The sequence below is a fragment of the Erythrolamprus reginae genome, chromosome 1 (assembly GCF_031021105.1).
Source record: "Erythrolamprus reginae isolate rEryReg1 chromosome 1, rEryReg1.hap1, whole genome shotgun sequence".
NCBI classification, from domain to species: Eukaryota; Metazoa; Chordata; class Lepidosauria; order Squamata; family Dipsadidae; genus Erythrolamprus; species Erythrolamprus reginae.
The window spans coordinates 390,017,632-390,135,408 of NC_091950.1; the positions used below are offsets into that span (position 1 = coordinate 390,017,632).

The window sequence follows — 117,777 nt, forward strand, 5'->3', positions numbered from 1 at the left end:
ATGTTTAGCTCACACACACACCCCATTGCCGCCTCCACGTGCATCTTTAAAACATGCTACAAAGGCCTTGAAAGACTTTCCAAAGCCCAGGACAGCACATTCAGGAGAAGCCAGCCTTCTCCACAAACGCCCCACACCCCCATTATGCAGCCGTGGAGCAAGTTTATTGCTCCTCTCCCAGCGAAATTATTTTGCTTATGTCAGCAGTGCACAGCTTCCTTTCTACTGAGGGTTATATTTGGCCTTTGACTGATGTGTGCTAAAAAGTAATTACATTGGGGAGAAAGAAGTGGGCAGGATCAAAAGGGAAAGGAAATAAAATTTAATTTAAATGTCCTCCATGTGGCAGTGCCCATCCGAGTGTGCTTGCCCTTGCAAGCTAAACACCACTGAGTTGGATACTACAGATAAAACGTATGTCTATGAGAGGCCACCAGGATACCCTATGGCAGTGATGGCAAACCTTTTTTTCCTCGGGTGCCAAAAGAGCGTGGGTGCATGCTATTGCACATGTGTGAGTGCCCATACCCATAATTCAATGCCTGGGAAGGGGGAAAGCAGCTCTCCCCCCCCCTGGAGGCTTTCTGGAGGCTGGAAACAAACTGTTTCCCAATTTCTGGTGGACTTAGTAGGCTTGTGTTTTGCCCTCCCTAGGCTCCAAAGGCTTCCCTGGAGCCAAGGGAGGGTAAAAACGCCCTCCCCCATCTGCACAGAGGCTCTCTGGAAGCCAAAAATGCCCTCCCAAAGCCTCTGTGTGAGCCAAAAATCAGCTGGCACACACATGCATGTTGGAGCTGAGCTAGTTCAACAGCCTGCGTGCCAGCAGATATGGTACCGCGTGCCACCTGTGGCACCCGTGCCATAGGTTCGCCATCACTGCCCTATGGTTAGAGATTGGGACGTGGAAGAAAAATGGACAACAGCATTGAAAACACCTCGTCCACTTGCCCCCAAATCCTGCACTGATATATGCCCATATTGTCAGTGTATCCCCACACCGTAGTATCAAAGAGAAAGGAAGCTTTTCTGTAGAATTTATTTGAAATTAATCACTATTGAGGCAAGTGTCATTGGTAGCTGTTTTTAGAGCCATACCCACAATGGTGGGCAGCAGTTGGTGCGGTCAGGTGCTCCGTCCCGGTAGGAAATTCTGGGATGTGTGCACATTTGCATGCCCCCGATGTGCCCCCATGCAAGATTTGGTTTCTGAGCATGTGTAGCAAGCAAAATCTTGTGTGAGGATGCTCGTTTGAGCAAGATTTTGGCGATTTCCGTCAATTTTTTGCTTCTGCGCATGCGCGGAACCAAAAAATGCCAGCAAAAATCGCTGAAATTTCGCTCTTGCGCGCATCCTCGCAAGATGGCCTCGGAGGGCGCCCCGGTAGGAGGTAAGACAAGTGGCCCTTCACTGCATATCCATATCCTAGGTCAGTGATGATGAACCTATAGCAGACGTGCCACAGGTGGCATACTCAGCCATATTTGAGGACACGTGAGGTATTGCCCTACCAGCAGTGGGCTACAAGTGGCAACGCTAAATTGAGCTTGCTGCTGTGGATCGTAAGTTCTTGCGGGACCAGTGCGATTTTGCTGCTGCACCTGTGGAGGTAGCAAAATCGCGCATGGAGACGCAGGTAAAACCTCGCTGAAACATGGGCGCAATTTTGCTACCTCCATAGGTGCAGCAGCAAAATTGTGCTGGTCCCGCAAGAACTTAGGAGCCGCGGCGGTGAGCGCAATTTAGCGTTCTGGCTCGTAGCCCACCGCTCTGCCCTACACACGCTGGCCAGCTGATTTTCAGTCTTCTTTTTAGCTGTTTTGTGCTCTCCCCAGGCTTCAGGAGGCTTTCCTAAAGACTGGGGATGGCGAAAAACAGGCCAATGGGCCTACTGGAAATCTGGAGGCTTCAGTGAGGCCTGTGTGCATGCAAGGGGGGTGGGTGGGGAGGGCATTGCATTATGGGTGTTGGCATGCGTGTGCATGCTATCGCATGCGTGCACACCCTTTTGGCACCCAAGCCCAAAAATGTTTGCCATCACTGTCCTAGGTTTTTGAAACTGCACACATCCTGCCTCGGATCTAATAGTTGATGGGGTTTTTCCTTCTAGTGTTTATTTTTCATATGGGAATTACAAGAAGAAACAAAAGCCAGGTTCCTCATGAATTATGCTGGACAAAAAAAAAATGAAAACAATGCATTTCTCGAGAGAAGACAGATTGACACTGGTGTACTTGGCATTTCAGTTATTCTTAAAATATTCAGAGGGGGAGATCAAAGGACTATACTTAATTGGAGGTTTGGGATAGAAATGGAAAGGCTGTGCGATTGTACAGTGGTACCTCTACTTACGAACTTAATTCGTTCCATGACCAGGTTCTTAAGTAGAAAAGTTTGTAAGAAGAAGCAATTTTTCCTATAGGAATCAATGTAAAAGCAAATAATACGTGTGATTGGGGAAACCACAGGGAGGGTGGAGGCCCAGTTTCCTCCCAGGATATTCCTAGAGAGGCCCCATGGAGGCTTCTCCTCACCTTTTCCGGCCCTGTTTCTTCTCAGGAGATTCCTAGAGAGGCCCCACGGAGACTTCTCCCAGCTTTTTCCGGCCCTGTTTCCTCCCAGGAGATTCCAGAGAGGCCCCACAGAGGCTTCTCCCTGATTTTTCCGGCCCTGTTTCCTCCCAGGAGATTCCTAGAGTAGGCCCCACAGAGGCTTCTCCCCGCTTTTTCCGGCCCTGTTTCCTCCCAGGAGATTCCAGAGAGGCCCCACAGAGCCTTTTCCAGTTACAGTTTCAGAGGCTTGGGTTAGTAAGTGGGAAATGGTTCTTGAGAAGAGGCAACAAAGTCTTGAACACCCGGTTCTTATCTTGAAAGTTTTGTAGGGCCAGACAATTGTACTTGTGGGACCAGTACGATTTTGCTGCTGCATCTGTGAAGGTAGCAAAATTGCGCACGGAGCTGCAGGTAAAACCTCGCTGAAACGTGGGTGAAATTTTGCTACCTCCACAGGTGCAGCAGCAAAATTGCGCTGGTCCTGCAAGAACTTACGAGTTGTGGTGGTGAGCGCAATTTAGCGTTCCGGCTCATAGCCCACCGCTGGATTTCAGCTATTGTTTGCATGCGCGGCACCAAAAAAATCGGCAAAATCTCACACACATGAGCATCCCCTCACGAGATTTTGCTTCTGTGCAGGAAGCAAAACCGAAAATTTCAGGAAAAAAAAGATAGCACCCGCCCAACAGGCCGGCAATGGTACGGTCGTGCGCAAATTGCGCAATCTGGCGGCCGCTACCGGTATAGAGTTGCTTACTGCACCAGTACGAACCACCACTACACTAGGGTATATATGGATATTATTACACCTTTTAGTAATTTAGTCAGCAGATATCTGTTAGCCAACAGTCCTTAATAAATGCAAATTATTATTATTATTATTATTATTATTATTATTATTATTATTATTATTATTTAGGTTTGTATGCCGCCCCTCTCCGTAGACTCGGGGCGGTACAGTACTGCTAAAAAAAAATGAAGGGAACACCCAAATAACACATCCTAGAGCTGAACAAACGAAATACTGTATTCTCATTGAATACTTCGTTCTGTACGAAGTTGAAGGTGCACAACAGCATGTGAAATTGATTGTCAGTCAGTGTTGCTTCCTAAGTGGACAGTTTGATTTCACAGAAGTTTGATTTACTAGGCATTATATTGTGTTGTTTAAGTGTTCCCTTTATTTTTTTTTGAGCAGTATATATTGTTAGTACCCCTTCCAGGGATTGTCTCATTTTATGTATACTTGTTGTTCTGTGGGTTTAACTCACTTCCTGCGAATAAAAGGACTTATTGCTAATTGAGATGGAACCAAGATTTAAGATGGACCTCTGAACAATCAAATGTTATGTGTCTTAGGAAATCTTAGGAAAATAAGCATGTTTTATACTAATTTTCCAATAGGCAAGTTTAATCACCGCAGCCAAAACTTGGCAGTTAATCGAACTAACAATATGAGAAACTCAGAATATATACTGCACATTGGGAAAGATAACATCAAGTTAATATGCAGAGTCAGATTATTAGAAGAAAGAAACTTCCTTCTAAACATGGAAGTCTTAAAAGCAGATGAGTACAATGAACACAAATTCAGCCAAACAAAATGTATGCTGGCTACAACCAATGTTTTAAAAAAATGTAGATTTGAGTAAATAAAGCAATAGAAACACCATTCGGACAACACTGACACCCATTATACAAAACAATCTGGGAGGCAATTGAAATAGTGTGTGTATTTTGTGTGTGTGAGAGAGAGAAAATTAAAGGCTTTATGCAAGAGGACATAAAGTTTAAGGAGATGTGTTAGAATTCCAAATTCATAGCAGAAAAAGTATTTTAATTTTGCATAGATTTAAAGTTAAAATACAAAGCAACCAACTTAACAACCCAGTTCATAACCGAAATTAAACATAACTTCATTTTTTTTCAGAGTGAAATCCTACTAAAACCACTGTTTTATAGCCAGTTTTCTGGAAGCTTCGGATGCTGTTAATTTATTGGGAACTGCACAATTGGGGCCAACCCAAGAGCTTTATGATTAGAGAGAAGATTCACTGCAACTACCAAGAACACGTATTTTTGCCTTGTCCCATATTGTATAATATATCAGTTGTGGATTGCAACAAGAAATGGTGGGAAGATACCTAGGATTTTCAGAGACACCGTTTTGATATGCTTAATTGTATCTGGTTTGTTTTTAACTTGCAAACTTCCTTTGAGCCATAAAGGCAAGCCCGAAGGCATGTAGATTATTTTTATCTTCATGAAAGTGTGGCACAATCAGGTATATTGTGCCCTGACATCAAGTATATGCCCTGAGTTCATGCAAAGAAATGACGTTCTCTGCAATTCGGGAAGCATTTCAGAGAATGCCATACAGGGACAGCTGGCGGGTGCTTCTGCCTTTCCCACCATTCTGTTCTGTGTCCACTCCTCCTCCTCCTCCTCCCGCGCAGCCAGAGGCGACGGGAGAATCGCGGTACTTTTTCTTCCTGCACATTTAAAACTGCATGGCATTTGTTGAGCAGGCAGGCTGAACCAAAGCGGAAGGTGTTTTGTGTGTGTGTTTGCTCTGGCACAGTGCACGGAAGACTTGGACATGGTCCAGGCTGACAGAGAAGCCATTGGGTGGGGAAAATAGCAGGAATCTCTCTCTCTCACTCTGTGTGTGTGTGTGTGTGTGTGTGTGTGTGTGTGTGCAGGCATGCCAATGTGTAACTCGAGCTAATCTGGAGCTGCTTCAGCCAATCTTGGAGATCATATTCCAAAATCTAGAGTCTAGACTGTTGCCTTTGCCACATGAGAAATTGAAGAAAGGATCCATCCATTGTTTGTTTGTTTGTTTGTTTGTTTATTTATTTATTTATTTATTTATTTATTTATTTATTTATTTATTTATTTATTTATTTATTTATTTATTTATTTATTTATTTATTTATTTATTTATTATGCCGCCCCTCTCCGTAGACTCGGATCGGCTCACAACAGTAATAGAAACAATATATAATACAAATCTAATAATTAAAACTAAAAACCCATAACCCATCATTTAAAAAAGCATACACACAACATACCATACATAAACAGTATAGGCCTGGGGAAGTTATCTCAGTTCCCCCAGGCCTGACAGCAGAGGTGGGTTTTAAGGAGTTTACGAAGGGCAAGGAGGGTGGGGGCAGTTCTAATCTCAGGGGGGAGCTGGTTCCAGAGGGTCGGCGCCGCCACAGAGAAGGCTCTTCCCCTGGGACCCGCCAAACGACATTGTTTAGTCGACGGGACCCGGAGATATATATAGTCCTAGCTTCTTCTTGGCCTGATGATTGCATTCAGCACTAATGAACTAACTAGAGTTTGAATTCGGCAGAATAGGGATTGCCTGACAGTGCTATATCACACATCCAATTAAGCATGTACAGTATTCCTGATTTTAATAAATAGCATTCTCTGGAGAGGAGCACCCTCCTGGGTGTGGGTGGGTAAATTAACTCTTTCCTTCCATGCTCCACTGCAGAGAACATTCCCTTCATTGAAGCCAGTTACTGACCGGGGAAGGTTTGCCTGTTAGCACCACCAGGTAATCTGTTTCTTCCCTGTTAAGTTTCTTCCTCCCCATATTTAGCCTCCAAGATTTGAAATCAGCCTAAGGAGAAATGGCACAGAGGTAAAAGTACTAGGTCCATTGCTACTGACATGATAAATAATTAGTAGTATTGATTGAATCTCCCCAGAAAATATTTGCACCACTCGTTTCTATTATTTAGATTTAGATTTATTATTAGAGTTGGAAGGGACCTTGTAGGTCAGGGGTAGGTGTTCTGTCGGGCTCTTTGGTAGAATCCTCCCCAAAATTCACAGGTACAAATGTCAGACACACACAAGTTTGAAAATTCAAAACAATGTTCTTTATAATGAAAATTTACTTAAACTAAGCCCTCTTTTGGTATAGCAAAGAGCACTCGTCTCCAAACAAACTGGTAATTTATACAAGTCCCTTATCAGTTCTGTGATACTTAGCTTGCAGCTGTGAGGCAATTCACAGTCCTTCTTTCACAAAGTGAAACACACTTTGCTCTGGTTTAGTTTCAAAGTGGGGAAAAATCAGCACACAAAAGGTCAAAGTCAGTAAAGCAGGCACGAAACACAATGATCAGATAATCCTCCACAATGGTCAAACCCACAGGCTGCTATTTATAGCAGCCTCACTAATTACCACAGCCCCACCCAACCACAGGTGGCCTCATTTTCTTTGATAATAATCTCTCAGTTGTTGTTGCCTATGCATCCCTCTCCGCATGCGTGGCTGTATCATTAACTCTTGTTCTGAATCCAAGGAGGAGCTAGATAATTGATCTCCTTCTGAGCTGTCTGCCACACTCTCCTCCTCCCTGTCACTCATGTCTTCTTCGTCAGAGGAGCCTTCATCAGCAGATTCCACCGGGGGCAAAACAGGCCTGCAGCGTGTGGATGTCTCCCCCACATGCACAGTCCTTGGGGCAGGAGCTGGGCCAGAACTAACCACAACAGGTAGGCAAAGTTGGCTCTTCTATGACATGACATTTGTAGGCTGCCCCGAGTCCTTGGAGAGGGGCGGCATACAAATCTAATAAATTATTATTATTATTATTATTATTATTATTATTATTAGTATTAGTATTAGTATTAGTATTAGTATTAGTATTAGTATTATGTGGACTTCAACTACCAGAATTCTTGAGCTACCATGATTGGCTCAGGAATTCTGGGAGTTGAAGTCCACAAGTCATAGAAGAGCCAACGTTGCCTACCCCTGATTCTAGTCCAGTGATGGTGAATCTTTTTTCCCTCGGGTGCCAAAAGAGCATGGGCACGTGCTTTTGCACATATGCGAGTGCCCACACCCATAATTCAATGCCAGGGGAGGGCAAAAACAGCTTCTCCTGCCCCTGGGAGGCCCTCTGGAATCCGGAAACAGTCTGTTTCTCAACTTCTGGTGGGCACACTAGGCTTGTGTTTTGCCCTCACAGGCTCCAAAGGATTCTCTGGAGCTGGTGGAGGCTAAAAATGCCCTCCCTGATCCTCCCATAGAGTCTCTGTGCAAGCCAAAAATCAGCTGGCCGGCACACACATGGACATTGGAAGGGAGCTAGGGCAACAGCTCGTGTGCCAGCAGATATGGCTCTGCGTGACACCTGTGGCACCCGTGCCATAGGTTCACCATCACTGTTCTAGTCCATTGTTCATTGTTTATATGACTGTTTTGGAAATCTGTCTTTGAAAAATATAGAGTAAATTCACATCACTCTTTACATACCAGCACCATGTCTCATTGCTACCCTTAATATGTAACATGGGCACTGATTACAGCACTTGGCACTGATATGATCATTAAAATGAAAGAATCCACTGTACACATGCTTTATTATACCTGAAAAGCATATGCCACAACCCCGAGACAGAACCAAAAGTTACAGCCAGCGTTTTAGCATGCTTACAACAACACCAGATTCTGGTTGAGCTCATGTCAGTTTCCTGTATTAATATCAGAAATACACTTAGGTTTATGTTTTACATGAGGATTAGTAGTTAACTTTATGTACTAAGCTCTAGCTGGTGAAGCCTGAGGCTACAACAGTACTTAGCATTATTTAATTATTATATAACTTTGTAGATCATCCATTGTGCCTAAGGATGATGTCGGTGGGCTATTCCACAGCCATAATGTGCTGCTGCTGCTATAGGTACAGCTTATCTGTCTGAAACTCACACCGTATTTCGGACATAAATACATTAGAAAATGTCCAGAGATATTTTATGAGAAGAGCCCTCCAGTCCTCCACTCTCAGCAGAATAACCTATGCAACCAGACTTGAAATCCTAGGCCTAGAAAGTTATCAGCTACAACATCCTTCCTGTCAACGACTACTTCAGCTTCAACCACAACAATACACGAGCACACAACAGATACAAACTCAAAGTAAACAGCTCCAAACTAGATTGTAGGATATCCGACTTTAGCAATTGAATAGTTAATGCAGGGAGCTCACTACCTGACTCTGTAGTATCATCACCTAACCCCCAAAACTTTACCCTTAGACTCTCTACTGTTGACTTCACAGGGATTCCTAAGAGGTCAGTAAGGGGCGTGCATAAGTGCACCAGCGTGCCTACCATCTTTATCCTAATGGTTTCTCTATTACTAGTACCAATATAAACATTGTTATATCTTTGTATACTACCAATACGTACTTGACAAAAATAAAATAAAATAAAAAAGTAAGTTTTGTGAAAGGTTATTTCACAACAGTGTTTCCTCCAATGAAGACTTTCTGGGTTTACACATGAAGGTGAGACGAATAATGTTTTATTTATTTTTATTTATTTATTTGTCAAACAAGTATAGGATAGTAGTTTATATAAACATAGAAAAGGAGAGAGGTCAACTGTAGACAATCTAAGGTTTAAGATTTTGGGGTTTGGGGAAGAAACAACAGAATCAGGTAGTGATCACTCTATTGCAGAAGTCGTTATTTTCTGCAGTCTAGTTTGGAGCAGTTTAAATTTAATTTGAATCTATTATGAGCTTGTGTGTTGTTGCAGTTGAAGGTGAAGTAGTCATTAACAGGAAGGACATTTTGGTATATGGTTTTGTGAACTATGGTTGAATCAGTTTGGAGGTGACGTAGTTGTAAATTGTCTAATTTCAGTACTGTATTTCAAGTCTGGTGGAGTAAGATATTTTGTTGCAGGAGGAGGAGGGAAGGACTCTTCTTGTGAAATATTTCTGGACACTCAATTGTATTAATGTCTGATATGCAATGCGGGTTTCCATAAAGGTGAGCTGTATTCTAGAATAGGCCTGACAAATGTTTTGTAAGCTCTGGTTAGCAGTTCAATGTTACCAGAGGAGAAGAAGCTACGTAAGATTAGATTGACAACTCTCAATGCTTCTTTTGGCAATGTTGTTAAACGCTGAACGTTAAAACCATCTGGTATTACTAAGAATCCCCCCTTGGTAAGGCCACACTTGGAATACTGCATTCAGTTTTGGTTGCCACAATGCAAAAAGGATATTGAGACTCTAGAAAAAGTGTAGAGAAGAGCAACAAAGATGATTAGGGGACTGGAGGATAAAACATGTGAAGAACGCTTGCAGGAACTGGGCATGGCTAGTTTAATGAAAAGAAGGACGAGGGGAGATATCATAGCAGTATTCCAATATCTCAGGGGTTGCCACAAAGAAGAAGGATTCAACCTATTCTCCAAAGCACTCTAGGGTAGAACAAGAAGCAATGGGTGGAAACTAAACAAGGAGAGAAGTAACTTAGAACTAAGGAGAAACTTCCTGACAGTCAGAACAGTTGATCAATGGAACAGCTTGCCTCCAGAAGATGTGAATGCCCCAACACTGGAAGTTTTTAAGCATATGTTGAATAACCATCTGTCTGAAGTAGTGTAGGGTTTCTTGCCTAAGCAGGGGGTTAGAGTAGAAGACCTCCAAGGTCCCTTCCAATCTCCTCCTACTCCTATTGTTATTACTGTTGTTGTTATTATTATTATTATTATTGTTATTATTATCAACAATACAAGATCTTCCTATTTCACTAATTTCTCTAGCTGCTGGATTTCGTATTTCATCACCAGTCGGGTGCTTCCCAAGCACCTAGGACTGCGTGATGTAGCGGCGAATTATGTGCGCTGATGCCAGTAAAGCGGCCTTTTGCAATTGACAGATGGAGATTTTGTCAATTCCGATGGCTTTCAAATGTCCACTGAGGAGAATAATAATAATAATAATAATAATAATAATAATAATAATATCAATATAACACAGCAAATTTCTAGGACTGCCTGATGTAGCGGCGAATTATGTGTTCCAATCCTAGTAAAGCAGACTTTTGCAATTGACAGATGGAGATTTTGTCAACCCCGATGGTTTTCAAATGTCCGCTGAGATCCTTTGGCACTGCGCCAAAGGATCTCAGCGGACATTTGAAAACTAATAATAATAATAATAATAATAATAATAATAATAATAATAATAATAATTGGCTGAAAAAGGGGAGACTTAGGGACGTTTGCAAAAACCCCGCTCTCTTCTCCCGAGCTCGGCAATGGCAGCAAAGGAGTTTTTTAAAAAAGAGCTTAGAAAGCCGAGCCGGACGCCCAGGAGTGGGTGAAAAGCGGGGGAGGACGGCGAGGCTCTAAGCAGGCGAGCTCGAAGCGGCTCGGCTTCGGTGTTTATTTTTTGCAGAGCTCCGGCTTTGGGGGCGTGTATTTAAATAGAGCAGCGCAGCCAATGGGCGCCGAGGGGCTGGGCCGCGAGGGCAGCTTGTTTACAACAGAGCTTTCCCGAGCTGCTCTAACCCGGCCGGCAAAGGAGGAGGAAGAGGGCGAGAAGCAAAGCCCGGCGTCGGGAAGCACGTGGAGCGGCGAGCGCGGGAGAGGCGGCCAGGCCTCCCTTGCACGCTCCCCCCACCCCGCCTGCCGCTGCCCGCACCCGGGAGGAGCCGCCTGCAAAAGGTGAGAGGACGGGGCCGGCTGGACAGGCCCTGCCAAAGTCCACCGTTGTACCGGCGGGACTGGTAAATAAATGAAAAGGCGAGATCGCTGCAAAAAAAAAAGGCGGCGGATCTTGCGAAAGGTACAGCCGAACTGGGGTGGGGGGTGGGGAGGGGGGAGCAAAGGTCCAATCGAGTCCCGAACCAGGCGTGCAAAAAAGGCGGCTTGCTTTTTTTAACGGCTGGGGAAGGCGGCGATTTAAAACTGTTGCTGGTTTTGTGTTTAAACGGCCGAAGCGGCTCGTTGGGCAGATCTATTGCTTCTGCATGTGCAGGATCCATTATTAAATTTTACAGTAGTTACTTCATCTGCCTGGAAAGGATCCAGTCCTTTTGGGATCCTCTTGAAGAAGCCAGCGACCAGTCCCCAAACTGCTTAGGCGTTAGGTTTAAAAAAAAAAATAAGGGCAATTTTTTTTGGTGGTGGTGATGGGATTTGGACCATCTCTACCGATCTGCCTCAATACACGTTTCTCGGCTTCTGACGTCTTAAGCTTCCCGGGTTGACTTTCTTCATGTTTTGCACATTTTTGTAGCTGGGTGACATGTTCCACCGTTTTTCCTCCTCCACCGCCACCCCTTTCCCAATTCCCTCTTTGCCTAAATTAAAAATTTAGATCTGCCTAAATTAAAAATCTTTTAGGAGAAAAGCAGAATCTCTGCTTTTGCTAAGGGCGCAGCTGCAGGTGCATTTGACCACCAACCTCTGCAGGCATCGTGTGTATTGGCCATGCTGGTGGAGGAAAGTGATTGTGTATCCCAGTGTTTCCCAACCTTGGCAACTTGAAGAGATCTGGACTTCAACTCCCAGAGTTCCCCAGCTAGCGAATGCTGGCTGGGGAATTCTGGGAGTTGAAGTCCAGATCTCTTCAAGTTGCCAAGGTTGGGAAACACTGGTGTAGCTTAACATTCAGAAGGCGCAGGATTGGCAAGAGGCAGTTTTAGCTGTTTCTTGGAGGAAGCAAACCACAGCTCTCTAATAACTTGTGTATTAATTTTCTGGATGTTTGTACATTAATAACATAATTTTGCTTCTGCTATAGTCTTTAGCAGCTGTGGTTGGTAAATCCACAGTGACTGAATTGAAACATGCCTGGGATAAACATATATCCATCCTAAGATAAAATACAGGAAATAGTATAAGGGCAGACTAGATGGACCGTGAGGTCTTTTTCTGCCATCAATCTTCAATGTTTCTACCGTATGTCTTAAGTAGAACATGAATGAACGGCAGCCTTGTTTCAAAAAGATTGGCTAATGAAAATGTCTTGATCTCCTTTATTTTGCAAGCAGGTATCTTTGGCCCTTAAACTCATTTAAAAACACTTTGTAGCTCATCTCCTGGATGGAATCATAGTGTGTGATTACAGAAATTATTCCATAAGGGGTGGTGGTGCTTTGCATGCATTTGTATTGATTTATATTAATTGACATCCTCGACCTCCATAGCAGCCTTTCTGAATCCTCCACATAGGTTGGACTGGAATTTCTGGAGCTTTCAGCTTCAAAAACTTTAGGAATTGCAATTCCAATACATCTGGGCGGTGCCAAGTTGGGAAAGACTGCTTCAGATAGCAAATGGATGGTGGAAAGGGGTTACTTCGAGTCAAACAGAAGGCAAACAGTGGCCCACACGAACACATTCAATCCCGAAACCACATTTATTTTGCAGGTGTCAAAGCTGTGTCTGTCTGCAGATTTCAACAGCATAATGGCCCTCAAACCTAGCACCATTTGCGGTGGGGGGAAAAACAACACAGGACTGTTAATCTAAATCCTAAAATAGGCCTGGCATACCTTGGAAGGCAAACCATTCTTTCCTCCTTAACTGAGAAAAATGGAGAATTTCTGTTCCACCAAAATTGCAGATTAGCCTTTACTCTGCCCACTGCGGCTTTCCAATAATTTCTTCCCACTCCCGAATTTAATGGAATAGATACACCCAGATCTCATTCTTATACAGTATTTGTGAAATATCTTGCTTCTTGGTGATCATGCTGGATAATATATCTTGTAACATTAAGGTAGGATATAACTTGAAGATATCTGGACTTGAACTCCCAGAATTCCCCAGCCAGCTGGCTGGGAAATTCTGGGAGTTCAAGTCCAAATATCTTCAAGTTGCCAAGGTTGGGAAACACTGTCTTAGAAGACCAAGGAAGGAGCTCTCCAACATTAAACTGATAAATATAAGGTGTCAAAAGTGTCACATTTTAGCCCCCGCTTTTTTTCTTCTTCAAAGATTTCTATGCTCTTTCATTGCTTCCTTGAGTCTTGAGCTACACTCCTTCTTCTATTTGCAGTATAGGTGTGTCACTTCAAACAAATGATTGCAAACCCCTGGGGCAAACAACTTGTTAATATGTGTGTTAAGAAGGATAACTGCAGTAGTGGCAAATCCAGTAGTAAAAAATGGCAAACTTTGTTTTTTTTTTAAAAAAAAAGAATAAAACTGATTTCCTCTGCAGTGAACATGGCTCCAAATCAATGCTAAGAAGTGGATTTTTTTAAAAAAAAAACCCCACAACAGTCTTGATTTGCTTAATGAAGCAATTCTATATATGCTGGTAATTTTGAGTCAATTCCTTGGACAAGTGACAAGTCAATTCAAGTGACAAGTCAGTTCATTGGATAAGAGCTTTCTATATGTCCCATTTGTGTTGTAGTCTCTCCAATATATTTTGCTACCTGCCCCCCTTGCAAACTTTGTCTTTGTTTCCATGTTTGTTTTTTGATCCAATTTCTGGCTTGTATGCCCTTCTTCAAAACTTGGGTACCTTAATTTTAGGTGTTGAAATGTTATTTTTTCATCCTGTCTCAATAACAGCTCATGAAATGGCCTTTGCTTTTGTTTTTCCCTTTTGTCTTGCTTTTTTAATGAACATTGTTTATACTTATGAATCGCACCTATTATTTTATATTTTGTCAGCCGCTTTGCAAGGCAGTTTGCATAAGAAGCAGCAATAATTCATGTCAAATATCCATCAGGCATTTCTGAAACTGTGTATTTTTTGCTAAACCCTTCCCAGCTGGGAATGATGGGGGCTTGAAATCTGATATATGTAGGGTAAACTTCTGCCCTTCCTAGCTCCCCAAGTGTGTGTGTGTGTGTGTGTGTGTGTATGTACGTACGTATGTATGTATGTATTTATTTATTAATGGATTTGTATGCTGCCCCTCTCCAAGGAATTGGGGCGGTTCACAACATAACAAAACAATATACAATATGAATTTTAATTTAATTTAATTTATTAGATTTGTATGCCGCTTTTCTCCGAAGACTCGGGCGGCTCACAACAACAATAAATACAGTAAACAATGATACTAATCCAATTAATAAAAGTAGAATTAAAACCCCTTAATATTAAAAACAATCAATACAACACAGTCATACCATTCTCAAGTGCTATAGTCAGAAGAGAGGGGGGAATTAGTCCCCCCATGCCTTGCGGCATAGGTGAGTCTTTAATATCTTGCAGAAGACGGGGAGGGTGGGGGCAATTCGAATCTCCAGGGGTCAGTTGATTCCAGAGGGCCAAGGCCGCCAGAGAAGGCTCTTCCCCTGGGTCCCGCCAGACGATATTGTTTAGTCGACTGGACCCGGAGAAGGCTGACTCTGTGGGACCTAATCGGCCGCTGTTATTCATGCGGCAGATGGCGGTCCCGTAAGTATTCTGGTCCAATATAGGCCATTACCAACACTTTGAATTGTGACCGGAAACTGATAGGCAGCCAGTGCAAGTTGCAGAGTGTTGACAATGTATGTATGTATGTATGTATGTATGTATGTATGTATGTATGTATGTATGTATGTATTTATTTATTTATTTATCAAACATGTATAGCAGAGGCCCCCCAAACTTGGCAACTGTAAGACTTGTGGACTTCAACTCCCAGAATTCTTCAGCCAGCATAGCTGGCTGGAGAATTCTGGGAGTTGAAGTCCACAAGTCTTACAGTTGCCAAGTTTGGGGACCTCTGAGGTATAGGATAGCAGTTTGTATAAATATAACATAAGTAAAAAGTGAAGGGATAAAAAGAAGGACAATAGGACAGGGGCGGTAGGCCCAATGATGCGCTTGTGCGCCACGATGCCAGTGCGTGGCCCAGTACGCAGCATCGTCCCAAATAAAACCTATCCCTTGAGATGTGCGAGGAACCAGAAATTCGCCTGAGCTGGCGTTTTTGCCTAACAAGCGGCGCTTCGCCACACGCCTCGAGGTTTCCATGCTGGACTGGTGGCACTTGCCCGGTGGAGGCCGCCTGCCCAGTCAGCTGGCGCCTGCTCTTTTGTGGCCACGGCGGATCTGTACAGAATTGACAGGGCGCTTCTCTCTGTGTGGTGTTTGTGTGTGTGTGTCACGCACACACAGAGCCGGCTCTTCGGTGCGGCTCGCGTTGTTTGCGTTCTGGGGGTTTTCTGCGCGTTTCCTCGACGTGCCGCTGAGGCGAGTTGCCTCCCTTCCGAGCCGGGACTCCAGGCCGGGGGCTGCCTGCAGCCGCGTACGTGAGGCAGCTTGTGCCGGGGACAGAGGAGGGGAGGGGACTGGAAGGGGGGGAGGAGAGAAAAAAGAGGGGAGGAGGGAGCTGGAGGAAAAAAAGGGGAAGGTGAATTTCAAAACAAGCTTCGGAAAAGGAAGGGAAGGAGGGAAGCGGGAGCTGGCCAAGCGGCGTTCTGGAGGTAAGCGCCGCGGGGAAGGCGCGCACGCCCACCCGCACCCCTTGGCGCGCGTGAGGGGAATTCGAGGGGCGGGGGGCGCTTTTGGAAAGAGGCCCGGAATTTTTTTTTTTTAAAAAGCCCAGGCGGCGGCAACGACTCGCCAGTTTGCAAGCGGAGTGGGTGTGTGCGTGCGCGCGCAACCTGCCACGGGCCCGTGCAGTTCTTTTGGGGGGCCGCGCGCGTCGTTGGCGGGGCGGTTCAATCCTCTACTCCCCCTTCCCGTCCTCGCTTCCTCTGCAAACCCCAAACTTCGCAGTGGATCTCCGCTTTTGATCTCTTCCAGACCCGGTTTTTAGGAATGGCTTCCTAGCTGGGAGAAGGAAAAAGAAAAAGGGTGAGCTCTTTGCGCGCAAGCTTCCTTAATGCCAAGGGGTCTTTTTTTAACGATTGATCTGCCGCCCCCTTCTTTTAAAAAGATTTTACTCTTTGCCTTTTTGCAAAACCGGACTGGTTCAGGGTCTGTGCTTGCACAGGTTTAGTGTCTGGTTGCAAAGGTTTAGTGTCTGTGCTTGCACCGCGCGTGGGGTGCCCCCCCCCCCGACGTGGTTACTTGAAGCCCCCCCTTGGAACAAGCCCTCTAGAGGCGAGGCGGCGGGATGATCGACTTTGCTTCCCCCACCCCTTCTCTTAACCGCCTAACCGATGCCGCCTTTATTAAACCCCCCGCTGTCGATTTACTCCTTCCTAATTCTCCTGCGATCCCTTCGTCCCGGTAAACCAGCTTCTTCCCTTGCTGTTGTGTTTTGATCAACGCGTGTTTGCCACGCCTCCCTTTAAGTGGGTGCTTTGCCTTCGGTCTTGTGTGTACGCGTGTGCGTGTATTTGCACCGGGAACGGTGCAGAGCAAAGACGACGACCCGCTTTTTCCTTCGCCTGCAGGGCCCTCGCCGTCCCGCCCACCTCTCCGGCTCCCGGCTCCCGCTTCGGCTCCTTTCCCCGCAGCCAGCCCGAGCGGTCCCCCGCCCCCTTGTCTTCTAGCCGCTGCCGCCGGCACCGCCCCTGGGTTGCCCGGGACACGCCCACTCAGGCGCGGGGGGGGGGGAAGGGCACCTCTGCCCCGGAGGAAAAGTGCCACGCCCCCTCTTCTTGCGGCCATGTCACGTTTAGACCGCGCCTCACGAGTCCACATCACACACCCCCATTCTACATTTTGAAGTTCGTTTAAATATTAATAATAATTCGGAATATTGGACACGGCTGACCGTCTCGCCAAAAAACAAAAAAAGTGACCGGCTGTTGTGTGGAATCTTCTCAGCCGGTTAAACTTTTTCAGGGCGCTTCCCGGGGACGTCCTGGAACCGTGAGGGGGTTGGGACGTTGTTTATAAAGTCTTTGCCATTGTGGTTTGAGAGTGGCTTGGCTCTTTCTGTGGAGAATCTTTAGAACAGGGGTCTTCAACCTTGGAAACTTTAAGCCTGGAAGACTTCAATTCCCAGAATTCCCAGGATTCTGGTTGTTGAAGTTCTCCAAAATTTGCTGACTGGGAATTCTGGGAATTGAAGTCCTCCCAGCTTTGCTGGCTGGGGAATTCTGGGAATTGAAGTCCTCCAAAATTTGCTGGCTGAGGAATTCTGGGAGTTGAAGTCCTCCCCACTTAAAGTTTTCAAGGTTGGAGACTTCTGCTGTAGAAAAACACTAAGGGGAGAAGATATTACAACCGTTGAAGAGACCCCAGCAGTCCAGTACAAAGCAACTGGGGTTTTTTTTTCGTTCTGTGGGTCTCTGCAGCTGTCTCCTTTCACTGTTGGTTTTCTTTCTCACAGACTCCTAACATAAATATACTTGTGCAGCTGTTAGCTTTTTGCATAGCTACACAAGGCTTCGGCTTCTGGGCAGTGCCTTCCACGGTTTGGGTCCCTTTTGTCATGCACCCTCTCTTCCCTAATGCTGTGCAAGGTTTGAAATGTGTTCGCTCAAAAGTTAACCTCATTGAGATTGCAGCTCAGGGCTCGCTGTTCTAATGGCGTGGAGTTTTAATGTGCAGTTAAAATGCTCTGGTAAGCAATTAAATAAATAGCTCTTTGCGTGCCAGCTTTCTGGTTCCCCGGACCTCTGAATTCTTGTGTCTTTGTTTTAGGAAAGATTTACTGGTAGATATTTCAATGAGGACATTTTAGGAGGACTTTTTAGGAGATTGAACCAAGAGATCATATTCTGAAGATTTCCTGCCTAACAGTTAATCTCCTTGGAGCTCCGGTAGCTGCGAAAACTTCAGTAACTCACATTGGTCAATTGGGAAGCCCAGTCTCGGCCTTTGCACAATGTATAGGGCGAACTTGTTGGGTTTCCATGTTGTGTGAATTCAGCCAGTTTGATTAATTTATAGCTCAGGTCACCATGCAAATCCTGCAGAAATGTTTAATACAGCAACCTAGTTAAGGATGTTTTGTGAACATTGCCAAAGTGCTGCATTTCAGCACATTGTTCTGCTTTCTTTGAATCTCTCTCTCTTATTTTTTGTGGCGAGAAAGCGGCATCTCTTAATGGGGAATCTTTGGCATGAATGAACTTGTCTGGGCCCTGCTCTGGCCTTGAAATAGAACAGGGTGGGATGAGATGGGAAGGGGAGATAGCTTCAAATGTAGGGAGCAGCGTGCCATTGGCCCTTCTTGTTTCTCAGTTTGTTACCATGCAGGTTTTCACTCCTCTTGTAGACTTAACTGGTGCTCAGTTGTGTTTTCCCAACCCCCAATTTGTGCCACACCCCTTCTTTATGCTTGCAACTTGGAGCATATCTCAGATCTTCTGCTTAGGAGCTTTGGACCTTCACCAAAGTCAATACTTCACAATATGCCAGTATCATAGGCTGTGCAATCTGGGAAATGTAGTCCTGAACCTCTTTGACATTGTTAGAAGGTTTGTCCTGTGAGTGAACTAACACCTGTTGGATGGTTGGTAGCTCCCACTTGATTATCTTTCACTATGCAGTGGTGTGGTTGACTTTTGGCCTTCTGCCATTTTCTCCTGTATTTCTTGGTATATGTGTTGCTGACTACGTTTGTGATTAGCCAGTGATCAGAGATCTTACTGCCTCTTGGAGGGCTAAGCAGAAGTCCCCCCCCCAAAAAAAAATGGCTTACTCTCCCCCCCAGTTACTAAGATTATCCTAAGCAAGCTATATAACGCAGTTAGCAAATTGTGTATGGACCAGAAACTTTTGCAAAAGTCTTTTTGTATATTTTCAATGGCAAAAATGGCAGGGGTCCCAGATTTTCAGAAGAAGCGGTGGGGGAACCAACTTTGAATATTTTGTGTGTCTGCAGCTTCAAGTCAATCTTGACTCTTTGCAACTGCCTGGACAAGTTCCTGCATTTTTTTTTGGCAAGATTTCAGAAAGGGATTGCCCTTTCCTTCTTCCCAGGGTTGACAAAGAGTGACTGGTCGAAGTTACTCCAGTGGCTTAGGGCCTAAGACAGGACTGGGACTCACAACAATCTCCCCGTTTTCTAGATTGATGCTTTAACAACTGCCTTCAACTAGCTTGAACATTGGGTGATGTAAAGTGCTGATGGAAGAACATTTTTGAAGGCCAAAACCCTCACTTGCAAAGCAATACCAAAAGAGGAGCCTCTTGAGCTGAATAGGTTGAAGCAAATTGGGCTGCCACAAAGAAGGGGGAGTCAAGCTATTCAGCAATGGGTGGAAACTAATCAAGGAGAGAAGCAACCTTAGACCTAAGGAGAAATTTCTTGACAGTTAGAACAATTAATCAATGGAACAACTTTCTCCAGAAGTTGTGAATGCTCCAACACTAGAAGTTTTTAAGAAGATGTTGGATAATCATTTGTCTGAAGTGGTGTAGGATTTCTTGCCTTAGCAGGGGGTTGGACTAGAAGACCTCCAAGGTCCCTTCCAACTCTGTTATTCTATTCTATTCTACAAATGTAAAGCCATCTTTGAGTTGACTTTAACTTCTGGGGACTTCTTGTCATTTTGTTGGCAATCTTATGGTAGTGCTTTGCTCCTTCCTATTTTTATAATGTTGTTTTTTCTCTACCCAGTCTAGCCTTGGGATTTCTTGGTGGCTTCCTATCCCTGTACCGAGAAGGTGTGATTCTATTTAGGGGTTTTTTTTTTTTGGTGGGTAGCCAATGTTACGTTGCAAGCTTGATACCATCAGGTATGTTGAAGCAGAAAACTCTTTCAAATTCAAGCAGGGATACCTTCCCAGTTGGAGAATCTTCTAATCTTTTCAGTCTATCTATCCACTTCCAACCTCATGACAATATTTTCAAGAAAAATCCCCCAAGCCCATTTTCTAGCATTTATTAAAGAGTGGTGGGGGAAAAAAGAGTGGTGTACGATAGTTGGTGTACGATAGTTTGCTTCCAGGAATAACTCCTGCTGGTGTGATGTTCAGTCTGTCAGAAAAAAGGGTAGCTTTCTCTTTGATCTGTTAGTTGTCAGTATACAAGGAGTCATTTCTGTGGCAGGGAATTAAAATACGATGCAGCTCAGAGAAAGTTGCAAGAACAGTTTCTGTTGTGTATACGGTTCTTGCGTATGTAGCTACTGTGCCTCTCCTAAAGGTGTTTTGATTTTGGCATCTGGCATTAAATCGAGAGACAAGGGTGTAGGTTTGGCAGCCATTATTGTTACTGTTGTTATTGTTAAGAGAGTATTCATTTGGCAGTGATCTGCAAGAAATTATGCAGCAATGTGGATTGGGGCTTAAGCAAGCAATGGGCAGGGCCAGACCCAGAAGTAAGTTTACAACACCCCCATTTTCCCCTCTCTCTTTGGCATCAGAGTCTCTCCTCCTTTCCTTTCTCTTTTGCGTTTTCATTTCTCAAGCAACAACATTGGATGGGTTGCTCATGCCAGAGGTCTGATCTACATGCTTGCAATGAGCTTTGAAATTTCCATGTGGTCCTAGTGCAGTGATGGTGAACCTATGCCACAGGTGGCACAGGTGACATGCGGAGCCATGTCTGCTGGCACACAAGCTGTTGCTCTAGCTCAGTGTGCATGTGTGTGTCGGCCAGCTGATTTTTGGCTTGCACAGAGGCTCCGGATGGCATTTTTGGCTTCCAGAGAGACTCCAGGAGGATGGGGGAGGGCGTTTTTACCCTTCCCCAGTTCTAAGGAAACCTTTGGAGCCTGGGGAGGGCGAAACATGAGCCTACTGGGCCCCCAGAAGTTGGGAAACAGGCGGTTTCCGGTCTCCAGAGGGCCTCTGGGAGGTGAGGGAAGCTGTTTTCACCCTCCTCAGGCATTGAATTATGAGTGTGGGCATTCGGGCATGCACAATAGTGTGCGCCCACACTCTTTTGGCACCCAAGGAAAAAAAGGTTCGCCATCACTGTCCTAGTGCAACATGCTGCCCATCCTCAGACTAGCCAGACACTTTCCATAACATTTGTGAGTCTGATTGGAAACAGCGCCCCCTTTCTGCCAATTAGCACTCACCGAGCTGTCCTGGAAGATTGGGTAATTCCTTTTTAGAATAGAATAGAATAGAATTTTATTGTCCAAGTGTGATTGGACACACAAGGAATTTTTCTTGGTGCATATGCTCTCGGTGTACATAAAAGAAAAGATACATTTGCCAAGAATCATGTGGTACAACATTTAATGATTGTCATAGGAGTCAAATAAGCAATATTAAACAATATTAATAAGAATCTTAAGGATATAAGCAACAAGTTACTTCCCAGTTGGAGAATCTTTAATTGTGGGAGGAAATTGGGGATAGGAATGATGAGAAAAAACTACTGCTAAGTGCAGACTTAGTAAATAGTTTGACAGTGTTGAGGGAGTTATTTGTTAGGCAGAGTGATGGTGTTTGGGAAAAAAACTGTTCTTGTGTCCAGTTGTCTTGGTGTGCAGTGCTCTGTAGTGATGTTTTGAGGGTAGGAGTTGAAATAGTTTATGTCCAGTATGCAAGGGGTCAGTAAATATTTTCACAGCCCTCTTTGTGACTCGTGAAATATACAGGTCCTCAATGGAAGGCAGGTTGGCAGCAATTGTTTTTTCTGCAGTTCTGATTATCCTCTGAAGTCTGTGGTCATGTTGGGTTTCAGAACCAAACCAATTTTTTTTAAAGAAGGCTACCAGACTGCAGAGAACATTACTAACTCTTTCCTGCCCCCCCCCACAAGACTACCTGTATTGATTTTTGTGATGATAGTTGCCATTTGCATTAATGAAGTACCAGGTGTATGTGCATGTTGGTATGTATGTGTGTGTTGGAGTGTTTTTTTTTTGGTATGTGTGTGTGATCCGCATTCATTTGGGATTGAGAGGGAGGCAGAATTTGACCAGTAGACTTGCTGGTGGAACTTGCTAATTGGTTTTCACATGATATGATGCTGAAGGTTGTGGAGCACTATATTGCAAAAAGTCTTATTTTAAGCCTATTGTAATGTGCTATGTAATTAGCATAGATAATAATTTAAAAAAATATTTATTTATTTATTTATTGGATTTGTATGCCGCCCCTCTCCGTGGACTCAGAGCGGCTCACAACATGTCAACAATAAAACAGTGTACAAAATACAATTGAATCCAACTAATTAAATAGTTAATCTAAAACTTTATAAAGGTTAAATATCAAAAATCATTCACTCAAAGACAATATATATAGTAGTCTATTTTTCCCCTTAATTTGCATACACCATATTGTGTGAACTCCATAGCTCTCAGATCTGGAGTTCAAAAACCTGAGCAACTACAAGATGACAGCAAAACGACAAAGAAAAACACCACTCTTTGCTGCCCTCTACTGGCTTTCTGGGTTTCTGCAGCCCAGTTGCTGTTAACTCTCTTGTGTTTTGTTCAATGTTATCTTTGCACCTGGATGTGATGGGAAAAGCGAAAGGCTGGTAAATCTGTTTGAGCTTTGTCCACATTGTATCAAATGAGGCTTTATGGTTTGTGATCGTTCTTTTCTGGCCTGAACTGGAGATGCTGAGCTGGGAAGTTGTTGCTTCTGTGTGAAAAGGAAAACAGCTCTAGCACCCAGTTCCTGCAGGTTTTTATACCCGTTTGCAGTTGAAGCAGGTTGTGTTGGGTTCAGTGTGACATTGTAAAACTTTTCTTCTCTCTCGGAATAGTTTTGGAATCTGGTTCGCTCTGCAAGGGGAGGTGGGAATTAAGCCCTCCTACCACAGCCTCAATTCTGTCACTTGAATGCAGGAAATAAAAGGGGTCTCCCTCGGGAGCTCTGCCAAACTGTTGTATAAATGTGTCTAAACAATGACAGATAAATTGTTGCTGGGGAGATAATGTAAGTGTGAGGAATAATGCCACCAGTGTCTTCACAAGGAGAGTTATGTGCACTTTCCTCTTTCTCCTCCAATTGTGACTTTTTCAGCTCTCCATTATAGACTCATACCCAGTGATGGGCTGCCAATTTTTTTTACTGCCACACTGTGGGCGTGGCTTATTTTGTAGGTGTGGTTTGATGGTCATGTGGCCAGGTGGGAGTGGCTTGACAATCATGTGACCGGGGTAGGTTTAAAGGTCATGTGACTGGGTGGGAGTGGCTTACTGACCAAGGTGAGCCTTGGTGCTTGGACTCTCTTTCAGTTAAGTCACATTATTTGAATAGCCACAAAAAGGACAAATGATAGATAGCCTTAATTGCTATAAAAGTTCAGTTCTAGATAATGTTTAGAATGATTAAAGCATTTCTAGTTAAAACATATTATTTATTTCTTATTTTAAAAGTAATTAAGGATCATACTAGAGAAGGAAGGACAATAAAAAAACCTATTAAGTATTCAATAAATAGGGCATAAACTTACTACCCCCATTGCATCCTCCCATTACTGCTCACACCTGCCTTCAGGCAAGACTGCCACTCCTCCTCCTTAACAGACTTCTCTTTTGCGGGAATATGCTGAGAGTATTTGATTTAAATTTGCAGGTTTTAGACTTTCCTTGTAAAAAAAGCTCCTAATCCCTGCCCCCCCCCTTTTTTGGAGAATCTCACTTTTAATCCTTTGTGCTGCCTGATTCTCCCCACCACCCAAAGGCTGAGGCAGTGGGAGTTGCTGCTCTTTGAAAGCCAGAAGGGGAATGACTTTGAAGTTGGGAGGGTTAAGCTTCTATCAACCCTTATCCTAATTGTCTGTTGAACTGGGCTTGTAATCTCTACAAATATAACTAAGAGGCTGAGGTGCTGGAAAGTCCTAAAGAATATATACCAGGGTTTATTTTCCAGATAAATCTACATAGGATTTGGTCTTGCAACTTTGCTGCCCAAGTTTGCTTTAGAGCAGAGGTCTTCAAACCTGGCAATTTTAAGACTTGTGGACATAAAGTGAGTCTTGTTGTGAGCCGCTCCGAGTCTTCGGAGAGGAGCGGCATACAAATCTAATTAATAATAATAATAATAATAATAATAATAATAATAATAATAATGTTTGGTGAACTGTTTAAGCCATGGTTCCCCAAACTTGGCAACATTAAGATTTTCTTTTAGGTATAATTTTTTCTCTCCACCTTAAAACATATGTGAATAAAAACACAATACCAATGCCTAACCATATATACTGCTCAAAAAAGTAAAGGGAACACTCAAATAACACATCCTAGATGTGAATGAATGAAATATTCTCATTGAATACTTTGTTCAAGCACAAAGTTGAATGTGCACAACAGCATGTGAAATTGATTGTCAACCAGGGTTGCTTCCTAAGTGGACAGTTTGATTTCACAGAAGTTTGATTTCTTGGAGTTATATGGTGTTGTTTAAGTGTTCCCTTTATTTTTTGAGCAGTGTACATATACAAAATTTATATCCTTATAAATTTTATATTTAGATCCTTTATATCCTTAATGGAGCTTCTTTATTTTCTATTTTCATTTCAACTACCATAACTTCATCCCTCCAATGTTTAATCTAATTGACAAGTAAAAATATTTAAACAACCAAAAAAAGAACTATTGCAACTTCAATATCTAACGTTCCATATGTCCAATATTCTCAATTATTAAAAACAAAAAGGGTTTCCATCACTCCGGCAACATTACGATTTGTGGACTTCAACTCTCAGAATTCTCCAGCCAGCATAGCCAGCTGGAGAATTCTGGGAATTGAAGTCTACAAGTCTTAAAGTTGCCAAGGTTTGGGGACCCCTGCTTTAGAGGCTGCCCCATTGTTGTTCAGCTGTAAAAATAACCCCTCCTGCATCAAAAGCCCCCTATTTTCAATCAATCTCAGCTAAGGATTTATTGGATGGTTGCTGTCAGTCTCATTCCCCCTCCCCTCCTATTTCTACCCTCTGGGTTTCATGATTAGGACCTGCCTTACAGAGCCCCTTTCAGGGAAAGATGGGCAGCTAAGAGATAGGAAATATAAATAAAAAATCTAAAAAAGAGATTAATCTACCTTTAACATTCAGTTATTCCTTTTATTGATGTGCAGTATCAGATGTCATAGCTTTATACTAAAGTGAAAGCCATTCTCTTAAAAGATCAATAGGGAAACAGGTGTACAACAGTTTATTTAATGAACATTCAAAGTTACAACACTGAGAAAAGTGACTTTGACCATTTTGGACTGTTATGGCTTTTGCAGCATCTCCATGATCATGTGATCAAAATTCTGATGCTTGACAGTTGGTTCATTTTTATGACCATTGCTGTATTCCAAGGTCATGTCATATCTTTTTGTGACCTTAAGAGTGAAGTCAAGGGGGAAGCCAAATTCACTTAACAACTGGGTTATTAGCTTTACAACTGCAGTGATTTGCTTAAAGCTTGAGGCAAGAAAGGTTATAAAATGGGACAAAATTCACATAACAAATGTCTCACAACATCAGGGTGTCAATTGTGGTCATAAGTCTTTGGAGAGGGGCGGCATATAAATTTAATAAATAATAATAATTTGCGGGCAACCTGTCCTTGGACCTGAAATTTCAGATAACTCTGAGAACTTTGAGTAATGTAACCAAAAGGAAAATTGTGAAATAGAAGGGTGATAATCACTTTAAATGTGGTTCATTTGAAATGCAAATCAAATTAAATCAAAGGTAACTGTTGTAATCCTAAAATAGATCAGGTTTTGGTTGGTTGAGGGGTTTTGGTGCTGGGTAGGTATGCAACATGGATGGAGAAGTGCCATGCAAGGGTGGGGTAGTACTTTTTATGTATGTATGTATTTATATTTATATTTATATTTATATTTATATTTATATTTATATTTATATTTTATATTTATATTTATATTTATATTTATATTTTATATTTATATTTATATTTATATTTATATTTATATTTATATTTATATTTATATTTATATTTATATTTATATTTATATGCCGCCAAATCCCATGGGACTCAGGGCAGTTCACAGCAAAAGTAAAAACAATATAAATAATTAAAATGCAATTAAAAGTACTTTAAAATTCTTAATAACCCATTACAATCATTACCCAATCATTTTTTTTCCTTTTTTCACTGTTTTTTGAAATAGAAAATCCCCCCCCCCCCCCCGCCTGCCATAGCTCACTTTACGAGTCTACGGAGAGGGGGTGGCATACAAATCTAATAAATACAAATACGTTTATGATAACAACTTGTTTCCTCATATTTAGCAGATTTGAGAAAAAAATTTTGAGCTTCAAGAAAAAGATTCTGATGTTGACACCCATGGCCAAGAAACACGAAATGGGGGTAAAATAATATACATTGATATAAGCCCTTTAAATACTTAAATACAGATATTTTGGTTTTCAAAAACTGCCCCTATTTCTTTAGGTAGGTCTTCCAGGAATGGCATCCATTGGATAAGATGATTTAAAAACGAAAGAAAGCATTTATTTACAACTTCTGGAAAGCTCTTTAATGTCAGTTTTTGGATTTTACATTGCTAGATCAATTATGTAGAAATTTGCAGTTTGGGATTTTAATTTGGAAGAAACTATTAGATTAAAAAATTATGGGTGGCCTCGATGTTTGAGCTCTCACCTCATAATCAGGAGGCTGTGAGTTTGATCCTAGGTAGCGGCAGGTAGCTCTCTCTCTCTCTGGGTACAATGAGTAATTGTCTGCTGCTGCGAACTCCGTGTAGAGGTCAGGAAGGGCACCTGGCCCAGTAAGCTTTCAGCTCCATTCAGTCATCCAAACTGAATGGTCTACCTCAGTCTACCCCGATGTGCAGGATTACAGTGTTAAAGGGAAAAAATATTAAAAAATGTGACCCAATTTTGAAAATTGACTTAAAAATAAGATTGATAGTTTTAACTAATCTGTAATGTTAAGGGATGCTCTTCATATGTTTTAGATTTCAACCCCCATTGCTCTGTAATAAAATTTTATAGAGGAATGTAAATTTGGTGTCATTAATTTGGGATTGTTGAGGTTTGCTTAACTTGGTTTCAGAAGAATTAGATGGCAATCATCCTATCTTGTGGGATCAGCGTTGCTATAACTTTGTGGGGGAGCAGAGTGGGTTGAGGTCTTTCTGGTATCCAGTAGCTAATCTTATCCATTTACCCATCCAGTGATCCATATCATGCAGGTAGGTTTGCCAGAATAAACATGTTGTCTGCTGAAGGTGTTGAGTCTGAAAGTGAAGAAACCAAGAAGAAAACTTGGCCAAGCCCCACTTTTCCTTAACCTGCTCCCCATTTCCTGTTCAGAAAAAACTATTCAAGCATCAAAACGAGGTGAACATGACTGCAGCCCCATAAATGTCAAGAGCAGGAGTGTCAATCTCAAGGCTCTGGGGCTGGATGTGAACCGTAGGGTGCTTAGATCTGGCTCGCAGGTGGCCCCTCTGAGCTCCATTTTTCACGGGCAGAGGGCAGCAGGAGGCTGTGACTGCTAAAAAGCTCTGGAGCCTATTTTGTCTGGCTGAGCACTCATGCCACCACAGATGCCCCCGACACGAGTATAGTCAAGCTGGCCACGTCTACCTCAGCCCGAGGTAAACACAACCTTAATGCAGCCTTCAATGAAATCAAAGTCGCCACCCCTGGTCGGGAAGATTGTTTTTAGAAAACTTTTACCCCCTTCCCCATGTGTAAATAGGTAGCATATCCAAGAGAAGAAATGCTGACTTGTTTTCCTAGTTCTGTTTTTGAAGAGGGTAAGAGACTGCCTCCTGCCTCATACCTCGCTACGACCAGGGTCGGCCTTCTTTGGGTCCCCTCCGCCAAACAATGTCGGTTGGCGGGGCTTTGGGGAAGAGCCTTCTCTGTGGCAGCTCTGACCCTTTGGAATCAACTGCCTCCAGAGGTCCGTACTATCTCCACCCTACAGGTCTTCCGGAAAGCTGTTAAGACCTGGCCTTTTCGGCAGGCCTGGAATTAGGAGAATGGCCGTGTGAATGTATGGCTTTTTACATTTTTATGTATTTTACAGTATTGTTGTTTTATTAGTGTTGTATTTTTTATTGCTTTTAGTATTTGTGATTATTGTTAACTGCCCTGAGTCCTATTGGAATGGACGGCATATAAATATAAATATTTATTTATTTTATTTATTTATTCAATTTTTTATGCCGCCCTTCTCTTTAGACTTAGAGCGGCTTACAACATGTTAGCAATAGCACTTTTAAAAAAACAGAGCCAGCATATTGCCCTCACAATTCAGGTCCTCATTTTACCCACTTCGAAAGGATGGAAGGCTGAGTCAACCTTGAGCCGGTGATGAGATTTGAACCGCTGACCTGCAGATCCAATAGTCAGCTTTAGTGGCTGCAGTACTGCACTCTACCCACTGCACCACCTTGGCTCAATAAATATAAATAATATAAATATAAATATAAATATGTATTAACTATTATTCCAAACTATATTGCTAAATCACAATCTCACTCTGAGGGTAACAACTATTGTATTAAGATAAGCAGTCTTTAAATGTTACAGTTGCTTTAAAAGCATTCATGCCTGTGTTTTCACCCAGTTCTTAACTTGTCAAAGCAATACTTTAATGAAGGCAGTACATCTACCAGACTGAATTAAAGCAACCTCCTTGCACAGATCAATAAATCAATAAATAGAATTTGCTCAGAGCCAATAGATACTTTCAGCTGATTAGACTAATTTGCACTGTTCCTTTTTGTTGTGTTAACCAAACTGCCTTTTTGCAGGCCAGCTTGCTGTCTGAATTACTAGTACAGGTGATTCTCGATTTATGACTGGTTCCTTAGTGACTGTTCAAAGTTATAATAACTCTCCAAAATGTATGTCTCTGGGGATTCTCAGTCATCCAGGTCATGGTTGTCTCAAAGCTACTTTTTCAAGAGGCAACTGGCCTTTGTGTTTTTTCTTTGAAGATGTTTTGCTTCTCATCTAAGAAGCTTCTTCAGCTCTGAATGGATGGTGGGGAATGGAAAAATATCTCCAAAAATTATTACAACCCAGTTCTGAAGGTCTGCTAGCTGCCCCCTAGTCACATGACTGTAATTTATGACATTTTTCTCAAAACCCAGCATTTGCCTCCCTTTTTTTGGTGGCAAAAACACCCCATAGTGAACAATTGGTTTGCTTAAACAACTATGGATTCGTTTAATAACCATGGTGATTCACTTATCAACCATTGCAAAAAAGATAATTAAAAATAGGCCGGTCAACATAGGTTACTTGCTTTATGCCCATCATGACTTACGACTGTAATGGAGAGTGATAAATCGAAGGTTACCTGTACTTCATATCCAGACAGTCTATAAAGCCTTATCCAGTTAGTCCTTTCAGATGTGTTTCAACCAGATGGCTACAAATTCCTGGAGTTTTAATCCCAGGATATTTGAGGGCCCAATTTGGGAAAAGGTAGTTCTAGTCCAAATATGAAAGAGAATTAATTAACTGAGGTGGTCTGACTGAAGCCTGTATATACAAATTAAATGATGGAGCTCAAATTTCAGCTACTCTGGAGAGAGCAGGTGGCTTACTGGGTACAGAACCTGATGCCCCCAGAATCACAAGCAACCTTTCTCTCCCTCCCTCCCTCCCCCTCCCTCTCTCTCTTCTTCCATCCCTTCCTCTCCCTCCCTCTCCCTCCCTCTGTCTCTCCCTCTCTCCTGCCCCCCTCTCCCTCTTTTCCCTTTCTCCCTCACCCTTCCTCCCTCCCTCTCCATCCCTCCCTCCTCTCCATCCCTCTCTACCGCTCTCCCTCCCATCCTCCCTCCCTCCCTCTCCCGCTTCCTCTCTCTCTCCCTCCCTTCTTCTCCCCCTCCCGCCCTCCCTCTCTCTCTTTTAGAGCCTGGCAAAATATAATGTTAAAGGGTCAGAATAGGAAACTTTTGGGGGGTGGGGGAGGAAAGGGCCTCTATCACTTATCCTTGCTTGCATGTTTTTTGTACCGTACCATTTCTGTTTCATTTGTAGGCTGCCTTGGGGCAATGATCTGGTGGTTGCAACTTGGATTTTTCACAGGTTATTAATATCTAAAATATAAAGCAACATGCTAGTTTGACAGAAATAATTCTTGGAATTTCAGTTTGGCAAAGTGCTGTCAGACCGGGGGGGGGGGGGGGGGAATTTAAAAGAAGACAGACTGTGTAGCTGAAAATCTACCTGCCTTGCTGCATGCATATTGCTCTTTGTCTCTATTTTCTTGGTTTTGTTAATTTCTTACATTTCCTAAACAAATGCTGTAGTTCAGGCCAGCTTGAAAATTGCACCATGCACATTGAGAACAAATTAAAATCTTCTCACTTTCTTTAAGCTCAGATTATATAGGGAATCGTGAGGTGGAATGAATTTCCAGGAATGAGTTCTGGATTCAGGTGAATTCCAGGCTTCCTATAATCTGGATCCCCCAAGCTTTTTTCCAGGCTAAAGACCCATGTTTTGCTTTTAAAGAAGTTCAGTTCAAAAAGAAATGGGAAGAGCCGGAATAAAACTGAGTTTGAGTTCCTTTACATCTCCTTACAATTAAATCTGGTTAATAGGAAGACACCTCTTTAGGTGCTTAATAATTTCAATCTTCTTTCAATTTAATTAGATTATACCAGATTTCTCGGATCCTTTCCCACATAAAGCCCAGGAACCTCACATTTGCTTCTCTGATACAGGTTATCCGTGCCCAATGGTGGGTTGTATCGTAAGCATTTCTTTTTCAACAGGCTGAATTCTGACTGCAACTGTCTGTTTACACAGCAGTGGCTTGCTGAGTTCTGAAAAAGCCATTCCTGAGCTTTGGGGCTAGAGCTTCCTGTCAGTATTGTCCCGTGGGACATGCGTGGGTATTGGTTGTGCTTGTCTACTCTGTTCCTAAACTGTCTTTTGACACAAAGCACTCCCTAATTGATGCAAAACACAGAAATGTCTTTCTTTCTCGATTCTTTCACTGCAAAAGCTCAGTGCTGCATGTCTACACAAGGGAACTTTCTTTCCTCCTCACTACTTTAACTGCAAACAGAACCTGTTTTAACTGAAAATGCACTCCTGGCTTGAACCCATGTGTGGATGTAATTAGACAGCAGGACTTTTTCGGAGTGACATCTGTTCCTTGCTTGATTCCAGGCCAAATAACTCCAAATTAACTAATTAAAAAATTAACTCCATCAAAACTAAGTCCCACCATCCACCATCCAATTTCCTCATCACCCAAAACTAGGTATACATGCCCCTTCCTTCCTCAGTATCACCCACTGCTGATTTTAAATGCAAACTATTTAATGCAAGAAGCATCGCAAACAAAATACCCAAACTCCCCCTCTTACAAAAAACTGCTAAATTTGACATTATATCTGTCTATGAAACATGGCTGAACACTTCTCTCCCTGTCTCCATTATTACACTAAGAGACTGTCACGTTTATTGGTCCGATCATGAAACCAGTAGAGGAGGTGGAGTTGCGGTCTTCTACAAAAACAACAACTAAACCTTAAAAATATCCAAGTTAGACATGAACTCTATCTTCCAGAAACCATCATCTGCAACTTAACTCCGCTACCGGTGCTGATGCGCACGCAGCTCTGAGTGACCGGTGCATGCGTGTTGGAGCGAGGTTTGGCCTCTGCGCATGCGCAGGAAGCAAATCTCGTGAGAAAACGTGGGCATGCAAGATTTCAGCAATTTTTTTTTTGGCTTCTGCGCACGCGTGGAAGCCAAAAACCACTGAAAATTGCCGGAATCTCGACTGCAGAAAATACAACTTCAGCTATAGAGCGATCAATGCCTAGAATGCACTACCTGATTCTGTGGTTTCTTCCCTAAACCCCAAAAACTTTAACCTTAGACTGTCTACAATCGACCTCACCCCATTCCTGTAAGGGGCATGCATAAGTGCACCATCATGCCTTTCGTCCCTGTCCTAATGTCCTATTGTCCAAATTTACCTATACTTACATAGCTATTATCTTGTACACGTTTTGACAAATATAATATAATATAATATAATACAATACAATACAATATATAATATAATTAATATAATTAATATAATAATATAATAATATAATAATAATATAATAATAATATAATAATAATATAATATAATATAATATAATATAATATAATATAATATAATAATACTTTCAGCAGTCTGACATGGCTGAGGACTCCAGTTTGGTTATATAGTGCTTGAAGCTATATTTTCCCAAAGCAGACTGCAGGCCTACTGAAAATGCCTACCCAAAGTGCCATGAAGGATGCGTAGCCCCACATTCATTTGGGCTATCTTAGGCGAATGTTGGTTGGTACAGAGCTACATGCTGCAGGAATGTTGTGGCCACTTTTTCTGAGCCCCTTAGATACTGTGGGCTTTGCCCGTATTTTTTCAGAGCTTTGGTCACCTGTATTTGCCCTCTAGGAACCGTAAAGTAAAAATGTGTATGTGTAGAGTACTTGTGTGTCTGGATTTCCTTATAAAGGCCCTGCTTCCTTAGGATGGCTTGAGTGTTGTGCTTGAGAAGTGTGAAGCCGAACTGGCAAACTCTGGTCTGTATAGCTCCAAGCACCTGCTGTGGCTGCTGCTGTTGAACATCAAGAGATGTGGTTTTCGCTATTCTGGAGACGGAAATGGGGAAAAAAAAGAAGTTTACATTCTAAGTAGGCTTTCCATTTGAATAGTCCCAATACCTCCAAATCTAAAGAAAAATCCAAACATCCTGCGGGTCTGTATGGGTGTTAAAAAGCTCAGACTGAACCCCGACAAGACGGAGTGATTACTTGTGGGACCGCCTTCTGCCCTATGAGTCCCAGCGACTGGTTATGTCCCACAGAGTCGGCCTTCTCCAGGTCCTGTCAAGTAGACAATTTTGCTTGGCGGGGCCTAGGGGAAGAGCCTTCTCTGTGGGAGCCCCGGCCCTCTGGAATCAGCTCTTCCCAGAGATTCGCACTGCCCCCACCCTCCTCGCCTTCCGCAAAAGTCTTATGAGTCATTTATGCCGCCAGGCTTGGGGTGATTAGATCTTACCCCCGGCCGACGGATGTCTGCATGGCTGTTGTCTGAATGTGTATAATTGATTTTAATGTATCTGGAGATTTTAAATTGTTTGTTTAGTGTAATTAATTGGATTTATCTATGGCATTCTGTTGTAAGCCGCCCCGAGTCCTCGGATAGGGGCGGCATATATATCCAATGAATGAATGAATTAATGATCCTGCCCATTTTGCAGTATTGCCCTACCAGGCCCAGCCTCTGTGCTTCAGGGTGTACAGCAAACCTGGAAATCAGGGAATTATCCGGGAATTATCAGAGAAATTGGCGGTTTGGGAAATATCAGGGAATTCGTGAAAAAAATGGAATAAATCAGAGGGGGGAAAGAAACTGTATTAAAATATTTAAACGTCAGGGGAAAATCATGTAAAAAAAGATTGCGCTGCCTGGCAGAGTCAAGCAAAAATGAGCATAATTGTGTAAACAACCTCATTCCTCAGCTATTATATTTCTCCATGGCTTAGCCATTTGGTATGATGTCATCTATGGCCGTTCCTTAACTAAATCACAAGTTACAGGGAAATGTCAGGGAAATATCAGGGAATTTCAAAATGCTTTCCCCCTGGACACACTGGTGCTTCCGCCACTTTAATAAAGTGTGACCCTTGGCCAGCGCTGGGGTAGAAGGTCTTGAGATTCATTTGCAGGCTGCGCTATAACCAGTGGTGGCTTGCTATTGGTTCACACTGGTTTGGGCGAATTGGTAGCGGCAGCGGTGGGAGGCTCCACTCACCTGCCCAGAAAAAAATGTTATGCGCATGCGCACAAAATGTGTGCATGCACTCCCATTCCCGAACAGGTAGCAAAGGTAAATGAAACCCACTACTGGCCCTAATTCATGTTATCAACTGCTTATAATTCCAGTAATTATTATTAATTATAATGTCCTTTCCTTCTTTTCTGATTGCAGTGTGTCCGTGATGGCGAGTGTGCTGTCCAGGAGGCTGGGGAAACGGTCCCTGTTGGGCGCCCGCATTTCTGCACCTCCTTTGCTGGGGGATGGGATGCTGATAACAACTCAGGTTCATCCCCTGCAGCCAGAACTCACCAGAGCATCTTCACATCAGAGTAGCCTTTCATTTGAGGATGGACACTTCAAGGAACACGTTGAAGCCTCTGGTAATCAGAACCAAAATTGGCCAGCGCTACAACCCGGCCAAAAGGTACTGAATTTGGTGCTGATGATTACAAGCCATCTTTCATCTCGAAAATGCTGGTATTAAAAAGAAACACAATTCTGTAATAACAAGCCATACAGGTTTATTTGGCCAGCAAGCGAGAAAATAATTTTCTTTCTTTTTTGTTTAAGTAAAATGCCTAGGGCAGTGATGGCGAACCTTTTTTTCCTCGGGTGCCGAAAGAGTGTGGGCGTGTGCTATTGCGCATGCGTGAGTACCCACACCCATAATTCAATGCCTGGCTCTGCGTGCCACCTGTGGCACCTGTGCCATAGGTTCGCCAGCACTGGCCTAGGGAAACTGGAAAAAAAAAGAGTTGAGGCAGAAAAATGAGCAGGGTTGCTATTGACACCAATTGCATCACCCTTGAGACATGTTCCAGAATTAGGGAGCCCTCGTGGAGAATTTTGTCTCATTTATAATATGTGAAGTATTTCTTAGACTGATAGTAATTGGAGAAAGTCTTAACCAACTTGCAGACGACACCAAGCTAGCAGGAATAGCCAACACTCTGGAAGATAGGCTTAAGATATAGAAGAATCTTGACAGACTTGAACATTGGGACCTGTCTAATAAAATAAAATTCAATGGTGAAAAAGGTAAAGTTCGACATTGAGGCAAGAAAAATGCACAAGTACAGTATATATGGTACCTTGCTCAATAGTGGTGATTGTGAGAGGGATCTTGGAGTCCTAGTGGACAATCACTTAAATATGAGCTAGCAATGTGCTGCAGCTGCCGAAAAAAGTGAACACAGTTCTAGGCTGCATATACAGAGCGATAGAATCAAGATCTCATGAAGTTAATACCGCTTTATAATGCCTTGGTAAGGCCACGCTTGGAATACTGCATTTAGTTTTGGTTATCACAATGCAAAAAGGATGTTGAGATTCTAGAAAGAGTGCAGAGAAGAGCAACAAAGATGAATAGGGGATTGGAGGATAAAACATATAAAGAACAGTTGCTGGAACTGGATATGTCCAGTCTGATGAAAAGAAGGACCAGTGGAGACATGATAGCAATGTTCTGATATCTCAGGGGAGGCAGTCAAGCTATTCTCTAAAGCATCTGAGGGCAGGATAAGAAGCAATGGGTGGAAACTAATCAAGGAAAGAAACAACTTAGAAATAAGGAGAGATTTCCTGACAATTAGAACAATTAATCAGTGGAACAACTTGCATCCAGAAGTTGTAAATGCCCCAACACTGGAAGTTTTAAAGAAGAGAATAGATAACCATAGTGTAGTGTAGGATTTCCTGCCTAAGCAGGTGTTTGGGCTAGAAGGTCCCTTCCAACTGTGTTATTCTAATGGATCAAATAATGAAAGGCTTACTGTTTAATATATTTTGGCCTCTAGCCATTATTTTGGTCTTAGAAATTAAATAGGAAACTAATTGAATTACTTAAACCTTGGGGTAGATCAGTTTTTCTTACTTTGGTATCCTCTAGACCAGTGTTTCCCAACCTTGGCAACTTGAAGTTATTTGGACTTCAACTCCCAGAATTTGCTGGCTGGGGAATTCTGGGAGTTGAAGTCCAGATATCTTCAAGTTGCCAAGGTTGAGAAACATTGCTCTAGACTACAACACCCAGAATTCCCTAGGTTAGAGAAAGCATCTCAGAGTTTTACAATTGAAATTCTAGTAGCTAAATTCTTCAGGAGTTGAAGTTAATGAACTGGTTTCAAGAGCAGCAGCCATGCAACAAATCAGTGGGTGTTATGGACTTTTGTTGAGCTAATATTTACAGACGTATCTGCAAATATAAAAAAAGCAGGGGGGGTTTAAGTGGAAGGAAACTATTTTATTTCTGTACCAACAAACATTTCATGTCAAAGCTTCACAGTTTATTTGAACTGCTACAAGATGCCTATCCTGCCTCGGTGCTGTATAATGGCTCACCTCCATCACATCAATTTGACCATACCGGCTGAGGTAATATGAATTACAGGTAGACATATATGAAGGAAGTAAATCACATCTGGCTGTCCTAAGCCAATGATGTCAAAAATTGGGTTAGTCTTTATTTCCAGTCTTCCTGTGATATTTGCTCACAACTAGTGTATTTTATACTGCTCAAAAAAATAAAGGGAACATTTAAATCTTAATGAATGAAATATTCTCATTGAATATTTCATTTGCACAACTATTCCATTTGCACAAAAGCACGTGAACTTGATTGTCAATCAGTGTTGCTTCCTAAGTGTACAGTTTAATTTCACAGAAGTTTGATTTACTTGAAGTTATATTCTGTTTTTAAAGTGTTCCCTTTATTTTTTTGAGCAGTGTAGATAGTTGAAAGCACCAGACTAGAATCTGGGAGACCGTGAGTTCTAGTCCTGCCTTAGATATGAAGGCAGTTGGTTGACCTTGGGCCAGTCTCTCTCTCTCTCAGATCTAGGAAGAAGAAAGCAGTGGCAAATTGCTTCTAAAAATCTTGCTGAGGAAAATGAAGGATTTGTCCAAGCAGTTGACAGGAATCAAGACTAAGTTGAAGGCACAAATAAATAAATATAAATAATCTGCACTCTCTTGTCAGTATATAAATATTTAAACTGCATTTAAAACACCTCCCTAAACCATATAAAGTAATGTAACATTGGCAACGTGTAGTTCCCACTTACACTATTATGAATTCTCAAGCATGGAGCTGAATTGAAATATATTTTTGGCTTGTGACTAAATTATAACCATGCATTCTTTATTTCCAGGGAGAGGGTATTTCAAAGAAAGGGTACAACAACTGATGAGAAATCCTCTTCCCAATTGATATCCCATTTATAGATCTGATAGGATACTGTGTAGAAATAATGGACAGCGATTTTGCATTTTTGCAAATGAATCAAGCGGAAGAGGCTATCCCTACAATGCTTTATTCATTCGATATCCTAAAAGATAAAGGATAAGTTTTAGTGTCACTTGTCACTGGGGATTTAATGTACTCTAAAATTGCAGACTTAGCTGCATATGGTAGAATTTCCAATGAACTTCCATGGATTTAAGAGCTTGATTTGATATTGAGTCATTTTGTATTCTCTCCTTTGCTATTATGCAAAGTCATGCACGTGATATTTGTAAAAAAAAAACCCAAAACCAGGAGGATTACTTAAAATGTGGCACGTTATCCCTTTCCTTGGGGCTAATTTCCTGTTGCCTTTGTTAAATGTCAAGGACAGGTTGCTTTTCCAAATGGAAAATACTGGCTGGCAGTGATGCATATTAAGCCCAGCCTTTCTGGAAGGTCCAGCTTGGGGAAGGTTGGGTTAAAAAAAAGTGTGAAATTAAGGTGGCATTAGGGGACGACAACACAGAGAGAAACGTTGGGTGGCATTGCGGAAGAAGAGGAAATGTGAAGTAATCCTATTGTGAATTTTTATCAAAATAATTCTGGTTCCAAGTCTTGCTGGAGTTAGTGGACTATAAAAAGAATGCATTCAAAACCACTCATCCACAGACTCAGCATGACCAGTGCCTAAAAGTATTTGGGAGCTTTATGAAACAAAAATATATCCTCAAAAGCTGACCAAATTAAAATAGGCCTTCCCTTCAGCTTGTAAATGCCAGCATTGTTTTGCTTAGGTGAGTTGCTATTTAGGGCAGGGGACACACTGTTTTGGGGGTTGCATTTAATAGTTGGCTTGCTAGGTATAAGGTGCAAAAATTAATGCATATTTATTACATATATATATTTCTTAACACTCATTTTTATTTATTCTATTTATTTATTCGATTTTTATGCCGTCTTTTTCCTTAGATTCAGGGCGGCTTACAACATGTTAGCAAATAGCATTTTTTAACAGAGCCAGCATATGGCCCCCCACAATCCGGGTCCTCATAACCATCAGTTAAATGAAATTAAACTTAAATATATTATTGGTTGTTCCCTATATACCTTTCCTGTCATAAAGCTGGAGACAATTGGGAGGGGCTCTGGGGATGTGTGTCTAAGACTTTCTGGGTATATATGGTCTGATTCAGACAGTGCCACAACAGCTTTCTGGATTCTGTGGGTAGATTTTGCAAAGTCCCAGCTGCATGTCACCCAAGGCTAAGCAAAGCAAACAGTTCAACCAACCAGCACATGTTGGCTGTAATATGAACAGGCCTCCCCTTGGGAGTTCTACCACCGGAGTTGTTCCCACTCCTTCTGCAGGTGGGTGATATTCTATAGCTGCCTTATAGATGGGAGATTGCTTACAATGGGTATCTGGTGTTTTCCTTATCTACTGATCACTGGTCCTTAACTTATGACCACAATCAGAACCAGAATTCCCATTGCTAAGTAAGGCTGTTTTTTAAGCGAGTTGGGCACAATTTTACAACCTTTTTTTTTGCCACGATTGTTAAATGAATCACTTAACAATGAAGCATTTCATTGCTTTTAAGTCAGTAGCGGATTGCTACCAGTACGGATCAGGATGCCGCACCCGTAGTGAAAATTGAGCTGCGCATGCAGCTTCCTGTTCCCAGTGTGCACATGTGCGTGTCTAAGCAAGATTTTGCTTCTGCGCATGTGCAGAAGCAAAAAAGTCACCAAAATCTTGCACGCGTGAGTATCCCCTCATGTGATTTTGCTTCCTGCAAAAAGGTTGTAAAATTGTGCCCAACTCGCTTAAATACAGCCTTGCTTCCCAATGGAAATTCTGGTTCGGATTGTTTTTTTTCTTTATTAAATTTTTAAATTGATTTTAAAATATAGACTATAACAGACACACACACAACATACAACAAGTGCTCAGTGATTGGTGCCCGCCACCAGACAAACATTCACACCCCACCACCAAATCGATGGTCTTTCTTATATATATCATTTTCATTCAAGAGCAAAATACCTATTTACATATTATAAAGTGATTCCAATTTATTCCTTGTAGCTTGGTCTCGGATTCAACGTATATCTGGTTCTGATTGTGATCATAAGTTAAGGACCAGTGATCAGCAGATAAGGAAAACACCAGATACCCATTGTAAGCAACCTCCCATCTACAAGGCTGCTTCCTACACATGTGCAGAAGCAAAATCTCACTCGTACACACACACCCACACACGCACGCACACGCACGCCAGAGACATGAAGCTCCGTGCACAGTGCACTGGTACCAGCGGGAGCAGCAACCCCCACCTGTCTTAAGTGAATCCTGCCATTATTAAGGAACTCCAGCTTCCACTATTGAGATGCAGGTAATCCTCGACTTAACAACATTTCATTTATGACCATTTCAAAGTTACAGCGGCGCTGAAAAAAGTGACATGTGACAGTTTTCCACACAACCATTGCAGCATCCCCCATAATCAAAATTCAGACTCTTGGCAGCAGATTTTATGACAGTTGCTGTGTCCTGGGGGATGGTGGTGGTGTCATGTGATCTCCTTTTCTGACCTTCTGGCAAGCACAAGTTGTAAATAGTTGTGATATAGTTGCTCACCTCTATCCTAATTCCTTTTAGAGTTAGGTATCAATTGAGAGGAGAGAGGATGGAGAGCTCTGTACCCTTTAACCCCTATGTATGCAGGTTAAAATGCTGCAGTTAGATCTAATGCAATGTATTCATGATTAGGTTAATCAATTCCCAGAATTCCTGAGCCAGTCAGCCAGGAATTCTGGGAGTTGAAGTACACAAGTCGTAAAGTTGCTATAGTTACTCACACCGAATTAGGAAGTATGTGGGCAAACATCCTGCCTTCCTGCACATACAGCCACAGACACCCAAGCATAAAATATAGTAGAGGTAGAGTAGTGATTCTAGGGGAATCAAGAGCCCTATAGGACCCTGTATAGGCTGCATGAGGTTACCACACACAGTGCACACCTGTGACTTAATGCATATATCTTTTTATGGAGCGTTATAGATCTTGTTACTTACATTTTTCAGAACAGTAGGGGTCCCTGCAGCTTCCCCAGTTTTTCCATATAGAAATTAGGATCCCTCTATAAATAACACCCCCAGGAATAACTTCGCTCAAAGGGTGCCCCTCTTAGCCTAGATACAATTACATACAAAAATAGACTTTAGGAAGTTAAGCAGCAAAGGGAAAAGACCTTTGTGGAGATCATCTTTCCATGGACCACCCAAGCATGGCCTGGTCATTCCCTTCCTGGCTCCCCTTTCCATGACAGATGACCTGTGCTGTCTTACTAGATCGCATGTGCTTTTGTATGAGCAAAGTAGTGGCGGGATTCACTTACCTTCTCTACTGGTTCGCAAATGTCAGCGCATGCACACGCTCATGATCGCTTCGCTCACATGTGACCCATCTGCACATGCGCCATGCTCGTGCATTACATCATGTCTGGTGGGTGGAGCCTCCCGCAGTCGCCACTTCTGGTTTGTGCAATCCGGAGAGAACTGACTGAATGCCACCGCTGGCGCAAAGGAACGATTGGAGAGGTTTCATGAGTTTCTGCTTATTCACCGATTCGGACCCTCTGAGAGAGACTGGACAAAGCCTGATGGAAAGTCAGCTGATAAATCACAGTGTGTCCCTTTCACTTAGAAGATACGGTATTTTACCATGTCTGGGGCAAATGGTATGACTGGCTGAAGAAAAAGAATATCTTTCAACTAATCCAAAAAGAAAATAATTCAATAAAATAACCTAATATTGTATGATAAACTCCTGCAAGATACTCTATCTTATATTAAAACAATTCTTATATAACACTGGAAAAACTTTATAGCTATAACCCTAATCAAATCAATAGAAGTTTATAACTACTCTTAAAAAGGGAATGATACTTTAACGATAAATAAGGACTTCATGTCGTATGGAAACGATACACCAGCTTATTGCTGGTCTTATTTCTATCTTTTTTCCAACCTATTTTTTCTTTTCTTTCTCACTTTGTGGTTCTATTCCCCTTCTTCTTTTTCTTTTTTTTTTATTATCTATTTTTCTTCCTTTTCCCCCCTTTTTGCTTTTTTTCTTTCTCTCTCTAGCTTTCTCTCTGTATTTTCTTCCCCTATGTGTGTATACTATTTTATAACTGCATACTCTAAAGTTATATAGATTTGTACCAATGTTTACATAGTCCTTTTGCTTTCTGTATACCCCTCCCCCATTATTTTCAATAAAGATTATATTAAAAAAAAGAAGAAGTTGAACCAGAGTGCAGAATACATCACATGCCGGTCATGTAGTTAGGACTGTGGCTTCAGAGCATAGATCTCCGCGAAAGAAAGCAGCTCCTTTCCTGTTGTTTCAGGGCTCTGGAAATGCATTTTTGAAGGCCTCCCATTATAAGGCATCGAAACTCTGAATTAGTTTCAAAATGACATTTAGTGGAGTATGTTCTCTGCAGTGATGCCCAGCCAGTTGCTTTACAACAGTGGTGTCCAACCTTCAAGGGACCAGTTCTGTGGAAAGAGGTTTTTCCGCTGATTGGAGGGAGTGTGGTTTTGTCAGCAGCCTGCATTCAGCAGATGGGGCTTCACTTGTTTGCACAGCCCGGATTCTGGCACGCTGCAGAGCTGTGCCAGTCCATGGACAGGGGGTTGGGGACCCCTGCTCTACAAGCTTGAGCATCATAGCTACCCCTGTTCTTTGCCTCTGAACATAGGGTGCCATTTGAATACTTGGCTCATAGTTCATTTGTTTGGGTTTCTTTCACTGAATCTGTAAAGCCACCTTTTTACTGCTACAATAAGTGCAGTCATGGAGTTAGTTCCTTCTTTATCTACATCTGCTCCCATCTGCAACACATGCTTTACACAGTCCAGATGTCCTTTTCTTGCTGCCCAGATCAATGGTGTAGTGCCATACTTGTAAGAGCAGTTGGTTTTAGCCCCATGTTGCAGCGACAGTTGCACTACACGAGAATAGCCTCGACCTGCTACCCAAATGATCAGATACTGTACACACTATATTGTATACCAGTGATGTTTGGGTTTACTCCTCTTTCAAGAAGCAGTTCAGCTACTTCAGTACAGCCTTTGTAGCATGCCTGCGTGGCTGTCCACCCACCCATGTCTCAACGTTCCATTTTCACATTGCATGCTAAGAGTTCTGATACAATAGCAATATGCCTCTCTTTAGATGCAGAGACCTGAATCTTCCAAGTTACAATTGGCGTCTTTCTTTATCAGTTCTTGGGCAATGTCTAAATTGCCTTGCTCTGCGGCTAGCATTAAAGGAGTCTGGTCATTCTCGTCTCTTTCATCCACATCTTTGCACTTCTCAATAAATGGTTTCAAAGCAGGAATATTTTCTTCTTCCACGTAAGTCACCAAAATCTGAGACATCAGATTAGCCATCCGTAGTGGGTCAGATCTGTCTGTCTGTCTGTCTGTCTGTCTGTCTGTCTGTCTGTCTGTCTGTCTGTCTGTCTGTCTGTCTGTCTGTCTGTCTGTCTATCTATCTATCTATCTATCTATCTATCTATCTATCTATCTATTGGATTTGTATGCCACCACTCTCTGAGGACTCCACAATGCCATTTATGTTTATTCAATACCTGTTATCTTGTCCATGTTTTTGATAAATTATTGAAATAAAATAAATGAATAGGTTTATTGGTAGGTTTAGCTTTGTTTGTTTATATTAGGAAAAATGGAAACAAGGAGAACAAAACAGATGAACTGATTTGGAGACCAGAATGACCATTATGACTGATCATGGCTTTTCTCCCTACAGGTATACGTCTGTTACAACGGTCAAGAGAGTGCTGGGCTAGTGGAGTACCATGACCTGGTCAGTCACGAAGTGAGGGTGTTGCTTCCAGAAAAAGGTTTTTATGTCACTAGGAAACCTGAGGAAGTGAGACTGGCTGAAGTTGTGATGTCACCTCTCCCCAAACTGGAGATGGGCCATGCAACCCCTATGGTGATGGATTATAGTCCGGTTCCTGTGGTGATGGAGCATTACACCTCTGCAGCAGACATTGCTGTGACATCTGCTTTGAGATCAGTTTCTAGGAATATTGATGTACCAAAAAGGTGGGTGGTTTAGAATGCCCATTTGATTGTAATTATGCAATATTGCATAACAGTTCCATAATAACTTAAGAGATTTTTTCCCCTTGGCTGAAACAAAATGTGGAAAGCAGTTTTCCCCCCTGCTGCTTCGTTTCCCTTTCATTTTATTAGGTTGAAAGCACAAAGGCAAATACAGCTTTGTTTGCACTTGATCTTACATAAGCTACTCTAGGAGCCTTTTCAGCTGAAGGGAGGTAGATGGAAGTATTTATAATATTTTAAACAAGTAAATAATTTGCAGCCACAAACTAAAATAACATATCTTGATTAAGATGCCTTGGTGATAGTAGTTCATACCGTGATCCACCCATTAGGCTAATGCAAACATGCTCCATGAAGGGTTGCCTTTGGAGATAACCCAATAGCTGGACTGGGTGCAAATTACAACAGCAAGATTGTTGACAGGTCAGTTCCACCAGGGTAGAGACCTTTTCTATTTTGAAGTTGCTGTATTGGTTATTAGTAAGCTTTAGGGCCCAATCAAAGTGCTGGCCATTACTTTTAAAGCCTTTTACTGATCAACATTGAGTTATAATATTGAGCCATGGTGGCGCAGTGGTTAGAGGGCAGTACTGCAGAATATTTCTGCTGACTGCCGGTTGCCTGCAATTTGACAGTTCAAATCTCACCAGACTCAAGGTTGACTCAGTCTTCCATCCTTCTGAGGTGGATAAAATGAAGACCCAAATTGTTGGAGGCAGTATGCTGACTCTGTAAACTGCTTAGAGTGGTATATAAAGAAGTATATAAATCTTAAGTGCTATTTCTATTGCTCTAACCAGCAGCGCCTTGCCAAGAAAGAATTTGCCTATTTGGTAGGATCATATAAACTTGAGTCCTTTCCATGAAGGGTATCTAAGGTATAGGTTATGTGATAGAACTTCTTGGTTGTGGCCTCTCTTATGGAACAAGGTATTCCTGGAAGGATAGAGAGCTTCATTCCTCTTCGCTTTATAAAAGCAAGTTTAAGTTGTATTATGTTTTCTTTAATTTTATCTTTTGTTTTATGTATACTGAGAGCATATGCACCAAGACAAATTCCTTGTGTGTCCAATCACATTTGGCCAATAGAATTCTGTTCTCTTCCATTGTACAGGGCTTTTGGCCCTTAGCTATGACTGAGCAGCCATTATAAGCGGTACCATTGTTGTGGTTATGGTTTGGTTGTAAAGATTGAATTTTAGAACTTAATTTGCTGCCTAGTATCTGTAGTGGCTGGGGCAGCCTATAAAAACTGTAATAAAGTAAGTAAACAAATAAATAAATCCTAAATTCTTCAAAATAAATTAAGAAAAAATGAGACAATAATGCCAACAGAATTGATATAAAGCTTAACCTGTCCAATTGAAACAATCTTATTATATTTAGTTGTTAAGAAAAGTGGTAAGAGAAGATAAAATGTTACTTCCCTGGTAAATGCTGCCCACTAACCTATCAGGTACTGAAGTTGAAAGGCTGCTTCAATATGTTTTGGCTTTCTGGTGTTTTAGGCACCTACTGCAATTTATTTCTCACTCCAGAGGCTACAGCTAGATCTCTTCTACCTGCACACCTCCATTGAGGCCCAGCCCCTCCAAAATTATAACAGGCTCCTTATAAATAAGAAATGCCAAATAATTTCCTGGTTTGCTTGTTTTTAAAATTGACAGTGGAGGCTTTTCCTACTAATTTCAAGAGATCAAGAAAGAAAGACTTGGATTCACTTGAGTTTGTGGCTATTAATGGCTTATTAAAAGTTGAGACTTTGATCGAAATGCTTTGCTCTGGTTGCTTTTTAACAATTAACCTTGTGCCTGGGGAAGAAAGTCTCGCAAGAAAGCAAATGCGTGAGGCATGAAGCACTCGAGAGGGAATTGTTGGTGAGCAGTGTCTTCGCTAGGATAGTTGGTCTGTTGATTTTATTTGGAGGAACCGTCTTATCCTCTCCCCCCCTTGTCCTTTCTCTCATTGCAGGAAACCAGATGCTGCAGTGGAAATGGATGAGATGATGGCGGCAATGGTGTTAACCAGCTTATCCTGTAGCCCTGTGGTGCAGAGTCCCCCTAACAATGATGCCAGCATCTCAAGTAAGTTTGACAGCAAAGGGCCTCTGGTGGCCATTTGGCAAAGCAAAACAACTGGTTTAGTGCATAGCTCATGCACTGCAAGCTCCGAGGCCACAATGGCTTAGCTTTATCAGCCTAAATGGATGTTCTCTTGTTGTTGGAACACAAGTTCCGGGAGTCTGCCATGCTGGCTGCTGACTCTGGATATGACAGTCCCGGCACATTTGGAGAATGCAAAGCTGCCAAGTGATTATTTAGAACAGTGTTTCCCAACCTTGGCAATTTGAAGATATTTGGACTTCAACTCCCAGAATTCCCTAGCCAGTGAATGCTGGCTGGTGAATTCTGGGAGTTGAAGTCCAGATATCTCCAAGTTGCCAAGGTTAGGAAACACTGATTTAGAACACTGACATTTCAATATCTATTTTTTCTTGAATACATATACCTGAGAATTTAGGCCAGTGATGGTGAATCTTTTTTCCCTCGAGTGCCGAAAGCATGTATGCACACACCATCATGCATGTGTGAGTGCCCACATCCATAGTTCAATGCCTGGGGAGGTCGAAAACGGCCTCCCCTGCCCTGACAGAGGCCTTCTGGAGGCTGGAAACGACTCATTTCCCGACTTCCGGTGGGCCTGGTAGTCCTGTTTTTTGCCCTCCTCAGCCTCCAGAGACTTCTCTGGGGCCTGGGGAGGACAAAAACAGCCCCTTAACCCCCTGGAGGCCCTCCGGAAAACAAAAATGCCCTCCCAGAGCCTCTGCATGATCTGAAAATCAGCTGAGCGCACTGGAGCTGAGCTAAGGCAATGGCTCACGTGCCAGCAGATATGGCTCCGTTTGCCACCTGTGGCACGCATGCCGTAGTTGTGCCATCACTGATTTAGGCTATCCACAAAAATATTTTAGCATTTCTTTTTTTTTCTTTTTAGGCAACAATGTGGGCAATCAGGAACTGGAAAATTAGGCTGTTGTGCCCGGAGTAGTTTTCAGTTTACTTCTCCTTAGACTCAGGGCGACTTACAACATGTTAGCAACAGCACTTTTAAATAGAGCCAGCAAATTGTCCCCACAATCCGCGTCCTCATTTTATCCATCTTGGAAGGATGGAAGGCTAAGTCAACCTTGAACCGGTGATGAGAGTTGAACCGCTGACCTAGAGATCTACAGTCAGCTTCAGTGGCCCGTAGTACAGCACTCAACCTGCTGCGCCCCCCTGGCTCTGATTTAAACTTTCTGATTTAAAAAATAATAATTAATGCACATGGGTCTGATTAAGAAAATTTCCATTAATTGTAGATTTGGGAGATAAAATTTCCACCCTGTAACAATGATTGCAGGGGAGAATTCTGTCTGTGATGTTGCTGATGGTGTGTAATAGAGTCCCTTTGCTGTTGTTATTTTTTTAAGAAGTTAAGAAAGCTGCTGTATTTCAGTTGGAAGTATTTTAACTGTTGAAAAAGCCTCTTTTGGGGTAAGCCTTATTGATACTCTTAGTTGTTGATTTTTAATTGTTTGGCCACTTTGTAACTCAATTTTGGAAGTTGTGTGAAAGAGAAAATGGCATAAATAAAGGGAGTAGAATAGCATTAAGTGCCTTGGCCAAAACACAGACCGTTTTCAGTTCTGCTTTCAGGGATATCCAACTTTTCTGTTCTATTTCTTTGGTCTTTGGGGTTTCTTGGCTACCTGCCCCAAAGCTGTGTTTCTAAAGCGCTCATTTCTTTCTTAACGCTCTTCCTGTTAAATGGCTCACACATCTCGTTTCTTATGTCCTGGACAAGCTTCTCTCAAAAGTAGGCCATACCCAGTTCAGATCCAGAATTTTATTCCAGCTGTGACGTTTAAGAATGAAGTGTCTCTCATAGTAAACCAAGTCCCCTTTTGATAACCTTCTGGGTTCTACCAGATTTTCCTTCCCAGCTCTTCTCTCTTTGCCATGATTTTACTAAACTCGTTTTCCTGGTGATTGTGGTGCTCTTATGTACTTAGCATTCCACAAGTTTCCAAACTCTTGAAGATCTGCTTCAGGAGTGGATTCCTACCGGTACAGTACTGTGCGAGCGCTCCGGTAGCGGGGGTGACGGCTCTGCCATCTTTCCTGGTCTGTGCATGCCACCATCTTTTTTCCTGTAATTTTTGGCTTGAAATGTCCTTCTGGACATGCGCAGAATCACTGCTTCTTTTCCTGGTTTGGATGGCTTTTCAGCTATATTTAAGCTTGAAATTTCCTTCTGCGCATGCACGGAACTAGAATCGCGCGGTGGGATTTGTTCCAACTTATGCTGACATAAAGTGAGTCTGTTAATATTGTTTGGTGAACTGTTTAAGCCAGGAGCCCCCAAACTTGGCACCTTTAAGACTTGTGGATTTAAACTCCCAGAATTCTCCACCCAGCATAGCTGGCTGGAGGATTCTGGGAGTTGAAGTCCACAAGTCTTAAAATTGCCAAGTTTGAAGACCTCTGGTTTAAGCGCAGAATGGGGATAACGAAAGATGGAGTATGGTGCACTTTTGCAGATCTTGTTCCTTTTGAATGCATGATCAGATTTCCCCAGAGATTATCCCAAGTTATTGAATTCTAGCACGTAAGGAGAATATTTTCTGTACAAGAACTGAACGGCCTGTTTTTCACCTGTTTTGCTGCAAAAACACATGTTTTTGCCTTCCCCCAGTCCCCGGGAGCACTCTGCAGGCCTCCAAAAACCTCTGCACACCCCATTTTTTTGTAAAAAACAGGCCAAGTTTTTGCAAAAATGGGACGCAGGGATTGGGGCTTCGGAAGGGCAACAATGGCTGTATTCGGTGTATAAGACTCACCAACATTTCCACCCTGTTTTAGGGTGGAAAACGGTCCATCTTGTGCTCGCTAAACATGTTATGCCTTCTCCTAGTTCAATTTGTTTGAATTCCCAGCCTAGCCTGCAGTCTTAATACTTCCTGATGGTTCTCTACCACAATACTAATAAGTTTAAATACGTAGCTTTTTGAATGCTACCACATATTTGGCAGGGCTCCCCAAATATAGGAATGGGATTGTGAGGATAGACTGGTAAGTGGGAAAAGAGTACTTGTCCAAGGGTGAAATGCTCCTGGTTTGGGCACGCCTGCCGGTCATCAGAGAGCCAGTAGCGACAACAGTGTGAGGCTTCACCCACCCAGCCAGACGCCCCCCTCCCTCCCCGATACTGCCCCCCCTCTTTCAGACCACCAAATCTCTTTAAATATCCTTTTGCCTACTAGGTTTGATCCAAATCCAGTGTTTTTACCATCTTATATTTACTCAAGCTATAATTACAAAGTAGGAAGACGATCGCGGGGAACTTTTCTTGCAAAAATGTCTGTGAGAAGCCTGTAAGTAGAATCCCTTGAGACTGGCTACTTGTGGCAAGCGGTAAAACTTTACCTATAATCTCTCCAGCACACCCAGCCATTGGAGAACTGCTAGATAAACAGCTGGCTGGATTCGGAATGGTGTTTGCAGTCCCCAGCGGAGGGAGGGGGCTGTGTAATCCAACCCCTGGCTGCCGTTTCCACTTGGATGCTCAGACCTATTACGGGAGTAATAGTCACCAAGAAGAGCCAGTGTCTTTATATGGAGGCACTTCCCATAAGTCTCTTTGGACCCTCTGTGTGTCTGTTTAAAAATAGGAGCCTTTCAGCGTGGGAAATGCAGGTGCTTCGCAGTCAACTAGGGCAGCCAGGCCTTTTGTATGTCTGGATGCTGGACTGGCATTGAAGGTGTGAAAAGGCTTCGGAATGTAATGGAAACCATAGTTCCCTCTAAGCTGAGCAGTGAGCAATCGCTCACTTAAAAATCATCATCAACTCAGAGTTTTTCAAACCTGCCCAGAAGCCGAGAGGGAAAGACTGAGAGGGAAGGAGAGAGAGAGAGGAAGAGAGGAAGAGAGAGAAACAGATAGAAAAAAGAGAGGAAGGAAAAGAGAAAGAAAAAGAATGGGAGTAAGGAAGAGAGAAAGAAATTCAAAATCTAGTTTGAAACTAGCTCAACTATTTAAGTGGCATTTTGATATTGATAGAGTTGCCCTATTATGAGCTCACTGTTATAGACACACAGTACAGTACCTGTATTTTATTTTGAAATTCTCTGAGGCAAAACAGGGTGGGTTTTTTGTTTGTTTGTTTGTTTGTTTGTTCGTTTATTTATTTATTTAATATTTCTGTGCCGCCCAGTCCCAAAGGGACTGCCGCTCAGACACTATACTTTTCCGCCCACCCCAAAAAAAAAATAGAGGGAACACTGATGGAAACTGCAGTTTAATGTTTCCAAATGTAAAATAATGCACTTGGGGAAAAGGAATCCTCAATCTGAGTATTGCATTGGCAGTTCTGTGTTAGCAAAAACTTCAGAAGAGAAGGATTTAGGGGTAGTGATTTCTGACAGTCTCAAAATGGGTGAGCAGTGTGGTCGGGCGGTAGGAAAGGCAAGTAGGATGCTTGGCTGCATAGCTAGAGGTATAACAAGCAGGAAGAGAGAGATTGTGATCCCCTTATATAGAGCGCTGGTGAGACCACATTTGGAGTACTGTGTTCAGTTCTGGAGACCTCACCTACAAAAAGATATTGACAAAATTGAACGGGTCCAAAGACGGGCTACAAGAATGGTGGAAGGTCTTAAGTATAAAACGTATCAGGAAAGACTAAATGAACTCAATCTGTGTAGTCTGGAAGACAGAAGGAAAAGGGGGGACATGATCGAAACATTTAAATATGTTAAAGGGTTAAATAGGGTTCAGGAGGGAAGTGTTTTTAATAGGAAAGTGAACACAAGAACAAGGGGACACAATCTGAAGTTAGTTGGGGGAAAGATCAAAGGCAACATGAGAAAATATTATTTTACTGAAAGAGTAGTAGATCCTTGGAACAAACTTCCAGCAGACGTGGTTGGTAAATCCACAGTAACCGAATTTAAACATGCCTGGGATAAACATATATCCATTGTAAGATAAAATACAGGAAATAGTATTAGGGCAGACTAGATGGACCATGGGGTCTTTTTCTGCCGTCAGTCTTCTATGTTTCTATGTTTCTATGTCAAGCCGGTGCAGAAGTTGGTGATAAATTAACAGCTTGCCACACTATCTATAGAAGGCCTGATGTTTATGGGAACTTGGGAGAGGTGATTTTCATGAGAGAACAGATGTAGCCACAAAGCATTCTTTTGAGTGGTTCAAGTCCATCCTATATCCATCCACCTGGGCGGAAGTGGAGGAAGGACTTGCCACACTGGCACAATCTGAGTGGGCAACGTGACACGTTTGGGGGTGGGGGGCAAAGGATGTAAACTGTCAACTGAGTGGGAAACTCAGATCCAGGTTTCCCAGAGTAGGAACCAGGATGGCGCCAGAAATAAATTTGAATTTTGAGGAGTATTTTGACTTTGGATTCTGATTTAGTTTCGATGTTACCTGGAACCTTGACATTAAAACTGAGAAGAGGGGGAATATTCTGTGGCTTTTCCTGTCATCCTTCCTGATTCCAGTTTTACAGAGAAATATATGAGAAAATATGAATTCAACTTTATTGAATTCAGCGGAACTTTGTCTCAGAAAATGTTTATAACACCATAGTCTCAGTAAGTGGCAGAATTTTGTAAACTTACTTTGAGTTGGAAGCTAAACAGGGTTGGGCCTGGTTCGTACTTTAAAGGAAGATTGTCAGGGAACACCAGGGATGTAGGTTAGCTTGGAAAATCCTGGAAGTGGCAATCCACTTTTGTGTTGTGGCCATGGAAATGAGGGTCATAACCATACAGTCATCTGGAGGCACAAATTGTATTGCATTTTTGGATAAAGAGATAAGTTCAATACAGGTGTTCCATTCCATCCACTAATCAAACTTTGTGCCAGGCTGTTTTTGGATTCTTAAATGTGCTTCACATCCATTACATTTGATGTTAAAGGGGAACATGGGGCATTTTTTAATAGAATCTAAGGATCATATATTATGTCACACCCAAAGAAATAAACAGTATCATGGCAAAATGTAATGTTCTAGTTTCACACAACATTTAAATTAATAGCCAGGTCTTTCTTTCTTTCTTTCTTTCTTTCTTTCTTTCTTTCTTTCTTTCTTTCTTTCTTTCTTTCTTTCTTTCTTTCTTTCTTTCTTAGCGATGTATGTACACTACAAAGAGTTAAACCTCTGCATATCATTCATGGCTGGATCTTACTGGTTAGCACCATAAGATCAATGGCCCCAGGCCTGTCTGAAAAACCAGGTCTTACCGCTTTCTGGAAGGCCTATAGGATGGGGGCAGTCCGGATCTCAGGAGGTAACTGGTTCCAGAAAACTGGGGCAGCCACAGAGAAGAAACTCCCTTGCTGACCCACCAGCCAACACTGGGGGAGAGAGAGAGAGAAGAGGGAGGAAGCACCACAAACCCTGGTACTAGGAGCTATGTGGTAGAACTTTGAACAACAAACTAAACAGCCTTGCTTAGCCTGGTCTAGCAAGTTGTTTAAACCAGGGGTCTCCAACCTTCTCAACTTTAAGACTTGCGGACTTCAATTCCCAGAGTTCTCCAGCTGGCTGGATGATTGCTTCTAAAGAAGGAGAGATTATCATCTCCCTTGGTAATAGGTTTCACTTTGAAAATGCCTTTTAAAGAGGTTTTTCCTAACATTAAAAAAGATAGATTATTTAGAAATATATATCTTTTGTACAAAATCCCATTCACATTCTATATGATACAATAGGGCTGCTATAAATGAAACAGTAAGACAAAGCTATTAATAATTATTATTATTTTGGTTCCCCTGTTCCCTGTTGGTAAATTATAGAAAAATAAATTTAGATGACTTTTTTTCAGTTTCTTACATTCTCTGTTCTTAATAGCAAAAATTGCAGTGTGAATATTTTTGTGTTTGTTTTAAAGCCTCAAATGCTAACAGTAAAAAGCAGACTGCTGGATGAAAACACATACAGCAGTGTGCTGTGATTTGATTGACAAGCTCTTGGGAAGCAAGGAATTATTATTTATTATGTTTAATATTACCTGCCTATTACTAAGGAATTTAAGATAACAGGTACAGTTTTCTTCCAGTTTATGTTCATACGAACTTTAATAAATTACATGAGAGGCTGTGATTGGCCTATTGCTCTATGTAAGAGTGATGAAAGTGCTAAACTGAATAGAGAATCAGCTTAACTGCTCAAGAGCTCAATAAAGCCGTGATTCACCTGTTTATCCTCTCATCTTGTCTTCAGCATCCCAAGCAACCTGTGATGCCTGGAAAGAAAGTGGCGACATGTCAGATGGCGGGAGCAGTACCACAAGCGGGCACTGGAGTGGCATCTCCACCCCTTCTCCCCCACACTCAGAGGCCAGCCCCAAGTACACAAACGAGGCCTTCAGTTCTCCTCGGGCTGATGATGGCTTTGAAACAGACTCAGATCCCTTTCTCTTTGAAGAGCCTGCTCCAAGGAAAAGGAAGGTACATAATACGACTGTAAGAGGGGGAATTAATTGTTAAGGAGTGTGTAGAATCTTTGAGTTATCAAGGGCATGCAAAGAGGAAACGTGGGATTCCAGAAGATATCCAGGAGATATGAGATATGATATTCAGTCATTCAGAATAATTAGCATTTAGCTTACTATATTAGCAACAGTGAATCAGCAGAAAGAACAGAGAGAGCAGAGAGAGAGAGAGTCATGCTTTCTGGCTCCCTCTTATGGCAAGTTGCAACACTACCTCTTAAAGATATAGTACTTCAATACAAACAAACATTAATTGACAGCTTGTTTATATATTGCCAACCCAACTGTCTTGTACAGAGTACTAACAGAATTGTTCCGCAAAAACTGCAGGTTTAAATAAGGGTTTCTCCCTATCTGATCAAGAAATAAAAGTATCTACACAAGCCTGCTGTTCCTGAATTTGTATTTTTACTATCAGAGTACATCATTACTGTTTCTATCCACTCCATTAATTCCTGTTTAATTATTCCTTAGACCTTTGTGTACTGGCTTTCCTTCAAGATTTTATATTGTGTATAGCCCTTTCCCTTCCATTTTTCACCTAAACAACACCCTATGAGTAGGTGGACCTGAGAGACAAATAATCCATGCTTGAGGTGGACCTGAACCTGGGACTTCCGAGTCCTAGTTTAACACCTTAACCATGTTACCATCCTAATTTTCAATTTTATTAACAACGATTTTAACTCTGATTGGTTAACAGTATATTAATTTTGATGTGAATAGGACTTACTTTGCATGTCACATTGATTTTTGAAAAGGAAATTGGTATAAAACTGAGCCAACATTTGGAGAATCAAGAGAAGAATAAAGTCAGGGATGTCAAACGGGATGCATCACATGCTGGCCACACCCATCCCTGGTTTAGCGAAGGGGGGGAGTAGTGATATGTCACTTGATGTCAGCGTGATGTTGCAAATTTGACACCCCTAAATAAAACGGTGCTGTCACCAGTAGTTAAGAATCTGAAAGGTTAGGTTTTGCACAATTGACATAGGGCCATGAATTAACTTAGAGTTGTTTTTCTTCTAGAATTCAGTGAAGGTGATGTACAAATGCTTGTGGCCCAGCTGTGGCAAAGTCCTTCGCTCCATTGTTGGAATTAAGAGGCATGTGAAGACCCAGCATCTGGGGTAAGGCCTTAAATTGCAGCTAAGTCACATTTGCACGGTTATATTGGAAAAGATCACCAGTAAATATAATTATACAGTATTTCAAAAGAGTAACTGGAGTGGGGATAATTTGATGCCAAATCTGGACTTTTGGTGGGCCTCTTCCAAGATGATCCTTATGAACAGTTGCTGGAGGTTGAAATCAGAGCTTAAGGGAAGGACTTAAGGTGGATTTTGGTCTACTGCAAGCAATGATCCTTGTCCCCACTTACCATATAAAAGGAGGCTGGATGTGTCACATGGTTTAGCGAAGAGGGGGGGGGGGAAGTGATATATCACGTGATAATAACGTGACACTGTCACCAGTAGTTAAGAGGTCCAGAGATGGCAGGTGGCCCTGCCCACGTCCCATTTATTCATGTTTTTGAGGCTTTGCGCATACGCAGAAGATTATGTGCATGCTCAGACGCTCACATTTGCAAAGCGGTAGGAAAGGTAAGTGAATGCCACCCCTGCTGGGGTCCCCATTTTTATTCCAGTAGTGAATAAAATGAGTTTTTTGGTGTTTGCCAGTCACCCCATTATAATGTACCATTCCTTTATGAGCCTGCAAAGATGATACGTTGAGTAACTTACTGAGTCAAGTTCAGGCTCAGGATATAAAGTTCACTTTATTTAGAAAGGCCCAGATCAGGGATGGCTACTGATTAGAGGTTGGGCACATTTAGAAAGGAGGGAGCCATGCTTATAAAATGTTTCCTTTGGTACACACAGCTAGTCACAAAGCACTCATTTACACAGGGCTGATAGTTGCAGGAGCTTCATGGTATCTCCTGTAATTCCCCAGAATGGGTGTTAGAATGCTTAGTTCCTTCTTTTTGTGTGGGACTGTTGCATGCAATTTTCCCTCACATCGAAGGATCGAGTCCAGGATGGGTTGTTCCATGGAAATTCTAAACAAAATATGATGCATTCATTCACTCCTCATTATCGTCTTGTGAGATTTGACAATGCCAACTTTTCAATTGAGTTAAAAGCTGAAGTGGAAAAAAGCGAATTAAAACTAAAAATTAAGTTAACATTGAACTTAACTCAGTTGAGTTAAAATTGAAAATTTTAAGAAAGAAAAAGGGTAGATGGGTTGGATGTAGGGAAGTGCCATGTGTAAGCATATTATCTGCCCTTGAGATAATTGACCTTTGAGATACGTGATCGTGTTCATCAATTCCTGGAGGAGAGCTCTTGTTCCGCTATGCAGTCATTTATTTCAAGTTGGCCCTGGGTTTTTTTTCTTCTTTTTTTTTGTGAGTTAGAGAATATAATTTAGTCTGGATTTGAGCATTGCCAACTATTCTCTCTGGCTTGAATGCAGTCTTGGTTACTTGGCTAGAAATGACTGAATCTTGTTTGATATTTGCTGTGTGGTTATGGGGCCCTCTTGCGGGGAGAATTGGTTATACTTTTCCCATCTTTTAAAATATTTTATTTTGCTTTTAATGATCTTTAGTTCTACTGAGTTAGGCTTTTTCAGTTTGTTTGTTAGTTTATTCTTAAAGGTTGGCCAACTCCTCCTGGACTCTAGGTGGCATACAACAAATAAAAACAAATAATCTAAAAACCATTAAAAATCATTCAAAAATCAATCATTCATCAGTTGATTTTTCCCTTGTTGATTTGTTTTTTTAGCAGATGAATTCTTTTATTAGTGCATAATAACAGAGAAGCTCAGATGATAAAATTATTAATGGAGTTAGATGAGTTTCACAGGGGGAAGGTCTGCATTTACCAGATAATTGTTCTGCTCCAAAAGTCTTGGCACCAAAAAGGGATCAAGACAAGCATACCTGAAAAATTATTCCCATCTTGTTGCATCTGTCGCAGCAGACGGACATAGTTCTGCATTCTTCCTTTTGCTAGCCTATGAGCAGAATGTTACCCTGAAAGAAAAGCTTTATGGGATTTCATGAAACAGTTCTTGGTTCTGCTGACAAATGTAGAAGAGTTTCAGAATTTGCCAGAAAATGTGTCTCCATCTTGGTGGACAAAGGAGGATTGGCAAAGCTGATGAGAGACATAGTAGAGATGGTATTAACTTGTCTACTTTGGGGTTGTGGGTATGAAAACCCACCAGAAAAGATGTTCCTCTATTTTTACATTTGGGGACAAAACCTCTAGATCAGGAGTGTTAAACTTGCAGCGTCACATTGGTGTCATGTGATGTATCATGACATTTCCCCCCCTTGCTAAACTGGAGTGGGCGTGGCCAGCGCATATGCAGTTTAACACCCCTGTCCTAGATAGTTTCAGTGGAAATATTACTTGAGAGTTACCTCGTTTATTTTATAATCTCCTTCTTTCATCAATGCCTGCAGAGATGGTGCCAACTCTGACCAGAGAAAACGAGAAGAGGATTTCTACTACACTGAGATGCAAGTGAAGGAGGAGGCACCTCCGGAACCTTTAGTAGTTGCTCCCAATCCCACTGTAGGCTCCCATCCTATTGTCATCCAGCAGGCTGCCTCTCAGCCAGAGGCTCTCATTCGGGATCAGGCAGCCCCCTTGGAGCCTCATCTGCCCAGCGGTGCCCTCAGCCAGTCGGCTCCCAGTTCTTTCTGGCACATCCAGGCTGACCATGCATACCAGGTAAGTCAGTGCCCACCTGCGCTCCAGTGTTAGGGATCTCTCTTCCTCCTGAAAGTGTTTGGAATTCTTCTGTGGAGTTGTTCACCCTAATAAATAAGGTAGCCCCCCAGTCAGAGGTGGGCTGCTAAGGTGGAACGGTGACGTGCACTCGCCCCCGTGGCTATCTGAGTGCTAGCGGAGTCCAGCGCAATTCTGCTACTGCACCTGTGCAAGTAGCAAAATCGTGCACGGAGACACAGTTTCGCCCGTGTTTTGGTGCGTTTGCTTTCGCGCATGCGAGCGCACCTGCATCTCCATGCATGATTTTGCTACCTGCATAGGTACAGTAGCATAAATGCGCTGGACTCCGCTAGCATTCCATTAACCATGGGGCAAGCATATGTCCCCTTCCACCTTAGCAGCCCACCTCTGCCCTCAGTTAATGATTGGGTAGTTAAGCGGCAGGATTGCAGTTCCGAGAGTCATGGTAACAAGGCGGGTGATTTGAGTTTCAAATAAAGAATAAGGTAAATGCAATTACCTTTCTGAGCATTCCTATTCCTATTTGGTTCGCTTATACTTAAAGGCAATATGTTAGAGAGCGAAATAATAATGCATTGTCCATCCTATAGAGAACAGTAAAGGGATTAGGCATGGTTAGCCCAGTGATGTTGAACCTTTTTTTGCTCAGGTCCTAAAAAGGTGCCCGCATGCGAGATAGCCATAATAATAATAATTATTATTATTATTATCATCATCATCATCATCATCAATAATAATAATAATAATAATAATTATTATTATTATTATTATTATTTAGATTTGTATGCCGCCCCTCTCCGAAGACTCGGGGTGGCTCACAACAACATAAGGCATAATGCAGTGCCATCCCCCCTGTACATGTGTGTTGCCCCCCTACCTGTGCACAATCCCCCTGCGCTCCCTTCCCCCACATATGCACAGGCCTCACTGAAGCCTCTGGACTTCCATTAGGCCGGCTGGGTTGTTTTTTGCTCTCCTCAGGGTTCAGGAAAGCCTCCTGAAGCCTGGGGAGAGTGAAAAATGGCCAAATGGGCCAACTGGAAGTTTGGAAACCAACTTCCAGTTGGGCTGTTGGGCCGTTTTTCACCGTCCCCAGGCTTCAGGAGGCTTTCCTGAACTCTGGGAACGGCAAAAGATGGCTGAAAAGAAGGCCGAAAATCAGCTGGCCAACACACGCATGTGCATTGGGGTTGACAAAGGCAACACCTCACGTGCCCTCAGATATGGCTCCACGTGTCATAGGTCCACCATCACTGGCTTAGCCTAAAGAAAAGGAGGCTAAGGGGAGACATGATAGCAATTTTTTCATACTTGAAGACCTACCATGGGGAAGAAGGTAAGGAAATATTTTCCATAAGTGCAGGGCAAGAAACAGTGAAAGCGCTGCAGAGAAAAATTAAGGTTTGAAATAAGGAATATTTTTTTGTCCATGAGAGCTGTTAAGTAGTGGAACAGCATGACTCCTGGATTCATGGTTGCACCATCTTTGGAGGTTTTAAAACAAATCCAAAACTAAATATATTTTTTTAAGTAAATAATTTTTTTAAGGAAATAAAAATAATCCCAAAGAACCTGTAGGCAGGACAAGAAGCAACGGGTGGAAACTAATCAAGGAGAGAAACAACCTAGAACTAGGGACAAATTTCCTAACTGTTAGAACAATTAACTAGTGGAACAACTTGCCTCCAGAAGTTGTGGGTGCTCTAACACTGGAGGTTTTGAGAAGAGATTGGACACCTGTTTGTACGAAATAATATAGGGTTCCTACCTGAGCAGAGGGTTGGACTAGAAGACCTCCAAAGCCCCTTCCAACTGTTGTTATTCTGTTAAGCATTGGACAGCTTTTTGTTGAGATGGTTGAGGATTCCTGCACTGGGGTTGTCTAAAAGATTTCCAACCTCCTTTTTCCAACCCGATGTTTTCAAGCACTGAGAAAATTCATAGAAGGTGGATGTAAAAATGCTCTTCGTTTCTTAAGACAGACATTTTTCTCTACTTAGGCTCTGCCATCTATTCAGATCCCTGTATCTCCGCACATATTCACCAGCATTAGCTGGGCTGCTGCAACCTCAACCATCCCCACTCTCTCACCGGTGAGTCTCAAATCTTTATATTACTAAAACTCTCATCATGACCTTTAACTGGGTAAAGTGGTATATCGCAGGCAGTAGAGGGTTCCTGCCAGTATGGCTGTGCACAGCTCCGGCACATGAGCGCGGATTCAAGCGCAATTTTTCTTCCTGTACCTGTGCAGGTAGCAAAATCTCATACGGGGACACATGTAGTGCGTATTTTGGTGATCTTTTTTGCACGGAAACATGGGCAGAACAAACAACCTCGCTGAAACACGCACACACTTGTCCCCGTGTGAGATTTTGCTACCTGCACAGGTACAGGAAGCAAAATTGCGCTTAAATTCACCCTCGTGCGCAAGAGCCATGGGGCTGTGTGCAATTAGCCATATCAGCAGGAACCCACTACTGATCGCAGGGCAATAAATAGCAATAGCATTTTAGATTTATATACCACTTCAGAGTTCTTTACAGCCCCTTCTAAGCAGTTTACAGAGAGTAAGCATATTGGCCCCCAACAATCTGGGTCCTCATTTTACTGACCTTGGAAGGATGGAAGGCTGAGTCAACTTTGAGCCTACTGAGATCTGCCAAACTATTGGCAGCCGGTGATCAGCAGAAGTAGCTTGCAGTACTGCACTCTAACCACTGCACCACTGAGGCTCCACAAATACTTTATGAACCAAGGAACCTCAAGCGGACTAACTTCAAAGCATACATTCAAAATCTGGGATCTGTAACTCTTGATGGAATGAAATTTGAGATCATCACGGCTGCATCAGGGCTGCTGCTGCTGGGCTACTGCAATCACATGATCTTCGTCAATTTTCAGCACCCTGTAACAGTTTCCCAGCCAGTCTAGCAATCCCTTGCCCCCTCCTCCACCCAGCAGCAGCCACAAACCTGTCTGCTGGAAAAAGAGATCAAGGGTGGGCAAAGAAAGAAGGAAGATTTCCAATTCTCCCTATCAGATACACAAGGAATCTCAATGGGGAATTTAATAAGAGGTCAGGTGACATGACTGCTCCCTTTCCTTTTTCTTTGACTGCCCTTCATCATCATGTTTTGGTAAGGAAACCTGTCTGAAATGACAACCCAATGGGACACAAGTTTTATTTACTTACCTACTTAGCTATCATTTAATTTATTTCTGTTTTTTTTTTTAAAAAAAACCAGTTTTTAGCATTTGCTGCCTATCTTGTTTGTTTGTTTGTTTAATTTATATGCCACTCAACTCCCGAAGGACTCTGGGCGGCTTACAACAATTAGAAAACAATATAAAACCCAATTTAATACAATCATACAATCTTATTGTGGCCAGACTTAGAGGTATGACGATTGGTCAAGGCCCCAGGGCTGCCAGCAAAGCCAGGTCTCCAAGGCTTTCTGGAAAGCCAGTAGGGTGGGGGCAGTTCGGATCTCGGGAGATAGTTGATTCCAGAGAACCGAATGTCAAATGACTCTAGAATCTAGAAAGTTGGCAGATATACGTAAGGAGAGACTCTGGATTAGTTCCGAAGATTGTTTCAGAAATAATATTAACACATACTTGGTGGGTGGCACGTTCTGAGAAAGCTGTGGTTTTGTAAGATCCCTTTATGCATGGCTATCTTACGAAATTTGCTACCACAAATTAAAAATAGATTTTCTTTTTTCCTTATAAACAGAAAAGTTCAACTGCCTGTCAGCCTGAAAAAAAGCTCCCCTCTCTCCCAAAATAAGGCATTTGCAAATAAAATGTTTCCAGAACATCCAATTCAAGTTACTAGACAAGGGGTTATTTACCCCCTCAGAGAGGGTCCGCAACTTGGGCATCCTCCTCGATCCACAGCTCACATTAGAGAACCATCTTTCAGCTGTGGTGAGGGGGAGGTTTGCCCAAGTTCGCCTGGTGCACCAGTTGCGGCCCTATCTGGACCGGGACTCACTGCTCACAGTCACTCATGCCCTCATCACCTAAAGGTTCAACTACTGTAATACTCTCTACATGGGGCTACCTTTGAAAAATGTTCGGAAACTTCAGATCATGCAGACTGCAGCTGCGAGAGCAATCATGAGCTTCCCTAGGTATGCCCATGTTACACCAACACTCCGCAGTCTGCATTGGTTGCCGATCAGTTTCCGGTCACAATTCAAAGTGTTGGTTATGACCTATAAAGTCCTTCATGGCATCGGACCAGAATATCTCCGGGACCACCTTCTGCTGCACAAATCCCAGCGACTGGTTAGGTCCCACAGAGTTGACCTTCTCCGGGTCCCGTCGATTAAACAATGTCGTTTGGTGGGACCCAGGGGAAGAGCCTTCTCTGTGGCGGCCCTGACCCTCTGGAACCAGCTCCCCCCGGAGATTAGAACTGCCCCCACCCTTCTTGCCTTTCGCAAATTCATTAAAACCCATCTCTGCCGTCAGGCATGGGGGAATTGAGACATCTCCCCCGGGCCTATATAGTTTATGCATGGTATGGTTGTGTGTATGTTTGCTTTTTTTTTTTTAATAATCTTTTTATTAATTTTTCATAAAATAAACAAACAGACATACCTACATTTAACATAAAAAGGTGGGGATGTATATTCCCCGCTTATCACGAAAGTATAAATTTCAATACAGAAAAAAGAATACATAATTGTATATATAATTGAATATTAGAAAAAATGATTTGTTAAGCTTTTCATTTAAAAAAAGAATTCTTCTCATAATAATTCTTAATATATAACCTAATTCTACTATATTTCTAAACCAAACTTAGTTTATCAAACACTACTATAACCTAAAAAACCTTATCCTTACCAAAACAATTACACATTTGTGTCTTAATTTTCTATTATTTTTTCTTATTTATCCATATATAAACTTTGTTCCACGTTTCATAAAATTTTGTGTCTTCTTGATCATTTAAGCGTCTTGTCATCATATCCATCTCGGCGCAATCTAATATTTTTGTGATAACTTCTTCTTCTTTGGGGATATTCTCCCCTTTGCAATTTTGCGCATATATAATCCTAGCCGCAGTTAAAATATGTATAATTAGATATAAAATTTCTTTCTTATAACTCTGGTTTGTAATTCCTAATAAATAGAATTCCGGGGTAATTTCTATATCTTGCTTTACTATTTCTTTCATTATTTTCTCTATCATCTTCCAATAGATTCTGGCTTTACTACATGTCCACCATTGGTGATAATAAAACCCTATCTCTTTCTTACATTTCCAACACATCGGGGAGGTTTTGGGAAACATTTTTGCTATCCTATTTGGTGGGAGGTGCCATCTATAAAACATTTTAATTTGATTTTCTTTTAGGGACACTGATTTTGTCATTTTCCAGTTATAAATCCAAACTTTCTCCCATGTATCTATATCTATTTCTTTTTCAATATTTCTGCACCAACTTATCATGTTGTCTTTTAAGGTCAGCTCTATGTTTTTATGTGCTATCAAATATTTGTAGGTTTTCCCAATTGTTTTAGTTTGATTAATAGTAATTAAATTGCTTAATAAATTTTTATTCTTGTTAAAAATATAGAGCCTACTATCTTTCTGATATCTAGATCGAATCTGTGCGTAATGCCACCAATCAATTATTGTCCCTTCCTCTTGTAGTTTAATCCTGGATTTTAATTTCATTTGATCATTTAATAAGTCTTTATATCTTATTATTTTCATGTCTTTTATGGACTTTGGATGTATTATTGCTTCTAAAGGGGCAACCCATTCAGGAATAGTTATCTTTCCAGACTTCTAATAAATATTTTCTTAAAGTATGTCTTTTAAAATATGAGTGATTTTTATCTTTGTCATACCATATAAAGGCATGCCAGCCAAGCAGAAGGTTGTATCCTTCTAGGTTTAGTGTTCTTTTATCTTCTAAGGTTATCCAATCTCTAATCCACGTTAAGGCGACTGCCTGATAATATAATTTCCAATAGGTATGCCCATGTTACACCAACACTCCACAGTCTGCATAGGTTGCCGATCAGTTTCCGGTCACAATTCAAAGTGTTGGTTATTTATTTTATTTATTTATTTATTCAATTTTTTTTATGACCTATAAAGTCCTTCATGGCATCGGACCAGAATATCTCCGGGACCACCTTCTGCTGCACAAATCCCAGCGACCGGTTAGGTCCCACAGAGTTGACTTTCTCCGGGTCCCGTCAACTAAACAATGTCGTTTGGCGGGATCCAGGGGAAGAGCCTTCTCTGTGGCGGCCCTGACCCTCTGGAACCAGCTCTCCCCGGAGATTAAAACTGCCCCCACCCTCCTTGCCTTTCGCAAACTCCTTAAAACCCATCTCTGCCGTCAGGCATGGGGGAATTGAGACATCTCCCCTGGGCCTATACAGTTTATGCATGGTATGGTTGTGTGTATGTTTGCTTTTAATAATGGGGTTTTTACTGTTTTTTAAATTATTAGATTTGTTGTACATTGTTTTATTGTTGCTGTGAGCCACCCCGAGTCTACGGAGAGGGGCGGCATACAAATCTAATAAATAAACAAACAAACAAACAAACAAATAAAGTTACCATCTGAGGCGGCCACGAATGATTGAGGTTTTTTAAGAGTTATTAATGTAGTTTTTATACTGTCTTTTTAATTGTTATTATTGTTGTAGTTGCATTTTCGCATTTTCTTTTAATTGTTATTAAACAAACAAACAAATATATAATCTGGCAGGGCACCAGTTCTCCGGAAATCGATATTTTATTTTGATATTTTTAAAGAAGAGAATGCTGTAGAAGTATTTAAATAAGACATACTTTTGGAAAGTTTACAATTTTCTTTTAAAATCCCCAGCCCTGATCATTTAAGGCAGAATAATAGCATCCAAATAAATCAAAGGGCTTTTGCTTGCAGGTTCGAAGCCGGTCTTTGAGTTTCAGTGAACAGCCGCCCCCACCTCCTGTGCTGAAATCCCAGCTGATTGTTGCATCCCCCCCAAGAGCACCCAGTGGCACAAGGTAAGACCTGGAGAAGACAGACTGACCTATTTCATGCCCACCCAGTCACATGCCACGCCCACCCAGCCACAAGCCCACCCAGCCACATGCCCACCCAGCCACGCCCACAGAACCTGTAGTAAAGAAATTGGAATCCCGCCACTGAATGTACACAAGAATAGGCTCCATTGCAAGTTCTTGGCTATTTAACAAGAGCCTTTTTGTGGCTGGAACAGAACAGTAGCCCTGAAGACTACTTGAGGGCCCTAGATTCAGTCCTTGGGTTTGCATCAGGTGAAAGAGACTTAAAGAGCTATGCGCATTCATTCATTTTCTGTCTTTTGTTTTGTTTTAGGAAAGTCCGTGGCGAAGCCAAGAAGTGCCGCAAAGTTTATGGCATCGAGCACCGAGACCAATGGTGCACAGCCTGCCGGTGGAAAAAAGCATGCCAGAGATTTTTGGACTGAGAAGGATGTATCTGTATTCACACCCCTTTCTGGTGGGAAGTCTCAGAGGGCTCTCTCTCTTGCAGTTACCCAAGAGCAAACAGCCAGATCTCTGTATTTTGGCCACATCCAGGGCTCTGTCGTCTTGGAAGCAATTTCTGGTGCTTTGGCAGAAATCTCGCGAGCCACGTGTTTATCCCAAGCTCTGTATAGTCTACGTCTGCCAGGTTTTTCTAACGTCCAGTGTTTTGTGGGAAAGCTTTTTCTACACGATTTTTTTTTCTTTTTTTAAAAATGACAAAATAACACAGCCTCCCTTTCTATCTGTAAATAAGGAGGACAAAGGAAAAAAAAAAGCTGATTGTTTGATCTATCTTACAGACTTGTTTCTAGGTGGGTCCAGGGACCAAAGAACTTCGATCTGTTCCCCGGTATAGGATGAGGTTGGCTGTGTGGTTGGATTGATGACTGCAATATGGAGGAGAGAAGCAACTGTTTCACCTCCCCTGAAGTCACGTAACCATGTAGAGAGTGCAAAAAGAGGGACAGGAAGGGAACTATTAGCAGATGAGGACAGTTGCTCTACTAATGGACACCCAGTTTCCCTTTTAATCATCGGATGCCCGTACAGGAATTAGCCATTCGCATCCTTAATGAGCACTGCTTTTTATTTTGTTTTCTTCAGTTGCTGTTGGGAAACGATCATTGCTTTAAATTGCGAGACCCCCAAATTCCAAATAACCCTGAAGTGGAAGGAAGATAAAAATAATCTGGATTTTCATGGCAAGTGTGAACCCCAAAACAAATGCATTCTGTAAGAGTCTTAGAACTATTGACTGATGTAACTGGTGGTTTAAGATGCATCTCAAGCATCCACAATGCAACATTTATTACCTGGATACCATAGGAACATCACAGTCTCCCCATTTCCACTCTGCTATGTGGGCAGTAAATCAAAGTTCTTCATACTGTTATTTTTAAGCAAGAATCTGGGTCAGTCTCGGCTTTGCCAACAGTGGGAATGTTTTCTGGAGTACGAATTTGACTTGTGCATATCACATTTTTAGTGATATAGCTGGCATCTTTCCCCTCTTACAATTGTGCATTCTTCTGTTTTTATTAATTGGCTCCCCAAATTGGGCCTATCTTCCAGAGAAGAAATAGATGTTTAATAATGAATGGAGTTTCCTATGCACGGTACCATATTTGGACAGTTTCATTTCTAAATATCGTAGGAGCCAATAGGTAATGAGCAAAGTGGCAAAATGCATAAAACCCCATGATTATGATCTTCCTTCCTCTTCAGAATCAACGCACCTGGTGCCAGCAGACTAAACCTTTGAACACCAAGTGAAGCAGCATTCCACGTTTTGCATATGAGAAAGTCTGAACTGTTTTGTAGGGCATGCTGGTCCATGTTCAGTTTCTTGGAATGCCCAATTATTTTGCCCTGCCACCCCCATTCATTGTTTCCATCCCATCTTTCTGGCCACAGAGTGATCCCAGATCCACAGTCTATAGTCCCAATCTCTCAGGATGCAGTTAGAAGAGAAAGAAATTGGAAATTGGGAGGGTCACAGAGATATGCACTCGAAGACAAGCCAATATTGTCTTAGAATTGATTGGGATTTGATTACTACAATTTTCAAAGTTATTTGATTCATTGGGGGGGGGGGGATGAGCATTTTTTGTTTTGTTTTGAGTGGGGGGGATTGAAATAATAACCAATAATTCCATCATTATAAGCTTGTATTTCTTTTATGAACTATTGGCCTCAAAAACCTGAAAAATTGTAATAATCTATCCTCCCACCAGATTTCTGTCTAACTATTCTTGTTATAGCTGAGTTTGGGTTAAACTACAGTGAGAGACAATGGAATTGGAAATGGTTGCCTGCTCTCCCAACATACTTGTTTTGCCTTCATACTTAGTATTGGTTGTATCATCTACACAAGAAACTGTAAATCCAAAGTATGTTAGCCAAGCTGTACAATTATTCCTTTCAATTTTCTGTGATTAGCATGTATATGTTAGGATTCATATAGACAGATTTCCTTGCAAATATTGTCTCTCTCCTCCTCCCCCCCCCTCTGGTTATCTGGTGGCATGAAGATAGGCCAGGCAGGATCTCAGTAGGATGGGGGAATACAAGCCAATATACCAAGGGTTAGATGGATGTTGCAATGGGTGGCAGTTAGCCATATGCCATCAACATAATAGGCAGGGCTGAACCTTTGAGGCAGTTGGGTATTTTAAGGAGTGTTATGGCTGCCTTGGCATCTGTTGACCTAAGCCATGCATTCCTCTTCTAAAATTTCCCAAATCAACTAAAATGGATCTGAATTTTTCAGCCCTGCCACGCAGGAGGGTGGGGGTTCTCAGGGCTGCAGAGGATGTGTTGGAGGTGTGTGGAAGTTTACATTCAAAGTTGGCAAACTCAAAAATGCATGACCATAGGTGGTGCAATGCTGCTTCAGTGACAAGCCTAATTAAATTGGATGGCTAGCTTCACCATGGAAGTCACTGTCATGCTATCAAAGAGCCATCAGTTTGGCTGATGGGGAAATCTGTTCCTCCATTTCGGAAGTCATGTGGCTTGGTGTGTTGTCATTTTTCAGATGTAAAATGGCAAAGCCAATAGTACTGATAATGGAAATGGAAAATGAGATATATTGGGAGGTATTTACATTGTTTTGAAGTTGGTTCTCTGCCTCTTTTCTCCCCTTCCCCGAAGCGTTTTGATAATCATGAGCCATAAACTAAAGAGATAAACCTCTCTCTGTAAAATAGTAACTGAACTATATGTCCTGGAGAATTATAATTTCCTTATATAAAAATGTGAGCCCTTTTATTTTTCTTTGAGGGTACTTTAAGGGATGGGTGGAAGAGTTTGAAAAGGAATTATGTATATTTTTGGTGCTTGTTGATTGCTTTTCTTTCTTTTCTTTTTGGTAATTTTGTGCATAATATTCACAGTATGTCAGATTTTATTTTTCTAGCCTGGACATTGGATAGATGCTTAACTGATCTTGTAATTAGTTTGCAAATTAATTTGTACAAATTGCAAATTACGTTTTTTGAAAATTGAAATTGAAATCAGATTTATATAGTGGCAAATTCTGAATAGGGAATTTGGGAATATTAAAGTTCAGATAAAGAGGTATTACAATTGAAGCTTCAGGATTGTAATAGAAATGTGGGATTTTAAAAGGGAATTGCTTGGGTCACAAATAGTCTGATTTCAGTGAAAATGTCTTGGAACTTAAAAAACGAGGAGCTTGGCTTTGAAAATCATGCTCCATGCCAAAATATAATGGAGTCCTAGATGAAATATTAGTTTTAGCTTCAGGAGAAACCTCAAGTCTTTTCTTCCCCATTCAGAATACATTTGTCTCACTTCTGCAGCCGTGGTTCAGTGAGTTCTTGGGAAACATTGAAAGGGGTTCAATGTTTAATACCCTCCCTTCAATAAAAACAGGTGTCCTTGGTCCTCATAGACAAACCTGGCCCTTTAAAAATTACAAGTTGACCTTATTAAGGATGACCCATTACCAAGATACGAGTTTACTAGGATTAGTGCTTGGGGCACAAAACCTTAGGCTTCCAACTATTATAGTATGCGGGAGGGTCTTCACCTACCAGCCTGTTTCCCATTACAGTCAAATCAACAGAATTGTTGCTGCGGACCCAACCATCTTGGTTCAGTTGTTTGAGTGGTTGGTCTTCTAATCAAAGCATCCAGTTGTCATTATGGACTCATAATTTAGCAAATGGATGAATGGTCTGATTTAACCACCCAAGAAGATGGATACTTCTTTTTGGAGATCTGTGGCTGATGTTGCTCAAATTATATTATTGATGCCATTGGCTCAGAACTTCTCGCAAATCAGCCAGATTTTTTTCTCCTTTTTTGGCACCCATTCTTCCTCTTGACAAACTTTTTGCTGCTTCTTTCTGTCCCTGAATCCAGAATCTCTGGATTTCTCCAAGGAAAGTACATAACCTGCGACTTCTACGCTAGAGCCATTCATGTTTGGAGGTTTGGGGCAGCACAAATGCTTTTTTTAATGGACTAAACTATAAAACATAAAACACCCGGGAGATCTGATGATTCCTATAAATCCTCTTAATAAAAAGAGAAAATATTAAAAATACATAAATGGGCAAGGACTTTGAAATTGCTCACTTTAATAATAGCATTGCTCTGATTTTCTATGGCTATCAAAGGCTCAAAATATCTTTTTTTTAAAGGGAGATTTTGCTGCTTTGCTGCAACTGCCTTCCTTCCAGCTCGTCTTAGTAACTCTCTAGGTGGCATGTCTTAATAGACCAGATCAATAAGATGCAAAGCCCATCTGCTGTAGGTTGCCCACCTCCAAATTCGAATTCTCAATGGGACCCTGTGAATTTTAAAGCCATTTCTCCTCAAATTCCAAGACAAGTAAGGCTCTAATTGGACATTGACAATTGAGTATTGAGAACTAGGCTTGATTAAAATTCAGCTTCCTCCAAAATAATATTAAAGTTTGAAAATCCCAACATTTTTAACTGCTCCTTCTGCTTCAACCATCCTGGTATGGATGGATCCTTGTAAAAGAGTAAAATTGGGGTTTTATTTTTTTCTAATTTAGGAGAGGCATCTTTCAATTTCTTGTTGAATCAGGAGAGGTTAGTCCACGAGTATCTTCAGATTGAGATTTAAAGATCAGTGTCTTCAGTAGCAAAAGTCTGGGTCTTATGCTTGCAAAAAGCAGGTTTTTTGGAGGGAGGGTGGGTATCTGTTGTTAGAATGTGATTAAAAAGTTGTGGGGAGAAAAGGCCCTATAAAAGAATAAGCAGCAAAACACTGAAGCCTCTGGAACAATGTTTCTCATCCTTGGGTACTTTAAGACGTGTGAACTTCCAACTCCCAGGATTCCCTGGCCTGCATTAGTGGCTAGGGAATTCTGGGAGTTGAAATCTTCAAAGTGGTCAAAGTTGAGAAACATTGTTCTGGAATATAGGATATCCCTATTATGCCATGACAGATTCTTAGAATCAAAGTGTTAACTCCTTTTACTATGGTGTCAAAAGGAATATGTGCCATTTGCTGGTGAGGTTAGTAGCATAACCATCTCCAAAGCATGCAGTAAAGGCTGTCCTCTTTTTTGAACAAAAAGCCAGCCTTTCTCAAATGCCTCATCCCCTCCCTTCCCAAATTATAGCACTTAATTTTGGAGAGTGAGTGAAAAGAAAAGCTAGCCTTCCATGGGAATATATTTGTTACAAGTATTTTCTATATAGGAAATGTTATTTCCCCCCTTCTCTTTTTACTTCATGAGCTATGCGGTACAATTAGACCGGACAATGTATGTCTGTGGTCCCCCCCCCCCCCCCCCGGCACATGTGTCTGTTTTTTTAACCAAGAAACTTTGGAATATAATTCTCTTCCCTCCTTCACCCCAAATATCACCTCCCCACAGGAAGGGAAAATTGGAAGGAAGCAATTTTAGGAAATATTGCTTCCTAAAAAATGGTGTTGTCAATGTTGTATTTGCAGTAGAGACCTATCCTGTTTTTCCTTCATAGGAAGAACCTTGTCACTAGTCCACATTGTGAGTTGAAGAAACCATGGTGCTCTGTTTTTAAGTTCATCTCTGCCTCTTCTGCTCACAGGATTGTCTATTTCCCAACCTTTGCTCTTTCTTGCAATAGGCCAAAGTGAGAATGAAAGAGATCCCTATCTGTATCCAAGCCACTACTTTTTATTCTTTTATGAATTTTTTTTTTTTAAAAATGCTTGCTATGTCACAAATGTGATTGAGACTTTTCTCCTGGCTTTGAAAATATCAAAAGGGGGAAAAAAAAGAGGGTTTGGTTATTTACCAGGGGTCTCCAACCTTGACAACTTTAAGAGTGGAAGACTTCAACTCCCAGAATTCTGGGGGTTGAAGTCCTCCAGGCTTAAAGTTGCCAAGGTTGGAGACCCATGATTTAGACTGTATCCTTTCCCCCGCTTCTGTCCAGCCCGGTCTTTCTGATTACTTGAAAAAAGGCTAGTTTTTATGTTGGATTTGCACGAAACCTGTGGGTAGTGAGCTGACACACTCCCCGTCACCCTAGGAGCATAACTCACTTCCTAGATCAATAGGATGCATCAGGACCCTACTGAGTGTAGCTTCCCAAATTAAGGTCGCTCAAGGTTTGTTTTTATCACTGAATTAAGAACATTAGTGTATTTCTGATGCCAGAGGATATTAGCTTTAATATAGTAATCATTCCGTGGTCCTCTTGTCTGAATTAACGAGTGGTGCAGGCTTTAATTCTTCCATTTTGATTTTAGTTACTTTGGATTACAGCAGTGTTTCTCAACTTTATGCTGTGGGGACATTTAAGCATGCTGGGAGTTGAACCCTACGCAAGCTTAAAGATGCTGAGGTTGAAAAACGCTGGATTGCAGAATTGATTTCTAAATCTTATATCAATTTTTCAAAAATTAACTCCAAGATCTAAGATCTGCACACACCACTTTGGGCTGTGTAATTTTTTTCTTTCTTTTTAATAGGGAAGGGGGGAAATTGTGACTTGTGCACACATATATAACCACTTTATTAGCGCTCACCGGGGCCTATTTTCTATTCATGCTGTGCCCTGTGAACCCTTGATTTTGTTACACCCCCCCCCCCCCAAAAAAAAAAAAAAAGGCCACCAGTGTTATGTAGCAAAATCAGCACACTGGAAATACCACCAACCAGGTGTCCATCTGCTGGTTCGGGCTCCAGCTCCCATAATTATTAATCAGCATGGAAACCAAAAGACCTCTATGAGGTTTAAATTTAGAACTCCAAAATCCAATTACGGTAATTTCACATGTCCAATTTTTTTTTAAAAAAAGTCTTTACTTTTAAATAGAAGTGGAATTGATTTCTAAATAAAAGGGCTATATGATTGCACAACGGTGTATATATATATATGTGTGTACTGCGTGCAGATATGTGTGAGTGCCATGCCTTGTTAGGCATGTGGAGACACTTTGCCAGCTCATCCTCTGGGATCAACATGCGGATCTAATCCGATAGGAATCTCCCCTAAAACTGAATGCACACATTTAACTCCAGTGCAGGGTTGAGAACTAGGAAACTTATTTGGATCTTATCATTCTGCTTTGACATAGAGCAACACAAAAAGTGAAGAGGAAGCCCCAAAACTTGCCTTCTTAGAAGATCAAGAATCTTGTAAGAATCTTTTAAGCCCGTTAAAACCTCAGTTGTTAAGATCACCTTAAATCCATTACTCGGTTGGTTTTCTGAGCTTGAGAGTGGTGAGCCTGGCTTTTTGAACTTCTTTAAGCACGAGAGATTTTGGAAAAGAAAAGAAAAAAGGAATGAAGGTGGGGTGGCTGGATGGTTCTTGTAATCTGCAAACCGCTGCTCTTTCGATGGTGATATGCTATCAAGCCTAAGGGGAGGGGGGGAAATCTGTTGTATCGTGAATTGCTATCTAATTGGAGCTTTTCTTTTGATTGTCTTCCAAGTATTATTTTTTATTGTAAACAAAAAAAATGTGAAATGTAATTTTTACAGCAGCAATATGAAATATATTTTATAATAAAAGGATATGGCCTGGTAGATGCCGGTTTCTCTTTTATTTTGTTCTCCTTTTTGGGAGGGTGGCTGGGTACGTAGACCTACATAAAAGTGATTCTTTCACCTATTTTCCCAGAGGTCTATTGACTGGTAGTCCCAACTGATCAGGAAGTGAATGGAGGCAGAGAAAATGGACTTTTACATTAAACCAGGCTACTGGTACGATTATTACCACAATAACCAGACTGGACTATTCATGTGGAGCTGAGATGTCTGGCCAGATGTACTTCTTGAGAGGCTACTATTTGAAAAAAATCTCTTGTTGAACAGTATTTCCTGTTAGAAAGTTCTTACTGATGCCTAACTAAATTCTACTTTAGAATTTTTGCAATTGCATTGCAATTTAACACTCTGCTCAAAAACTGAGGGATGAGAATATCTATCTCTACAACTCAGATAACTCCTAATGAGTGACACTTTCTTCCCTCTGGCATTTTTCAAGCCAGAAATTTCTTGATTAATACACAAGTACTATATATTTGTATAATTGGGCAGATGGTGAGAGTGTCTCAAAATGCATTTGTACTGGTGGAGGTACAAAGGTCATCCAAATAGGGAACTGGCACCCCAAAATTTCATATGATTCCTCTTAAAGCAGATAGATCTGCGTGTATTTCAATCAAGGGAACTTCACAATAGCTATCTGTTCTGTCTGGCTGGATCAATTATGAGGAATAAAGACCCACTCACACTTTGGTTCAGAAGTACTCACAGGGAAAATCTCTTTATAACACAAAATTCTGCAATACAAGGGTTAACTCAAGGAATGTGGTGTTGGCCGGGTTTCTATCATTAGTAGGAGATAACTAGAGTCCTGGATGCCAGCCAGAGTAGAGTCATAAATCTCCGCTACTGATGTGTCTTCTTTAACTAATTACTCACACGGTCCAGGACAGGGGTAGGGAAAAGTCTATGACTTGTAGACTTCAACTCCCAGAATTCCTGAGTAAATCATGTTATCTTAGGATTTCTGGGAGTTGAAGTCCACATGTCATAGAAGAGCCAACTTTGCCTACCCCTGGTCCAGGAGAAAATACAGCTCAAACCAAAAGCAGGCATCGAAATCCATGGGAACGGAGTTTTCCAGTTCTGAGGCAACTGTCCTCCATTATGAACATTGTTTACCACAGCCCCTTTCCCATCAGTCTGTCTTTATATACTCCCAAGGTGTGGCCAAATGCCCCATAGATCTAATCAACGCCAAGAACCACTTCTAGAGAGATATTCATGCCTGGATCTCATCTTCCTTATTCTTGCATCTAAGAGGTGTTCCTGATCCTCAAAGTCTCCATTGTTCTCTGACTCAGACAACACCCTAACTGGGGGTTCTATAGCCTCTGGTGGTTCCTCAGTCCCTAACTCTTCCTCACTCTCAGACTCAGATGGCAAGAACACTGGCCTGCGATGCCAGTACTCCTCCATCTCCTGGTTCTCAAAATCTGTAACCAGCTGATCCCGATGTGGACCATTCACAACACTATCAAGATTAGTAGTGCACTAGAGCAGAAATTCTGATGGCTCATCAGATAAATGTGGCCAGTTCTCAAGTGTTGGGCAGACTAGTAAGTATAACTGGCTATACAACTGTCTGCTACAAATATACTTGTACTTTACACATAGCAGCTCCGACTCAGTTGCAATTAAATGAAGGGTACAATGAGTGTTAACAGCAGTGGGAATGTTACACAATCTGAAACCGCAAAGAACAGTCTCCAGGGTTATTTGTGATAAGCAGCTCCATAGCAGGAAGATATTGTAATGGGGAAGCTTGCAAACTAGAAAGCATTGTTTTCTCTTTCAATAATGGCCAATAATGGTAAGTTTTGGTCCATCTAGTGTTTTTACTACATGATCTTCCCTTTTATTACTCTAAAGTTGAGTGATCTTAAATCTTTCTGCCCCAAACTTCAAGAATGCCCACATAGAATGAGTTAAGACATACAGCACACCTCAAGCATTTTGAATACTTAGGTACATGCATGGTTTTTTTAATGAACTGAAGTAGTTGGATAAAGTATGGCTAGATGGCATTAATAGAGCGTCATAGAATTTCCTACCTGATTTTTAACTGCAATGAAATAATGGCTCCATGGGCATAATGTGCTACGAGATGAAACAACTCTGGGCTGGCTTGTTAAGCAATCGAATAGCCGACTCCATGGGCTGCCCAAGCGTTGGACCGAATTGTGGAGAAAAAATCGATTGCTAGAGTTGGTCGCCCATCTACAATATAAAGCTAATCATGGTTAAAGACAAACAGAAATAAGAAAGCTGCCTACTTGTTCATGTTAACCAACCAGAATGGTTTAACAATTCAGGCAAATTTGTCCCATGACATTTCCCCCCAATTTTCAATTCCACAAACGTGGGTTTTGTTCAACCTCATTATGTCTTAAACGTTCTAAACTGAGCATCAGTTTTTTTTAGACCAAAGCTATTTTGCTATTTTAATACTTCTGTAGTAGTCAAGCTGGACCAAGCAATGCAGAACAAAAAGGGTGACCAAGTGGCTGTTCCTAGTATATAATTCCTAAATGAACCATTTTCCTAAATCAATACACATCAAGATACTTTAAAAAATTATATAAAGTACAGTATATTATTTCAACAGTAAAACAGTTGTCAATTAGTTTTAGTGATCAATTTTGGAACACAATTTAAAAATATATTTTAAAAAACAGTTAAGAGAGATGTAAATTAAAGTGTAACAGCAGGGTTTTTAATCTCTTGGTGATTCCATTTTTAAAAACAATGATTTCAGTTATACTGTACAGTATTACGTAAACTAACCCAGAATGAAACAATCTCAAAAGAAACACTAACAATTTCCCAACTGTTCTGTTACATCTTAAGTCACAACATTTCAGCAATACTATTCAACAAGGAATCTAATCCTTCAGTTTATTTTACTTCTTTTATGAAATTTACGAATTTACATGTGTTGCATATTTTGACCTCAGAAGTACTCCTCATTTAGCACCTATTCAAAGTTATGACAGTGATGAAAAAGTAATTGGGACCAGTCCTCAAATTTATGATCTTCCCAGGTTGGTAAAGCAAAGGAAAGCCGATGTAAGGTTATAAGCAGTCATCTTACTTAGTGACCAGTTTATTTAATGACTGAGTTGCTGGTCTCAACTGATTGCTGAGCAAGGACTATCTATATTTACTGAGCTAAATTAAGTATGTAGTGTGCAATTTAAAATACAGGTAGTCCCCGACTTACGTCAATCCGTTCCTACGGGGCGTCGTAAGCCGAATTTCCGTGTAAGTCGTAATACTGTATTCCGATTTACATGAATGGAGGCGGCGTCGGCATCTTCAAGGGACCAACAGCCGGTCCTTCTCGGCGCTGCGTTGCTGCAGCCTCCGAGGCCACCGACCATGGAGATCCCCTTGCCCGAACGGATGCGGTGGCGGCGGCGGCGGCAGCAGCTTCAAGGGACCAACAGTCGGTCCTTCTTGGCGCTGCATTGCCGCCTCCGTTTGGGCGAGGGGATCTCCGCAGTGGGTGGCAGTGGTGGCTCCGAGGCCGCCCACCGTGGAGATTCCCTCGCTCAGAGGCGGCGGCGGCAACCTTGGAGGCTGTAGCAACACAGCACCAAGAAGGACCGGCTGTTGGTCCCTTGAAGCTGTCGCCGCCTCCGTTCGGGCGAGGGGGTCTCCAAAGCCGCCGCCCACCACGGAGATTCCTTCGCCCGAACAGAGGTAGCGGCTGCAACAGTGGCTTCGAAGCTGTCCCCGGGTCGTCGTAACGACGAAACGTCGGGGATGACGTAATCCGGGGACTACCTGTACCAACTTTTTTCCTCAAGTAGCAGCTACCTTTTGCATTTTTCCTTGCAGGCCTTGTTTATCCTTCTCTTAACTTCTTTTCCCCTTCTGCCTTTGCCTCAACTTAGTACAGACCTTGATCAGAAATATTCAGTCTGATTTCAATGATCTGCATTTCTACTTGACCTTTTATTTATAGCACAATTCTATGCAAACCTACTCAGAAGTTAAGTCCCATTATGTAGCACATCTCCAGGAATGTGTTGAAAATTCCTAATAATCAATTACAGACCTTTAAAGCTTTAATGTATTAAATCTTTCCCTTTTTGCTTGGAACTGTATCTGGATGCCTTTTCCCATTCTGTAGGTTATTAGACTAATTTCATTCTCTTCCTGTAAAAGCTGTTAACTGGCATTGCCGGGGGAAACAGCGTGGTTTATTTTACTCCACGCAATTGTTTTATTAAATTTAGATGGTTGATCTGAAAGTGTTCAAAATGTTCTTACTTTACCCTGTTCTTTACAATCAATGCAAGGTTTAATTACTCATACTTTTCAATTGAAACAATTTGTTCGAATTCCCAATCTATTTCTACTCTATATTTGAATGACCACAGCAGAGATTTCTTAAGAAGAGTACCAACAAAATAACTTTTTTTCATATGGCTACCTTCAAAAATACAATTAAGTCTACACAGATTGATGAATAGTCCAAGTTAAATACTTCGAAGCAATGCTTGTTCTGTGAAGATGTTTCTGGACATATAAACATGGCTTCTTCTCTGCATAGGTTTACTTCTGCTTGAAAAAACAAAAGCTTTTCCTACTACAGTAGTACCTCTAGATACGAGCTGCTCCACATGCGAGTATTCCAAGATACGAGCCACGAGGGGAAAGAAATTTCTTTTCGAGACCCGAGCTCAAATTCGGGATACGAGCCGAGCGTCCACTAGGTGGCACAAGAATCCTTGCTTTTGGTTATCTCAGAGGGGGAAAACAAAGTCTAAAGCCATTTGTTCCAGATACGAGTTGTTCGACCTACAAGCTCCCTTCTGGAACGAATTAAACTCGTATCTAGAGGTACTACTGTACAACCTATTATGAATGCTCCTTGTCCACCTCAGCTCAGGTCATATTCTGAGGAGGATGAACCAGGCACCTCTGGATACCCTAGGCCAGGGGGGTTGCCAGCCGATGCAGAGAGTGAGAGTGAGGGAGAAAGTGACCTGAGGAACCACTAGATAGGGCTGATATGACAAAATGAGGAGTGGTCCCAGTTGGAGGATAAGGAAGACATTATAGTGGAAAGTCAGTGGATAGACCCTCGCTATAGAAGATTGCTGAGAAGGCGAGGGGAGTTGCAGAGTAAAAGGTATTAGTTACAGCCTGAGCCTTTTTGGGGTGTGATGTCACTTCCAGGCAGTATAAAGGCAAAGTATTTTGGGTAACTGGGTGTGGGGTTTCAACGTCATTCAACGGACTGGGGGTGTGATTGAACCAGGCTTTAAAACCATGATTTCTGCCTCAATAAAAGACATTCTCTGCCGGATGATTTTTGCCTGGAACTTCGGTGAGCTAATTCGTATGTTTAAATGATAAATGGACTTGTTATATAAGGAAAGCTGATTAGGCCGAGTTTGGCCCCTTTCCCCGGACATTATTGATGTTTAGGTCCAAAGAGAAAAATAACTCCTTTTTCCTTGCCGTTTTAAAATCTGCTTTTTGTTATGTGTGTTTTTATCAATAAAGAGTTTGATTTTATCATAAAATAAGGGATTTTTTGAGTCGCTGGGTTTGCTCCGAGGGCCGTGCACAGAACACAACCTTTATTGTCTCTCTCTGGTGTGTATCCTCTGATGTAACGTTAGGCTTGTGTTTCGACTGAAGCTCTTCCCACACTCTAAGCATTTATAGGGCTTCTCCCCCGTGTGGATCCTTCTATGTGAAACAAGGTCTGTGCTCTGTCCAAAGTACTTCCCGCACTCCGAGCATGGATATGGTTTCTCTCCTGTGTGGATTCTATGATGCCTAACCAGGCTGGACTGAGTGGTAAAACTCAAGCCGCAATCTGAGCAGCTGTACGTCTTTTCCCCAGTGTGAATCCGCTTATGTTTAACAAGGCTTGAATGGTCCCGGAAGCTCAGGCCACAATCCAAGCAGCCGAAAGGTCTCTCTCCGGTGTGCGTCCTTTGATGCGAGGAAAGGCTGGTGCTCCGACTGAAGTTCTTCCCACACTCCAGGCATTTGTACGGCTTCTCTCCCGTGTGGCTTCTCTCGTGCTTGATAAAGCTTGACTGATCCGAAAAGCTCTTGTTGCAGCCTAAGCAGCTGTACGGTCTCTCCCCGGTGTGGATTCTCTGGTGCAAAGTCAAGCTTGTGCTCCGGCCGAAGCTTTTCCCGCACTCCAAGCATTTATAGGGTTTCTCCCCGGTGTGGGTTCTCCTGTGTGAAGCAAGGTCCGTGCTCTGACCGAAGTATTTCCCGCATTCCGTGCACAGATACGGTTTCTCTCCTGTGTGGATTCTCTGATGCCTAACTAAGCTTGACTGAGTGCTAACGCTCAGGCCACAGTCTGGACAATGGTAAGGTTTTTCCCCAGTGTGGATCCGCTTGTGTTTAATAAGGCCTGAATGGTCCCGGAAGCTCAGGCCACAATCCAAGCAGCTGAACGGTCTCTCCCCGGTGTGTGTCCGTTGGTGTGAAGAAAGGCTTGTGCTTGAGTTGAAGCTCTTCCCACACTCTAGGCATTTATAGGGCTTCTCCCTTCCGTGAATCCTCTGATGTGGAGGGAGGCTTGAGCTGTGGCTGAAGCCCTTTCCGCACACAGAACACTGGCAGAGTTTCTTGTCTTCCAGAAATGCTTGACCACCACCAAGATTTTGGTTCCAATCCAAACTCTTCCCAAATTTGAAGTTTTCATTTGACTTTCCCTGCGTATGGATTAACTGGTGAACATTCAGACAATTGTTACACCTCTTATCTGTTTGGCTGCTTGGCTGAACTGGGGTTTCACTGAAACTTCTACCTTGGGAAGTGATAGATTTATCAACTCTTTTCTCCACAAAGCTTCCTTCTTCTCCCATTGGTCTACTTTGAGTCCAAAAATTCTCTTTCAGTTCTTCAGATTTGACTCTTTCTGATTGTTTTCCATCATTCTCACTCTTCCATCCATTATCCACTGGAATAAAAAGACAAACCCAACAAAATGTGTAAGTATTTATAACAGTCATTGTGTTATATATCTGGTTAGATTCTTGGGCTCAACTTATTTATTTTATTTTATTTATTTGTTGGATTTGTATGCCGCCCCTCTCCGCAGACTCGGGGCGGCTAATAACAATGATAAAAAACAACATGTAACAATCTAATTTAATAAAACAATTAAAAACCCTTATTATAAAAACCAAACATACACACAAACATACCATACATAACTTGTAATGGCCTAGGGGAAGGAATATCCTAACTCCCCCATGCCTGGTGACAAAGGTGGGTCTTGAGTAATTTGCGAAAGACAAGGAGGGTGGGGGCCATTCTAATCTCTTGGGGGAGTTGATTCCAGAGGGCCAGGGCTGCCACAGAGAAGGCTCTTCCCCTGGGGCCCGCCAAATGACATTGTTTGGTCGACGGGACCCGGAGAAGGCCAACTCTGTGGGACCCTATCGGCCGCTGGGATTTGTGCGGTAGAAGGCGGTTCCAGATATATTCTGGCCCAATGCCATGTAGGGCTTTAAAGGTCATTACCAACACTTTGAATTGTGACCGGAAACCGATCGGCATTTTCCCAACAGTTCTCTAGGTCCTTCCTAGGTAATCTGCTAAAGGGTTTATCTCTCCTTCCATTAGGATTCTGACTTACATAATAATGTAATAATAATTCTGACATATATAGACATGTAAATCAACACGTGGCACATACTACTATATATGGTGGACATGCCCAGAAACAAAAAAGTTTTGGAACAAGATCCAAAATTGGATACTAGAATATGAACTAGAGCTAAAACCTGAAATGTATATTTTAGGGATAATTAGAAGACAACACGAGAAGGGCAACTATTATTTAATAACTCACATTAACCGTGGCACAATTGGTTTTTGCTCAAAATTGGAAAAAAGCGTATCATTTGACGATATGGTAATTAGGAAAATATTAGAATGCGCAAAATGGAGCAAACTTACATTAGTTACAGAACAAACAGGAAAAAGGATACTATACTATGTGGGGTAAATTCTATAATGATGAAAAGAAGGAAATAGGACAATTGTAAAGAAAAAAATTGGGGAAACCGGTCCCGCAAGTATTTATTTATTTATTTATTTATTAAATTTGTATGCCGCCCCTCTCCGTAGACTCGGGGCAGCTCACAGCAGTGATAGAAACAATGTACAATATAAATCTAATAATATGAAGTTAAAAACCTATAATTTAAAAAAAACATGCACACAACACATCATACATAAATTATGTGGAAGATATTTCAATTCCCCCATGCCTGACGGCAGAGGTGGGTTTTGAGAAGTTTACGAAAGGCAATCTGGTCCAATGCCATGTAGGGCTTTATAGGTCATAACCAACACTTTGAATTGAGTCTGGAAACCAATTGGCAGCCAATGCAGACCATGGAATATTGGAGGGACATGGGCATGGCTGTGTTCTGCACAATTTGCAGTTTCTGAACACTCTTCAAAGATAGTCCCATGTAGAGAGCAAAGAGTTATTTAATCAAAACAGAATGTCTAGATTTAGGCATAAGAACATAAGAAGAGCCATGCTGAATCAGGCCAAAGCCCATCGAGTCCAGCATTCTGTGTCACACAATGGCCCACCAATTGTCCTTCGGGATCTTGAGCAGAAAGAGAAGGCAAGACCCTCCCTTTCCCCTGACCCCCAACAGATAGTACTGAAGGGAATCCTGCCTGCCTCAACCAACATAGAGGCGGTACATGGACATCTGTTTCAATAACCAACAACCGTTTCAATAACCATGCTCACAATTCATTGGGTCAAATGCATTAAGTTTATGCATAACTGGTTTGAGGATAAATTTTATTGAGTATTAACTAACTGGGTCAATTGACCTCTTTTGTGTTACAACATGCTAATATCTAATGGTCCTTTCTACTGTTAAAGTTAAATTTTGTTGGGATCAAATAGCTCTCCTCATTGTCATGGTTGTATCAGAAGCACTGAGGTGCTTCCAGGTTGAAATATTTAGCCAGTTGTTAAGTCATTAATTAGCAGTTGTCTCACCGAACAGCCTTCTTTATGATTTCTTGAACTTTTAAAGACTCGATTGCTAAAAAAATATTACGAGTAAATAATTAGTGTTTAAATCAGTCTGTGTGGGCATATTTATTGGTGGGCTTGTTGTCTGGACAGAACAGGTTACTGTATTTTATAATCTGTTTACCGAAATGAAATTATGTTGCGTGAAACCAGTTGCAATTGAAGCAGCCCAGAAATTGCATAATACGTAAGTACACAGTACTTATTCAAAAAACCATGATGAAAATAAGAGGCGGCTCAGTGTTAAGAACAAAAATGAACAAAGCTCGTAAAATATACCCATAGTCCTTACCCGTGTCAATTCTCAATTGGATGCTAGTTCCACTAAGAACTGGGCTCCCTTCTCTGCAGGGAATGGCTTTATTGGCTTTCTCTCCTGGGGTGTTTTTTGCTCTTTCTTGGTTTGCTAATGTATTTGACCATTCCCAGTTCTGGAAACCACAATCTTCTCCTTTGCAGGCTGACTTGCAATATAATTCCATTGGATTTGAATCTTCTGGTATATGTCTCTCCTCGCTGATTCTGATTAAATGTTCCTGGCCTGTTGAAGTAAGTTAGGAAATATACAACTTCAAAATTATTTTCTATGTGTTATGTGGAAGTGGAATGAACCTCTGCTTTACGAGGCATACACACACACACACACACACACACACACACACACACACACACACAGACACATCAATCCATCCATCAAATGAAGGAATGGATGAATGCCTCCAGCTAAGAATTATATTGCAAACTTCCTTCTCTCCTGAGCTGCAGATTTTGCTACCTGCCACCTGCCTGGACTTCAGCTTTACCTGGCGTACCCCCTCTCCCCCCTCCCCCCCATCCTTTCTCATCTTTCAACTGCACCCCTCTGCTAAGACCATGATAAAAGAAGAGAGCGACCTGTTTGTGATCGACACCCTCATCATTACCTCCTTGCAGCTTTTCCAGCTAAGGGTCCCCTGTAGTTTCCCTCTCTACAGGTGTCTAAAAAAGCCCCAGGGAAGGCAGCTGCAGAGAGAGACTACAAAACCCATTCGCCACCACCAGGTATCGCAAAGGTCCCCTATTCCAGTGTTTCCCAACCTTGGCAACTTGAAGATATCTGGACTTCAACTCCCAGAATTCCCCAGCCAGCGAAAGACTGCCCTATTCCACTAAGAGGCGCAGAAGGAAAACTGGTCCCTTCTTACAATCTGAGGCTACGAGGGATGAGAAGAGGAGAGGCAGCTGGTCTTCGGGTCCTCCTTCCGATCTGCTTCTCAGCCTCTTTCGAGCTTTCTCGGGGGAGGGAATCCCGCTCCCGACACTCACCCGAATCTGTCCGAGCCCTTTTTTTCTCCCACCTTCCAGCTTGTAAAATCCAAGAGAAACACTCCCCGCAACCGCCACCTCCCCTGGGGGATGTCAGGAAATCTTGCTTGCATTTTCAAACCCCAGCTTCCGGGGCGGGTGTAGCCAAGGAAGGGCCAATAGCAGAGGGAGGGTGGAGGGGAAGAAAAAGCGGTTTGGTATCGAGAAATTCGCTCCGGTCTGCAATCTTGGCAACTTGACGACTATGTGGACTTCAACTCCCAGAATTCCTCAGCCTCTTAAAGTTGCCAAGGTTGGAGACTCCTGGTCTGGAAATCCCCCCCCCCCCCCACATAGTTAAGATGATGATAATGATAATGATGATTAGAATAGAGTTGAGTAGAATAGAACAGAATAGAATAGAATTCTTTATTGGTCAAGTGTGATTGGACACACAAGAACTTTGCTTTGGTGCATGTGCTTTCAGTGACAATAATGATAATTATGACAACAACAGCAACAGCAGCAGCAGCAATACAGTTGGAAGGGACCTTGGAGGTCTTCTAGTCCAATGTTTCCCAACCTTGACAACTTGAAGATATTTGGACTTCAACTCCCAGAAGTCCCCAGCCAGCATTCACTGGCTGGGGAATTCTGGGAGCTGAAGTCCAAATATCTTCAAGTTACCAAGGTTGGGAAACACTGTTCTAGTCCAACCCCCCTGCTTAGGCAGGAAACCCTACACTACTTTAGGCAAATAATTATCCAACTTCTTTAAAACTTCTAGTTTTTAACTTCTAGATGATCTTCCCTCTCTTCAAAATAAGTAGACAACCATTGCAGAGTTGGGGCTGTATTAAAATCAAGTAATACTTTATGTGAAGCTTTTTCTAAAAATGTTTTTTTTAAGTATTTATGCAAAACAACCTTTATTTTAGATACTGTAGTAGGAGAGTTGGTGGGGATGGAATTAGGGGATCAGGTTACAACAATCTTCCAAGGTAGACCTGTGCTTGTGCTATTATTGTAAAATTTCTCAGGGGTGGCAACTTTTAAGATGTGTGAACTTCGGCACCTGCAATTCCTCAGTCAGTTGGATGGGGAATTATAGGAGTTGACCCATCTTAAAATTGCCAAACTTGAGAAATACTGGGTTAGAGTATAAACAATTTGCAATCTGGTACATACCTAGCCAAGAGGTAATTACTAGGTATCCATCCCATTGAAATGGGAGATAGTAAGCAGTCTGAAGAGGAGGAGAAGGAGATGGTGATTATTTGGTTGTGCACACATTACATGGAAACTCTTTGTAATTTTGGTCACCAAACCTGGAAGGCCAGAATGTATGATTCTGCACTTAAGCCAATATTTAAAGTTTCCAAGGGTGAGAAACAATGTACTACAGAGGTCTTCAAACTTGTCTGCACACCAAGACAACTACTAGATATGCCACATACCATCACTCTGCTAATCAAATAATTCCCTCAACACCAGTGATGGGCTACCAAAAGTTTTACTACCACACTGTGGGCGTGGCTCATGCATTTTGTTTCAACATCTTTCAGTGCAAATTGGGTGCTCTGGGGTGGAGCTCCAAATTTTGCTACCGGAACTGCGTTCCTGACTGTTCCTAAAGGAGCCCACCACTGCTCAACACTGTCAAACTATTTACTAAGTCTGCACTACTATTACTACTATTTTTTCTCATCATTCCTCTCACCCGTCTCCTCCCACCTATGACTGTATGACTGTAACTTGTTGCCTGTATCCTTAAGATTTATTAATATTGATTGCTTCCTGATTGCTTATCGACCCCTATGACAATCATTAAGTGTTGTACCTCATGATTGCTGACAAATGTTTATTTTCTTTTATGTACACTGAGAGCATATGTACCAAAGACAAATTCCTTGTGTGTCCAATCACACTTGGCCAATAAAGAATTCTATTCTATTCTATTGGCAACTTTAAGACTTGTGGACTTCAACTCCCAGAAGCCTCCAACCAGCTTTGCTGAACACCTCTACGTGTACTATGTTATTGCAGTGAACAATGGTTGGAGAAAGAATGTAGAGCTATTATCCATGGCTTGAACTGCAGGGAGAGGGGAGGTACAGAAATTTGGTTAAATGAGAAAGATCAGTTAAAGACATCAATACTATATGGATCAGAACTATTTCTATTGAAACAACTTCAGTGGCAGAATCTTGCATATCTGAATGTATTTCCTACTTCCTCCCTTTTTCGGTGTGTGGCTCAGGGAGAAGCTTATCTGAAATGTTTTATCGAGTGATTTTCTTGGTCACTCAATAAGCTTATTGTTAAGCTTATTGTTGGCTCAATAAGCGAGTCTTCTTCCTGTTCCCCCTTCCCTCCATATTAAGAGCCATCTGATATGAGAAGGGATCTATGTAAAAGCTCACATCCTCAGTTGGAATCTTATCTCTATTATAAATTCATGGGCTGAATTCATACAACATACTGAATTGTAATAAGCTTGATTTGGTTTTGGTTTAGCAGGTTCCGTCATCTGGAGCTGGGCACACAGCTTCATTTCTGCCGGTGGAACTGCGTTCCACCCTGTCCTGCCTTGCTGCCCACCCGTGCTTCCAACTAACCGTAGCTTAAAATGCTTTACATTTTCAGCCTCAATGACTCTTGAGAGTTGCAAATGGATTTCTGGCTGGCTGCATGTGAGCCATGCTCGCCAACTCAGTGTGTTGTGACTATTTATTTATTATTTATTTATTAATTAGACTTCTTTTTTAAAAAAATATAATTGATTAATTTAATGAACGAGGAAGGGGAAAAGGGGAGTACAAAATCAAAAGGAGGGGAGAGGAGGGGAAAGGAAAATAGATTTATACTGATTTTGAAGGTACAGATTGCGAAAAATTGCAAAAATCCATTATATTCCTTAATATATATACATTATTATACAGCAATTCACATTATTACATTAGTTCTATTCATGTTTCAATCTTAATTTACATTGCAATGAGCAGCTTTGTTATCTATATCTTATGTTGCTTGATAAATCTATTCGAAACATTTAAATATAATTAGTCTTACTGTAATTTGTCTGGCATATAATATATTTAGGTTAGTAAGGGGTTGTAATTTTTAGAGAGTATTTAGAGGCGTAGGGATTGAATAAGAAGGAGGAAGTGGGGTAGGGAGGGAGTTGTCTGCATCAATAGCAGACCTTGAGTTTAACGACTTATCCTTTTTATTAAGCAGTAAATACAGGAAATGAAAATAGTGAAAGATGTAGGAGTTAAGATTAAAATATGATTAGTTTTTTAGTAATTATGTAAGTATAACAGTAGGATTGAACTCAGACAGGTTTTTAGTTGTTTCGTATTCTAGATATCCATTGATACTTTGGCATAGAAGTCCATTGACGTCTATGCCGCCTTTCTTAAAGCGAATCAGGGCAGCATACAACATAATGAAAACAATATGTATAAAGAATGCTAATTATTGTTAAAAAGAATTATTTATAAAATCATAAAAAACCCCATTCATTTAATTAATCATTCACAACATTGGATGGAGACAATCTCGTTGCTCATGGCCCCCATGCCCGCTGGCAGAGGTAGGTCATCAGAGCTTTACGAAAGACAAGGAGTGAGGGGGCTCTGGAGGGAGTTCATTCCATAGGGCCGGGGCCACCACAGAGAAGGCTCTTCCCCTAGGCCCCGCCAGACGACATTGTCTGGCCGATGGGAACTGGAGAAGGCCGACTCTGTGGGACCTAACCGGTCGCTGGGGTGCATGAGGCAGGAGATTAGCTGAAATCCTCCCAGAAAATGTTAATGCAACTTGTTTAGATTTGACTTATTCTATTATACCAGAGGTGGGCAAATGTAACTCCTTTATGACCTGCCAATCAATTGTGGCTTATTTAACAAACCCCAGTTAAGCAACACATAAAACATCAAAATGTGGGAACCCAGCCAAAAGCCTCTTTAATCTGGGAAAGGACACTGAGAAAAATAACATTTAAATAAACTGAATGAAAAAAAAATTACAAGGTCTTCAAGAAATATTCATATTATTTAGTACTGTGGATCCTACCAAGGTTGGTAAAACGAGGACCCAGATTGTTGGGGCAATATTATTATTATTATTATTATTATTATTATTATTATTATTATTATTATTATTTGGATTTGTATGCCGCCCCTCTCCGTAGACTCGGGGCGGCTAACAACAGTGATAAAAAACAGCATGTAACAATCCAATATTAAAACAACTAAAAAAACCCTTATTATAAAACCAAACATACATACAAACATACCATGCATAAATTGTAAAGGCCTAGGGGGAAAGAGTATCTCAGTTCCCCCATGCTGACTCCATAAACAGAGTGAGCTGTAAAGTGACATATAAGTCTAAGTGCTATTGCTATTATGCAGCATTTAACAAAGTTAACACAACTTTGTTAAATGCTGCACATTTAACACAAAGAAAAGCAGAAATGCATAAATATGCACTCGCAAATGAGTGCATTGGCGTTGAAGCAACAAGAGCATGAAACTGGTTATATAAGCAGCTTTCGTTCATCCAGTTTGGAAAAATCTTTATACTGTTTATTTCTTATTCTGTGATTTTGATCTCTCTTTTTTTGGCCAAAGGGTATGCTACAAGGCAAACCTCCGTGCACTCGTGCCAGCTTTGTATAGAAATCTACTCCCAAATAAATAACATGGCTTTTGATTAAGGTGTAGCCTCTGAAATACTTTTAATTAATTTTAAATGCCTTTGCCCCGAGATACTAAATTGTTGTCAGTACAGATTTCAAAGGGAGTAGGAAATTGAGCCAAAAGTAGCATCTTCAGGGTTTAGGAAAGCAGAAATGATTCTGATACTACATTATTTAGGGAGAACTAGAGCCAAGGCTGATCTCTTGGTGCAGGTATGTGCTTGAGAGGCAGGAAATATGTTTCCTGCAGGAACTGGTTGTATTCCAGGGAGATATACATTTCCCTTACAATGCCATGCTGTGTATCAAGCTAAATTTGAAAAGCTAAGCTGTGGCAGATCTAGTTAGAAGTTGGATGGGAGACCACTAAGAAATATAAAAGAATTGAGCTAACATGGAATTTGAGGGAGAAAAATACCTTTGAAGCAAGGGTGGGCCCTAACTTACCTCAACAAACTGCTAGTTTGCTTCAACTGCACTGCATGGGCACACCTCATTCGTGTGTGTGCACATGCACAGTGCCAAAAAAACCGGGGGGGGGGAAGCAAAAAACAAGATGGCGACCACATGCACAGTGCCAGAAACTCAGTTTCTGTGCATGCTCAAGTTTTTGTTATTATACAGTAGTACCTCTAGATATGAGCTGCTCCACATGCGATTATTCCAAGTTACGAGCCGAGACGCGAGCAAAATTTCTGTTCGACATCCGAGCTCAAATTCGGGATACTAGCCGAGCGTCCACTAGGTGGCGCAAGAATTCCATGTTTCCAGTTATCTCGGTGTGAAAAGCAAAGTCTAAAGGCATTCGTTTGAGATGCGAATTGATCGACATATGAGCTCAGGTCTGGCACGAATTAAACTCGTATATCGAGGTACCACTGTACTGGGTTTACAGTGAAAAATATAAATAGATTAGGGAAGATAATTACACTGGATTTACAGTGACAGAACATAAATAGCTTAGGGAAGATTATTATAATGGGGTTGCAGTGAAAAAATACAAATAGATTAGGGAAGATGATTACACTGGGTATACTGTGAAAAAAACCATAAATAGAGTAGGGAAGATGACACTGAAGTATAAATAGAGTAGGGCATTATAAATTTATTAGGTTGGCAGTGAAAGTACAATTACAATAGGCTAACATAATGAAACAGGAGAAATAGATATAATGATAGAAGAGGTGGTATTATTTTTTAAAAGGGTTTTAAATAAAATAAATTTATACTGATTAGGCGGATTGATAACTGAATACCATATTTCCATTAAGAACTGAATAAGGTTTTATTAAACCGATGGTGTTGATATGTAATGATAGAAAATAAATAGATTTAAGTGATATAGTTTGGTTTCCTCGCTTTCCTTGGGAATGATATGGTTATGATAATATCTTGTAAGATTTTGATGATTAAGTATGGGTAATTAATATTTCAGATTAAATAACTTTTCTATTTTAAGAGCATTTAGTATATGATAAGGATGAAGAAAATTTTAAGAGGTAACTAAGGATGTATGACATTTGAAAATAACCACTTTGGCCTAAATGTAATAAAATTTAATAGATAAGTGAAAGCAAATAGATGAGATATAATAGCAAATAGTATTGTAAGTTTGTATAATGATATTGAAAAGTTTATATGAAAGTTTTCCAGGTGATAAAAGTAAAGGAGGCAGCATATTGTTGGATGATAAATACCGAATATAAATGTAAATTCATTGTATTGTATTGAAGATTGAAGGTATATGATATTGCACTGTTTAAAAGGTGGAAAAAAATAAAAGAACTTTTACCCCAATTTTTTTTTTTTTAAAAGATGCTGGCATCCACGGACTGTCACCGACTGAATCGGGTCGGTGACATCATCGTGACATAACTAGTGGGTAGCTACCAGTTCGGTGAATTGGTCTGAACCAGGAGGAACCCACCCCTGCTTTGAAGTCCCCCGATTCAATCATACCTGGAGCAACACAAGAACAAGGGGACACAATCTGAGGTTAGTTGGGGGAAAGATCAAAAGCAAGATGAGAAAATATTATTTTACTGAAAGAGTAGTAGATCCTTGGAACAAACTTCCAGCAGACGTGGTAGATAAATCCACAGTAACTGAATTTAAACACTCCTGGGATAAACATAGATCCATCCTAAGATAAAATACAGAAAATAGTATAAGGGCAGACTGGATGGACCATGAGGTCTTTTTCTGCCGTCAGACTTCTATGTTGCTATGTTTCTAACAACCTACAAAGATTTTGGCTTTCCATTATTGCTGCTTACAGTTAGGCTAAGCCCTCTCTCAGATGTGACTTAATCACTGAGAAGAGCAGTGATGGGTTCCTATGGGTACGGTCAGGTATGTAGAACCGGTAGAAAAAAATTTATTTTTTTTCTCCCCCCCCCTTTCCCCTTTCCCCCCTGGATATGTTTTTCCTATCATAGTAAATGAGGTTGAATGTATGTAACTTTAGAAGAGCTCTCTCTCTCTCTCTCTTTGTGTACATACAGTTTATATAGTAGATAATGTATATTTTTGTGTGCCTGTGTGTAATACGTATGTACACATATGGCATATATACATAGAATTAAATAATATATTTTGTATGTTCAGTAATAGTAAATAGAGAGGGAAATTGTATCTCTTTGAGGCGAGAAGAGGCCAGGCACCCTAACCCTAACCCAAACCCTTGACTTCAGTGATGTCAGGTTGGCCACCTTTAAGCCAGTCACATGCCCTTTAAGCCACCCCCGGTCATATGATTGTCAAGCCACTCCCACCTGGTCACATAGCCAACAAGTCACACCCACAAAATAAGCCACACACACAGTGTGGTACTAAATGTTTTTGCAGCCCTTCACTGGAAGAGAGGTACAATCTGATACTTATTAGCAAGACCCGACTGAGTCCAAAAAGGAGGATCTACCTCTTGGAACTGTGACCAGCTGGATTTAGAATGTGGTATTGGCCAATATTTCAGAGCAGGAGTGGGAGTTTAGGATCATCATCTTGGGGTCTCTTACGGCCTTCAGGGGCTCTGCTCCATAAATTGCGGGATATGAGAACCTATTCCTTAAGTTGGATTCTACAAATCAGTTGGGATTTTTATACTTCTTGTTGCATGCCTGATGGACAAGAGCCACCTTTGTGATTTGTTCACCTGGCACAATGAATCCAATTATTCATGGAGAGTGAAGGAAAGTGGAATTCAAGCACTTTATGTTATGTTCTAGCACAGAGCACCCCAGGAATCAAATGCAGATCACCGTGTGCAGATAATAAAGGATTTATTTTGTACAAGGAATATATTTACAAGTAAAGTCTTTCAAATAAAGTAAAAGTCTCTAAATGTCTTTACTAGAATGAGCAGGGAGAGTATTATCAGCTGGTGAGATTCCAGAAAGAAAGATAAGCATGATAATAATTACCCAGCTGTAAATAGTCAGAAGCAGAGATTCACACGAATAATCTTGCAGCCCAGAGTTTTTCTGAAGGCCAAGAATGTTATTTCAAACACGGATGATCATGAAACTAGAAGCCAGAATTAAATGCGTTGTTCTCTGCAATGTGTGGCTCAGCTTACTGTTAAATACTATGAAGGTGTGACCCAATAGCCAGCAGCCCTACTCCTGATGGAATCTCCTTTTAGCCAACCATTCATGTCCCCTAGATGCCCTGTGGACTTAGACATCTTCCTCTTCTCCTGAGTCACTCAGCACAGAAAATGCAAAGTCATTTCTCACAGGAAGTGCTGATTCACTCATCCCAGGAAATGCAGAAGGCCCTTGCTGTTGTTTTGACCCTGACCCCTCATATTTTTCATTATCACTTTCAGGTGCCAGGAATACAGTCTCTGTGTCCTTTGAGTCCATGATTATTTGTGCAGGATGTGAGTGAACCACAACACTTTATTTCAGAAGCAACTGGCACCTCTGCTGATAGTTTGATAAAGTTCAGTAAAAGGAATTGAGTTTGCTCCAATGGTCATAATTGTGAAAAATGGTCATAACTCACTTTATCAGTCCTGTTGTAACTTCAAATGGCCAGTATACAAACTGTTGTAAGTCAAGGACTACCTATATGGGCAAGAATCAAAAATATATACAAAAAATGACTTCTGGCTTCTTCCAAAGATGTACTTACATTGAACCCTTAGTTTAACACAGTGGTTCTCAACCTGGGGGTCGGGACCCCTTTGGGGGGGTGTTGAATGACAGTTTCAAAGGGGTTAACTAAAACCATGGGAAAAGACAAATTTCCCATAGTGTCAGGAACTAAAGCTTCTATTCTGGCACCTTGGAGCATATTTTTACAATCCAACCAATCAGGCGTTTACAGTGGGGACATCCCTCTGACCTTCCTGCCAATCAGCATAAAGCTCTGTTGGGAGAATTGACGCTAGACTTATGGTTGGGGGTCACCACAACATGAGGAACTGTAGTAAGGGGTCGTGGCATTAGAAAGGTTGAGAACCACTGGAATATACTGTCCATTTTTCTTCAAAAGGAATTTTTAAAACTTAAGAATCATCAAATACATATTTGATGTAATTTGTTTTCCTCCCCATTGTTTTTCCAACAGTGACTTTTCTCTCACAAAATCCGTTAATTTAACCATCATGCCAGTCCTGTCACCTTTACTTTACATTCCTCTATTGTAAGTATGACAGTGTCTTTCCAGCACTAAGTGTATTAAAAAAATGTGTTCATGTTTAAAGCGCCTCAAGATCTTTCGTTTATTTACTGTTGCTAGACTAATTATAGTTTCTGGATTTCACACAGTTCCTGCTTCTATATGTCCTACTACGGTACTACCCACTAGAGGGAAATGTTGGCCCAATTTTTCTTTTTCCTTACATAGAAGATCTGTTCTGTTTTCAGTCCCCAGATGGCAGACTCTGTTCTTCCAACTTTTGATTCTCAAGGTTTTGGTGTAAGATTATTTATTTATTTTTATTTATTTATTTATTTATATTTATTTATTTATTTTGTCCAATACACAATGAGGGTTTTAGTGGGTATATATATCAATATACACATAGTAAAATACATGATGAAGGTTATAGAGGAGATACTCATAGTAAAATATATTTAAGAGATAATAGAAAAGAAGATATAGTAATAGAACATATCAATGAAAGAATAGAAGAAGAGATATAGGAATAGAAGAAAGGTATAGGAGATATAGGAGAGCAATAGGACAGGGGACGGAAGGCACTCTAGTGCACTTGTACTCACCCCTTACTGACCTCTTAGGAATCTGGATAGGTCAACTGTAGATAATCTAAGGGTAAAGTGTTGGGGGTTTGGGGATGACACTATGGAGTCTGGTAATGAGTTCCATGCTTTGACAACTCAGTTACTGAAGTCATATTTTTTACAGTCAAGTTTGGAGTGGTTAATATTAAGTTTAAATCTTGTGTTGTTGTGGTTGAAGCTGAAGTAGTCGCCGACAGGCAGGACGTTGCAGCATATGATCTTGTGGGCAATACTTAGATCTTGTTTAAGGCGTCTTAGTTCTAAGCTTTCTAGGCCCAGGATTGAAAGTCTAGTCTCGTAGGGTATTCTACTTCGAGTGGAGGAATGAAGGGCTCTTCTGGCGAAGTATCTTTGGCCATTTTCAAGGGTGTTAATGTCTGAGATGCGATATGGGTTCCAAACAGATGAGCTGTATTCGAGGATGGGTCTGGCAAAAGTTTTGTAAGCTCTGGTAAGTAGTGTGAGATTGCCAGAGCAGAAGCTACGTAGGATTAGGTTTACAACTCTTGAAGCCTTCTTGGCTACATTGTTGCAGTGGGCTTTGGCACTTAAATCTTTTGTTGTTAGTATACCGAGGTCTTTAACCGAGTGGGGATTATCTGTGATAATTTGATTATTCAGTTCGTATTTGGAGTTCAGATTCTTCCCAATGCATAGGACAGAGCATTTGCTAGTTGAGATTTGGAGGTTTAGGTGTAAGATTATGAATATGTCTGGGGGCTTGGTAGTATAGCAACCTTTCACGGTACAAAGGCCTTGGAACCTTGGAACAGCTGCTTCATCGCCCTTGAAACACTTATGGCCATTGTAAAATGTCCTGCTGCTTCCCCCAATCACATGACCACATTTTCAACACTTGGCAATCTATTCATCTGGCCAGGTGCCAAATGTCCTGTGATCATGTAGTTGTCATCTGCAATCTTCTCTGCTGGCTTCCCCCAAAAGTTAATGGGGAAGCCAGCATGAAAGGTTGCAATGGGGAGAGGGGGGCAGACCTTGGTTATGTGCACTGAGGGATCTCCCTCCCCTCCATGGAGGATGGGGAAATCATTTTCCTCACTGGAGGAGTAGACTTTAAACCTGGCAAAAAAAAAGAAATGCTAATAAATGTCAGAGTTTTCAACGGTTGAGAATATTTCTGCCTCTCTGCAGGGAAAATTGCTAGAGAATACCAGCATTTTGAGCCTTTCCACCCTCATGAACAGCAAGGCAGGGGATGAACCGATCCTTTGCTAGAGAAGACTGATGAGGTTGCAAAGAGTCAAAACTATTTATTTATTTGTTGTTAGAGTTGAAAGGGACCATGTAGGTCATCAAGTCCAACCCCCTGCCTGAGCAGGAAATCCTACAGCAGCCCAGCCAAATGGCAGTCCAATCTCCTCTTGAAAGTGTCCAGAGTTGGGGAGTTCACAACCTCCGCAGGCAGGCTGTTCCACTGGTTGATCGCTCTGACTGTCAGGAAGTTCTTCCTTATTTCCAGGTTGAATCTCTCCTTGGTCAGCTTCCAACCGTTGTTCCCCGTTGGGCCCTCCGGTGCCCTGGAAAATAGTGTGACCCCCTCCTCTCTATGGTAACCCCTCAAGTACCTGTTGACTGCTATCATGTCCCCTCTGGCCCTCCTTTTCTCTAGGCTATCCATGCCCAGTTCCTGCAATCTCTCTTTGTAAGTTTTGGTTTCAAGTCCCCTAATCATTTTGGTTGCTCTTTTCTGCACCTTCTTCAGAGTTTCAAATCCAATATTAAAAGCAGAACAAAACCCTTATCATATAAAAATTAATCACACAATCCAAGCAAACCATATATAAATCGTAGTAGCTAAGGGGCATGTCAACTTCCCAATGCCTGGTGACATAGGTGGGTTTTTAGGAGCTTGCAAAAGGCAAGGAGGGTGGGGGCAGTTCTAATCTCCGGGGGGAGTTGATTCCAGAGGTCCGGGCCTGCCACAGAGAAGGCTCTTCCCCTTGGTCCCACCGGATGGCATTGCTTAGTCAACGGAACCCAGACGGCACCTGGAGTATATAGGATTTGATTTGAACCCTTGTCCTTATAGTATGAGCCATGTTCTTATAGTATGAGGCACAATGGCGCAGTGGTTAGAGTGCAGTACTGCAGGCTACTTCTGCTGATCACCCACTGCCAGCAGTTTGGCAGATCGAATCTCACCAGGCTCAAGGTTGACTCAGCCTTCCATCCTTCCGAGGTGGGTAAAATGAGGACCCAGATTTCATTTCATTTTCATTTCATTTTGTTGGATTTGTATGCCGCTCTCGCCGTAGACTCGGGGCGGCTAACAACAGTAATAAAAACAACGTGCGACAATCCAATACTAAAGAAGCTAAAAACCCTTATTTTAAAACCAATGATACATACAAACGTACCATACATAAATTGTGGAAGCCTAGGCGGAAAGAATATCTTAATTCCCCCATGCCTGACGACAAAGGTGGGTTTTAAGAAGCTTGCAAAAGGCAAGAAGGTTGGGGGCTATTCTAATCTCTGGGGGGAGTTGGTTCCAGAGGGTCGGGGCCGCCACAGAGAAGGCTCTTCTCCTGGGTCCCACCAAATGACATTGTTTAATTGACGGGACCGGGAGAAGGCCCACTCTGTGGGACCTAATTGGTCGCTGGGATTCATGCGGCAGAAGGCGGTCCCGGAGATAACCTGGCCCGATGCCATGAAGGGCTTTATAGGTCATAACCAACACTTTGAATTGTGACCAGAAACTGATCGGCAACCAATGCAGACTGCGGAGTGTTGGTGTGACATGGGCATATTTAGGGAAGCCCATGATTGCTCTCGCAGCTGCATTCTGCACGATCTGAAGTTTCTGAACACTTTTCAAAGGTAGCCCCATGTAGAGAGCATTAAAGTAGTTGAGATTATTGGGGGCAATATATGTTGACTCTATAAACTGCTTAGAGAGGACTGTAAAGCACTGTGAAGTGGTATATAAGTCTAAATGCTAATGCGAATGAAGCCAAGCCAGTTTTAGAGAAGGTACAAAAAATATTAACAATCCTCCCCCACCCCCTACTTCTGATTGCTGCAATGGTGGAAATAGAGAGATACAGTATATTAGTTGGAATTCTCTACACAGGAATTATATTAAATGGGTGCACCTCTGTCTAGCTCACAGGCCCATAACAGTTTCCCCTAATGATTCCTCTGTGCATTGCTGTCTCCCTGGGAAAAGAAAATGCAGTAATATTAATGTTATCTCTCCTAGGGGTGCTTTGAAGATTAATGAACAGTTTATGATGATAGAATAGTGCCTTATACTTGTGCTAAGGGAAATGGGTAGATATTGTTGAGGACAGTTGGCCTTGATATTATTGGTCATTTTTTTCCAGTTATTCCTGTCTAATGTTTGCCCACTGTGTTCTTATCAAGATGGGTTGATTCCCATTATTCCCTCACAGCATAGTTGTCAGTGGTGCTTGAGGACTATAAGTTTTTTCTCCAGGCAAGTTAATTTGGCTAAGATCTACGCTTTTCTTCTTCTTTTGAGGTTTAGTCTCCTATTTCTACTCTAATTACCAATAGTAATAGCATTTTGACCTATATATCGCTCCAGAGCACTCTCTGAGCACTTTACAAGATCAGCATATTGACCGCAACAATTTGAGTCTTCATTTTATCAACCTCGAAAGGATGGAAGGCCAGCTGATTTTTGGCTCACATAGAGGCTCTGGGAGGGCGTTTTTGGCTTCCAGAGACCCTCCAGGGGGATGGAGGAGGGCGTTTTTACCCTCCCCTGGCTGCAGGGAAGCCTTTGGAACCTGTGGAGGGCAAAACACAAGCCTACTGGGCCCACCAGAAGTTGGGAAACAGGCCATTTCTGGCCTCCAGAGGGCCTCGCGGGAGTGGGGGAAGCTGTTTTCCCCTACCCATGCGTTGAATTATGGGTGTGGGCACTCATGCATGCACGACAGCACACACCCACGCTCTTTTGGCACCCGAGGAAAAAAAGATTTGCCATCACTTGTCTAGTCTCTTTTTAAAAACCTCCAGTGATGAAACACTCACTCCTTCTGAAGGCAAGCTTTTCCACTGGTTAATTGTCCTCACTGTTAGGTAGTTTCTCCTTAATTCCAGGTTGCTTCTCTCCTTGATTAGTTTCCACCCATTGTTTTTTGTCCTGCCCTCTAGTACTTTGGAGAATAAATTGACACCCCTCCTCCTTTTTGGCAGCCTCTCAAATATTGGAATACAGCTATCATGTCCCTCCATTTCTTCTTTTCTCTAGACCAGTGTTTCCCAAACTTGAAGATATCTGGACTTCAACTCCCAGAATTCCCCAGTCAGCATTCGCTGGCTGGGGAATTCTGGGAGTTGAAGTCCAAATAACTTCAAGTTGCCAAGGTTGGGAAACACTGCTCTAGACTAACCAAACACAAATACTGCACCCGTACTTCATATGTTGGTAGGCCTTGAGTTGCTAGGCTTTTAATCATCTTAGTTGCTCTTCTTTTCACTTTTCCAATTTCACAAGTTAGTTGCTCTTTTTTGCACTTATTTCATTCTGACCACTGTGCCAACAAGGCTCCCATTGCGCCTCAAAGTACTTTTTCCCCAAATATTTTCAGCAATGTGTCTCTTTGTCTGTTATTTTTCTGTACAATTTGCAGAAGAAAAGGTTCACCATCACTGCTGTATAGTTGTTGTGGTTGGCTCTGGCCCAGCTCCTGCCCCAGGGAATGGGGAGGTGGATGCAGGGGAAAATTCAACATGTCACAGGCCTGTGTTATTGCCGACAGAATCAGTTCAGAATCAGTTTAGTTTCCTCAGACAAAGAAGAAGGTGGGAGTGACTCGGCAGAGGAGGGCTTGGCACAAAGCCCAGGCCGCCACTCCCTTATCTTCCTTTGATTCAGATGATGACGCAAGCGCAGAATTATGCGTAGAAGAGACCAAGTAAGAACATATTACAGGAAATAAGGGAGGCCACCTGTGTTTGGGTGGGGCTCCAGTAATTAGGGCTGCTGCTATAAATAGCAGCATGTGGGTTTGGCCATTGTGGAAGAATATCTGATCGGAGTTCATCAGGAATCTTGTGTTTTCTGGACTTTGTTGTTTTTCACGCCTTTGAAACCAAAGTAGAGCAACGTGTGTGTGTGTGTCTCACTTCGTTGGAAGAAGAAGGGGTGTGAAGTTTCTTCATAGCTGCTAGCTAAGTACTTAATGACTGCTTAAGGGAAATTGTACAGACTACCTGGTTGTTTTGGGAAGAGTGCTTTTTGCAATACAAAAAAGAGTGCTTTGTTTATTTTGAATTTTGTGATAAAGAACAGTGTTTTGAATTTTCAAATGTGTGTGTTGTGATTCAGCCTGAGGCTCCTCAGGGACCGGCTGGAGCTCTGCCAGATCCATGCCCAGAGGAGGAGGACAGTGAATAGGAGGGGGAGGACCAGGCAGACGGGGGAGAGGAACATCAGGAAGAGGAGGAGGGAGAGCAGCCTGAGACCCCCGGGGGGGGGCCCCTCTCCCCAGCTAGTAGCCTGGATTCATTGGATGAAGACGCACAGGCTATAATAGACATGAGGCAGTGACGTGCAGCTCAAAGACGGGGCCAATTAGAAAGGTATTTCCATCCCTGAATTGGCAACAGCTGGGTTTGGGTGTGGTTCTCCTCAGCAGGGTTGAAAAGGCAGGCCCGCCCTTACAGTCTTGTGGAGAGTTATCAACTGGGATTCCTGTGACCTTGCTTCGATTCTTGGCGTCTCTGATCTTGGCTTGTGGCCTAGAAGTCTGGAAGACTTGCGGGAGGCGTGGGTTTTATTATCTCCAGCGTTATTTTTGCCAGCAAGAATCCTGTTTTATTGCCTGGCCTTCGTGAAACCTCTGTGAAGCTTCATAGTGTTCCTGTCTGTAAGAACAGTTTTTGTTACCTGTGTTTGCTTTGAATTATATAAACTGCCTTTGCTTTTTACCAGTGTGTCTGGATACTCTTTTTGGTTGGTGTTGGCGTCTGGGGGGACCCAGACAGAACAGTGTGCGTGTCTGAAATTTGTACCCTTGAATTTTCGGGAGGCTCCTATCAGAGAGCCCGGCAGAACAATATTAAGTCTAAGAGCTCTTGGAAAAAAGGTAACAATTAACAATTTCAGGAAACATACTGAACCATAATCAGCAAACCTGATTTTTAGTACCTGATATTGTGAGAGCCATGCCATTGGGACGGTTGCATAACGTTCCTGAGAAAATATTTTATTCTGAGGGGAAACCCTCACCTTTTGAAGAGTTGTTAAGGGAACCTATGCAGCCATCCTGATTTCCAAGAATGAGAAACCGAGGTCACTGTTTAATTCTTTATCTGAGGACTTTGGAAAAGGGCATTACGTGGACGGCGTTATTGGTCCTCTTGAGCTTTGCAATGAAATGTCACGGCTGCCCTTCTGGGTTTTTGTAACGACTTCTGCCCAAGTTAAATAATAATGAATATTGTTATAGAGCACAACAACTCATCCCGCTTGCCAGCTGTAGCCTCATTTTGTATCCCTCGTGAAATACATACATTTCCCCCCAAATAACAATAAAGACTCAACTTGGTACGGTATGTGTGTTTCTGCTCTTGTTCCGGGGCATTAACTTTTATGGAAGTCCCTTTTGATTTTAAAATGTGATCTGACAAAAGATTCATCTGTCATCTGGCATGCTAATTGCTTCCTAGAGCCTGGGTTTATGAATGTTGGCACAGGAAAATTCTGGTTTGGGATAATCAACCTGTTTCGGCCCACTGAACCTCCTACGGAATATAGAACTTCTCTCTTTTATATGTGGTGCTTTTTCCTTTCCGGCAAATGCGATCGTGTATATTGCTCTTTGGAAAGCTTCTAAGAGAGAAGACTTGAGCAGGAGGCCGTCAATACTCTTGTGAATCTGCAATGCTAACGACAAATCACACGTCTCTTTTCCGTAACATGATTCAAGCAGAGATGCTAAAGATCCTTTCTATTTTTGGACAGATGACGGAACAAGCTGCCCTCGGATTTGGTGTTACATAGATTATCTGACTGTGTCAGGCCATATGTAAAGGGGAAAGGCAGGAAACTGTGTTAGCTCATTAGAAGAAAACAAACTGCGCAATATGATGCAGGTAATCCTCGACTTACAACTGAGCCTCAAATGTTTCTTGCTAAATGAAGATATGAGCCGAGGTGGCGCAGTGGGTAGAGTGCAGTAATGCAGGCCACTAAAGCTGACTGCTAGATCTGCAGGTCAGCGGTTCAAATCTCACCACGGCTCAAGGGTCTGAGACTGAGTCCTTCAGGATTGGGTGGCATAGAAGTCAAATAAATAAATAAATAAGGTTGACTCTGTTGGATCAGAAAATCTTACCAAGCAGAATACTCAGTTCGGTAGAACTGAAGTAAGGCTTTCCAGAGGCAGATGGATATTAAAGCACAAGCATACATATCAAATTGAACCAAACTTTTATTATAAAAAGTAGAAAAATAAAGTTAGCCTTAAGCGGCTAAAAATACGTCTACATCTCTAGAAGACAAAGACCAGATATAGATGTCTGCCGCTTCTCTTCCTGCAAGAAGGAGGAAGTGAGCAAAGCACTGTTACATCATAGAGAGGGAGGAGCTACATTAATAAACAGAGTTAACTATCTAACTACTGGATGTTTCTTAATGTCTTTGGAGGCTGTCAATCCTCAGCGTGACAGACTCAGCCTTCCATCCTTCCGAGGCGGGTAAAATGAGGACCCGGATTGCGGGGGCAATATGCTGGCTCTGTTAAAAAGTGCTTTTGCTAACATGTTGTAAACCGCCCTGCGTCTAAGGAGAAGGGCGGCATTAAAAAAAAATATCAATCAATCAATCAATCAATCAATCAAACAGACAGACAGATAGACAGATAAACAGATAAACAGATAAACAGATAAACAGATAAACAGATAAACAGATAAACAGATAAACAGATAAATAGATAAATAGATAAATAGATAAATAGATAGATAGATAGATAAATAGATAGATAAATAGATAGATAAATAGATAGATAAATAGATAGATAAATAGATAGATAAATAGATAGATAAAAGATAAATAGATAAATAAATTAGTTCAGTGAATTTTGTACCATTTTATAATCTTTCTTGCCACAGTTGTTAAGCAAACTGCTGCGGTTGTTAAATTAGTGACACGACTATTAAGTGTATCTGGTTTCTCCTATTGACTTTCCTTGTCAGAAGGTCACAAAAGGTGACCACATAACACTACAATGGTCATAAATGGGAGTCAGTTCCCAATTTTGATCACATGACTGATGGGGACGTTGCACGCTTGTAAGTGTAAAAAAATGGCCATAAGTCACTTTTTCAGTGCTGTTGTAACTTCAAACAGTCACTAAGTAAGCTGTTGTAGGTCGAGGACAACCTGTACTACATTAGGAAAAGATAATACTGTATATTATAAATTAGCAAGACGGTTTTTCTCATTCTCTGAAACTCTCCTTGAGGCTGGATGTGGCTGGGTAACCTTTTATATCTGGGGCTGGACATTTGGGAGAGACTGAGGACATTGATGCAAAATGGATGGGGCTAATTTTTTTAAAAAAATTCCGGAGCAAGCTCTTAATGCTTAAAATGTACTTATGTCTGTTGTCAGACTTGAATTGTACTTTTAATGTTTTTCAGAACAGGTAAGAACTGTGCCATCATTTTTTCAGCCACAGAAGCCAGAGGAGTGTGCAGATGTTGAAGAAGGGACTCGGGCAGAGGTGGGTTCCCACCAGTTTGCCCCGGTGTGCCAATCCTGTAGTGCCCAGCCGAGTGTGTAATTTGCACATGATGGCTCTGGTGCTGTCTTTGCTCCTCCGTGCATGGCACCATCTTTCCCCCCTAATTTTTGGCACATTTTTTTGCTCTCTGAGCATGCACAGAAGGAAAATTGTCCCTCTGCACATGTGCAGAAGCAAAATTGTGCAAGCAAACATCACAATGTTTTGTGCACACATGTTACCCTATTACCTTCATTGTGTATTATTGTGTATTGGACTAAATAAATAAATGAATAAATGAATAAACAAACAAACAAACAAACAAATAAATGTGTAACAAACACACGTGTGCACAAAACATTGTGATGTGCATGCAGCACATTGGTGGGAAGGTAAGAGGAACCTGGCTATACCCCTCAGCTATTATGATTTATGTATGGCCTATTTGGGTTGTATGATTGTTTTTTACTATAAGGGTTTTAAATACTGTTTTTAATATTGGATTTGTACGCTGTATAATAATAATAAGTGAAAATAGTGAAATACGAAGATCTAAAAATCAAGCTGCAACGACTCCTATCACCCATTTCCTCCCATGTTGACTGTATGACTGTAACTTGTTGCGTATATCCTAAGATTTTTATTAATATTGCTTCTTCATTGCTTATTTGACCCCTATGACAATCATTAAGTGTTGTATCACATGATTCTTGACAAATGTATATTTATTTTATGTACGTTGAGAGCATATGCACCAAGACAAATTCCTTGTGTGTCCAATCACACTTGGCCAATAAAAATTCTATTCTATTCTATTCTATTCTATAAGTCAGTGAAAGTGGTCCCAGTGGTACTTGGCACACTGGGCGAAGTGCCAAAGGATCTCAGCGGACATTTGAAAACCATCGAAATTGACAAAAACTCCATCTGTCAATTGCAAAAGGCCGCTTTACTGGGATCGGCAAACATAATTCGCCGCTACATCACTCAGTCTTAGGTGCTTGGGAAGCGCCCGACTGGTGATAAAATACAAAATCCAGCATAGTGATCTCGTTTGCTGTGTTGTATTGACATAATAATAATAATAATAATAATAATAATAATAATAATAATAATAACAACAACAACAACAACAACAACAACAATCTGCCCCTGGACTCAGGGATGTATTTTGCTCTCCCCTGGATTAGATATTAAGCAGAAAAAAGCAGGGGGGAAAAGAGGAGGCTACAACATGTGGCAGGAAGGGTGAAATTTCTGGTTTTATTGGATTAAATGACATCTAAAATGTTTATAGCACCCAGGAGAGCATCATCCAATTAACTGCGCAATCTTCATTTACATTTTAAGATTAGAACTATCTGAAGCATCCCTCAGTCAAAAGTCATCAGGCAATTATTCTGTCTTTCCCTCTTTAACGGATCTGTTTTTTGTTGCTGTCAATAAAACAAAGGAAATGGTGGGAAAACAATGGGAGAAGTTACAAAGAAAGACAGTATTATCAGAACCCGATCAAATTATTTAAAAAAATCTGGGATTGATTGCTCAATCTTTTCCAAGTCTTTTCTAGAAGCAGCCGGCATTTTAACAGCAAATTTACCTTTGCATTTATTATTAGTTTGGTAAAGGGTTTTGGTAAAGGGTATTATTAGTTTGGTAAAGGTTTCTGATAACCTGCAAGCCTGCCCAGTATTCTGCAATCAGCCAATTTTTTTTACAAACATTTACAAATCTAAAGAAAGGCTTACCATCCAAGGACCCATGGTGACGCGCTGCAGTATTTTAAGCCGACTCTGCTCACTGCCAGCAGTTCAATCCTGACTGGCTCAAGGTTGACTCAGCATTCCATCCTTCCAAAGTTGGTAAAATGAGGACTCAGATTACTGGAGGCAATATGCTGATTCCATAAACTGCCTAGAGAGGGCTATACCGCACTATGATGTGGTATATAAGTTTAAGTGTTTGAATGTTCATTATCCAATGGTAATATCTCTCCTTAAAAAAACCTCCAGTAGATCAGATATAGAGTGGGGCACTAATGGTATTATTTTTCATATACAGTGATACCTCTACCTAAGAATGCCTATGCTTAAGGACTTTTCTAGATAAGAACCTGTTCTTAAGAACCATTTTCTACTTAAGAACCCGAGCCCGGAAAAATTTCCCAAGAAATTGGGAACAGGGGAGGACGTTTTACCCTTCCCTGGCTCTAGGGAAGTCTTTGGAGCCTGGGGAGGGCAAAACACGAGCCTACTGGGCCCACCAGAAGTCGGGAAACAGGCTGTTTCTGGACTCCAAAGGGCCTCCAGGAGGCGGGAGAAGCTGTTTTTGCCCTCCCTAGGCATTGAATTATGGGTGTGGACACTCGCGCATGATGTGATAGGGTGCATGCACACTCTTTCGGCACCCAAAAATAGATTAGTGGCCTTACCTTCAAATTCAATCTAGGTACAAAAAAGATTTGTCACAATTCATTTTTCAACAAGAACTGGATAAAAATTTAATGGGAGCTGAAGTGGTAACTGTCTATTAAATGTTAAAATGGAGAAGGAAACAACGAAAGAAGTAATGGTGATTTGGGCTCAAAAATTCACTTATACAACTGATTTGGAATACTGGGAGAAAATTTGGGACCAAAATTATAAACTCACAATTGCAGCATCCTATAAAGAAAACATCTATAAAATCCTGCCTCTGGCAAGATTGGCGAAGATATCTCCAAACATAAAAGTGAAATGTTGGAAATGTAACCATGATCAGGGGACATACTACCACATGTGGTGGAGGTGCCCAGAGGCAAAAAAAAAAAATGCTGGAGAAAGATTCAAAGGTGGATAGAAAAAATTATAGAAACAAAAATTAGAACTAAATCAGGAATTGTTTCTGTTAGGGTCATAAAAGGAAAGACAAATAAAAATAATATCTCATACTGCATACAATGACAGTAGCTTGAATCAGTTATGCCCAATATTGGAAATCCGAAAAGCCCCTTCAAGCACAATGGTAATCAAAAAGATATTAGAATGTGCTGAAATGAATAAATTAACGATGGAAATACACAACAAAGAGGAAACAGAATTTTATAAGACGTGGAACCAATTGGCTGGAATATAAAAGTAAAATTAATAGATAAATGATGAGATAACAAACAAAATCATAATAGGCATGGATATCTGTATTTATGTATATAGACACATGAAAACAATAGTGATAGGTGGATACAGTTAGATGAGATGTTAGATATTAAGAAGAAACTATATCTAGGACTTAGGGAATATACAATTACATATAGGTTAAGGTGTAAGAGATACAAAACATGGTAGGTACATTGATACAGTATGCTGTAAAATTAATCTTTTATGGTATATTTTATGGTCATTTCCAATGACCTAAGAGCTAGAGCCCACTGTAACAGCATTGCTAAAAAGCATTAAGAATCATAAACCTAATCTTACATAGCTTCTTCTTTGGAAACACTGATTTATTAACCAGAGCATACAAAACATTTGTAAGACCTATTCTAGAATATAGCTCACCTGTGTGGAATCCACACTGCATATCATATATTAATACAATTGAAGGAGTCCAGAAATACTTCATGAGAAGAGTCCTTCCTTCACTCCTCCTCACGTAACAAATTACCCTACTCCTCCAGACTTCAAATACTAAATCTAGAAAATTTACAACTACGTCGTCTCCGAACTGATTTAACTGTTGTTCATAAAATCATACATCATAATGTACTCTGCAGAAAATACGATTTTAGCAATAGAGTGGTCACTGCCTGGAACTCATTACCTGACTCTGTTGCTGCTTCCCCCTACCCCAAAATCTTCAACCTTACATTATCTACAATTGACCTCTCCCCTTTTCTAAGAGGTCTGTAAGGGGTGTGCATAAGTGCACTTTTATGCCTAATGTCCCTGTCCTACTGTCTTATTATCCTTTCTATTACTACGTTCTACTTCTGTTATGTTATGTTAATATATACTATAATACTATACTTGTTTGACAAATAAATAAATAAATTAAAATATGGTATTATGTTACATTATGTTATATTTACGTTATGCATTTTTCCACAACAAGCCTGCAAGACAATTGTACCAGAGCTGTGAGTTTGCTTGTGCATCCTGTCAGATGTGATTTAGATTTTCCTTCCCTCTAAAAGCAGGGAATGTGTGAGAATTTGGCTTACTCCTGAAATGTGCAAGCAATCCAACAGTTGTTTCTTACAATGGACTATATCAGCAACAAAGATTTCTCAACCTGGGCAACATTAAGATACCGGTATGTGGACTTAAATTCCCCAAATTAATTTCTGAAAACTGAACTCTACATATCTTAACATCATTGCCAAGACTGAAAAACACTGAGCTGAATCATACCCCTTAAGATGTTGAATACCTTAGGGGGTTGCTGAATAAAAGAAAATTGCTCATAATTAAACGGGTTTTATTGGAACTACTGTACAGTATTGTAATCCCTGTCGGTCATCTGACATTGATTTGATCATTTGGAGAATCTCTTTGTGGCTACAGAGACATATAATGGGAAAGAAATGCTAGATCCTTTTCTTATAAGAGGTGCCAAGTCATTAAAAATCACAGAGCGAATGGGTGTATCAGTGTAAGAGAGAAGAAACCAATTAGGTGGAAGGCTAAGACAGAATGCAGAAATTCAACACACTAGAAAATAGTAACTTAGCTCTTCCAGCTTTGAAGTAGACCCAACGGGGCCAAAAGCAAAGTGTGGTGTTGAACCATGCTAATGAGGTTGAGTACATGCTCACAGTTTATCCCAACAGAATTCATAAAGTAGTTGTATTAAGGGCAACCTGCATGTGTCTGTTAACCAGTATCAGCTAAAGTTTTACTTGACTTACTTGTGGGTGTTCACGCTCTCCTTTGCTTCCTTTGCAGTGATTGAGTTTCTTTCAACTGTCTTTAGTTTTTGTCCTTTGGATTTTTTCCCCTTCAATTGTTTTGGACATAGCAGAAAAAATTGTGACTATATTAAGACTGCTGCTTCCCTCTTTTTTGGGTACTAGGAAACACAAGAACACAAATATATACACTGTGAACTGTTGGGGCTCTTTATAGTACCAAGTAATATCTTGGTAACTTTTACAACTATTACGATCACTTGCTTAGTGCTAAAAAACCCCACAGTAGAGTAGCTGTTCATAAGAGCTTTTTGTGGAAGAAAACCACTTCTAAAAATTAGTTTACCAGGCAAATTGAAATGATTAGGTTTGAGCTGCAAAAATTTGAATGAATCGCAAATGTTAGCTGTTCTAGGTCTGGCTGAGGCAACACCACAAATCTCTTCTCAAAGCTTTGATTTTCAGACGAATAAAGCTTTTATTCTTTTTTCCACCCAATAGATAGCAAAGTTACATGCCGCGCGATGCGAAGTCACATTCCAAGCTAATGAACTGAATTTGCAAGTAGAGGGGAGTTTCAGTACACATCAGCATTTACTCAGAGTTATCTCTAAATTAGCACAATTTATCATGCTATATCAAAGGCTTACTTTTCAGGAGCGAGGAATACACACCATATTTCAGATACACAGTTTGAACGAAAGCAGCTTCATTGCCGATATTTTCCAGAAATTACATCTCAGCTATTACACCATTCTAACCTGCAGATTAAAAACTTTTTCCCAGTGATCCCCTCCCTTCTTTTTGTGAATCTCCTAAATCTTGGCTTGACCCACCTCCCATTCTCAGAAGATGAACTGCTTTCCATACTAACGTCTAAATCATTTTCTCCTACGCTCTGGTCCCCAATGCCTTCTGACAACCTTCTTAAATCAGGGTAAACTAATGCTTCTGTTTCCTCTTCCTCAGAATCTGATATTTCCTGAGGCTGGCAAGGAATACTCACAACATTAGCTAAGATACATATATACACTTCTTGCTGCTATACAGATATACAGTCATTGACTTACAATCATTCATTTAGCAACTCATCACCGGCTCAAGGTTGACTCAGCCTTCCATCCTTCCGAGGTGGGTAAAATGAGGACCCGGATTGTGGGGGAAATAGGCTGGTTCTGTTTTTTAAAAAGTGGTATTGCTAACATGTTGTAAGCCACCCTGAGTCTAAGGAGAAGGGCGGCATAAAAATCAAATAAATAAATAAATAAATAAATAAATAAATAAATAAATAAATAAATAAATAGGTAGGTAGGTAGGTAGGTAGGTAGGTAGGTAAGTAAGTAAGTAAGTAAGTAAGTAAGTAAATGAATAAATGAATAAATGAATAAATGAATGAATGAATGAATGAACGAACGAACGAACGAACGAACAAACAAACAAACAAACAAACAAACTGTTTGATGTTAGAATGAACACTGACTAGAGTAACTTAAAACTGGTCCTTGTACAAAAATCAGTTGCTTGGCAACTGGCAAATCAACGTTTGCTTCCCATCTGGCTTCCCACAAGCAAAGTCAATGGCAGCATGAGTCACTTACCAACTCATGTCAAAAAAGGTTGTAAAACTGGGCAGGACTCACTCAATGGCTATGTTGCTTAGCCAGAGAAATTCTGGTCCCAATTGTTTTGGTAAGTCAAAAACTTACCTGCATACAAATGCTTGAGCCAAGCAACATCAAACTTGTATAAACTTTGCTGTCCCATTTCTATTTCTTTTCTACCTCCGTTTGCATTTTAAACTAATTAGTTATATTAATTGGAGTAGGAAGTTTATATTGTTTGTTTTATATATGTTGTAAGCCACTCCGAGTCCTTGGAGGGGGCAACATGTAAATCCAATAGATAGATAGATAGATAGATAGATAGATAGATAGATAGGTAGGTAGGTAGATAGATAGATAGATAGATAGATAGATAGATAGATAGATAGATAGATAGATAGATAGATAGATAGATATGGATGGATGGATGGATGGATGGATAGGTAGGTAGATAAATTTCTCCCCTGAAAAATACTGTAGTATTTTAAAACCAGAACAACTATGACCTGGGTTGGACTAGAACACCTCCAAGATCCCTTCCCGCCCTATGATTCTTTGATTATGACCCCATGGGCTTTCCTCCACTTTCACTTGACCAACCACAGCCATGTCCTGGCCATTTCTTTTCTGGCCATTACAATATCGTCCATCTCATCCTCAGCCTATATTTAAGATAGCTTTAGGTCATAGCTGTTCTGAAAAATACTGTAGTATTTTTCAGGGGAGAAATCTATCTATCTATCTATCTATCTATCTATCTATCTATCTATCTATCATCTATCTATCTATTGGATTTATATGTCGTCCCTTCCAAGGGCTTACAAATCAGTATTTATTTAAATGAGATTAGATTAAAGGGACAGTTAACAGACTGTTGTTAAGGAGAAAGAAGGGAACGGAGTGCAGTAAAACCTGCTTTGTAGAATAGAATAATAGAATAGAATTTTATTGGCCAAGTGTGATTGGACACACAAGAAATTTGTCTTGGTGCATATGCTCTCAGCGTACATAAAAGAAAAAGATACATTTGTCAAGAATCATGTGGTAGAACACTTAATGGTTGTCATAGGGGTCAAATAAGCAATAAAGAAACAATATTAATAAAAATCTTAGGATACAAGCAACAAGTTATAATTGTACAGTCCTAAGTGGGAGGAAATGGGTGAAAGGAATGATGAGAAAAACTAGTAGAATAGAAGTGCAGATTAGTAGAAAGTCTGACAGTGTTGAGGGAATTATTTGTTTAGTAGAGTGATGGCGTTCGGGAAAAATCTGTTCTTGTGTCAAGTTGTCTTGGTGTGCAGTGCTCTGTAGCGACGTTTTGAGGGTAGGAGTTGAAACAGTTTGTGTCCAGGATGTGAGGGGTCAGTAAATATTGTAACCGATTTCCAGAGACCAACAGCCAGTGTAGGGATTCTGCTGTCTCAATTTGCTTTTCTCTCTCTCGTATTTTCCCTGTCTATAGTGACCTTCCTGACATGATGGAGAGAGATGCTAAAAGATGCTTCTTTACCTATCTAACCAGTGAGGAGAAAAAGAGAGCTCATCTCTTAAGCACTAATTTTTTTAAAAATGTTGTTAGACCCAATGGCATAATCTTCTCCCCCTAAAAACTCACTACTTCCTGCAAACAGTTGCTACATCGCATGACTTTAATTCTGATTTTATTATATTGACCAATCCATGTGGTGGGTTATTAAGTTTTGCATTTTGAACTACAGATTTACAATTTGGCATGTTTACTTGCTGGCCTATTTATGATTTAGAAGGAGAAATATTTGTATGCTGCTTACTCATTCAAGTATGGCTTGATCTGCAACCATAGTTAAATAAACCATGGCTTAATGCAATGTGTGAGCCCAATCTGACATCTCTTAAGCATGAGTCTGTATCTGAATTCAGTGCCAACTTGCCAAAAGAGACTAAATGCTGATGGAACTCCTTTGGGTACTTTTTGGGCAATGATTTTTGAAGCACACCATGGAGAAGGTCCTTCATTCCAGAACATGCTCACAGCATCTTCAGCTTGCTTGTGAATGAAAATTGGCAGGTGGGATTTCTTCTGAGCACCTGGCAAAAGGCCTTTTCAGTGATGAGGGCATTTCAGAATAGAATGGAATGGAATAGGAATGGAACAGAATTCTGAATAGAATAGAACGAGATGTAATGTGTGGTTGTGAATGAATTGGCTGACTAATTTTATTATATATGGGATTTTAGTAGTAATTTTTAATTAGTTAGATTTGTTGTTGTGTTGTTTTTGTATCCTGTGAACTGCCTTGAGTCTTCGGAGAAGGGTGGCATACAAATATTATTATTATTATGTCAATACAACACAGCAAAAGAGATCACTATGCTGGATTTCGTATTTCATCACCAGTCGGGCATTTCCCAAGCACTTATTATTATTATTATTATTATTATTATTATCATTATTATTATTATTATTATTATTATTTTATTAGATTTGTATGTCGCCCCTCTCCGAAGACTCGGGGCGGCTCACAATGATAAAAATAATATTATAGTGGCACAAATCTAATATTAAAAGAAATAACTAAAACCCTATCATATTAAAACCAAACAACACATACATACCAAACATAAATTATAAGGAGCTTGGGGAAAAGATGTCTCAAATCCCCCATGCCTGGCGGTATAGGTGGGTCTTGAGTAGTTTACGAAAGACAAGGAGGGTGGGAGCAGTTCTAATCTCTGGGGAGAGTTGATTCCAGAGGGCCGGGGCTGCCACAGAGAAGGCTCTTCCCCTGGGACCCACCAGACGACATTGATTATTATTATTATTATTATTATTGTTGTTGTTGTTGTTATTATTGTTATTATTACTGGAATGGAATTCTGAATAGAATAGAATATAATTTTATACTCTAATGATACTGCTATGCTTTCTTTTTCTCAATTTTTTTTTAAATAATTTTTTTATTTTTAAAAATTTTTAAATTATTTTTAGCTATTTTTTCTTTGTTTAATTGTTGATCTATTTTTATTTCTTATTTTTCTCCTTTTCACTTCTCTTGCTGGCAATCACCCTGGGAAGCAAGTGACTGAAGAGATACATACAAAAAGTATACATTGTGTGAAAGAAACAGTCAATTTTCACTCTTTAATACCAGTATCAACCTGCTGTCCGTGACATTGTCCCCATGTCTTTTCTTCTAGATCTCCCATTGTGATCAAAGCTGGAAACATACAACTAGCCTGGCAATTTCCAGATGAGTTACACTATAATTCCCAGTCCCACTCTAAGACATAACAGATTGAGGAAGCTGCTGGTGATATTTCATTTTCAAGGATCAATGAAAGGGATGACATTCCTGTTTATCTTTCAATATGATTCTAAATGTTGTTTTGGTCATGTTTTGTTCTGACCGTTCAACAGAGAAAAGCTTTTTCTTTTTTCTTTAGTTTTCAAACAGAAAATAATTTCTTTAAATAATTTGAGAATGTTTGCATTCATGTTTGGCTGCATGTTCAGATCACATCTATAGCCTTCCTGGGTGCAAAGGTTCATTCATTAAACATCTGTACATATTGTGGTGATTGGCATAGAGGCAAAATGTTTTTTTTTAAAAAAAAATAAAGGCAGATATCAATAACATAAGGGTGTATGTGTGAAAATGTGCATGACGTACTACCATAAAATTATGTGTCAGAGACAGGCGGCATAAAAGTCCAATTAATAAAATAAATATAATTTTAAATGAATAATGCACCTCTAAACAGAATACCCTACGAGACTAGACTTTCAATCCTGGGCCTAGAAAGCCTAGAACTAAGACGCCTTAAACATGATCTAAGTATTGCCCACAAGATCATATGCTGTAACGTCCTGCCTGTCGGCGACTACTTCAGCTTCAACCACAACAGATGAGCACGCAACAGATTTAAACTTAATATTAACCACTCCAAACTTGACTGTAAAAAATATGACTTCAGTAACTGAGTTGTCGAAGCGTGGAACTCATTACCGGACTCCATAGCATCATCCCCAAACCTCCAACACTTTACCCTTAGATTATCTATGGTTGACCTATCCAGATTCCTAGGAGGTCAGTAAGGGGTGAGTACAAGTGCACTAGAGTGCCTTCCGTCCCCTGTCCTATTGCTCTCCTATATCTCCTATATCTTTCTTCTATTCCTATATCTCTTCTTCTATTCTTTCATTGATATGTTCTATTGCTATATCTTCTTTTCTATTCTTTCTTAGATATATTTTACTATGAGTATATCCTCTATAACCTTCATCATGTATTTTACTATGTGTGTGTGTGTATATATATATATATATATATATATATATATATTAAATGTATTTTTAGAAAAACATATATATATTTATATGATGGTCTTGGTATATTCGGGTTTCTTCCCGTGTAGGATTTGGAAATTTCTGGCGATGCTTCGACGAGGTCCCACTCGTCATCTTCAGGCTGGTGTTTCTGTCCTTGTTCTAGGACAGAAACACCAGCCTGAAGATGACGAGTGGGACCTCGTCGAAATGTCGCCAGAAATTTCCAAATCCTACACGGGAAGAAACCCGAATATACCAAGACCCAGGTTTCTTCCCGTGTAGGATTTTGAAATTTCTGGCCAGAAATTTCAAAATCCTACATGGGAAGAAACCCGAATATACCAAGACCGTCATACCTGTACCCGTGAAAATCTACGAAAACACACACATATATACAGTATATATATACACACACACTAAAACTCTCATTGTGTATTGGACTAAATAAATAAGTAAATAAATAAAATCTATGTTATTAGGCAAAGAAAGCCAAATTGTAGGAACTCTAATATCATCGATGGACATTGTTGTATTTCATTTGTGTAATCCCCCCACCTCAAATTATTGCTTGGTGAGAGTAAGCAGAGTAGATGCTAAGCTAAATGAATTTTATCCAGTTGGGCATTTGAAGAATTTGTGCCATTTCTTCGCATAGAAATTGAACAAGTGAAAACAGAGAAGGTCCTTCTACAAACCTGGGAAATCTCTTGGTAATGTTGGTTCTAAAGATGAACTCGAACTCGTGGAAAAACTGTCCACTGCATAACTGGCTGCTGTGAATTTCCTAAAAATAATCACAACCAAATCCATGGTTATCACTTACCATTTGCTTAGTGCTTCATGTGCATTATCTAATTATAACCCTCACAACAAACCTGTAAGTTAAAATTATTATCCCCCGTAAGGTATATTGCAGGGATGTACCTAAGAGTGAAAATGGCTTGCCTAAGGTTAACGAGTTCATCAACATAGAGAAAATCTGAATTTAGTGTATTTGCAGTGTTTATATGCAACACAAATTAAAAAAACAAGAAGCGAAGGCACCATCTTCAACTTTTGACCACATGTGCTAGACATTCTCCTCTGAACCAAGGATAAGATTCATATCTAGGCTGCAAAAATTGGGGCAACCTAATAGGGAGGAGTCAATTTTTTGTCACCCCTTACTGTCTTCTAGAGCAGGGATGAGCAACTATGGTAACTTTATAACCTGTGAACTTCAACTCCCAGAATTCCTGAAAGAACCAGGAAAGATCCTGGAACATTGAACATAGAATGTTGCCTTACGTGAGCTTAGAGAATATATGCTATATCTGTTTAATCTATAATTTTTACTTTCAGGTGCAATTGCAGTAGTCCAGAAGTATAGAGGCAATCCCATCGTTAATCTCTAGAGACTCTTTTAACTAGAACTTGTTTTCCTGTCAACTAGAAACATTACCCCATTTTGTGGTATCTCTGCGTTGCCAATATCTGTCTGGTTTGGCAAGCTAGTTTGATTCTAAGTTGGCACTTATCCTGCCACCTTTGTACATGTGATGATGTTGCAGCTTGTGCAAGAGGGGTGAGGCTTTGATCGTAATACTATGCCCACCATCTTACTGATGCCAAACTCTTAGGGCTCAGAGAGGGGGACTAAACATTAAAATTTACACAAATCAAAATGTGACATGCACTGAGACCATTTCACACCACACTATTTTGCTTGTCTGAGTTGAGGTTGGAACTTGTCTGAAACTTTTGTGCAGTGAGTAGCATTTTCCTTCTGATTTTCAGGGAACAGCCCTGAAAATGTCATAAATCGTGGTCCATAGGATGCTGCAAATTACTTGTAAATGTAGGGCATTTGCTTAGTGCCCAAAATGCAGTCTCTGGGGAGAATCACAAGAACTTCTAATCTGCTTTGTCAGTACCATTTTGGGGGGTTTGTTGTAACTCCAAATGATTAAGTCATAAGTTGAGGACTACTTGTACCAATTTATCCCATGTTTTCCTTAAAGCAAGCCACTTCTACTTAAGAGTCCCTATATGCAACCGGCAGTTAAGAACACAGGTTAGATAACCTTACAGGTTTATTGTAAGTTTTCCAACAAGATAATGTTTGTGAAGTGCTATACAAATGCTACATTCTTATGTGGGGCTTGCCACTGATTTTGAAATCCAGGTATTGCAAGTATTTCAGTGAAAAAAATTCTCTTTCTCCCGATGTTGCTTTTTAAATGCAAAGAACAGAAACTTGCTAATAGATATTTTCACCGAATGAACGAGACTATGGCTATTGTACTGAACATAAGGGAAGATGTGGATGACCTTTATGAATTTGTTAGGACTTTTTTATACTACACTAAAATAACAGGCTCAAATTTAATTGCACTAAAGTTCAAGTATGTAATTTAATCTCATATAAGGCAGTCTCTTTATTGATTACTCTTTTAGTACCATGTTGGTTTATGATTTTTTAAATGTTCTACAGGGCAATCATAATAAATTTGCTTAATAATCCTGCTCTTCTCAGTAGAGCTGAGTTTAATACTTTCTTACTGCAGTATTCCTCGATCACATCTCCACCAGATTTACTGGAATTACAGTTCTCATGCTTCCCAGCCAAAGTGAAGCACAGTGTCAGCAAACTTTGTCTTTAAGAAGTCCAGTGTCTTATTTTTTTTTTAAATGTGGATTTTTAACATTTATGTAAAATTACATTCCCTTGACCACAAATAAAGCTAAATGATATATCTAGCTTCCTTCCTTTCTATTCTACAAAAAATGCATCCTTATCAGGCATATATAGAAACATAGAAGACTGACGGCAGAAAAAGACCTCATGATCCATCTAGTCTGCCCTTATACTATTTTTTTGTATTTTATCTTAGGATGGATATATGTTTATCCCAGGCATGTTTAAATTCAGTTACTGTGGATTTACCAATCTCATCTGCTGGAAGCTTGTGCCAAGGATCTACTACTCTTTCAGTAAAATAATATTTTCTCATGTTGCTTTTGATCTTTCCCCCAACTGACTTCAGATTGTGTCCCCTTGTTCTTGTGCATGCAACCTTTCAACATCACTCAGGACAAGAAAAAGTCCAACTTACATTGGATGGGAAATGGCATTTTCTTTCTTTTTGTTACAGCAACCAAACAATCTTAAATTGATTTAACAAATGTGAGAAGAGACTGCTGGCATCTACAGTTACTAGCTGTATCTGAACTGGTCAATTTTATTTACCAAGATTTGTTTGTCTATTTTTTTGCGAATGTGTCCAAATGAATTATAGGTGACCCACCTGCAAGGTTGAAAGCAATTATAGCTTAGATACAGCTTTTTGGTTCTGTAGTAAATAAAATCTGCTTCCCATGAAGCTTTGCTTAATAAATAGCAATAAACGTGCTTTGTGTTGGTCTAGAAAAAAAACCCACTATGCCTGACAACACTGAGGTAAATAAAAGATAGACATGTTAACAAATAAATAGATGGACAGGATCAGGGAGGTTACTGGAATGTCCTTGGAGAAGTTACAGATTATTGCTTGGACAGATCAAGCTGATGGCCCATACAGTTCCCAGTGGTCCAACATAGTGTAATTCAATGAACAGTTTTTCAGTACCTTGGACAAGTCTACTAAACTGAACTACAGTATTCCCATGCATATTCATTTTTACATAGCCACTCAAATGAGACCAGCATGGAACCAATATTTCTAAGTAGTCATTACTTTTTCCCCATTTCATCACCCTCAGATTCTCACACACTTTCTGGAGTGGATACATGCAGTGAGAAAAGACAAACATGGGAACGTCAATGATTCAGTAGAAGAGAATATATATAAATGTTTTGTGTTTGTATGTCTGTATTTAAATAAAGATGTATTTTTAACAAAATAGAAGAGAGTATGTATAGTTCAGGGTTGAACCATGGAGTCCTGAACTTATGCTGCACTGATAATGTTACCCACTCAGGTAATGAAATGTCTACATGCAAATAAAGTAAGTTAGAGAACATGAAGGACTCCACACTTCAAAGTTTGTAGGATGAAACAATCCTGTTCAGATAGAACATCTTCTGAGATTTTATTCCCAACTCTGAAAAGACACCCTGCATGCTTAGTCATTGAACACATTCATACCTCAAGAGTCTGCTTCAGTTATTTCCTCTCTTTTTAAAAGGCCATTTCTTCCTCTTTTGTATACTACAATAATGTTTTTACACCAGGACTAAAATCCAGAGGATATATTTGGTGTACAGAATAATAATTTATATAGCACCCCTGAGTAATCAGTGTCTGAGAGATATTATCTTGTTATCCTTTCAACAATCCTGTAAGGTAGATCATTCTCACTCTTCTAAGTGGCTTTCCTAAAACTATCTGCACAGATCAAAGCATAGCTAGGAATTGAACAGAGAACCTTAAAAATAATTGCTTAACCAGCCCCTGGTACTTCTGTTCAAAATCCAACATCCCCCCCCCAAGCTAAACAGTATTTGTGGAATAGTTATGAAATATGTATGTATCAGTTCTTCCTCTACTTGAAGAGCTCTGAAATTCAATTGACAGTAAAGTTTTGAGTGGATTTTTAATGGATGAGTAACCCATTTGCATTTGCAGCCAGTATGCTAAAGAGGTAGACATAATCTTTGATGCCTCTCTCTAAGCCTAATGATTGTGTTCACATAACAAACCTAATCAGATCAAACAAAGATAAACCTACTAAAAACATTTGCAAATCCTTGTTATTACCAAACTAGGCTTAGCGTATTGTGGAAACCTGAGTCGTTTAGTTAATATTCAGTTCAATGTATCATGCAAAACTAAAAAATTAACCAAAATTACTTTAGTAATACAGCTGTGGAATAATAAATTTCTCCCTATCATTTGGCAGTAAGATGAATATTATTATATGGAGAAATCTGTTGCCTATGTTGTTCTAATATCCAGACAGAGAATTTTGACATTTTTCTCTTTCCTGGACTATCAAAATACTAATAGAGAATAGTAAGATCTTCTTCACTACAGGATTTGGCAGGATGTTCCATATGACTAATTTACCGAATGGCTACAGGTGCTTCCGTCCTTCTCCAGGCTTACCTGGAAAGTTTTGTAGTTTGACTCTTATAAGTCTCATAGCTCTCTGATTTCAGAAATTCCTTCATTTTACTATGAGTCATTTTAGGTTTCTCTTGAAGTATTTTCTGCTCCTCGTCAGTGTATTCTTCATCAGGGAAAATCAAGCTCTGATGTGATATTTCTTTGGTCTCTGACAAGTGCGCTACTGATTTTTGCTCTGGTTCCTTCTGGTTTCTCTCTTGCATCTTTGAAAGTGCGGAATCTTTAACATCTCCCTGGAGTCCTTCTTGGAATGTTTTGGGGACTTCTTCTTGGAATCCTTTTGGGATTTCTTGGAATCCTTTTGGGAATTCTTCTTGCAATTCCTTTGGGAATATTTTTTGCAACTCTTCCGGGGACCCATCTTGCAATTCTTCTGGGAACCCTTCTTCAAATCCCTTTGGGAATTCTTCTCGAAATCCTCTTTGGCATTTTTCCTGAAGTCCTTCCTGGAAATTGAGGAAGTAAATAAGAAATAAAAAGATAATTACAACTACCTAAAAAAACATGAGTGATCTACACTGCTAGACATTTGCTAACCTCCCTACCCTAGTAAACCTTAATAAAAGCAATCCAGACAAGACGGAGTGGCTGTGGGTATTGCCTCCCAAGGACAATTCCATCTGTCCGTCCATTACCCTGGGGGGGGGAACTATTGACCCCCTCAGAGAGGGTGCGCAACTTGGGCGTCCTCCTCGATCCACAGCTGACATTGGAACATCATCTTTCGGCTGTGCCAAGGAGGGCGTTTGCCCAGGTTCGCCTGGTGCACCAGTTGCGGCCCTATTTGGACAGGGAGTCATTGCTCACAATCACTCATGCCCTTATCACCTCGAGGTTCGATTACTGCAACGCTCTCTACATGGGGCTACCTTTGAAAAGTGTTTGGAAACTTCAGATCGTGCAGAACGCAGCTGCGAGAGCCATCGTGGGGCTTCCCAGATTCGCCCATGTATCTACAACACTCCGTGGCCTGCATTGGCTGCCGATCAGTTTCCGGTCACAATTCAAAGTGTTGGTCATGACCTTTAAAGCCCTACATGGCATTGGACCAGAATACCCCCGGAACCACCTGCTACCGCACGAATCCCAGCGGCCGATAAGGTCCCACAGAGTTGGCCTTCTCTGGGTCCCGTC

The 117,777-nt window shown here is 41.1% G+C and overlaps 2 protein-coding genes and 1 pseudogene across 4 annotated transcripts; 1 reads left to right on the plus strand and 2 right to left on the minus strand.

Annotated features, from left to right (window-relative positions):
• Positions 1-10,839: 10,839 nt before the first annotated feature.
• On the plus strand, positions 10,840-64,381 carry ZNF395 (zinc finger protein 395). Of its 3 annotated transcripts, none has more exons than XM_070734878.1 (10): positions 10,840-11,049; positions 34,061-34,313; positions 42,959-43,260; positions 45,253-45,365; positions 52,574-52,800; positions 53,877-53,977; positions 56,329-56,599; positions 58,621-58,713; positions 63,550-63,653; positions 63,988-64,381. In XM_070734878.1, the coding sequence occupies exons 2-10, from the start codon at positions 34,071-34,073 to the stop codon at positions 64,097-64,099; spliced, it is 1,566 nt and encodes a 521-aa protein (XP_070590979.1). In that variant the 5' UTR covers positions 10,840-11,049; positions 34,061-34,070; the 3' UTR covers positions 64,100-64,381. The 3 variants fall into 3 exon arrangements, with proteins under 3 accessions (XP_070590979.1, XP_070590980.1, XP_070590981.1); XM_070734879.1 differs by lacking the exon at positions 10,840-11,049 and adding an exon at positions 15,618-15,768; XM_070734880.1 differs by lacking the exon at positions 10,840-11,049 and adding an exon at positions 16,096-16,141.
• LOC139158134 (kinase D-interacting substrate of 220 kDa pseudogene) lies at positions 41,914-42,579 on the minus strand (annotated as a pseudogene).
• A 10,019-nt stretch (positions 64,382-74,400) lies between the features above and the next one.
• LOC139154666 (zinc finger protein ZFP2-like) lies at positions 74,401-90,625 on the minus strand. Its single transcript, XM_070729572.1, has 4 exons — positions 90,497-90,625; positions 81,952-82,111; positions 81,060-81,308; positions 74,401-78,655 (listed from the first exon to the last, which is right to left on the minus strand). Exons 1-4 carry the CDS (start codon positions 90,623-90,625, stop codon positions 77,304-77,306), a joined length of 1,890 nt encoding a protein of 629 aa, XP_070585673.1. The 3' UTR covers positions 74,401-77,303.
• Between the last annotated feature and the right edge of the window lie 27,152 nt (positions 90,626-117,777).

Bases quoted from the DNA above. Each gene is read 5' to 3' on its own strand.
- ZNF395 (XM_070734878.1), top strand. From the start codon at position 34,071: ATGGCGAGTGTGCTGTCCAGGAGGCTGGGGAAACGGTCCCTGTTGGGC. The intron at 53,978-56,328 runs GTAAGGCCTTAA...CAATGCCTGCAG, and splicing joins GTGAAGACCCAGCATCTGGG to AGATGGTGCCAACTCTGACC. The intron at 56,600-58,620 runs GTAAGTCAGTGC...TTCTCTACTTAG, and splicing joins AGGCTGACCATGCATACCAG to GCTCTGCCATCTATTCAGAT.
- LOC139154666 (XM_070729572.1), bottom strand. From the start codon at position 90,625: ATGGACTCAAAGGACACAGAGACTGTATTCCTGGCACCTGAAAGTGAT. The intron at 82,112-90,496 runs GTGAGAAATGAC...GGATTTTACAAG, and splicing joins TGAGTGAATCAGCACTTCCT to CTGGAAGGTGGGAGAAAAAA. The intron at 81,309-81,951 runs GTAAGAAGGGAC...TTACTTCAACAG, and splicing joins ATCCCTCGTAGCCTCAGATT to GCCAGGAACATTTAATCAGA.